We start from the raw sequence: 144,179 nt of genomic DNA on the forward strand, positions 1-144,179 counted from the left end.
TTGTTTTTCAACCAACCGGCATCATTTTCGAACTCGTCCAAGATATTATTGGGATGAATCTTCTGACCAAGTTTCATATTAGATTGGACAATAATAAATGTGGCCTCTAGAGTGTTAACAAGATTTTACTATAGCCATATATAGCCATATAAGGAAAAATGCACCGCCCCTTGGCAGCCATGTTTTTCAAGCAAAGGTTACCATTTTTGAACTCATCAAAGATATCAGTGAGACAAATCTTCTGAGCAAGTTTCATGAAGATCGGAAAATAAATGTTGCCTCTAGAGTATTAACAAGGTTTTACTATAGCCATGTACCGGTAAGGAAAAATGCCTCGCACCCTGGCGGCCATGTTTTTCAACCAACCGGCATCATTTTCGAACTCGTCCAAGATATTATTGGGATGAATCTTCTGACCAAGTTTCATGAAGATCAGACAATAAATGTGGCCTCTAGAGTGTAAACAAGATTTTACTTTAGCCATATATAGCCATATAAGGAAAAATGCCCCGCCCCTTGGCAGCCATGTTTTTCAAGCAAACGTAACCATTTTCGAACTCATCCAAGATATCATTGAAACCAATCTTCTGACCAAATTTCATGAAGATTGGACAATAAATGTGGCCTCTAGAGAGTGAACAAGGCAAATGTTGACGTCGCACAACAGGAAAAAGGCGATCACAAAAGCTCGCCTGAGCACAACTCTAAAAAACAAACAAACAAGAAAACCTTAATGAATGCAGACAATAAATATAAAACAATAGCTTTTTTTTTTCATCAAGTAGTCTTCCTATCAAGTGGGCCCTAGGTTGCTATTCCGAGACGTCCGGGCACTGAACTGCTGCAAGCAGCTTTTGTAATGTTTCCCACACCATTTTTGAATTATGCCTGTTCTGAGCCAGGTTCCTGAACATTGACTTTTTAAGTGTTCATGTTTCACTGCAGCCATATCAATGAGACACACTAAATATTGAAGCCCTGACAGTTTGGGTTCTAGCGATATGTGAAGTTAAAAAAGTTATCTAATGACCTGCATATGCAAAGGACTAGAATGATTTTACCAACTTTCCTGTGTACTTTAAATCTGCCAATTTTCAGGAGGAGAAGTTAGAAGAAAAAGTTAACACACGCATGCATGGTCAGACTGACAGATAACAGACACTTCAGTATCCTTGAAGATCCCTTAAAGAAAGCTACAAATCAAGACAACTTATTAATTTTCCTTGTACTTTTGTATAAACTTTATTAAAATAAATAAATCTTAATACTTATTCAGTTTTGCAAAATGTATTTGTACATATGTATCTTCTTTTCAAATAGAACATTTTAACAATCATATTCACACATAAAATTCTACATCATATGTCATGTATTACAACACTATTTCACAATACTTTGGAAAACAAACTGTCATTTAGCACTTAAGAAATACTGGGTTTCCTTAACCTATTTTTTTTCACAACAATCTTTGTAAACACAGTCAAGAGGAATATATGCCACTGATTATAAAATTGAATTGAGTAAAATAAATCCATCAGTACAAAAAAGTTGGTGGTTCTTTTAATTAACGTATTTATAATTGAATGTTTCCAATACTCGATTTTCAAGTGAATAATCATATAAATAGTATTAATAAATAGTATATAAATAGAATAAAAATTATTCATGTCAACACTAACAAAATAATGTATATATAATTGTGGACTTAGCAAATAAAATTTATTGTCAACTATGAAATAAACTGCTAGTATAACAATATTATCAATATTTGTTTTTATATCAATTTTATATATTTAAGTATTTACCAAATCAAAGGATTTTGTTGTTCATGAATCAGTGAAGTTTTCTTTCATTTTTGTTGAACACAAAATAGTTTAATTTCATTTTCTTTAAAAATGATCCTACTTTAATTGACATGTATTATGTGTTTTATTAGTAAAACTCTGGACAGTTCTTTTGATCTTCATGGAACAAAGTAGAATTTTCTTCTAAAATTTATTTTTAGTCAGGGGGTGGGAAGCTGCATATCCGTGTTCTGTGAAGACTTTCTCTGCAATCTGCCTACGTAGGTCATCTCCGTTAGACTGGTCACCTGCAAACAATGAAAGGGGACACAACTGGGAACCATCCAAGATACGCATGTGCTGCTAGATACATTGACTATTGTACTGTTGTGTTGTTATTTACACATTAATAAAGCTTTTATCTTTCTGTATACATTTATAATATATGTGAAAGCAGCACATTGTAAATACATTCTGGACAAACATGGCAGCTGTAACTAAATGTTTTAAGCATTAGCAATGCACATCCTTTATTTGTCCTATTTATTGTTAAAAAGTTTAATTTAAACTTTGTATCTGTTCTATGCCTATTAATGATGTGCCCAGCACACACACAAAAAGGCAATGCAATTTTATATTTACCCTTTAAAGTTCGCTTACAGCATGCTTGTGTTTACACCAAACATGGATAAACGTGTATTGCTCAAAATGATTAAGTTACAGTGGCTGATTTCTGCCATATTGTGCAGGCTTATTTGCCCAGATAAAGGTTTCCAACATCACAGCACGAAAGAAATACTAATACACCCGCCAGGTAGACAATGAGGGCCCAAGCAACGACATTCTGACATAAGAGGCTGTTTTCATTGTTCTGCCTGGCAAATTTGGCATTTTGGTGGGTTGTATTAATGGCAACTTAACCCCCTCCCCAACACGCAACATCGATACCGCAGAACTCAGCCAACCATATAATCCTGTTGCTGACAGTTATGAATCAATATTTTCAAACACCAGTAAAAATCATACCAATTTCAATGGCTTTAGGTCAAAGTATTTTTTTAATAAATAATTTGCGAATATGAATTTCATGGTATAAGCCTCTGTAAAATTGACCAATGACTTCAAAATGGTATCTTCCATTCCTTCTATTAATATCCAGCATACCAATGTTAATGACAGTAAGTCAAAGCAATATATATTGTACAGACACAGGGACACTTAAAGGGAGGAAAATGCCCTACCCACCTTGAAGGGTTCTTTTATTTAAACATAGATCAATCAAAGTTTAATAATAACTATTTGTAAAATGAGTTTGAATTTGAAAGGAAGGAATCAGCTGATATGAGGAAAAATAACATGACACAAGCACAAGCCAACCATATGTCAGAAGCAAAGCAATATACCCCTAATATTTTGAATGGGGGTCTCTCATGCACTTGACAACAACAAAGTCTTTTTAACAAATCTCCCCCTTATCTTTTAGACACAAAAATTAATCATAATTAGCCTTGTCACACAAACTCAGCACAATAAGTCTTCTTACCAGACATGATGGCTTCAAAGTTGTTCTCCAGTCTGTGTACAGCTTCCTTGCAGAACAATTGAGTCATTGTTTTCTGAAAAAATAATAGCAGTACTTCGCAATAAGTGACAAACAACTAAGTTTCATGCAGGTATTGAGTAACCTTGAACACACTTCAAAGTATTCATTACTGCACATGAATAAAAAAATTAATTTCTTGGGGTTGTCAAATATAATGTGCAATAAAGGCATGAATTTGGAAACATAATAATTTGGCTCATAATATACTCAACACTTATGTAATGTAGCAGCAGCAATAGTAGACCAGCGCATTAAACAAATCAGTTCAATTCTATTCAACATGTGCTGGTGTATGTAAACAGATGCCCCAACATTCCACTTTTATTTTCAAAGAAGACCTTTGACCTCTCAGTCTAACCTTCACTTTTGTGGTTGGAAGATGGTTGTTAGCCATGACATGCCATCTATATTCTCTTACAATTTTGGCAAGTTATTATACAATCAATCAGAATATGGCAAAGTTATTGCTGAGACAAGAATGTTAAAGCTCTTTTGTGGCATTATTTGTCCTCAACCTCGAATTGTGAAGTTGACCTTTGAAGTAAGGAGACAGGTAGTACAAGCAACACGTCTGCTTATAATAGTCATCATTTGTGGGAAATTATTTTAAAATCCTTCAATATAAGCCAAAGTAATTGCCGAGACAGAAATTGTTGGACAAACGCTTGTGCAAACACACATACAAATAACAAAAAAAGAAAAACTCAACACTGAGCTGCAAATATAAAGACATGGAGTAAGTTATACTTTTAGTAAATTTGTCACAGCTGGAACTGAACTTCCCACATTTAATTAATATGACTCATCAATTACTGCCCAAAAGAGGAAATCAAACCAGAAACCTCACAATCTCAGCCATTCATGTCCTGTGACTGAACTATTGCTCCAACTAATAATGATTTAAACAACCAATCACAAAATGAATGGAAGGGAGGTAGCCTCCCATTGACACTCACCTCGTGGTCATTGTTCTTCAGTCCCATACAGAGAGAGCGGGAGGTGCGACCTATACAGGCAGTCATTGCGTAAAGGTCAATGGCCATATCTGCCAGACGCTTCAAGTGGAATTGCTCATCTATGATGGACTGCAGAAAAAAACAAGGATTGTACAGTACAGCAAGCAACACAGCAGTAAAATCGGAGTAAACTCATAACATATGGAGAGCATTACCATAATATTCCTAACCATATTTGTTTTATTTTTAAGATTAGTGATCTGTTATTTGTTAAACAAAAAGCTAGACATATTTTCACAAAAGCCCTTTAAAAGATCATGTTTCATACATGCATTTTCAGAAATTTTGCAAAATTGCATGATCCAGAGGGTAAACCCATATTCTCCTCTGGTGAAACCAGTATGTGACTATAAAACAATTTCCTGTTAAAGAAGAACCAAGAAGGGTTTCAAGTGTGAGTAAAAACAACTGAAAAATATGCATTGTCAGTATTATTGGCATGTTTTAAAATAAGAATCTTTATCAAGGATTGTTTGTACAATGAAATCTAATTGTTATATTTCCATGAGAACTTCTTGACTGCATGATGGCAAATACAGGGTCATTTGTTAAGAAGGATTTGGGTAATAGGTTACAGCTATTTTTTCTTCATTTTTATTTTACAAAAGTTTAAATTGCAGTAAAAAAAAACTTAACAATAAAAGTTGTGTCAACTTGTTTTCAAAATAATACCTAATCAACAGGTCGAGAAATAAAAGGGATCAGTTGTGTGTAAAGAGCACAATGCTCCATGAGTGCTATTAATGGAGTGTCTCAAGTTGTGGCCCAACAACAACAGGCTTAACTATTGGTTCTGGAATGTGTACGGACATATGTGATTTTATGTTGATATGCGCACATGTCAATATGTCATATTCCAAAATGACACACGATGGAGAAAAGAAGGATTCTCTACCAAAATGAGAAATACAACTTGAATTAATGGGGGACAACATGTAATTTCTAGGGAACAATGGAATGTGTTAGTCCAGCAACAGTTACTATGGAGAATACATTTTAGATGCAAACATCATTATTTATTAGTTATTACACATGATTTACATCGTCAGTGTATGTCCAGGAAATGAAAACATGACAAATCTAACCGCAGTATATCTTAATTCTGACCAAACATCTACATTTTGTCTACAGGTTAATTTGCATAAAACTCCCTTATAACTTTGATTGGTCATTAGTGTCCGTTTCTTCATGTGCTTATTGTTGATTGGTTGAATTGCTAAATGTACTGAATCAATGACACCCCGGGAATGGAGAAACCAAACTATTCAAGTATTTACACGCTTATCGAATAATCCCTCTAGACATCTAATTTGATTATTTGTGGTGATATTAAGTATTAATGTACTCTTATAGTTGAATAAGTATCTTTGATTATTCAATTTGTTTACTTAGTCTAATCTACAATGAATGCAAGGATATGTCATGTTTCTACTTGCTAGTAATAAACCTTCAAAAATTTGAACCAGTTTCTACTTGCTAGAAATAAACCTTTAAATATTTTGAACACTTATTATTATGATAAAAGATGTATCATTAATTATAACATTATTTAATTTATAAATATTGATGTAAATAAACTTTACATTTTCTTACATTATTCAAACATATTATTAAGATATCTCCTGATAATTTCTGACATACAGTTATGATAATTAAATTAATTTATAAATTCTTATCATATTATTATCATATTAATTTTGTTTAACATTATATGCTGTCATGTTACAAGTGGACTGGCTATGAATTCTTTTTTATAAGTTTATAGTTCAAACTGGTCAAAGACAAACATGGTTTGATTTTTATGTTTATGGATCTGTGTTAAATTAGATTCATAAGTGAATTAGGACAGTACCAGTACTTTTGTGGTAAAAGAAAAGGCCGAGTTAATTTCAGTTCTCAAAAGTTTCATAAAAGCAGACAATTGAAAAGTTTGACTTAAACATTAAAAAAAACAAAAACTTGTCTTCATGATAAAAAATACCGCATGCAGAATGAAGCAAGTTGCAGCAACTGAATTAGAACCCAGGGGCATGGTGAATTTTGACTATAATGAGATTTTTCTAGGAGTTAGTAGAGAAGCACAAAACAATGTTCAAAAACAAAATTTAAAATCTTTTTGCCTTGGGTTTGTAGAGGAATATTTAAGTTATAAGTCTTTTTAAATAATTGACTCCCCTGAGTGTGGCCATTAATGACCCTCGTGTCATGATATGGTGAAACTAATCAAATTGTGTCTCCGGACAGGCAGATAGAAGAACAGACAGACCTCCATGGTGATACCAATCTATTCCCCTTTACTTCATTACAGAAATATATAAGTTGAATGTGTATCTGATTAACCTGTAACATTTTTTTTCCTATTTTAGTTTTCCCTGACAATCAATTTCACCTACATTTCCACTAAACAATTTTGCACTAGTTTCACCTAAATTTCCAAAGACAATTGACTCTATTTTCACCTACATTTCCATATACAATAGAGCCTTTTTTCACCTACATTTAAATTGACACAAGTTTCATCTACTTTTCCATAAACAATTAACACTAGTTTTCCTTCATTTCTATATACAATATACACTTGTTTCACCTACATTTCCATTGACCATTGACACTAGTTTCACCTACATTTCCATAGACAATTAACACTACATTTACCAACATTTCAATATACAATAGACACTTGTTTCACCTACATTTCCATAGACAATTCACACCAGCTCACCTACATGTCCACTAGACAATCCACACTAATTTTAATTGCGGTTCAATAGACTATCAACACTTGCTTCACCTACATCCCATAGACAATTAACACAAAATTTACCTTTATTTTCATATACAATACACACTAGTTTCATCACAGTTCCATAGACAATTTACACCAGCTCACATACATGTCCACTCGACAATCCACACTATTTTACCTTCAATTCCATAGACAATCAACACTAGTTTCACCTACATTTCCATAGACAACACTAGTTTCACATATGTCCAATAGACAATTTAACACTTGTTTCACCTACATTTCCATAGACAATTAACACTACTTTTACCTACATGGCCATAGACAATTAACACTAGTTTCACCTGAATTTCCATAGACAAACAATACTAGTTCCACCTACATTTCAATAGACAAATACAACTAGTTTAACCTACATTTACACTAGAAAATTCACACCAGTTAAAGTACATTTCCATAGACAGTTGACACTTGTTTCACATACATTTCCATAGACAGTTTACACTTGTTTCACCTACATTTCCATACCCAATTAACACTACTTTCACCTACATTTCCATATTCAATTAATGCTAGTTTTACCTACATGTCCATATACAATTAACACTAGTTTTACCTACATTTCCACATACAATTAAGTTAGTTTCACCTATATTTCCACTAGACTATTAACAATAGTTTCACTTACATTTCCATAGACAATTAACAGTTGCTTCACATACATTCTCATAGACAATTGACACCAGTTTCACCTAAATTCCATATACAATAACACTAGTTTCACATACATTTCCACTAGACTATTAAGACTATTTCACCTACATTTCCTTTTGACTATTAAGACTAGGTTTCCTACATTTCCACTAGACTATTAAGACTAGTTTCACCTACATTTCCATACTGTCGCAGTAGTTTTTGTACCGCCTTCTCCAGGTACTGTGTCCACTGCTCCAGCATCCAGGCTTCATGCTGCCATCACAACACCATGAGATACATTTAATGTTGTGTCACAAGACATACCAATATATAAAAATACGATTGTACATACATACATTTCTGTATTTACATAAATACATGTGTGTATTTTAAGAAAAATATTGTATTCCTCATATGTATATATACAAAAAAATTAAAATTTAATCATTTAAAAAAAAAGAAAGAAGATCATAGCCAAATTGATTCCTTTACAAAAAAGTACACATTTAAGTTATCAAGATGAAAAATGTTAACATTAATCTTGCAATCTGGTAAAAGTGGAGATGTTTACACATTTATCTGACATACCAATATCAGACAAGTGTAATTTTTACTGTCATTCACTTTAAGAGGTATATAAGTAAAACATGTCATAATTTTTGCTGTCATTCACTTTAAAAGGAATGTCCACCACGAATGACAAAAAGAAAAGTTCTAAAATACCGTATTGTTTTACAATTATTAGTTTATATTGATTAAAATATCACGACTCGTATCTTACATTACTTGAAAAAAGTTCATATTTTCAGTATATTTGATAATAAAATTTCGCGATGTGAAATCGAAAGCACAACTCGAAAATATGTGACATAACCATATACACACTATAAATAACGCAAGTAGATTGATCATTTTATATAATAGATATATACAATTCACTATGCATTCACAATTTGCATTCCTGGGTTTACCACGTGACGATGATGATCAATCTACTGGCGTTATTTATAGTTAACTGGTAGTTACCTGGTAGACATACCCAGTAAAATTTATTACCAAATATACTGAAAATATGAAAACTTAAAAACTTTTTTCAAGTAATGTAATATACCAGTCGTTATGTTTTAATCAATATAAACTAATAATTGTAAAAAATACGGTATTTTATAACTTTTCTTTTCTTCGTCGTCGTGGTTGACAGTCCCTTTAATAGGTATATAAGTACAAAATGTCATAATTTTTACTGTCATTCACTTTAAGAGGTATATTAAGTACATGTACAACATGTCATTCTGTTTCTTGACTTGTTTACAATTTATTGGCCTACTGTTACTTTCAGTAATTTGTTCAAGTAATTTTGACAGAAATTCATCATCAAGAGGATGATCAAATGTTTCCCATTCTAGAGATATTTTTGTCACACCATTTGCTATTTTCTATGAATTTTACATACTGCACATCACTGAAACAGTTTCTTAGTTAAACCAAAAAAAAACTTACACAATTTAAATCATAGCACTGAAGTCAGGCTCCAAATTCTGTCTTTTCATGGAAATGCTTTGCAGATCTAAGCAGTTTATCAGAGGTTAGTGTACATTCTTATGCCAGAAAATTACAGCTGTCAGAATAAAATCTAAGACAGTGATAGAATGGCCATGGAAATAATTGCATTACCTAACAATATACAAAGAATTGAAGTAGGGCCAGGATTTAAACATGCGTAACCCTGACTGACAATCCAGTACTCTTCGCCTAAAATACTCTCACCAAACTATCCTCCAAACAGTTAAGCTTATTGCTTGTTATTACTTATCACATGGTCATAAAACCTAATAAACATCTTGGCAAAAAGAGACATTTTGGAAGATGCCTCATAGAATATGCCGATCAGTAGGGATGATCAAAGCTTCCCTAACTTTTATGATAAAATATTCAAAGTCAAAATATCGTCGCTGTCGTTCTCAAACCTCGTAGTTTCCGTCTTTTCCGAATAAATGAAGTCTGGAGCATGTTTTGTGCTATATCTCGTAGCTCTACGCCAATCAGAACCCATGAAAAAGCCACATGACGAAATGTTGTAGCTTGATTGTTGGCTTTTTTTCGGCGAATTGTTGTAGCGACGTCATTTCACCTATAGGTACGTCATTTCGTTTGGACAAATTTGACAAAAACGTTTTTATATTTGCAGCTAGGAGGTTTCCTATCAGGACAAATTGTCGTACCTCATAAAAATGACAAAACTGTGGTGACAAAAAATCAAAGCTACCATTTCTGAATATCAGTATGACTTACGCATCTACGGCTTATACCGTATTTTGCAGCTTCATTTGTTTGATATTTTGACAGAATTTCAATATCTAAAACATCGTTATAAAAAAAGGAGAAGGTTTTTTCTCTTTCCTGAAAAGTAAGCATTTTGTAGCTACGAGGTTTGAAAATGACAGCAACGATATGGTAGTAGTTTGCTCCAAAAACTTGTGCGGACAGACATAATGACCGACCAGAGTTACTTCAACAAAGCCCTGCAAGAATATAATGACTACAGCAGATACCTGCAGTGTCGGATGCAACTCTTCATTCAAATGCATGACTTTCTTAGGCTTCCTGGATGACATTTTCCTCATAAATAAAAACATAGCGGACGGGTTCTTAAGTGGATTCCTGAGTAGCCTGCAGAAAAATATGAGAAGTGTCTTTGGAAACCCCTAATTGATGCATGTGTGTTAACCCTTTACCACTTAAATACTTATTTTAACTCTTTACCACTTAGATATGTATTTTCACGCATTTGTAGTCCCTTAGAAAGTTATATTTAATTTAAGACCTTTCTTACTAAATTCAAGTTTTTAAGGCTTCATTTCCAAACCTTAGATTCTGATGAGCAGCAAACGGCATAAAACCTGAACAGACTGCGAGTTACTCACAGGCTGTTCTGGTTTTATGCTGTTTGCACAAAGCCATTTTCACTTTGATTCTAAGAGGTTAAGGGTTAATGCATTTGTAGTCTCTCAAAAAGTAACATTTAATTGAACACTTTTCTTACAAGATTCAAATTTAAAAGGCATTATTTACAACCCTGAGTTACTAATGAGCAGCAAACAGTATAAAACCTGAACAGACTGCAAGTTTGCACATAGCCGTTTTCACTTTGCTTATGAGTGGGAAAGGATTAAGTGTCGTCTCTGACAAGAATGTGCAATCATCACAATGATGATCCAAAGTAGCACTGATTTCTGCTGCCGTGGTATTTATGGCTTCAAGAAAATCTCATCACACATTAATTATGCTTACACAACTGTCCTCAATAATTCATCATGTTGACAATATTTCAATAGATTGTAATTAGAACAAAATTCAGAACAGGTAAAACATGTTTGATTTTGCTGCAAAGGTACACAAATAATATCAAAACACAAAAATATTACTGTCTATAATATTCAATATTATACAATAGTTTGAAAGCTACTTAATAATTAGGCAGCAATAACATCAGTAGAATAAAATTTTGTTGTTTATTAAGTGATTTTTATAGAAGACAACCAAAACAAATTCAACTTACTTTTGGAACTCTTTGAGTTCTTTTCCAGCATACTTGAGACAATTCATAGCTATAAATAGTCTGAGAATCTCATTGGTTCCCTGAAAAATAGCTATAAATAGTTTGAAAATCTCATTGGGTCCCTAAAAAATAGCTACGGTATACATAATTAGGTGATATTATTGATTCCCCGCAAAATTATGAACCTGCGTTTTCTTCTATATTAATGACAAAAGCATGGTGGTTCACTGAAATTAACATTTTAGTTCCATATGACAACTGTGAAAACAAAGAGACCAATAAAATGTTTAAAATAATTTGAGTTCCCTCCAAAATTTTGTTATGCGTAACGACAAAGTGACAAACCAACCAACAGAGTTGTTTACCAGGGTGAAACACAATTTCTAACAAGAGGGCCTGAAAGGCCCAAAATCGCTCACCTGAGACTCAAAGGAACTGATTTGTTCTGTGCAGCCCAAGAATGTCATTAGAACAAATGTTCTAACCAACTTTCATGACTATTAAACACGCAGCCAAGTTTTTCAACAGACCAGAACCATTTTCATACACATCCAAGATATCATTTAAACAAATATTCTGACAAAGTTTCATGAAGATTCATGAAGACATATAAGGACAAAGGCCCCACCCCCTGGTGGCCATGTTTTTCAAGCAACTGGAACCATTTTTTGAACTTGTCAGACATATCATTGGGACAAATTTTCTGACCATGTTTCATGATGATCGGACAATAAATAAGGCTTCTAGAGTGTTAACAAGGTTTTACTATAGCTATATAAGGAAAAATGCCAAGACTCCTTGGCGGCCATGTTTTTCCACCATCCGGAACCATTTTCGAACTCATCCAAGATATCATTGGGACAAATTGTTTGGCCAAGTTTTATGATGATCGGACAATAAATGTGGCCTCTAGAGTGTTAATAAGGTTTAACTTAAGCAATATATATCCACATTAGGAAAAATGCCCCGCCCCCTGGTGGCCATGTTTTTAAAGCAACCAAACCATTTCGAACTCATCCAAGATATCATTGGGACAAATCTTCTGACAAAGTTTAATGAAGATCGGAAAATAAATGTGGCCTCTTGAGTATTAACAAGGTTTTTCAATAGCCATATAAGGAAAAATGCTCCGCCCCCTGGCGGCCATGTTTTTCAACCAACCAGCATCATTTTTAAACTCATCCAAGATATTATTAGGATGAATCTTCTGACCAAGTTTCATGAAGATCAGACAATAAATGTGGCCTCTAGAGTGTTAACAAGATTTTACTATAGCCATATATAGCAATATAAGGAAAAATGTCCCGCCCCTTGGCAGCCATGTTTTTCAAGCAAACGTAACCATTTTCCAACTCAACCAAGATATCATTGAGACCAATCTTCTGACCAAATTTCATGAAGATTGGACAATAAATGTGGCCTCTAGAGTGTTTACAAGGTTTTACTATAGCCATATAAGGAAAAATGCCCAGCCCCCTGGCGGCCATGTTTTTCCACCAACCAGCATCATTTTTAACTCTTCCAAGTCATCATTGGGATGAATCTTCTGACCAAGTTTCATAATGATCGGACAATAAATGTGGCCTCTAGAGTGTTTACATGATTTTACTATAGCCATATAAGGATAAATGTCCTGCCCCCTGGTGGCCATGTTTTTAAAGCAACCAAAACCATTTTCGAACTCATCCAAGATATCATTGGGACAAATCTTCTGACCAAGTTTCATAAAGATCGGAAAATAAATGTGGCCTCTAGAGTGTTAACAAGGTTTTACTATAAACATATAAGGAAAAATGCCCTGCCCCCTGGGGGCCATGTTTTCAACCAACTAGCATCATTTTTAAAATCGCCCAAGATATTATTGGGATGAATCTTCTGACCATGTTTCATGAAGATCGGGCAATAAATGTGGCCTCTAGAGTGTTAACAAGATTTTACTATAGCCATATAAGGAAAAAAGCCCCGCGTCTTGGCAGCCATGTTTTTCAAACAAATGTAACCATTTTCGAACTCATCCAAGATATCATTGAGACCAATCTTCTGACCAAATTTCATGCAGATTGGACAATTTATGTGGTTTATAGAGTATTAATGAGGCAAATGTTGACACCGCACAACGGACGACGGACAAAAGGCGATCACAAAAGCTCATGTGAGCTAAAAAATGTAAATTACTAAACCAATGAAGCAATTATTAGCTGTAAAGCTCACCTCAAAGATCATGAGTATCCTTGCGTCTCGTAGATATCTCTCGTAGGGGTAGGTCTTCATGTAGCCTAAACCTCCCAGCACCTGAAGGCTCTCACTGGCACAGTTCCAACAACCCTCAGAGCTGAACACCTGCAGACAAAGACATGAACCCCATCTTGGTCAACAACAAATGTTACCTAACTAGGTCAAAGACACTAAAGCCCCAATAGCTCAGATAACTTTGCTATCCAGGTTATTTCTATTAATTGTACCAATGAGACTCAATGAGTGTTAACATATTTTTTTTCCAACATGTGACCCAGTTGGTAGTTTTTGACCTTGCATGAATTTTTTTTTTAAGTAGACAAGATATAATAAGGACGAATGATCTGATCACGTATCATGACAATTGTACAGTAAAAAAAGCCTCTCGAGTATTAAGATAAATGTTGATGACGCACAATGGACAAAGGGCGATTACAAATGCTCACCAAAAACAGGTAGTGCTTAAGCACCCTAAAAAAGAAAACTTCATTTAAAAGTTAAATAAAGGGTCAATAAGTCTGCATCAAAAAGCAAGTTGGTTGTTCTTTGAATTTGGCTAATAAATAATAACCACAAACATTTTCTAAGTTTCCTGAAAATCAGATGACAGCTTTTATCTAACAGGAAAAATATTATTATTACATGAATAATATTAATTAAGTTCAGCATATATTCAATTGAAACTATTTAACAATTCAATGTTAGTATGCTAATGAAAAACAGGCTCAAAGGTTTTCTACAAACAGAGTCCCAGATTCTGACCTTGACAATGGCTGCCTCCACAGAAAGGTCAGGTTCCACGTAGCTATCAAGGTTGAGTGCAGTAAGGTAGGCCATGCTCTCCATCGCATACGTTGTCACTGCCATTGTGGAAAACTTCTCCTAATCAAGCAACACACACCATGGCACTTATGTTGGCAAACCACTATATGTCAGTGATATATGGACAAATACAGAAACAAGAAATTTGATTCAGGGCTATGAGTATGAAAGAAGTGAGAACCTGTATAGAATGAGTGTGAAAGATGTAAGAACCTGTATTGAATGAGTGTGAAAGAAGTGAGAACCTGTATTGAATGAGTATGAAAGAAGTGAGAACATGTATTGAATGAGTATGAAAGAAGTGATAACCTGTATTGAATGAGTGTGAAAGAAGTGAGAACCTGTATTGAATGAGTATGAAAGAAGTGAGAACCTGTATAGAATGAGTGTGAAAGATGTAAGAACCTGTATTGAATGAGTATGAAAGAAGTGAGAACCTGTATTGAATGAGTATGAAAGAAGTGAGAACATGTATTGAATGAGTATGAAAGAAGTGATAACCTGTATTGAATTAGTATGAAAGAAGTGATAACCTGTATTGAATGAGTAAGAAAGAAGTTAGATCATGTATTAAATGAGTATAAAAGTAGTGAGAACCTGTATTGAATAAGTGTGAAAGATATAAGAACATGTATTGAATGAGTATGAAAGTAGTGAGAACCTGTATTGAATGAGTATGAAAGTAGTGAGAACCTGTAATGAATATGTATGAAAGTAGTGAGAACCTGTATTGAATAAGTATGAAAGTAGTGAGAACCTGTATTGAATGAGTATGAAAATAGTGAGACCATGTATTGAGTGAGTATGAAAGTAGTGAGAACATGTATTGAATGAGTATGAAAGTAGTGAGAACCACTATTGGATGAGCATGAAAGTAGTGAGAACCTGTATTGGATGAGTATGAAAGTAGTGAGAACTTGTATTGAATGAGTATGAAAGTAGTGAGGACCTGAATTGAATGAGTATGGAAGTTGTGAGAACCTGTATTGAATGAGTATGAAAATAGTGAGAACCAGTATTGAATGAGTCGAAAGTAGTGAGACCATGTATTGAATGAGTATGAAAGTAATGAGAACATGTATTGAATTAGTATGAAAGTAGTGAGAACCACTATTGGATGAGTATGAAGGTAGTGAGAACCTGTATTGGATGAGTATGAAAGTAGTGAGAACATGTATTGAATGAGTATGAAAGTAGTGAGAACATGTATTGAATGAGTATGAAAGTAGTGAGAACCTGTATTGAATGAGTATGAAAGTAGTGAGAACCTGTATTGAATGAGTATGAATGTAGTGAGAACCACTATTGGATGAGTATGAAAGTAGTGAGAACCTGTATTGAATGAGTATAAAAGTAGTGAGAACCTGTATTGAATGAGTATGAAGGAAGTGAGAACCTGTATTGAATGAGTATGAAAGTAGTGAAAACCTGTATTGAATATGTATGAAAGTAGTTAGAACCTGTATTGAATGAGTATGAAGGTAGTGAGAACCTGTATTGAATGAGTATGAAAGTAGTGAGAACATGTATTGAATGAGTATGAAAGTAGTGAGAACCTGTAATTATTGAGTATGAAGGTAGTGAGAACCTGTATCGAATGCATATGAAAGTAGTGAGAACCTGTATTGAATGAGTATGAAAGTAGTCAGAACCTGTATTGAATATGTATGAAAGTAGTGAGAACCTGTACTGAATTAGTATGAAAATAGAGAGAACCTGTATTGTATGAGTATGAAAGTAGTGAAAACCTGTATTGAATGAGTATGAAAGTAGTGAGAAGCTGTATTGAATGAGTATGAAAGTAGTGAGAACTTGTATTGTATGAGTATGAAAGTAGTGAGAACCTGTATTGAATGAGTATGAAAGTAGTGAGAAACTGTATTGAATGAGTATGAAAGTAGTGAGAACTTGTATTGTATGAGTATGAAAGTAGTGAGAACCTGTATTGAATGAGTATGAAAGTAGTGAGAACCTGTATTAATCCAAAGTTCATCAGCTTTTCCTTGAACTGGGTCCTGGAGATGGCATGTTCAGCTGCAAACCCTGGAAAGGAAACAGTTGATAAATGAGTGTATTGATACCTCACATCACAAGCCCATGTCAACCTTAATATACAGCGTACATAGTGTGTAGCAATTATTGATATCTCCTTGGACATCATGTAATGTCATCCTAGCATGGAACTAAAAATAAGATACATGTGAAAATTTATAAATTAACTTTTAGAGTCTGAAGAAGATGCTACTTATTAACACTGTTGACACAAATGTGTGTCCAGCAAGAAAACTAGCAATTATAATAAACTTACAAGGCACACTGACAATATAATCTAACAACTCCAATTCCGTGCAAAGAAATATGTCAGAACTGCTTAATTTTTTAGAATAAGACACATATCCAGCGTGCTATGTGTTTAAAATATACAATACACACGTTGAATCTGAAATAATATTGTTATCAATACATTCTGTGTCGCATATGTTTTGTGTTTATTATTCATTGTTTTTTATGCATTCATTGTTCTAAATATATAATACACACTTTTTATACACAATATTATCTTCATTCAATATTATGATTCGCACCATATGTTTTGTACTTATTACACCTTTTTTGCAACTGATTTAAACCAACCCTGTGAGGAACTCCTATCAATCAAACATCATTTTGTAAACATGACACATCCAAAAACAGCTTAATATGTCATGCCTGTATTGAAAATAAAGTATGTTTGCTTGTTTTGTATAATAAATTAAATATCAAACATCATAGAGGGTCATAGACCATAAAGTCAATCCTTGTGATGTCAATGTCATTGTCTGCTTCCACCATGGTTGACATAACCTTCTTTGGGTTTACAGTACACTGTATCACCCTCTAGGGGGTCTGATATTTAACAAATCTTACTATTATGGACATACAGAGAAATTTAACGCCAGCAAATGAATGCCATACCATTGGTGTTCATAATCTTAAACTGAATCTGTTCCATATCTGAGAAAGGTATGTATTTATGAGTAAGATCATTTAAGCGAATGCCTGATGACTATTTTAGTCTTTAATGTGAAAGAGTTTTAAACCACAGTGTGTAACACAAAACAAAATTGTTACCCATTTGTGCATGGAAAAGTACCCTTAATAAACTGCTCGTTGATGTAAAAGCTAATTTACATAATTATTTGTTTCACCTGTTATGCAGAGTCATCTATTAAGCATATGTCCACTGACCTGCAATATGTACAAAAAATGCTTTTGTCATTCACTGCATAAATACAAGTTTTATGTTGAGCTCTACATATAGCACCCTGGTGAACTGTTTCCATAAACAATTTTTTTTTAAAGATCACTAGACAAGTAGGGACATGGTGCTCACCTATGAGTTTCTTCAACATGCCTGCCCCTGAACTCCCCATGCTAAATCTGCCACTGTTGAGGATGTTCATGGCAATCTACAACACAAATGGGGTATTGAATCTAGAAAGTTACACAAACAGGTTTGAATCTAGAAAGTTAAACAAACAGTATTGAATCTAGAAAGTTACACAAACAGTATTGAAACTATAAAGTTAAATAAAAAGTATTGAATCTAGAATGTTAAACAAACAGTATTAAAACTAACAAGAGCTGTCTCCATCAGAAGACATATGCCCCCGAAAAATGCTTTTATCGAAACCTAAACTCAGATATCAAAACCTAACCGCGGACCCTAAGTTCAAGGTCAAAGGGGTTAAAATTTGTGAGCGTATGTTAAGGCCTTGTCCATATACACATGCATACCAAATATGAAGGTTACATCTGAAGCGACATAGAAGTTATGAGCATTTTTCGAAACCTAAACGCAAAAGTGTGACGGAAAGACAGACGGACAGTGCGATCACTATATGCCTTCCTTCTGGGGTATAAAAAGTACAACAAACAGTATTGAATCTAGAAAGTTAAACAAACAGTATTGACATCTGAAGGTTAAATCTGAAGCGACATAGAAGTTATGAGCATTTTTCGAAACCTAAAAAGTACAACAAACAGTATTGAAAGTATCTAGAAAGTTAAACAAACAGTATTGAATCTAGAAAGTTAAATAAACAGAATTGAACTAGAAAGTAAAACAAACAGTATTTAATCTAGAAAGTTCAACAAACAGTATTGAATCCAGAAAGTTTAACAAACAGTATTGAATCTAGAAAGTTAAATGAACAATGTTGAACCTCAAAAAAGTCAAACAAACAATTAATCTAGAAAGTAAAACAAACAGCATTTAACCAAGAATTAGAAAATGACTCTTTATAAGCTCTCTGTTTTCATGAATTACATTGATAGAATGAAGCAGATATTTTGCAGTACATCAACCATTAACCTTTAAACTGATTTAAGACTTAGTTCAGATAATATTATTGTATGTAATTGGTTTAAGTTCCAAAAAATATCTATTATGATAAGTGCAAATAACAGAATTTCTTTGTTTAGTTATGTTATAAAAATGATATGTTTAACAATGTTCTGTGCAAACAGAATATTCAAAAATGCCAGTTTCAATATAACCCACAAACATCACCTGATCTTGCACACAGAAACAATATAATAAATCGTTTTTTAATGTCTCTTGATACAATATTTCTTTCCACTAAGCAGTGTTTTAACACCATCAACCATTCTTTACCTTAAATCCCCCACCCACTTCTCCTAGCACGTTCTCAATAGGCACTGGAGTGTTGTCAAAATGTACCTCACATGCTGAAAGCAATAATTATAACAAGATAATTGTCAAGCAATATATGTCCATCATTGCCAGAAATTCCACCATTGTCAGATTTTTATATTTTTTTGTTGCCATTGCAACTAGAATTTTTGACATTGGAACAAAATGAAATGACATGCATAATGTCCATATTGCCATCTATCCATGTTTCAAGTTTCATGAAAAAATATGAAGAACTTTAAAAGTTATCGCAGGATCCAGAAAACCGCCATTTTCAGCAGTATTTCTAGTCTATTTGTTGCCATAGCAACCAGAATTTTCGACGTAGGAACAAAATGAAATGACGTGCATAATCTCCATATTGCCATCTATCCATGTTTCAAGTTTCATGAAAAAATATGAAGAACTTTTAAAGTTATCGCAGGATCCAGAAAAGTGTGACGGACAGACTGACTGACTGACACACAGAGCGCAAACCATAAGTCCCCTCCGGTGAAACCGGTAGGGGACAATAAAAACACATCTAGTTGAATACCTTTTTACTTTCAATATATTTGCAATTGGTAGAAGCATGTTATTGGAGCAGCGATACCATATAAATAACTAGAGCTTTAACACAAGCATGACTAAAACACCTGCAGTGTTTTTTTTTAATGAAATATTCGTCGTATTCGGCCCCATTCCCCCATCTGTTGAGTATAAATTTTTGCCCCAAATATTTGAAAAATTCCCTTCTCGGTAGTGTAATTCAATTTTAATCAATGCCTCATTTAAATAATTCACATAAAATTTTGATCTTTGAACATGAACATAACATGTTGATGAAAAAAAAGAGTTGGAATAATGTTTTTCTCTCTATGTATGGTGAATTAAATTATTAAAACTTGATTTTGTTCTGTTACTTGCAAAGCATTTAAATTTCCCCTTTTTCCCCTTTAAGCGCGAATTTTCTCCCCCTCAGGGGACTCGACCCCTTTCCCCCAAAACTGACAAAAAACACTGCCTGCAGGTCCCCACAGTGGGAGTGTTTTAAAGATCTCCCCCATAGATACCAAGTGCTGGTTCTGGTACCAGGAACCAGACTCCAGATCATTTCAAATAAACCTTAGGCTTTGGATGCAATCAAACTAAAATGTATAGGTTTAAATAAAAAATGCCCCCACTGCTTGGTGACAGCCATGCCTGCCATTACCCATAGCTAAGTTCAAGAACTCATAACTCAGGATCCAGGGATCCATGCTCAGGGAATCCTAAGTAAGAATTTAGTGGATCATAGCATACCTAAATTATGTCTTGTATATGTTCACTTCATGGTGATGACATATCTAAGTTATATTTGAGTAGCTTACAAAATGTGAAATAAGTTCCTTTCACAAACTCAATACTTTTTATTTCTTGTGAAATGAAGAAGTAGTTTGCTCCACAGACGTTATGCAGACAGACCAATCCACCAACTGACATGAGTGATATTATACTTTGTTTGTGAGTGTATACAAATTGAATTTTTAAATTGTCATATTAAAAGCTGTCCCAATTCAAAGACAGGTTTATGAGGGTAAAAGTCAACTATGGAGAAGAATTACAAATGGAAATTCATAGGTTTGATACTACATGCCAATTTTTAAGGCATTTTCTTACATCAATTTAGAAATATTGTGCATTATCAAACAGGCTGTATCACATACCTTTCTACATTTGAAATACAATGTATGCACTGGAGGGTAACAAAATATATTGTGCACATACAGGGGGATGATAAAGTTTATTGTGCACATAAATCATGACCTTGACACACCATAAAACCGAGGCAACATTTGAACAAAATTATTCACAAATGCTTGTTTGACAATAAAAGGCTCTATTCTGACCATGACAATAAAAGGCTCTATTCTGACCTTCACATTTAAAGAAATCATCAGATGTATCATGTACTAACATGCTGAAAAACCAATTGAACAAACAATAAGAGTTGTCTCTATAGGATGACATATGGCCCCGATAAACACTTTGATAGAAGTTATGAGCATTTTTCGAAACCTAAACGCATTTTAACTCCGCCAAGGACAGTCCCAAGCCCGCGCTAAAAAAGGAGGAGGGTTGGGCGTAGGGCTAGCTACCCTACCATGTTGAAACCTTATTGCTACAGAAACACCAAACAGAATAACGGACCTGGGAGAAGGTGGACCTCCAGCTGGAGGACGTATGACGCTGGACGGTGAAAGCCAGTGTCAACTGGAAGCCATCAGGCCGAAGACCATCATCTCCACCCCGACCACTACCACCATCGGTACATGGAATGTCCAAACCATGTATGAGACCGGGAAGACAGCACAAGTGGCCGCAGAGTTGAGGAAGTTCAACCTCACCATCTTAGCGATCAGTGAAGCAAGATGGACTGACTCTGGGCAGAAGCGACTCACTTCCGGTGAGTTGCTGTTGTTCTCGGGGCATGAGCAGGAAGATGCAGCACACACCCAGGGAGTAGCCCTGATGCTTTCCAAGCAGGCACAGAGAGCGCTCATCGGGTGGGTGGCACGCGGACCTCGGATCATGACGGCCTCTTTCCTTACAAAGAAAAAGAGGATCAATGTGGACATAATCCAGTGTATGCCCCGACAAACGATAGTAACGAGGATGAGAAGGACAACTTCTACAAAAGACTGTAAACCATCACACAAGACAGACCAAAGAGAAACATCACCATTCTAATGGGCAACTTCAACGCCAAGATCGGCAGTGACAACCCAGGATATGAGGAGATCATGGGAAAGCAAGGGTTAGGCGAGATGAGCGACAATGGGGAGAGATTCGCCGACCTGTGTGCCACAAGTAACCTGGTCATCGGAGGTAGTGTTTTCCATCACAGAAGGATACACAAGGCAACTTGGGTGTCACCAGACCTGTCAACGGAGAACCAGATTGACCACTTGTGCATCGCAAGGAAGTTCCGTCGCTCTCTTCAGGATGTACGTGTCAAGCGAGGAGCAGACGTGGCTTCGGACCATCATCTCCTCGTCACCCGACTGAAACTAAAGCTGAAGAAGAGTTGGACAGGGGGGCCCAACCAACGCCAACGGTACAACATTGCTACTCTGAAAGACACCTGGAAGCAAGAAGAGTTCAAGGTCACTCTCTCCAACAAGTTCCAGGTCCTAGAGGAGCTGCTTGAAGAAGGGACAATAGAGCAGAAGTGACAAAACATGAAAGAAGCAGTTACTTCAACATGCCAAGAAGTACTGGGCTCCAAGTCTTACACCCACAAGGAGTGGATATCAGCAGAGACGCTTCAGAAAGTTGCGGAAAGACGAGAAAAGAAGGCAAGTGTAAACAACAGCAGAACACGAGCCGCAAAAGTGACAGCACAAGAAGAGTACACCGAAGCAAATAGGAGCGTCAAGCGAAGTTTTAGAGAAGACAAGAGGAACTACCTAGAGATGCTTGCAACAAAAGCAGAAGAGCCAGCCTATCAGAACAGAACTAAAGATCTGTACTCCATCACAAAGAGATTGGCAGGAAAGTTTGCCAAGCCAGAAAGGCCAGTAAGGGACAAAAATGGAGGAGTAATACCAGATGATGAAGGGCAGAACTGTACTCCATCACAAAAAGATTGGCAGGAAAGTTTGCCAAGCCAGAGAGGCCAGTAAAGGACAAAAATGGAGGTGTAATACCAGATGATGAAGGGCAGAAGAAGAGGTGGATTGAGCACTTCTAGGAGCTACTCAACAGGCCAGCCCCTGTGAACACACCGGAGTTTCTGCCAGCTACAAGCGATCTGCCAATCAAATGCTGCATTCCCACAAAGACATAAATCAGCAGCGCCATCAAGCAATTGAAAAATGGCAAATCTGCAGGACCTGACAGCATACCGGCAGAAGCCCTTAAGGCTGACGTGGAGACCAGTGTGGAGCTACTACACCCGCTCTTCAGCAAGATATGGGAAGAAGAAGAAATCCCACCACAGAGGAAAGAGGGTTACCTCATCAAGCTTCCCAAGAAAGGCAACCTCAGTTCCTGCTCCAACTACCGAGGAATCACACTGTTGTCCATCCAAGGAAAGGTGTTTAATCGCATCCTGCTGACCCGAATGAAAGACGCACTAGACCCGCATCTCCGAGACCAACAAGCAGGCTTCTGAAAGGAGAGATCGTGCACCGATCAGATCGCAACCCTGCTCATCATTCTGGAACAATCCCTGGAGTGGTATTCGCCGTTGTATGTCAACTTTATTGACTATGAAAAGGCGTTTGACAGTGTTGACCGGGACTCCCTCTGAAGACATCTGAGGCACTACGGAGTGCCAGATAAAATCACCAACATCATCAGGAAGTCCTATGAGGAAATGACCTGCCAGTGCCCCAGATAATTATTTCGGTAATAGGGTTTTCACCCACTGATTTTGAAAAATAGGGTGATTTCATTCTTGGAATAGGGTGAAATGAGTTATAAGATGCATACAGTAAAACCATTGCTGCTTTACTTCTGTTGAAGCTGCACACAATTGTATTGATTCAATAAAACTGTAAACTAATATAATTAACTTTAATAAACTGATGTTTCATAACATCTTTAATCCTTGAAACTGTCAATAATATAAACTTTAAACTTAAAAAAAATCGATAACACGAATGATTCGGCACTTATTGACTCTTGCTTTCTTGGTTCGATAAAGTTAGCGATCGACACATATTTTGGCGCAACAATTGCGGACGTCTTTCTCTTAGACATTTTTATTACGCATCGTATTAGAAACTGAAAGTACAGACACTTTACAAATATTTGCACAATGAACGACGGATTAAGTCAGATTGAAAACGCATGTATGTCGTCGTAAATAATTTTGTCAGCCGCTTTATTTAACTATGAAATCTAGTCCGCAGAGCGTTTGAATAGCTTTGACTGTTTTATTGCCCCGTCATCCAGGCGCTTGCTGAATAAAAGCGTCGCCGCGTAACGAAAATAATCGCAAAAAATACCGAAAATGAGCAAAGTTTTTTCGATCAAAGCTATTGTATCGTACGCATCAAATAAGACGAATGTGCGTAAAAGGCAAATCGGGTGCGTTTTCAATACGCATGATATTGTATTTCTTTGCGTTTTTAAACATTTTAATAGGGTGAAAGACGCAGATACGCAGCTTATCTGGGGCACTGGACCTGCAGAATTGTTCATGGCTGACAGCTCACAGATGCCTTTGAAGTAAGAACTTGTGTGAGGCAAGGCTGTTTACTCTCACCTTTCCTGTTCCTGCTGGCCATAGACTGGGTAATGAAAACATCAACGGAGCAGAAGCGGAATGGAATTCAGTGGACACTCTGGGAACAGCTGGAAGACCTCGACTTTGCAGGTGATTTGGCTCTTCTCTCCCACACCCAACAAACGATGCAGGAAAAGAAAATGAGCACAGGCTAAATTCTGACCACTTCTGGCCTTAAAAAAGGGGACTTTCTTTAAACCAAAATACCATGTAGGCACCTACTGTTTGATCCCCTGATGCCCAGCTTATCCTCAGGCTTTCCTGATGTGATGCCACCAAATGCTCTTTCTACGATGAAAGCTGTCATTTTGTCTTCTCTGTTCCCCTTAATACAGAAATATTTTCATTGTGATAATATTCAGACATGTGTAAAGCAAGGATATAGTTAACTGTTTACTCAAAATACCACATAAATCATCTGATAACTATTTCATGAAATGAAGGGCAACAGAAACGAGAACAGTAGTTGTTCATTAAATTCCATTAACTTCCTAGTTGTTATGAAGTTGAGACAACATTAAAGTAAGACCCACCATAAATGCCAAATGGAGGATTAATAAAAGATGACAACATTTTCTCTTTAGAAATGGACAACATAATAAATGTATTTCACGTCTATAGATATAACAGTTAAATTATTTCTGTCAGTTAACAATAAATTTGCATGCAGAGTTCAATAAATTTCAATTGCAATTTAAAATAGCTGTATTAAAAACAAATATTAAATGGGAATAACTGATAACTACACTGATATATTATGCATTTTCGGTTTCATTCAATACAGATAAATCCTTGGCCCAAACCAGGCCTCCCACATGTTGAACTTTGTAAGGGATCACATAGAAATTAGACAGTAATTTACCAAGTCTAACTCTTAATAGCCTTGCAATTTCAGAGAGAATGATAGCTACAAATATTTACTGCCTAGATTATTCTGTATAAATCTTGTGATACCTAGGGTGTTTACACTTGACGCGAATACATCACAATTTCTGACATAAACATTCTCAGCAACAATAAAAGACCAACACCACATTATCATTTTGCAACACAAAACCATACCTGTTCATCAGTGACCTCTGTTTTTGCAAACACTGTGAACACATCAGCTATTCCACCATTGGTGATCCAAATCTTGCCACCGTTCAAGTGGAATGTCTTGCCATCTTCGGACAAGGTGGCTCTAGTTTGGATGGAGGCAGCATCGCTACCACTAGGAAAGGAGAACACACGTTTTGTAAAGGCCTCTCTTTCTTATACAAGAGTGGTCATTTTTACACAATTTGGAAATGTTTGTGGCTCAACATTTCACACTTTAAAAAGTTTGCGACTTTTTTCCCAACTTTTAAAAGTTTGCCACTCATTTTTTCCCCAATTTTAATTAGTTCAGGACTCTATGACAATTAAATCCCAGAGTGAGTTTGGAGACAACAAACGGATCGTATCTCGAAATAGATTCGGAACCCCCTGATTGCAATCAAAAAGAGGCCGACAATTCAGAAAATCCCCGGCAGTTTTCCTGGTAAAACACGTCAGTACCTATTTTTAAACGGAATGCCGCTAGACACGGTTTTTGATTGGTTTCCTCGAAGTGACGTGTTTTCTCAATGAAAATACATTTGAAACTAAAAGCCGGGATCGCCCAGGATCGTCCGGAATGATGAAGGCATAAAACTCAACATTAACACAAAGTAACTATAAAATTAATAGTTATTTATCAATTTAAAATAATTTTTATTTGTTGTCATTATGGAAAAGTTATTCCATCCTTTAGACGATAAATAAATCCATTTAGAGGAAGATAGAGACTTTATTTAGATTAGAAGTGTTTTGACAATATTTTTTACGCAATTCAATTAGCAAAACTAATATTAATGGTCGATCCCGGCTTTTAGTAGAGAGTTAACCCTGTACAATTGTAACAACTACCGTAACACGTTATTTTGCTAAGATTCACTTACCATTTCTTGTAAGACGGTAACCCGGCAATCTATGTAAAAAAGGTTTTAACGTTGTTTAAGTTTGGCTTTACGGGTGGGGATGGGGGTTCCTCGGATACGAAAAGAAAAGGGAAGGAGGAAAGTAGGAGAAAGTATGAGGAAATAAAAAAACAAGAAAATTTCTCCAGAAATGGTGTGAAGATTACAAATAGATGTCTTAAATAGATGAATATTGAATTCAATAGCATTAGTAAGGCAAGCTAATAAGAATGATTTAATCATAATTGCGCATCTCCAAGCACAAGAAAATACAAGTTGAATGATAAATATTAAGGTTTTTATAATACTTGGGTCAGGGCACATGAAAGATTGGTCAGGGCTAGTAGGTTCTGCATTTACTAGCCCTAACGGGCTAGTTGAAAAAAAGTTAGTGTTAAGCCCTGCAAACATATGTTGATGTCATTGCTTCATAGAACAGGGTTCAACCAAAGACCAGTACTCAGAGCAAATACTGTGATCTGTCCCAAAACCATACTTAACACATCAACTGTAAGAAATGCTTTTTTATAACTCAGTGTTGTAACAAAGGGTCTGGACCACATATTAAGTCTGTGAACTTGTCTAAGTTCACTGTGATATTATTGTCTAGGCCACATATTAAGTCTGTGAACTTTTCTTAACTCCCTGTGATAGTGGTCTTGGCCACATATTAAGTCTGTGAGCTTGTCTTAACTCCCTGTGATAGTGGCCTGGGCTACATATTAAGTCTGTGAACTTTTCTTAACTCACTATGATAATAATGAACTGGACCACATATTAAGCGAGTGAACTTTTCTTAACTCACTATGATAATAATGAAATGGGCCACATATTAAGCAAGTGAACTTTTCTTAACTCACTATCATAATAATGAAATGGGCCACATATTAAGCCAATTAACTTCTTAACTTACTATGATAATAATGAAATGGGCCACATATTAAGCGAGTGAACTTTGCTTAACTCACTATGATAATAATGAAATGGGCCACATATTAAGCAAGTGAACTTTTCTTAACTCACTATCATAATAATGAAATGGGCCACATATTAAGCCAATTAACTTCTTAACTCACTATGATAATAATGAAATGGGCCACATATTAAGCGAGTGAACTTTGCTTAACTCACTATGATAATAATGAAATGGGCCACATATTAAGCAAGTGAACTTTGCTTAACTCACTATGATAATAATGAAATGGGCCACATATTAAGCAAGTGAACTTTTCTTAACTCACTATCGTAATAATGAAATGGGCCACATATTAAGCCAATGAACTTCTTAACTCACTATGATAATAATGAAATGGGCCACATATTAAGCAAGTGAACTTTTCTTAACTCACTATGATAATAATGAAATGGGCCACATATTAAGCGAGTGAACTTTTCTTAACTCACTATGATAATAATAAAATGGGCCACATATTAAGCAAGTGCACTTTTCTAAACTCACCATGATAATAATGAAATGGGCCACATATTAAGCAAGTGAACTTTTCTTAACTCACTATGATAATAATGAAATGGGCCACATATTAAGCAAGTGAACTTTTCTTAACTCACTATGATAATAATGAAATGGGCCACATATTAAGCCAATGAACTTCTTAACTCACTATGATAATAATGAATTGGGCCACATATTAAGCAAGTGAACTTTTCTTAACTCACTATGATAATAATGAAATGGGCCACATATTAAGCCAATGAACTTCTTAACTCACTATGATAATAATGAATTGGGCCACATATTAAGCAAGTGAACTTTTCTTAACTCACTATCATAATAATGAAATGGGCCACATATTAAGCCAATGAACTTCTTAACTCACTATGATAATAATGAAATGGGCCACATATTAAGCGAGTGAACTTTGCTTAACTCACTATGATAATAATGAAATGGGCCACATATTAAGCCAATGAACTTCTTAACTCACTATGATAATAATGAAATGGGCCACATATTAAGCAAGTGAACTTTTCTTAACTCACTATCATAATAATGAAATGGGCCACATATTAAGCCAATGAACTTCTTAACTCACTATGATAATAATGAAATGGGCCACATATTAAGCGAGTGAACTTTGCTTAACTCACTATGATAATAATGAAATGGGCCACATATTAAGCAAGTGAACTTTGCTTAACTCACTATGATAATAATGAAATGGGCCACATATTAAGCAAGTGAACTTTTCTTAACTCACTATCATAATAATGAAATGGGCCACATATTAAGCCAATGAACTTCTTAACTCACTATGATAATAATGAAATGGGCCACATATTAAGCAAGTGAACTTTTCTTAACTCACTATGATAATAATGAAATGGGCCACATATTAAGCGAGTGAACTTTTCTTAACTCACTATGATAATAATAAAATGGGCCACATATTAAGCAAGTGCACTTTTCTAAACTCACCATGATAATAATGAAATGGGCCACATATTAAGCAAGTGAACTTTTCTTATCTCACTATGATAATAATGAAATGGGCCACATATTAAGCGAGTGAACTTTTCTTAACTCACTATGATAATAATGAAATGGGCCACATATTAAGCCAATGAACTTCTTAACTCACTATGATAATAATGAATTGGGCCACATATTAAGCCAATGAACTTCTTAACTCACTATGATAATAATGAAATGGGCCACATATTAAGCAAGTGAACTTCTTAACTCACTATGATAATAATGAATTGGGCCACATATTAAGCAAGTGAACTTTTCTTAACTCACTATGATAATAATGAAATGGGCCACATATTAAGCGAGTGAACTTTTCTTAACTCACTATGATAATAATGAATTGGGCCACATATTAAGCAAGTGAACTTTTCTTAACTCACTATGATAATAATGAAATGGGCCACATATTAAGCGAGTGAACTTTTCTTAACTCACTATGATAATAATGAATTGGGCCACATATTAAGCCAATGAACTTCTTAACTCACTATGATAATAATGAAATGGGCCATATATTAAGCAAGTGCACTTTTCTAAACTCACCATGATAATAATGAAATGGGCCACATATTAAGCAAGTGAACTTTTCTTAACTCACTATGATAATAATGAAATGGGCCACATATTAAGCGAGTGAACTTTTCTTAACTCACTATGATAATAATAAAATGGGCCACATATTAAGCAAGTGCACTTTTCTAAACTCACCATGATAATAATGAAATGGGCCACATATTAAGCAAGTGAACTTTTCTTAACTCACTATGATAATAATGAAATGGGCCACATATTAAGCGAGTGAACTTTTCTTAACTCACTATGAAAATAATGAAATGGGCCACATATTAAGCAAGTGAACTTTTCTTAACTCACTATGATAATAATGAAATGGGCCACATATTAAGCCAATGAACTTCTTAACTCACTATGATAATAATGAAATGGGCCACATATTAAGCAAGTGAACTTTTCTTAACTCACTATGATAATAATGAATTGGGCCACATATTAAGCAAGTGAACTTTTCTTAACTCACTATGATAATAATGAAATGGGCCACATATTAAGCGAGTGAACTTTTCTTAACTCACTATGATAATAATGAATTGGGCCACATATTAAGCAAGTGAACTTTTCTTAACTCACTATGATAATAATGAAATGGGCCACATATTAAGCGAGTGAACTTTTCTTAACTCACTATGATAATAATGAATTGGGCCACATATTAAGCCAATGAACTTCTTAACTCACTATGATAATAATGAAATGGGCCACATATTAAGCAAGTGAACTTTTCTTAACTCACTATGATAATAATGAAATGGGCCACATATTAAGCCAATGAACTTCTTAACTCACTATGATAATAATGAAATGGGCCACATATTAAGCAAGTGAACTTTTCTTAACTCACTTTGATAATAATGAAATGGGCCACATATTAAGCAAGTGAACTTTTCTTAACTCACTATCATAATAATGAAATGGGCCACATATTAAGCCAATGAACTTCTTAACTCACTATGATAATAATGAAATGGGCCACATATTAAGCAAGTGAACTTTTCTTAACTCACTATGATAATAATGAAATGGGCCACATATTAAGCGAGTGAACTTTTCTTAACTCACTATGATAATAATGAATTGGGCCACATATTAAGCAAGTGAACTTTTCTTAACTCACTATGATAATAATGAATTGGGCCACATATTAAGCAAGTGAACTTTTCTTAACTCACTATGATAATAATGAATTGGGCCACATATTAAGCCAATGAACTTCTTAACTCACTATGATAATAATGAATTGGGCCACATATTAAGCAAGTGAACTTTTCTTAACTCACTATGATAATAATGAAATGGGCCACATATTAAGCCAATGAACTTCTTAACTCACTATGATAATAATGAAATGGGCCACATATTAAGCAAGTGAACTTTTCTTAACTCACTATCATAATAATGAAATGGGCCACATATTAAGCCAATGAACTTTTCTTAACTCACTATGATAATAATGAAATGGGCCACATATTAAGCCAATGAACTTCTTAACTCACTATGATAATAATGAAATGGGCCACATATTAAGCAAGTGAACTTTTCTTAACTCACTATGATAATAATGAAATGGGCCACATATTAAGCAAGTGAACTTTTCTTAACTCACTATCATAATAATGAAATGGGCCACATATTAAGCAAGTGAACTTTTCTTAACTCACTATCATAATAATGAAATGGGCCACATATTAAGCCAATGAACTTCTTAACTCACTATGATAATAATGAAATGGGCCACATATTAAGCAAGTGAACTTTTCTTAACTCACTATCATAATAATGAAATGGGCCACATATTAAGCAAGTGAACTTTTCTTAACTCACTATCATAATAATGAAATGGGCCACATATTAAGCAAGTGAACTTCTTAACTCACTATGATAATAATGAAATGGGCCACATATTAAGCAAGTGAACTTTTCTTAACTCACTATGATAATAATGAAATGGGCCACATATTAAGCGAGTGAACTTTTCTTAACTCACTATGATAATAATGAATTGGGCCACATATTAAGCAAGTGAACTTTTCTTAACTCACTATGATAATAATGAAATGGGCCACATATTAAGCGAGTGAACTTTTCTTAACTCACTATGATAATAATGAAATGGGCCACATATTAAGCAAGTGAACTTTTCTTAACTCACTATGATAATAATGAAATGGGCCACATATTAAGCAAGTGAACTTTTCTTAACTCACTATCATAATAATGAAATGGGCCACATATTAAGCCAATGAACTTCTTAACTGACTATGATAATAATGAATTGGGCCACATATTAAGCAAGTGAACTTTTCTTAACTCACTATGATAATAATGAAATGGGCCACATATTAAGCGAGTGAACTTTTCTTAACTCACTATGATAATAATGAATTGGGCCACATATTAAGCAAGTGAACTTTTCTTAACTCACTATGATAATAATGAAATGGGCCACATATTAAGCGAGTGAACTTTTCTTAACTCACTATGATAATAATGAAATGGGCCACATATTAAGCAAGTGAACTTTGCTTAACTCACTATGATAATAATGAAATGGGCCACATATTAAGCAAGTGAACTTTGCTTAACTCACTATGATAATAATGAAATGGGCCACATATTTAGCGAGTGAACTTTTCTTAACTCACTATCATAATAATGAAATGGGCCACATATTAAGCAAGTGAACTTTTCTTAACTCACTATCATAATAATGAAATGGGCCACATATTAAGCCAATGAACTTCTTAACTCACTATGATAATAATGAAATGGGCCACATATTAAGCAAGTGAACTTTGCTTAACTCACTATGATAATAATAAAATGGGCCACATATTAAGCCAATGAACTTCTTAACTCACTCACAGCATGGCAAAGTGGGGTGTGAGAACTTACACCACTTACAACAAACAACCGATACGGCATATGGTTTACAAGTTGACATGATAGGTATTAAAAATAGACCTATACCATATTACTATGTTTACAATTAAGTTAGCTAGTTTGTAATTTCAAAGTTACCAACCACACTCTTATTATCAAGGGTATACATGTCATATAACCTTGCTAACAAGATTATATGTATGCTTTCAAACAAATTCCAGTGTCAAGCGAGTATACATTATACTTGTAGTTACTTTTAAAACAATAAATAAGTCTTTATATTATATGTATTTAATTAAGTTTTAAAACTGTTCATAGGTTTTGATTGTTTTTGTCATAAGAAACATTTTTCTCTCTTAGCTTTGTGCAATACATTAGTATTTGAACTTAGGAGTTTCTATCTTGTTAACATTTATTGCGTTCCTGACAATCCACTATTCATATAATTGTTGAATTCTTTGATGACTGAATATTACTAATCCAACTTTGATATTTGTTGCCATCTTTGGAAAAACAATGAAGTACAATAAAAATAAAGAACAATTTATGCAAGTTTTATTGTTGATCTTATAAACAGTATGAGACTTACCCGGACATGCCTGCATCTACGGACAGACAGACATACATGGTGATTCAAGTATACCCTATACTTAATAATAAAGGCTACAAAACACCTTGTAATGTTACCTGGAGGGTTCTGTGAGACAAAATGCTGCCAGTTGCTCCCCTGTGGCAAGCTTGGGCAGATACTTCTCTTTCTGCTCACGAGTCCCAGCAATTAGAATGCCCTGTTCAATTTAATTATACTTAATAAATGCTTTGAATATTTACTGGAGATCCTATACACCTTTAATAACAAGTGCACCATAACCATGCTTGCATACATACACTTTCCTGTTAATTATACAGATATTAAATAAAAGGTGTTACTTAAAACAAAAAAATACAGCTTATGAATAATTATGACAGAATATATTGTTGCTCAAAATTAATTTGAGAAATACTTCTTTAAAACAGGTGCTCAAGCAAGATTGGTGAAGTAAACAAGGAATTTTTAACCTGCCAAAAATCTTTAAATGGCCCCATTCTTTACACATTTCAGAGACATCAAAATTCTCAAATAAACTGTGATACTAATTTATTCAAAACCCCAGGATCCCAGGACTAAAAATATTCTAGGTCTCCATATTTAGGTCTCTACTTATAATGATAACCACTGAGAATGCCTATACTGTGATTTCTGTGTGGATGGCAAAACAGTCTGACTAGCTTTCATCAAGACTGATTCATTATAGTGCCTCAGCCTCAAGATCGGTAACAGGTTTTTTCTTAAAGATTTTACCTAGGGACATAGACTTTGGACACACATGACCTAGATTCAAAGAAAGACTAGAAAGTGTCAAGATAAAAATGCTAAATAATTTTCATCAAGATCGAGTCACAAATGTGGTAAAAAGTTTTTATGGATTTGACCTAGTGACCGAAGTTTTGAACGAAAGTGATAAAGATTCAACCATGGTCTAGATATTGTCAAAATAAACATCTGACCATCTTTCATATGTTTTGTCATTAACGTGGCTTCTAGAGTGATCCCAAGATTTTTTGTTAAATATGGCAGCCAAGTCTTTGGACGCACATGACTCGGATTCAAAACCTGGCCGATATATTGTCTGCCTAAACATTCTTAACCAACTTCTATCAAGATTTGGCGAAAAATATGGACTCTAGAAGTAATGAAGAGGTAAAACTTGACAACTCACAAAACACACCACAGGACTATCGACGCCAGATATGCTCAGGCTAGCTCATAATGAGTGTCTCATACGGCAAAAAGTTTAAAGACAGTAACAAGATTCAATAAAATATTCAAATATCCAATTCAATCAAAAATAAATATCAAACTACAGATTTTGTTATCCAATACAATCCCACACCCATATAGTATATAAACTCAAGTATCAGCAGCAGATGAAGCAAAAACCTGCCCCACCTTCAGTCCTATGGCCTGGTGTCCAGCAAACGTAACAGCTACTGAAGCATCCATGGCAGTCACCTCTGCCATCCTTGCATACCCAGTAGCATCCAGCTCCAGGCCGCCTGAAACATACATGACCATGAAACACTTACATATAGGCTGCCTAGAAACATACATTACCATGTAGCACTTACATATAGGCTGCCTAGAAACATACATTACCATGTAGCACTTACATATAGGCTGCCTAGAAACATACATTACCATGTAGCACTTACAAACAGGCCACCCAGAAACATATAAGACCATGTAGCACATACAAACAGGCAACCCAGAAACATATATGACCATGTAGCACAGACAAACAGGCCACCCAGAAACATATAAGACCATGTAGCACATACAAACAGGCCACCCAGAAACATATATGACCATGTAGCACATACAAACAGGCCACCCAAAAACATATATGACCTTGTAGCACAAACAAACAGGCCACATAGAAACGTTCATGATCATGTAGCACATACATAAAAGCCACGAGAAACATATGTGACCATGTAGCACACAAATACAGGCCACCTTTCAACACAATACTATGTAGCACATACATACAAGCCACCAAGAAACATATGTAACCATGTAGCACATACAAACAGGCTGCCTAGAAACATATGTGACCATGTAGCACATACAAACAGGCTGCCTAGAAACATATGTGACCATGTAGCACATACAAACAGGCTGCCAGAAACCTATAAGACCATGTAGCACATACAAACAGGCCACCCAGAAACATATATGACCATGTAGCACATACAAACAGGCCACCCAAAAACATATATGACCTTGTAGCACAAACAAACAGGCCACATAGAAACGTTCATGATCATGTAGCACATACATAAAAGCCACGAGAAACATATGTGACCATGTAGCACACAAATACAGGCCACCTTTCAACACAATACTATGTAGCACATACATACAAGCCACCAAGAAACATATGTAACCATGTAGCACATACAAACAGGCTGCCTAGAAACATATGTGACCATGTAGCACATACAAACAGGCTGCCTAGAAACATATGTGACCATGTAGCACATACAAACAGGCTGCCTAGAAACATATGTAACCATGAAGCACATACAAACAGGCTGCCTTGAAACATATGTGACCATGTAGCACATACAAACAGGCTGCCTAGAAACATATGTAACCATGTAGCACATACAAACAGGCTGCCTAGAAACATATGTGACCATGTAGCACATACAAACAGGCTGCCTAGAAACATATGTGACCATGTAGCACATACAAACAGGCTGCCTAGAAACATATGTGACCATGTAGCACTTACAAACAGGCTGCCTAGAAACATATGTGACCATGTAGCACATACAAACAGGCCACCTAGAAACATATGTGACCATGTAGCACATACAAATAGGCTGCCAGAAACCTATAAGACCATGTAGCACATACAAACAGGCCACCAAGAAACATATGTGACCATGTAGCACATACAAACAGGCCACCCAAAAACATATATGACCTAGTAGCACAAACAAACAGGCCACATAGAAACGTTCATGATCATGTAGCACATACATAAAAGCCACGAGAAACATATGTGACCATGTAGCACACAAATACAGGCCACCTTTCAACACAATACTATGTAGCACATACATACAAGCCACCAAGAAACATATGTAACCATGTAGCACATACAAACAGGCTGCCTAGAAACATATGTGACCATGTAGCACATACAAACAGGCTGCCGAGAAACATATGTGACCATGTAGCACATACAAACAGGCTGCCTAGAAACATATGTGACCATGTAGCACATACAAACAGGCTGCCTAGAAACATATGTGACCATGTAGCACTTACAAACAGGCTGCCTAGAAACATATGTGACCATGTAGCACATACAAACAGGCCACCTAGAAACATATGTGACCATGTAGCACATACAAATAGGCTGCCAGAAACCTATAAGACCATGTAGCACATTCAAACAGGCCACCAAGAAACATATGTGACCATGTAGCACATACAAACAGGCCACCAATAAACATATGTGACCATGTAGCACATACAAACAGGCCACCAAGAAACATATGTGACTATGTAGCACATGCAAACAGGCCACCAATAAAAATATGTGACCATGTAGCACATACAAACAGGCTGCCTAGAAACATATGTGACCATGAAGCACATACAAACAGGCCACCTAGAAACATATGTGACCATGTACCACAAAAATACCAGCCACCAAGAAACATATGTGACCATGTAGCACATACAAACAGGCCACCTAGAAACATATGTGACCATGTACCACAAAAATACAAACCACCAAGAAACATATGTGACCATGTAGCACATACAAACAGGCCACCAAGAAACATATGTGACTATGCAGCACATTCAAACAGGCCACCAAGAAACATATGTGACTATGTAGCACATTCAAAAAAGGCCACCAAGAAACATATGTTACTATGTAGCACATTCAAACAGGCCACCTAAAAAAAATATGTGACCATGTAGCAGATACAAACAGGTCGCCTGGAAAAACGCCGGACCATGAAGAACATATAAACATTCTGGTGTCAGAAAATATCAGCGCCATATGGTTCATATAAACATCCCATGCCTTTTTCTAATAGCCTCTTGGGTCAGAAAATATCAGGTGCAACAAGTTGGGAGAAAAACAAATTGATATTTCTCAATTTTTTAATTAATGCAGGTTTCTCTAAATCTTTAATATTAGCACTTGTTGATATACAAATATAGGGCTTACATTTGACCTTGAAACAATCCTTGAATTAAAACCTTATTTAAGTTTAGAAAAGTTGAGCATCTTGATTACCATACTCGTGTGGTATCTGTTGTCCAAAGAGGCCCAACTCCCCAAGCTGACGTATCAATTCCTTAGGTATTTCACCTTCTATGTCAATACTCTGTGAGTCAACTGCAATATAAAATCAACAAAAACAACAAATACAATATTATAAAAACTATAAATGTTCCATTTTATTTAATATGTATTTATGTTAATTACTTTGACTTTTTTAATTGAAATCCTGCCAAAAATATTTTCCTAAATGTTTTTTCATTAGTTTTAACAAACACCATAATTTGATCCAAACATTCAAGTCCTCAAAAAGTAACATGATGTAAGGGAATGAAAAAAGCATGCAAGATGCTAAGAAATTAAACCTGAGGCAAACTGTCATGATAAAGTACCATTATTCTATTGTGCTTTTTTATGCAGAAGACATTTTAGTTTGTCAGTCAGGGCTAACTTTACAATATAATTTCACTAAAAAAACCAATGGCTAAAAATTGAAAACAAGAGCACCGCCTTGCGGGTGCAGACTGCTCATCTATTTTTCTTTTTAAAGTTGAAGGGACCGATCTCAATACTTCAATCAACAAGAGGGCCAAGATGGCCCTAGTTCGCTCACCTGAGATGAGTCCGTTCATTCAATCTTTACCAAATGTCAAACTTGACCTAGAAATTGTCCAGACAAACATCCTGGTCAAGTTTCATCATTATTGAACCAAAACTCTGGCGTATGGAGTGTTTTTGTTTTTGTAAGATTTGACCTGGTTAACTATATATTGAGTTGACCCCCCTTACCAAACATCAAACTTTGTTTACAAAAATAAATATTATGACCAAGATTCATAAAATCTGAAACAAAATTGTGACCTCTAGAGTGTTTACAAGGATTTTGTATAATATAATGCAAATTTGGACAATCTAAGGGCAATAATTATGGCATTAATTATGTGATATTGCTCATTATCAAACTTGACTGAGATCTTTCAGCAACTTTGGTAAAGAAAGCTTGAGAAATGTGACTTCTAGAGCGTTTACAAACCAAATGTGGACGGACGTGGAAAAAGACCAATCCTAAAACCTCACCTGAGCAATCAGGTGAGCTAGAAAGTGTGTTACACCGATCTGAGCCATTTTCCAACTTGTCCGAGAAATCAATAAAACCAATGTATTGACTATGGTTCACGATGGTTAGGCAAAAAATGTGACTTCTATAGTGTCCAATCACAAGGTTTCTCTCTAGTCACATAAGGAAAACTGTCCCAACCCCCTGGCTGCCATGTTTATTTACCGATCGGGACCATTTACAAACCAGTGATTTTCCTCCTTCTTTATAAAGTACCGGTAAACGGTACTTTCCCAATCGAGCGAAAATTCCCAAATTCCCAATCGGCATCTGAAAAAATCCCAATCTGCGTTCGAATTTTTTCTCAAAACGATCGAAAGTTTCGTAACAAAACCCAACTTTCGGCGAGAGAACAAAGAAAATCGTTTAGTTGTGTGTAACGATGCGCTCAATTAATTTCGGGTTTATTATTCAGCGCGTTCAATCAATAGAGTCGTTACTGTTTCCCGTTCTTTTGTCAGGCAGTCAGCCTACTGTTTTACGTTGGTTTGTAACCTTACCGTAGTTTGAAATGAGTAATAATAGCAAATATCATGCAAAAAAACTAAAAAAGAGTCATCAGGCAAGTGGATCCCCGCCCCGCGGTTTACTGACGCAGTTTAGTTTCAAGATTTCAAACCAAGCCCCCGAGGCCTGTGGATATGAGTGATGATCAAACATCAAAGATTGTTGAAATATTCAAAAAATGAAAGAGAGAGACATTGCTTTATAAGAGATTAAAACAAATAGTAATTGATTTTGTGTGTTCTTTATAATATTTTGTTATTTATATAAACTTTATCACTTAATGGTCATTAAGGCATGCCTGCAAATGATTATTTTAATGGGTTTGTTCAATTAAGTATGAACTGTATGATGTATTCAATAAGACCCAAACTTCACGACGCGATTTTCCTAATTTAAGGATTTCACGACTCAATTTTTCCCAATTTTGAGGTTTTCACGACTCAATTTTTCCCAATTGGACCGGTACGGGTACTTTTCCCAATTGGACAAGGAAAATCGCTGCAAACTCATCTGAGATATACATAAAACCAATATTTTCACCAAGTTTCATGATGATTGGGCAATAAATGTGACTTGAAAAGTGTTCACAACCTTTATTTACTATATAAATATAAGAAAACTGCCCCCCCCCCCCCCCGGCAGCCATGTTATTCAACTGACTGGAACCATTTTCAAACTCAACTCTCATATCAAGGAAACTAATGTTCTGACCAAATTTAATGAAAATTGAGCTAAAAATGTGACTTCTAGAGTGTTCACATGTTTTCACTATATACATATAGAAAAAAATGCCCCGCCCACTGGTGGCCATGTTTTCTCACTGATCTGGACCATTTTCATACTCGTCATCATGAAAATTGGGCCAAAAAATGTGACTTCTAGTGTTCACATGTTTTCACTATATACATAGAGAGAAAAATGCCCCGCCCACTGGCGGCCATGTTTTTTCACCGATCTTGACCATTTTCGAACTCGTCTGAGATATCAATAAATCCAATGTTTTGACCAACTTTCAAGATGATTGGGCAAAAATTGTGACTTCTAGAGTGTTTACAAGGTTTCTCTTTAGCCAAATAAGGAAAACTGCCCCACCCACTGGCGGCCATGTTTTTCAACGGACCGGAACCACTTTTGAACTCAACCAACATATCATTGAGGCAAACATTTTGACAAAGTTAAATGAAGATTGGGCATAAAATGTGACTTCCAGTGTTTACAAGGTTTTTCTTTTTTTTAACCTAGTGACCTAGTTTTTTACCCAGCATGACCCAGTTTCGAACTCAATCAAGATATCATTGGGACAAATGTTCTGACCGAATTTCATGAAGATCAGACAACAAATGTGGCCTCTAGAGTGTTTACGAGCAAATGTTAACGGACAGACGGACAGACGGACAAAGACCGGTCACAAAAGCTCACCTGAGCAATCGGGTGAGCTAAAAAAAAGAAAACAAGAGATGTTTTGACCTTTGACCTTGAAGGATGACCTTGACCTTTCACCACTCGAAATGTGAAGCTCCATGAGATACACATGCATGCCAAATATCAAGTTGCTATTTGAAGCGACATAGAAGTTATGAGCATTTTTCAAAACCTAAACGCAAACCTAAACGCAAAGTGTGACGGAAGGACAGACGGACGGTCCGATCACTATATGCCCTCCTTCGGGGGCATAAAAAAATATTTATTTTTTTCTTGGGGGGGGGGGGATTATTGGGTGGGATGGTTGGACAGTCTTTCAAAAATAAAATAATAAATATAAATATTTGTGGTTTTTAAACCATGTTTAAAAAAAAAACATTTTTGGAGGGGGAGGGGGAGGGGAGGAGGTGGGGTATAGTGTGGGGGTGTGGCCACCAAACAGCATAAAACCTTAACAGACTGCGAGTTATTCACATAGTATATAGTCACACGAAAATAAAAACTAGCATTTTGTATCTCGTTAAATCTATGTAACCAGACAGTGTTGAAATTTTGGCTATTGTTAAAAGAAACACTGATTTATTATGTGATAATTTATTTTTTGAAACATTTTATGAAATATTCGTTGATTATGGGTGTTTATGAGGCTGTTAGTTTGTGAAAGAAAAAATTATATTATAATACTGTTTGACATCAATTTCCCAATTTTAGTCAAAATCACACTTATCTAATCTAAAGGGTCCAAGGCATATTCTCAAAATGTCCAAAAAAGTGAAACTTCTAATTATAAATTTAAAACATTTTTGTCATTTTATTGAACATTATAATCATACATGCCAGAAATCTTCGGGTCAAAATCGGGACATTCCATTTAAAATGTCGGGACATTTGACCAAAAAGCAAGACACCTAAAAAGATCATTTATGGCACCTTTAATGCAGTCAGTAATCAGTATATTACTTACAATTTCTTTACCACAGACGTTCTCCATTCCCAGAAGTAAACACACATGTGCTCTATGCGGATGAATCCATAACGTGAAAAGGCCTCTATTTGACTTCGATTTGGGACAGAGGCATGCGTAATTGTCAACGCGCGCGTCAAGCACTGTTTTTATTAAACCAATCATCAATTTACTCTAAATTTAGATTGATGCACTATGTACAAATTATTTTCTGAAAATCAGTCAAAAACGAAAGTAAATTAATGTGAACATCAATGTGTATCGATAAGCGCTCAATTTTTTTTGTTTTACAAAAGTTTTACAAAACTGGTGTTTTGACAGGTTTTTAAGCTTCATGTGGTATAATACACAATACCACGTAATAGTTTCTTTGGACTTGATTGTGGTCATAAAATACAAAAGCAGTCTGCATTTAATTAACTACGATGTATCTCTCGCTAGCAATTAGCGACCCCTATCATAAAAACACCATTGTGTGAATACCCAATAAAATCAATAGTTTGCCAATACATGTAGATCGCTGATAAGGTGTCAAAATCAACATTGATCACTGGACTAGTAGATTTGGTTTGTTAATAGGGGGCAATAAAGGGATAAGCGATGGTAATTTAAGTCAGACAAAGCTTGAAAGCGAATTTTATTGTGACCTTATTGAACCTATGTTGTTTTTTACGACTATCGGTACAAATACCCCAAAAGCAGGACTGTCCCGCCAAGACTGTCCCATCAAAGACTGACAGTATGAGTACACAACATGGAAACAAATTATTTAAACTCTACAAAGAAGCATGTTTACCGTTTTCTGTGAAGAACCTTTCAACTGGGGCAATCAATTCATTCAGATGTTCAACATCCTCGTACTTATCCAGTTCAGGGAACAAAAGCATCTCCTTTGAAACAAAAAAATACTAGTTCAACAATCTTTATAATCAATGCAGTACAACCACATAGCAACCATATACAATATAGCAACATACACTTAGGATAAAATTGTTAAACATTCACAGATATGTGACAGACAATTTTAAATTTCTTTTAATTACAGTTATATAACAAAGTTTTCTGATACTTAAATGAAACAAGAGATGTGTTTGTAAGAAATACAATGCCCCCAACTGCGCCGCTTTGATATATTTAAAAAAAAAAAAATCATTTGGCAGGTACAGATAATTCTCTCCCATTATAGCTTATTACTTTCCTTGGATTTTTTTATTTGTTTTATCTTTGACCTTGAAGGATGATCTTGACCTTTCACCACTCAAAATGTGCAGCTCCATGAAATACACATGCATGCCAAATATCAAGCTGCTATCTTCGATATTGCAAAAGTTATGACCAAGGTTTAAGTATTGGGACACACACAATGATGACTGGCTGACTGACACAGTGACAGACAGGCAAAAAACAATATACACCTGATCTTTCGATCTGGGGGCATTACAATAGCATATAGTCAATAAAGTTCTACAGTTAATGTTGCTCTGACTTACAGGTAAGACATTTATTTATTTCTACTTTACTTGTTTACGTGATATAAGTTCAGTATTTTGTATGTATTACAATTGTTCATTCTACACGCAAGTCTAAATATTTGGTGATTATTTTATATATTAAAATTCTTCAGTTACCTCTTGCTAAAAGCGAGTTATTCCCTAAAGTTTTAGATATTGAATACTTTCAGTTGTAAAATTTGTATTGTTTACAATTAATAACATTTGTTCAAGACCTCTGCTCTATTGCCATCTTGCTGTGTGTTTGTGTCAATAAAGTTCTACAGTTAATGTTGCTCTGACTTACAGTCTTCATTATCCTGAGCACTTGGGGAAACAACCTACCGTAACAAATCGTTCACTCATAAGAAAAGAGCACACGCTAACCGAACGTGTGACAGTGGTGAGAATCAGACGATCCCATGAAGAGGACCCCATCAGTGCCAGGACCATATCTACTCAGATCCTTGACGAGGGCAACAGAGGACCAGACCACAGCTAGGACCACCGACAGCCGACTCAGATCCTTGACAAGGGCAACAGAGGACCAGACCACAGCTGGGACAGCGACAGCCGACCACAGCTCGGATCAAAGACAGCCGTCTACAGCGGGACCAGTCACTGCCTTCCACAGAGGCGAGCACAGCAGTCAACCCAGACCACAGCTCAGACAACCACAATCGACCACAGACAGCCTCCACAGCCCGGACCAAACATCTCTCTCCACATTCTAGGGAATGGCAAGATACCAAGGTAGGCCCAGTTTTTACATCGAATTGACTAAGAAATCTAACCGACTGAAGGGTTTACTTTGGGAAATTTTTCAAAAGAATCAATCGCATAAATAACCAATAAAATGGGTTAAATTTAATTTATTAAAAATATGTAAAATTCCACAAAAATAGAAAAATTTATGATAGAAAAAGTAAATTATGAATTGAAACTGTATATAGCCTAAATTCAAACAACAATAAAAAAACACAGGAAAAATGTTATATAAAAAAGGACAAAGAAACAGTTTTTGTGTACATATTATGTTTACCTGTATTTTAGTAATTGTTTTTTTCAAATATATTGTCAGTTTAATGGTAGGTGTTCCTACCATTTGTTAACCATAGTTTAAAAGATCATTTAATTTACTTCATTCTGATAATGGCAGTCTGGTATTGGGATTTGCAGTCTACATGTACTATGATAATGATCATAGTAATGACCATTTAACAGTAGAATTACGGAATATTATGTTACAAACAAGGGACAAAATTGTCACAAAACCAGGTTTTCATTGTGAAAAAAAATCTGATAAAGGGAGACAACTCAAACTGAACTTTTGAAATGAACAAAGAAAATTAACCCCCTTTGTAAGTTTGTTTTAAAATAAATCTATTTTTAGTCGTGGCGACCTTGACATTGGAGATATGCACATGAATTTTTTTTATTGACCTTTGACCATGAAGGATGACCTTGACCTTTCACCACTAAAAATGTGCAGCTTCATAAGATACACATGCATGGCAAATATCAAGTTGCTATCTTCAATATTGCAAAAGTTATGAGCAACGTTAAAGTTTTCGGACGGACACACGGACGGACGGACGGACGGTCAAATTTTGTTTGCGTATGGAAAGGCGTTGTCCATATACACATGCATACCAAATATGAAGGTTATATCTCAAGGGACATAGAAGTTAAGAGCATTTTTCGAAACCTAAACGCAGATTTTGAAACCTAAATGCAGACCCCTACTTCAAGGTCAATGTCACAGGGGTCAAAATTGTTGTGCGTATGGAAAGGCCTTGTCCATATACACATGCATACCAAATATGAAGGTTATATCTCAAGGGACATTTATGGCCATTTTTGACCTTTGAACTCAGAGTGTGACCTTGACCTTGGAGATATTGACGTAATTATTTCGCGCGACACACCGTCCAATGATGGTGAACAAATGTGCCAAATGATTTTAAAATCTGACAATGAACGACATAGTTATGGCTCGGACAAGCTAATTTATGGCCATTTTTGACCTTTGAACTCAAAGTGTGACCTTGACCTTGGAGATATTGACGTAATTATTTCGCGCGACACACCGTCCAATGATGGTGAACAAATGTGCCAAATGATTTTAAAATCTGACAATGAACGACATAGTTATGGCCCGGACAAGCTTGTTCCGCCAGCCCGCCAGCCCGCCAGCCAGCCCGCCAGCCAGCCAGCCAGCCCGCCCGCATTCGCCAATCTTATAACCAGTTTTTTCCTTCGGAAAACCTGGTTAAAAAATGATCTATGATCTTGTAACTTCCAAGAATTCTACAGCATATAAAACGGTCAGGTCCCTATCTTTTGTCAGTGACTCTACCTAAGCTTCACGGTAGATGTACTCCAACATGCATAGGTGACAAACCATGTTTGTGTGGAACAACTGATAGGACTTTCACACTGGATCTGCCAGTTATTTTCTGAGATTGTATTTTTCTCTTTTAGTCAGACATTAGACATTATATGAATGTCTACACTTCCAAATACCAGACATACAAAAATAAACATAACATAGGGAACCTTTTTTTTTCAAGATTGGGCGTGTGTTTACGAAATAGATGTCAATAATTAGTAGTTTTATCATCATAAAGGGGTTGTTTTTAAATTATCAGAGGTTAGATTTCTCGCATTTCCATGTAGGGCCCTACCAAGACAGAAAAGAAGAAACTGAATCGTTGATATATGTAGTGTTTTGTCATTTCACACCTTTTGTCTGTGTTTAGTTTTTCTCATTATGTCATTTGTTTGTAAGTAAGTTTGGGTTATAACCTAGGTTTATGTTGATCCTTTAAGATTCTTAATATAGAGTTATCTTGTAACATGACAGTTATCTAACAGATTTCACAGTGTTTTGCATTTATATATGCAGTCATTTGCATATTTGAAGATTTTATATTGTTTTGCATTTATATATGCAGTCATTTGCATATTTGAAGATTTTATAGTAATAGTTTTATAGTTATTTGACCATTTGAATATTTGTTTAATAGTATATGTCATTTGTATATTTTTTTATTGTTGTAGGGTTTCATGATCTTGTACAGCTACACTTGATGTCTGTTTTCTTGTCAATCTCTGGCAATATGATATTTAGGGGTAACACAATCTTAGTTGTAAATGCAATATTATACAACATATTTACATCACTTATTGTTAAGAGAATCATCAAATACCTTTCCAATATTTCCAATATAAGCAACAATGCTTGTTAAAGATTATTGCATCAACATTACATCCTTCTACAGTTTTGCTGTAACACCTTTGCAATATTCCAATATTGTCAACAATGCATGTAAAAGATTATAACATACATGTAACATAAATTAAGTCACAAACAAATTATTCATGTTGAGATCTTAAATGACAGCCTGTTATTGGCATCTTAATCAAAGCTCCCTTTTGATGTTACAACATACTTTGTTGTCATTACCTAATTGTGGGTCAGAGCAAATCTAAACCAAATGTGACCATAACAACAGCAGATGGCAACCAACTCCTATATAAGCCAAACGCAGAATGGATTCAATACCTTTAGTTTAAACTTTAAACATACACATAAAAATGGTACTTGACTATGCATGTAAACATATTGTGGCAATGTTCAACCACTTTGTGATCTGGAAAACCCTCAAATATTATTATATTGTTACACAAACATATTACACATCTGTGTATTTTTTTTTTTTTTTTTTTTTTTCTATAATTAATATATTAAAATAGTCCTATTTGGATTCAAATTTTTAAACCACAGATCACAAAGTCTAAAGACTCCAACAAACCCATTGCAGTATATACTGAACAGTGGGTCTGGTAATGATGCTGCCACATACAACAGTATGTGTGTTTTCACCATCTTTACTTATAAAAATTGGGCTATTCTTCCTCTCTCTCCTCCTTAAAAAACAATACAAAGAATAACATACAATAACAACATCATATGAATGATATAAATTAATAATAAGTACAGTAACGTAACAAAACATAGTAATCTAATACTAAAAAACAACTCCAAGTTCTTTTGGATTAACTCATTCTTGTTCTTTCATTTATATTTTTGCATATAAACCATCATTGTTTACTTTTTCTTAAAAGTACAAAGTCAGCCGTGGGAAAATCTATTTTAAAAACGGATTGACCTACTGGCAATCCTTAATAAGAAATTTCGGCCAATCAGCGCCATCGTTATATAAGCGCATCAACCAATTAAAACGCCGCTTTTTAACCGCGTTAGGCCTATTCACTGTATAGCACTGCGTCTTTTTAACGCTTCATATAAAGGTTATATATTTTTAAACCAATAGATTTTTATTAAGGCACCGCACCAACACTGCAAAGTTTTATATTTATACCAATGGTACAGCCCAGTAAAATCGGGCTGTCCATTTTATGGCCGTTTTCGGCTTTTTATGCAGAGTTCTATGTTAAGCAGTGTGCTCGGGCAATGGTTTTTAACCGAAGTCCCGAGGGTAAATAACCCCAATAGTCAGTCAGATTCAATACCTCTGCTCTATTGCCATCTTGCTGTGTGTTTGTGTCAATAAAGTTCTACAGTTAATGTTGCTCTGACTTACAGGTAATACATTTGATTAAGATGCCAATAACAGGCTGTCATTTAAGATCTCAACATGAATAATTTGTTTGTGACTTAATTTATGTTATGTTATAATCTTTTACATGCATTGTTGACAATATTGGAATATTGAAAAGGTGTTACAGCAAAACTGTAGAAGGATGTAATGTTGATGCAATAATCTTTAACAAGCATTGTTGCTTATATTGGAAATATTGGAAAGGTATTTGATGATTCTCTTAACAATAAGTGATGTAAATATGTTGTATAATATTGCATTTACAACTAAGATTGTGTTACCCCTAAATATCATATTGCCAGAGATTGACAAGAAAACAGACATCAAGTGTAGCTGTACAAGATCATGAAACCCTACAACAATAAAAAAATATACAAATGACATATACTATTAAACAAATATTCAAATGGTCAAATAACTATAAAACTATTACTATAAAATCTTCAAATATGCAAATGACTGCATATATAAATGCAAAACAATATAAAATCTTCAAATATGCAAATGACTGCATATATAAATGCAAAACACTGTGAAACAATAGAGCAGAGGTATTGAATCCATTCTGCGTTTGGCTTATATAGGAGTTGGTTGCCATCTGCTGTTGTTATGGTCACATTTGGTTTAGATTTGCTCTGACCCACAATTAGGTAATGACAACAAAGTATGTTGTAAAATCAAAAGGGAGCTTTGATTAAGATGCCAATAACAGGCTGTCATTTAAGATCTCAACATGAATAATTTGTTTGTGACTTAATTTATGTTATGTTATAATCTTTTACATGCATTGTTGACAATATTGGAATATTGAAAAGGTGTTACAGCAAAACTGTAGAAGGATGTAATGTTGATGCAATAATCTTTAACAAGCATTGTTGCTTATATTGGAAATATTGGAAAGGTATTTGATGATTCTCTTAACAATAAGTGATGTAAATATGTTGTATAATATTGCATTTACAACTAAGATTGTGTTACCCCTAAATATCATATTGCCAGAGATTGATAAGAAAACAGACATCAAGTGTAGCTGTACAAGATCATGAAACCCTACAACAATAAAAAAAATATACAAATGACATATACTATTAAACAAATATTCAAATGGTCAAATAACTATAAAACTATTACTATAAAATCTTTAATCTTCAAATATGCAAATGACTGCATATATAAATGCAAAACACTGTGAAACTATAAACTGGCATTTTTTCAATGATTTCCTAGAATATGCAATTGGAAACATAGTTTTTTGCATTATATATCATGAGAACAGTAAATCCAAACAAAACCATTTGAGAATTTACTGAGATCAGACACAATATCAAACAGTTTGTTTTGATGGTCATATTTACAGACACTACAATGCCTACACATTTAACTTATTATTGTTCATGCTATCAAAGAGCAAATGAAATCATTTTTAAAGCTAAAGTGATGAGTTTTAACCATGTCTGAAGTAACTTCTGTTTTTTACTTTGATCCAAATGGCTGCATTTAATCATTTCCTTTGCTTATGAATGGATCAATGAAGATATGCGCACTGTATGCTTTACACTACATATATATAAATTTACATTCTTATACTTTAATTAGTAGCAGAAACTTTGAAGAAAGGAAAATGAATTTTGTTTCCGTTCTTGTTTCAGGAAGCAAAGATAAATCAAGTAAAAAAGAAAAGATAAAATAAGACTAGGTTTGGCTGCATGAAGGTTAAGCATAGGGAGAACAAAGGAAATTTTAGTGTTTGCTTTTGGAAAAGAAATCAGATTGAAATACATTTATTTTGAAAGTTAAGCAAATTTGGCCTGGAAGAGATGACTGTTTACAGGAATCAATAGATGTCATCTTGTCATCTTGTTTATAGTGCACAAGATCCAGAGATATTATTGAAAGTGGACGTCTCAAATTCAAATTCAGGGCAAATATTACTTAAAGCTTAAACTTCTCTGTGATTATCTTGATAGCTACATGTAGAATAACAAGGGGTTATAAATACATGAAAGACGGTGTCGGGTATCGTCGCACCTTTTTACCATAAACAATTACTGTTCCTTATGAGAAATTAAATGCAAATGGTTAGCAATTAATAACTTATGGCGAGTAAGTTGTGAAAACAATACCCGTTACAAATTGCATGCGGTAACAATTTAATTTAAGTAGAAGTATATTTCATCATGTACATTTTTAGAACTGAATAACACATTTTGTCTACAGCCACGTGATAATATTATTTAAGTCCATTTGTATTCATCTGCACCATTCACTACACATGATGCCATGTAAAACCTGTGTTTTAATAAGAGCGAGAAATTTTTGCTGACAGAGTTGAGTTCCACGCATGGAAAGTGTCAAAACAGACCATGTGCCGTAACTATATATAGACGTGCAACTCGGTACATGTAGTATTTTAAAATGAAAAAATACATCGGCATTAATGCACACAATGAGATATTATTGACACATTGAAACTATAGACAAAATACATAAATTTACGAATAATAAATTATATTAAAATCCCTCAGTGATTGGTAGTTATAACCAAATATGACCAGTGTATATGAATATGCTCGCACATTGCGTCACTTGATTTACGCATTTTAAATGGGAATGAATCCATTCAAAAATTCACTTTTCATAAGCGCTTGCATAAAATGGCGGACGTTTGTGTTTATAAAATTCTTAAACACATTAGCATCAATACTGGTCATATTTTGGTTTTGAACATTGAAATCGGTATTTGTTCATATTTTAATTTCGTTTTAATTTTTTACCAAAACACAAAATTTATTTATGGTCGGACACAAGGTCCAACAATGTCGGGAATAATACAGGACCTCAGCAAATTTTATCGGAAATGTCCGAGGTCAATGTCTTGCGGATGGGTTGAGATTACTTTCCTCATAATTTAATCCATGTCCGTTTAATTGTGCATTGTAAAAACACTTACCCTTCTGTAGAAGCTTCGGCTTTTTTATGGTTATCCAGAATTTTAATAAATCTGGATTATTTGGTGTGTTTTTAAAAAATCTTTTTTGCAAAGTACTGGGGTTGCGCGACACTATTTTGTTTGGATAATGGTGAGGTTGATCGGCCGCGCGTAAACTGATATGCACTGGTTTCAAAATTTTTATCGATTCATGTTTGTAATCGATTGAAACGACGTTATTTAAACGATTAGTAAACAAAAGTTGCGAAATCGAAATGAAAAACGGTGAAACGAAACTTAATTTTCAAATGTGAACTGTCCGTTTTTGACAGTTTTGAGCACAAAATGTCTGTGGTTTTTTTTAATCGCGGACGTATTATATTAAATAGTCCGTGTCCATGAATTGTGAATTGTCCGTGTAAAAATGTCCGTCCACGGCCAGTCTCAAAGAAGGAAAAAAGCCCTGTTTTAATATTCGGAACATCTTAAATATTCTACATCTTTTGGACATCGTTATTGACTTAGGTTACATAAAATATCACGATGTGCAAAAGATTGGTGTACTGTGACCTAAAAGATAGCAACACTTTATAAGTTGGCAACATTATGAGAGTTTTCAATTATTTGGTTAGAGAGTACAAAAGCATAAGAAAGTAAATAAAAAGCACTTATTTCTTGCTTTAACAGTACAATTTGCACCAGTGTATGCTTTATACAGGTAAACATTGATAAGTTTTTGCATTATCAGTGTTCCTTAGCCTTTGCTGTGGTGATCAAGTTTTGCACCTAAGAACAATAGACAGGATATTTTACCTCTAAAAACCCATTGGATTATAAAGCTGAGAGTGAATTATAGGAGGTTTTGGGGATTCCGATAATGACGTCACATTTGCGAATGTTCAAATTCTTGCCGTCAAAACTGCGGCCATTCTGCTATTGTTTGCATGTGATGCACCGCATCGTGATCAGGTTACAATCATATTCGCGACCCTTTTGAAGAACAAAAAATACTCAGAACTTGAAATTCTTTCAGATTAAATTGAATCCTATAAACAAACACAAATAAGGACGAAAACAAACAACAAATTGATTGAATTTATGTAATCAACATATAGAAACTGATTTGAACCTACATTTGTCTGTAAAAACTTACCTTGTTACAGATTAACTAAATCCTCTTGATGAATGTAAATGCTTTTATTTAATTGTTCACACCAGTTTTGACACTCTTTGTTTCAACATTTTTAACCCAGTGTTTAATTGCTCCTTTGATTACCACAAACCGATTATCTCGATATGATCAGATACTGTCCAGACAATTACTAAGAAAACAGTGTGTAATAAACCCAGGGACCTATACTGGTATGACTCTGTATGGGGTCTCTGCATAAACCACATGTGTCTGGTCATTAAACACAATTTATGATACCTCCATGTCATCTCTTAGCATATTAAGTCAAAAACTTAACAGTTGCTTTAACAAAATATTTGAACATATTTAAAAAAAATAGACATTTGTCCGAAATGGATTAACAGCTAGGAACTATTAAGTATAGATATTAGTCAGTTTAAACATAACAATAAAGTGTTTAATAACTATACATTTAAAATATTTTACAAAGTTACTGCTTCACAATTAACGTATTTAACAGGTACCTGCAAATGTAAACTCTGCTATAATGTGTAAAGATCGTGCGTTACTGCAGCAGTGTTCGAAACATCATCACGAAAACAAGCAATCGCGTATGGTCATTATATACGGATATAAAATACTTGAGTAAAATAAATTAAATGTGTAGATTTATGGTATCATAAAATGCTAGATTTGTATCGCTCATTATCACTAGAGAAGAGTTTTCAATATACATGTACATGCAAAGATAGTTCAATTTGCAGAATATGCAGGTGTTTTTTCAATTGGAATGCTTAAATTATTAATATTTTCATTCAATGTAAACGAAACGAAAATTCATTCAATGTAAAAGAAAATTAAAACTACATTTCAAGATTGAAATGTATTGAGCTATTTAAGGGCTTTGTTTTATGACTGATTCAATACACCCTTACACTCAATTACAACCTCTTATGAAAAATAACAATATCCCATCCACACCACTTATAATAATATTCAAATTATTATATGTTTTATAATTTTTGAAATATCATTTATTAAAGTCTTACTTAAAAAAGAATACGGGTATTTACAGTTTTGTTTTGTGAAATTGTAAGTATTAAGTCTTCCGACGACCTTTACTCTGATACAATATAATAGGCCGCGATCGAGAAGTTGACGGCCAATCTATTTTAAGTAACGGAAAACCCTCTTGTGCGTCACACAAAAACCTCCTATTGGAACTACCACAGCCCCCTAAAATCGGATGTCACCCTTTATGTACCAGTCCCCTTATGTACCACCCCTTTATGTACCACTATCTGACCCTTTATGTACCATATATATTATATATAGAGATAAATAATATATGGTTTAATATGAAGGTGTGTTAATAATGAAATGTATTTTGTGACATATTATTTATGAATTAGACTAATATATTGCCATAGATTATATTTTATGCCAGCTTGTGTGTCAGTGACTGTCTTAGTATAATTTATTAGCCCCATTAGTAATAAATGATTCATATTCTTACCTGAAATTAAAGTATATTATAAAAAACCATTTGTCACTATCTTATCCTGACAAAGTCTAACTAAAATGTTTGTATTTCCTATGTATAGTTGAAATGTGATACTTTGAAGAGAAGAGAGAATGACCTTCATTTTCAAACTGTAAACAATAAAATTATTTCCTTTTTTAATCATGTTTAGTAAATGACCTTAATTTTCAAACTGTGAAAAAAAATCCTTCTTTAAACGTGTTTACAAAAAAAAAAATAACTGGTGGTGTCATCAAAGGATGTCTATTTGTGGTATAAATAAAGTTATTAGGTACCTATGTAATTATAAAATTATTACGTTCATTTTCAAATAAAAAATCAAAGGGAGGATAAAGAGAAAATTAGAAAATGTATTATGAGATTATGTGCTGGACTATGTTATTGTTATGTAAAATTAAATAATAGTGTAAAAGTATAAATGTTGTTGTTAATTGGTCTAATTATTTGAGGAATGTGTCACTTGTGAAGAAGGACCCATTTGGTTTGGGATGTTTACTAAAAAAACATGACATTTCACACCTGGCATAGGAGAGGAATTTAGAGCTGTTGAGCACCAGACAGTGTCATTTGTCTTCATTAGAGATACTGTAACCATTGCATAAGGTTCATTTTATTTTAGCATTATCATTTTATTTTTGCTATTGGAAATAAAATAATTTATGAATTTGAACATAATTTTAATTATAATTCTAATTGAGATTTTTTTTAAATTTTGTACATGTAATTTTGATTGCTACATTTTTATATTTAACACATATTTTAGCAATATTTTACTTTGTAAGAACTGAGTTACTAAGTTACTGAGTTTTATTTAACTTTTTTTTTTGGTTCTTAACATTACATTATGAATTGCAATAACAAAATAGATATAACATATAATTCAGCAATATTTTACTTAGTAAGAACTGAGTTACTAAGTTAATCTGTTTTATTGAACTTTTTTTTTCCAAATTGTCAAAACTTTTATGATAGCAAGAAATAAATGATTCAGTACAATGAATTGCAATGTTATAGTAGACAATATTTGATTAACTCAAATTTGACTAGATCAACACTTATTAAAGCCCATTCACACTGCCATGAATGAATGGACAACACCTTCATAATATATAGGTGGTACATAAAGTCTCAAAGTGGTACATAAAGGGACTGGTACATAAAGGGAATGGTACATAAGGGGTCACACCCCCTAAAATCTAATTGAATTTACATTGATCTCAGAACGACACTGCATGGCTCAAATCCGGATTTCTGGAATAAGCCGGACAATTCACAAAACTAAATATACCTTATCAAACCGACCCAGAAACAGCTCCTTCACAAACGGAATGTTTTTCTGACGTTTTCCCTTCTGTTTGAGGGCAAGTTTTGCATCCTGGCCTTTACTGTATGGGAGAGAAGTTTTGCTTTGTTGCACAGCCTTACTGCAATGACGGCATAGGAAAGCATAATTGTTGCTTTCAGACAAGTTACTCAATACTTCCCTTTTAAATTTTCTTTCTATGTGTTTTAAACCGTTTAAAGATATAATTTTCAACATTTTGATCTGCTGGTTTCATAACGATTCGCTTGATCGAATTGTTGTTACCGGTAATCGATCAAAGGTTACATTAAACCCAATTGCACTTACTTAGCTATACATAAATGTTGCTTTTTTTATATAAAATTGATCAACTACGTCCAGTTAAATATAAGAAATATGATCAAAAATACTATAAAAAATATTGTTAACGAAAGGTAAAGCTCCTAAATTAAGATTGTTTTACTAACCACAATCGGACGGCACTCGATACGCAGAATGCTTATGAAAACCTAAAAACGTGAAACTGCAACCTCACCAGCAAACAGGAAACATTATTATAGCATGTGATCCTAAATGTATGGCAAATAAACAATTGCCAAACGGTATTTGACAATACATGTATAATATATATATGGCTCACGATACAAAGCAAACACATAATAATGAATACAACTAGGGTCACCGCATTCGAACGGTTGATGCAAAGCTTTGGGTGATTAACCCGGTTTTAATGATCAAGCTCCAAACCTCACAATTGGCCCAGAAATATCAGCATACCGTTTTAGTAAAAATAATAATGGGCATCACAACATCAACATTAAAAATTAATTTCAATGAATGAGTATATTAATATTTATGTACCATTTATAACTACGGTTACGTGCATATAAGAGCTATGTAATATCTTTCTTTTTGAGAGCAGATGCAAATGCATGTAAAAACTTTAAAATCAAAGGGCAACTTTTCGGATGAGTAATGTCATCCGTCGACAGTTGCATACATTGTGTGGTGGCCGTGGGTCTACACGTTGTTTTAGTGTGGGAACTAATAGCTTCCATTGAGTCGGGTGAGGGCAGATAGTATTGTGGCATAGACCATTCGCCAATGCAGCCACAAAATACGCGGGTTTGTTCCAAAACAAACAAAAACAACCTTTCTATGAATTTTGGTCAAATATACCAACTTCTTAACTTTAAATTTCCAATAATCCGGAAGGAGTGTGACTCTGGACATTTTTTCAAGACATGTTTACAAGATTACGCTCCCCTTCGTTTTGAGTCACCTAAGTTGGAACGAATTTTGTCTCGAAAGGCATATATATTGAGCCAATGTGTTTCATCAAGTTTCATCAGGTCTCCTCATGCATACGCTTAATCTAATTAGTTATTCAACGAATTTTGTTTATTTACATTTTTACATACTTTCATTATAAGTTGTTATATTATATCTCTCCTTACAAATGAGCAGTGTATGCCTAACATGTGTCTTCTGAGTTATATTACCTTACGCATGTTTATGTTTGCATTATCTGTCCTTTAATATCAACTTGTTTGTGTTAGGAACGTATGCGTTCCCTGTTCCATATCACAATGATTACACAATATATATTTTTGAACGCAATGAATATTAACAACATGACGAGATCTTGAGTACCCGGGCTCCACTTCCATCGGTCAAGTACAGTGGCCTAATAAAATGAATCCGTTTTCCGGTCCTTCGACCCTTACTTTTACTTTGCTGCCGGAACATTTTGGGAACATTTTTCCAGCGGTACTGTTTGCATTATGGATGGGCACTGCATTTAAATAAACATTCAATCGTTACAGTTTTCGAACTTGTTGAGACTGTACCAATGAATGCTGCCATCGACATCGTAACCGACTACATCACTCTTTTAATGAGAATGATCGCATTTAGTACATCATGTTTGGGACAAAGGTTTTGCACTATGTCAACGCTAGCTCGCCTGTATTGCTTGTTAATAGACACCTTTATATTGAACGAACAGCTTCCCATAATAAACCATAAAATACCATTCAGATCTACTTATTTCTTTTCCATCTATCTTTCGTTTTGGAGGGGGGGGGGCAGGGGGAGTAGGAGGAAACGGAAACGGAACCCAAGGAATTTTCTTTGTGAGGGGATGCTTGACAACCTGTCCAACGCCTGAAGGGCACTCTTTATCGTCACTTTAGGGCACGGATAAACAACTTAAATATAGATGGGTGCATGCATATTAATACATTATACAATTTTATTTTAAGTATTATAAATGATTTAAGGCCAAACAAACACACTTGTAATCATTTCACGAAAACAGACTTGAATGGATAAGTTTAAAAAATAGAGGCTCAATAACCTTATTGTGGTCTGCTAAGAATTTTTACAATAAACAAGATAATATATCTCTGAATAAAAAAGTTAATATATACCGGCCTTTTATTGGAAACGAATATATCGAAAGGGTGAGAATTGATGTTAAATAAAGTTTTCTCTTTTTATGACAAATATTCAATGAATGATAATTATTTATGTTCACTTGAATTAGTAATAACATTTGAACAATTTTAAACGTCTGTTTGATATTGCAGCACAGTGGGCTGGATTATTGAAAATATTCGTGACTTTAATTACAGACAGAGGTGTCTAGTCGTGAAGGGGCAATTGTATGAAATAAAAGCATACTTCAGAATTTGTTTTGTGAACGATTATCGTTTTATAGATAAGCAATCAAACGAATGTAAAGTTATCTAGAGGCGAGTGTTTTTTCGTGTCCTTTTTAAACCGATTCAAACTGACAGACAGACATCAATATTAGATAACATTTGCAACGTCTTTTTACATACCAGAAATTAATTGAATCTATCGCCGATTACTGATTGCATTAAAACCAATAAATACAAGTAATTAAAAGGATAAAAAGAGATTAGATTCCACCGATATCGCGACACAAGATTATGCGATATAAATTCCTGGAGACATTGCTGTATTGAAAACGACAAATTAAATTTGTTGAAATAAGCAAGGATTTAGAACTTCACGGGAATTCCTTGTAATCATCGGTTCTTTAATGAAACGATTAAAGTTGGAATTACAGAAGCGCCGTATTAATAACATTGAGTGTTTTCATTATGAATGTAATTGATTTATTTAACTTTGTAAATAGTGGTAATAATTGTGTGTGCGGAGAAGTGGCGATTTAAATTCCGCGTTGGATGAAAGGCATTTAATTTAGAAAATAGTTATTATGTTGAAGAACAAACATTGCATTGCACTAGTGAAATTGTTGCGGCGGTTTTGTGTTATTATGACATCGACTAATCTGACATTAAAATACAATTACCTACCATTAAAATACAATTACCTACATATGTTTAGTAACCAGCTCATTTGTGTAACGATGCTTCGAAGCATGTCGTCAAATAAGGCAAGTTGACGTAAGGAGTTTGTATGTGTTGATTTCGCACAACAAATCGCAACAATAACTAATATGATCAGTCATCTATTTTAACCGGGATATAGAATAGTTATGCGTAGTTTTGAAGAAAATGCGTACAATTAGATTTATTCATTGAAATAGAAATGTTTATTAGCAGTCAATTTTAACATGGTAAGCAATTAAAACGTAAAGATATAAACAGCATTTACATTCAGAAAAACACCATGTATTACAATAAAGCGTTTCATATCATATTGACATTCTATACATAGATGGTGACGTCACTTCGTTATTGTCACCTCTATGCTAGGACGCATCACATTCCCCTGATTTGGGGATTTGTACTTCCGCCAAAATAGTTCCGCGTAGGAATGAATATTTTTCTATAATAAGAAAAAACGGTGTTAAATATGTGTTTAAAATGGAATGTTGTTTAAAGAAATGTTATTTAGTATGTTTAAATGCGATTTTGAATCTCAATAAAGACTGATAGTGATTTTCAGAAGCACGATTACTTGACTTACTTTCGCTTTTACTTTTCACTTGTAAAAGAAGTGCTACCCACAATTCCTTGCGCATTAGTACACAGGTCAGTAAGACCGGTGTGTACACAATGATCATATTGATAGAAACCGAGTGTCTATTCAATTAATTATTATAAGTACATTCTTACATCGACACAACTTAAACGTACGTTTACAACTGTATCTACGTCCCTATATAAGATTGGGAAAATAAACTGTTTTAAATTGAAGAAGAAGAAAGAAGAGAGAGATGTTCAAATCCAGAGTGAGTCTATGGAAGAGATGTTAAATACCGGATATGATGTAAGCAATTGGTATTCAATAACCGAGAGATTGTGTACATACCCGATATTGCGTGCATGTGTGTATATTTCGAAATTTATGAGGTCCTTCCACGCCTGAGGCTGCATTATTTATTGGCCATGAGTGGGACCCAAAAATCCCAACTAATAATCGTGTGAGACTCATGAATACTGGGACGTATTATTATTATAGCAGCTATTTCTAGTTGTCATTAAAAGATGATCAATTTTAGCGAGGTCTGGTGTTGTTGGGGAACACGAAGTACCCGGAGGAGACCTCACCTGTCCGGTATGGTGACCGCCAACAAAACTCATATGCTTCCAAGGTGAAGAAGCGTATACCGACCACTGAGCTAACCGTCACGATATTTAATACCAAAAATATTGTATGCAGGCGATATTAAATACCAGAAATATTGCAAGCACACGATATTCACTACCATACTGAATATATGCATGCGATATTCAATAACAGGGAGAGCGTATCCAGTTCGGTATATACATGTTTATGTATACCTTATTGGGCGTTTTTCACCGTCCGTTATGCTGTGGCGGGTGTTTTGCCGCTCATTATGTTAAGTCTATACATATTTCTGTATGTTGATCTTTGTTAAAGCAATTTATAATTCTTACCCTTTTTTAGTCAACAATATTGTTTTGTTCAATCCTCGTTTTCATACGAAACCCTTTGGTGTATGACCTTTTTATTACCACTTTTTCATTACAAAACATAAAAATAGATATACACGCGTAATTTTCGTTTTGAAAATGTGGTGTGACGGAATTCTTTCTAAACAATCATTTTTTTTAAATGATGCCGATGGAAAGGGGTGCCGGTCAACTCGTACCTAAGTCAACTCGCACGGTAGTCAACTCGCACGTTTTTTGGTCAACTCGCACGGCATTTCTGGTCAACTCGCACTTTTCGAAGTCAACTCGCACGCCTCGAAAAAATATATAGAAATATATGAAGGATGTAATATAATCAGTAGTTTATAAGAAGTTTATAAGTAAAAATAATAGAAATTATGTCCTTTTTTAATAATCTGAATATACGGTTGTCACATTTAATGGCTCTTTTACACTTGTCGTCGGTGTTTTTCATGGGTTATTTGAATGTTTGTAATAGGTGTGAAAGTTCTTATATACAACTAACAATTATTTAAATGGCAAAGTATTAATCAATTAAACTAAATTGGTATGATAATTAATCATTGATACTTTAATGTTTGTCACAAAACGGAGAATGCTGTAAAGGGTGTTGTTTACCGCGCACGATTCAATTAAAGTTAATTTAGCTTGTAATTAAAAAGTTTTACTTTTATAATCAGGTGAAAGTTAAATTAAAGAAAATTAAAACGAAAATTAGGTGATGTTTGTTGCATGCGGTTATGTCATAATAGATCTTAGTTATCTTAGTAGTTATCTCAATATACCAGCTTTGCTGGAAGTTAATTAATAAACGTTCTTTATTTGTATTGTAGATGAAAGTTTGTTTTTGTGATACTGTTATCACTCGATCAAGTATTTTTTACCAATATCGGAATATATGTAATTTGAAATTATTAATTCAAATACGTTTAATTGTTCGCGTGTTGATTTATAATAGTGGAAAGTCTATGTAGAGCTCTATTTCCGCGTTCATGTTTTTTGTTTTTTAATTATTTGTATTCTAATTTCTATTTAATTGTTATAAATTTTGTATAAGCTTATATTTTTTACTTTTAATGAGCTATGAAAGATATTGAACACAGCTGTCACCTAATCAGTAACAATACCCTATTTCTCACCACTAAAATTACAATAAACAGATAATCCGTCAGTCATTCAGAGCTGATGAGGGTTCTGATTATCGAGAAGTAGATAAGGCTATTACTGATAGGGGGTCTTTGATTATGTGTGAAAATATTGAAAAAAATATTAAAAAAATATATAGATGTATGTCTCCTTGTGTACATATTGTAAAGCTTTGTTAATGTATGTAAATATTGAAATAAATATTAAAAGAAAAGTATGTAGATGTATGTCTACTTGTGTACATATTGTAAAGCTCTGATACTGTGTGTAAATATATTGAAATACATATTAAAATAAAAGTATATAGATGTATGTCTATACTTGTGTACACATATAAAGCTTTGATAATGTGTGTTAATAATGAAATAAAAATTAAAATAATAGTTAAAAAAATATATAAAAGTACCTAAAATGTCTGTTATAATGTGCCGATAACGTAACGATGGTGTAAACAATATTTTGTAAAAAAAAATGTGTTGTTATTTTGTGAATATTTTTCGTTAAAAAGTATTGAACTAAAATCTGAAAGTATTTCTCATTTGTTTTATGCATAAATAACTCATTTAGAACCCATTAATACATCAATATTTTGACTACCGTGCGAGTTGACTTAGGTACGAGTTGACTTCCGTGCGAGTTAACCAAAAAACGTGCGAGTTGACTACCGTGCGAGTTGACTTAGGTACGAGTTGACTGTAAACCATGGAAAGCATATCCAAATTTTTAAGATTCATGTCACTATCAAAAGGGTGGGATTATTTAATATCATCACAAAACACATTCGTCTTTTTTGAAATAACTTTCTACGTTTTGTGCACAACGACATTGCACATTTTCAGAAACATTATTGTATTGTATTGATATATTCTTAAATGCTTTCTGTTAATAAATATTTGTTCCTTGAGATCATTTCAATATTGAAAGAGAAATTAATAATATAAGAGAAGTCATGTAATAGACTTGCTTTTTATATCACTTCTATTACACTGTTACAGTACTCTTATGTCCGTCAAAGTCTACATGTTTGCATTTTAATGCAGAAAATGCATTGTGCATACCATAGTTGTTTGAAGGCCTCATTAAAAAAATAAGTTTGCCATTGTTAAACTGTTTGCATAACATGGTATCAATGTGTTGTCTTAATGAGTTACCTTCAGGAAATAAAGAGATTATCATTATTATTATTATTATTATTATTATTATTATTATTATTATTATTATTATTATTATTATAATTATTATTATTATTATTATCATTATTATACTATTAACCGTATATCGATCGGTTTGTTGTATGGTGTTTCAGATAGATATGCACTTATGGTAAATGCTAATTGGATCCACGCTCTACTTGTTGAAAGAGATTGAAATATAATGAAAATATAATGTTAAATAATCGATCGTGAATATAGGGCAACAAGAAATTATATCATCAGCAGTTTTTTCCCCGATTCTTTTTGGCATTTCTTAGCACGATTTTGCTCTTTCATTTGATTTATCATACTATGTTATTTTGATCACTGCAAATTACAACGGTTTTACATAGGTGGTTTTATAAAATCGTATAAAAAAGTATTATTTTGTGCACGACCTTATCAGATTTCTTTTCGTAAGGTCTTCAATAATAAATAAGGAATATCATAAAACACAAGGAAAAGTTAATGGCATTTATAAAGTGCTTTGTTATTTTTTGAAAAGGATGTCGTTCTAGAACAGTCAAGGTCACTGTCACAATAAGTGTGAAAACGACTAATAACTCATCAACATATATACGTATGGTCAAGGTCATGTCAAGGCCGGTCGACGTGTTTTTTCGAGCGGATAGTTTTCTTGGATTTAAAACATAATTTGAAGTATTTTCTTACAGAAAAAATGTATCCAGCTAAAAGATATTATGATATATAACGCCAAAATCCGAAAATAAAAAAGTAAACTCAAAAAAGGAAGTAGTACAGATGAAGAATTAGTAAACAATAATAAGTGTAAATGGGCGAAAGGAGGCCCGTCTGGAGTTCTGCTTGGTGATGACAGTGTGATTTCCGTCAGTGATATTCTCGGTGAAGTGAACTCTGTGCTCTACGAAAACTCTCAAGTGTTTGACGACCTAGCATTGCCAACAAAACCAGGCGTTCCTGACAAGTCTACCAGTATGGCTAGCAACTCAACCCGCGATATGTCATCCATTGCCACGCCTAAAGACGATTCAGGTATCTTTCTACAGGCTATATATGATAGGCTAACTAAGATTGAATTAAAATTAGGGACATTAACTACGATTGCAAACAAAGTTGAAAACTTTGAAAAGGACCTTAAACAATTGTGGTGCAAACTTGATGATTTCAATAAACGTTTTGCAGACCGTGTCAGCACTTGTGAGTCAAAAATTGACGATCTAGAATTTAGTGATGTCACACAGAAATCTGAGATCGAGCATTTGTCAAGGCAGACTTAAGAGGTACGTGACGAACTCACATATTTGAAGTCCCAGAGCATGCGGAATAATCTTTTATTCGGGGGCATAAACGAACCTGAACATGAACGACCACAGGATGTCGAAGCATAGGTTCGATCGTTAATCATTGACAAGTTGCAGCTTGCTCAAGACCTGGTCAACTCGATGGTTATTGAAAGGGCGCATTGAATCGGAGCTATGGATTCCAACCAGAATCAAAATCGCAGCCGAATGATTGTCTGCAAGTTCGCTAACTTCAATGACAGGGAAACCATTCGAAAACAGGGCCACCTCTTGAAGGACACGAACTTTTCCATTAGAGAGCAGTTCCCACCTGAGATCGTCGAGCGTAGACGCAAACTGTTTCCCCTGTTAAAAGCCGCGCGTGATGACGGAAAGAGAGAATGGCTTGCTTACGATACGCTGTATGTCGACGGCAAACCAGTGCAGAAGAAGTAACGGTTGTCGGAGAGTGGACTAAAGATCCTCGTTTGGAATTGTAACGGTCTAACTAATGATAAAATTACTGACCAAGAATTTGTTGATTTGATAAAAGCAGTGATATTACTTTTCTTTCTGAATCATGGACTAATAATTTCTCTGAAATAAATATTGATGGTTATTTATGTCATAATTTATATCGCAAGTTTAAACACCGAAATGCTAAAAGAAATAGTGGAGGAATTGATGTTTACATAAATGAATAATTGTCAGAAGGTATTTCGATCGAAAAAAAATGATTTTGATACCATTGTTTAGCTTAAAATTGACAAAACAGTATTCTCTTTAAATACCGATATTTATCTATGTGGGCTTTATTTATGGTCTGACGATTCACCTATTGCTAATATTGTCGATAGCGACCTATTTGATGTTTTGTATAACGATGTGTTTAATTTTGAACAGTATGGTAAAGTACTAATCGCAGGTGATTGGAATGCTAGAACTGGTAATCATTATGATTATATTCCATTCGATGTTTTCAATAGTGCTATTGATTTTGATTTTTATTCACCCGATATTTCCAGTGGCCGGGCCTCAGTAGACGAGATCTGTAATTCACGGGGAAATCGAATGCTCGATTTTTGCAAAGCGACCTCGTTACGCATCGCTTACGGTCGAATCGGAGATACCGCTTCGTTTACATATTTTAGTAAACAATCATGTAACGCAATAGATTACTTGGTATTGAGTGACAAGGATTTCTCGCTTATAAACAACTTCACGAGTTATAATTAATCAAATATGCATTTTATTTTTGTAATACATAGAATCAAAATATTTATCTCACATCAAATTTGTTAAGAACATTCTCCGAAATTAAAATAACAATTATGCCAATCACATTTCCTTGACATGCTATTTTATTGAAATATTTGCTATGTTCATATGGCTATGTACTGATTGTATTCGCCAATAAAATTGTCTGTCTGTCTGTCATATTGACCAATTGGTTTGGTACTTCACGTGTGCAATGGCCTTGGACAGTAGATGACCACTATTGAAATTGAGGTCACTAGTCACAATAAGTGTGAAAATCGTTTCCAATCAATAATTGGTCAACGATTTTACCTACTGGCTTGATACTTCACATGTGCATAGGCCTTGGATTTTAGATGACTGCCAATTGGAATTGGGGTCAATTGTTCAAAGCCCTGTTTAAGGGGCAAATATCTCCGACCGCGGAACTCTGGTAAAATATGTATTATTCAAACGTGTACAAACCCACCGTTTTCAAATTCAAAATAATAGTTTCAGTGATGAATAATGTCAGATGGAAACGTACATCATAAAGCTTGTATCACAGCGTTGACAAAAATAAAACTTATATTGCTTTCTGAAGTACATCATTTTTAAATTGACGCCTTAGTTTGAATATAAGCTTGACTTAACCGATGAAATTCCATATTCTTAATACACTGCTGTTATATCTGGACGAGACTAATTTTGAAATGTGAATGAATACAATTTTGATCTTTCACAAGTTAATGTAAATTAAAATATGTTATTTAAATTGTTAACCAACACTTTACTAGTAACGTTCTTAAAGAATAAAATGTGCAGTTACAATTTTATTGTAAATTGTTTTCAATGTATGACACTCTTGAATGTTATGAACCTCTGTATGAAAGAATAGAACTAAATTCAATATTTAATGATTTTATGAAAGGGCATCCATATCATTGAGCAGACAAAACGACTGTGAAACTAACGACAAATTAAAAACTACACTTATTTCACTGTATACCACCCCCCCCAAAAAAAAGAGAGAAATTTGTGGCATGCCTTAAGTTTTTTAATTAAACAATTGGACTTCAAACGCACCTTCTGGCGACCAAACCTTCGATATTAGATAGCGCTTTAAATTGTAAATGTCATGGATTGTTATTTTATACTTATCTGTGATCCTAGCATTCAAATGATATCGGTCAACAGATGGTTCTACAGCTTCGAGTTTGTTGTTAAAACTTTGCATGCTGGAAAATGTGTCTTCTTCTAAAATGTCGTCTGCTGAATTTCTAAAATTAGCATTTTCTTCGATTTTTTTTCAAAGAATACTCTCAGAATAGCAAAAAGTTTGGATCCTGATGAGACGCCACGTTCTGTGGCGTCTTATCTGGATCCAAACTGTTTGCAAAGGCCTTAAAAATTCGGTTCCAGCGCTGAAAGGGTTAATATGTGGACGCATTTCAACGAGCGCTCTCTCATAACAGACAATAACATGTAAGTTCTGCAAAACGCATGCCACTGTTATTTTAACAGATGCTCGTTTTAAAGTCACCACAAAGCATCTAGTTTTAAGAGACATAAAATTTGTTTCCGATGCTGTAGGTGCGATTCCTAGTTACTGGACCCTTGTGTTTAGAAACAAACATTAATTGAAACGGGGAAAAACTTAACATGCATTTAATAGCATAAAGAGATTTTTTTAATTCATAAATATATAGAAACAAAAATAATAGAATGCATTTTCATACAAAAAGTTGAAATTACAGTAAAAGTTACATAAGTAACCCAAAATTAATTCCGCATATTTAATCGTGTATGTACGTTCAAGTTATATGATTGATGAATTGCTGTTAATTTCTAAGCAAATGCAAATACACTCTTACTAACATAAACAATTAAACTGTCGCGGTTATATTATGAAGAAGTTCACCGTTTTAAATAAAAGCATTGAAACCATTTTAAAATGGAAAGCGGGGAAATTAAATGAAAAAGTTAATTATGACTTATTTGACTTGCCGGAGTTAAAACAAGAGCCCCATAATGACAATTGAATTAAAACCAATGTTAAATTCATAAAATGACGAAAATGTTCAGAGATGTTTGCAGAAACAAAACTATTGTTTAGTTGTTCACTGTACATTTATAGTGTTTTGAATGGAAGAAAAGCATTTGTCAAAGTTTCCAATGATGAACAATGGACTTTTAAAAACAAACAAACAAATCCAACTAACACAGTATAACATTATTATAATGAGCCATACATATTAGGAAATGTAAGCCCGCGCCGGCCATATTGTTGATCGTTCACCGCCCATGTTGATGAGTGTACGACGAATAAAGATGAAAAATCCATATCCATAATAAAAGCAGCCAAAAGTAGCCTATATTTCTTATTATTAATTTCTTCGTTGTGATCAATGTAAAATCCGATATCAAAATCCTACTATGTTTGCGTATGCTGAGGTATAAAAATAAGATATTATTTGAATATACTAAAAAATGTCTTTTATTTCGATTTATATTTCTCACATTTAGTTTCAAGGAGTTTGACATTGTACATTTTGTAAATTTTAAAAGTTATTTTTTTTCGAGGGCAAGTCAAGTAATACCCAGATGTTTGAGAACGTGTGGATGGCTGTTAAGATGTGATGGCAATTATTTTCGATACTAATAAGGGCGCAATTGTTGTTTTCTTTCCTGCGCATGAGTAATGAATAGATGTATTAACAATGGCTTGTATAATAACCATGTTGTTTGGGATCGTCAACGGAGTCACGATTTACCAGTGCTGCTTTTTGTCAGGTTATATATAAAGTTTATTATTTCTTGGAATAAGGGAAAGATGTTGTGAAAATGAAAATGCATTATTTCTGACCTGTTATTCAAACACTAATATACATAGTATTTACATAATATAAAGCCCAACGCAAGCCTCCAATTGGCTAAAATAAAAATTCAGACGATAACCTTCTGTCCGTTGTCCTCAGCTCGGAAGTTTACAAGCGTATTTAAGGATTTGAATGGAGTTTTGATTCAAAATGACCATCTGCGCACAAATAAAACATTATTATTGAATTCAGAGAAGCAACGATCGCTTAGTAAAAAAGTAATTGATTTTCAATGAGATTCTAAATAACTCTACAAGTTTGTCTCAGAATTAACAGGAAATAATACTGATAACCCTATGCCCGAAGGTGAAAGCGCCACCGTGATAGCTGAAAAGTTTGCCGATCACTTCCTAAATAAAATTAACAAAATTCGAGATGCCCTTGCAAGTTTCGAAAAATTCACACCCGATCACAAGGAAGTACCGTGTTTCGGTATGTTCGAGGAGCTCACCCAAGATGAAATGAGAAAGATCATCAATCATCTGCAAACAAAATCATGCGAACTAGATTCATTGCCAACAAAAGTACTAACATCATTTTTAAACGCGTTACTACCGTTCGTGACAAAATTGGTTAATCTCTATTAAAAAAACAATACGGTGCATGTGGTTCGGCACTAAATTGGATAGACTCTTATCTTCGTCCAAGAAGCTGTCGTATAAGTGTTAACTGAGCTTTATCGTCGGCACGTTCTTTGAAATGTAGTGTCCCCCAGGGTAGTTGTCTTGGCCCATGGCTCTACCTGACGTTCGCTGGAACACTGTTTGATGTCGTTCCTCCATCCATCACAGTCTACGGTTTTGCAGACGACCACACCTCAAACAAGCGATTCAAACCTACATCTTTTTCTGTTGAAAGATCTGCTATTCATGAACTTGAACGTTGCGCACTCGTTATTAATAACTAGATGAACGAGAATAAACTGAAAATGAACGCATCAAAAACAGAATGCATCATGTTCGGTAGTAGACCCCAATTAAATAAATGTCAATCTATAGAATAGATATTGCTAGTGACACTGTTAAAGCAGAAAAAATGCATACGGTATTTGAGTGCATATTTAGATGAAACACTGAATTTTAAAGAACACATCAAAATTAAGTGCCGTACAGCCATGTACAACTACCGTAAAAACAAAAGGAAAAACTCAACAAAAGAAGCTAAAGAAATACCCGTTTTGTCTTTGGTAATATCCCATCTGGATTATTGTAATTCCATCTTGTATGGAACAGCTCAATGCGAAATAGACAAAATGCAATATCCAAAACATGTGTGCCAAATTGGTACTCGGCCGACAGAAATATGACAGTTCAAAAGATGATTTTCATGAACTACACTGGCTACCAGTAAAGGCCAGGATAACATTCAAATTACTGACCCTCATGTATAATTGTTCTGTTGGTCAATCGCCAAAGTACCTTACAGAACTTTTAACAGAAAAAGTACCAGCACATAACCTACGATGTACAGTCTCGTATGACGGATGTTATGATGTACGCACACAGAGAAAAACTTTCATGGACCGGAGTTTCGGAGTTGTTCGTCCGAAACTGTGGAATGACCTGCCATCAAGAATCCGGACTTCTGTCTCAATAGACATTTCCAAAAGGAATTTGGAAACATTTCTCTTCAGAGACTTTTACAACCTATTTTAATTTGAAAACATGTGATTTTAAAAATAATCGTGAATCAGCGTTATAGATTCATTATACTTTATGATAATTTACGAGTGCGGCGATGGTCCTGACGAGGTTTGATTTCTCCAGTCTTCAACTCACATGGTGGAAGTATACCGGTAAGCAGTGTCTGTTAATCACGCTTAGCCCCTCTAGTTGTGTCTTATAGTCACACTGTAATTTTAACCTTGTTAAAAGTTGTGTCTTGTAGTTACACTTAGTCAGTATATTTACGACTTGTTGTTACAATAGTTCGAATAAGGTTAAAACCCAAAAGAAGTTTCCGTAAGGGTGACAGGTGACCGGTAGCTGCGGAATCCAACAGCCAGAGTGCAGAAATATCCTTTCACGTATCCTTTCATTTAATGAAAAACAGTGTCTAAATGTTCTCAAAAATTTGCTCATAATATCATTAAAATTATTGTCTTAAACATAGTTATATCAATTTATTACATACTATTTTACTTTTAATGTGTTTTAATATTGTAGCCGGCATTGTTGTTTTGCTTAAGTTTCTTACAGTATTTTTATTTATATCACACAACAATATATTATTAATCCTTTAATTAATGCTTCATAATAGTATCAATCACTCTTATTTTATGTCAATTTTATGTACATATATATGTTTTGTACAACGCCATTCAATATAATTATATAAATAGGCGTTTTATCAAATTAGCAAGTTTCAAGTTTATAATTTGCCCAGATGGCAGTAACATAGCAACTGTATGATTGAACTATTGATGACAGCGGTTGCACGACGAAAAATACTACCCCTGGTAAAGAGGTTAAATACTGTTGGGTTTTGCATAATTTCAGACTGCTTTAAGAGCCACTTTCTAATTAAGTATCTAGCAGTTTTTACCAAGAACTAAAAAAAACAACCATCAAAATCCACACACATCACTCACCGAGTTCAGCAATCTGCAAACATGATAGCTTTAAAATTGCAATTGAATTTTTTTTAATAATCACCTAGCATTGAATGTAAATGTTTCCTGTTTTATTCTTTGGTTAATGAGAAATAATAATAATAACAATAATAATAATATTAATAATATTAACACTATTTCGCAGTAATAATCTAAATAATGCATTAGTTATCGTCTTATCGTCATTATAACAGTATTATTTTAAAGGACGTTTTGCTTAACGATACATTAACTATTTTTGTTTCTGACGCTTCCGCACGCAATGCTTTAATGTCAATTTAATTATTTCTGTGAATGGGCTTCGGTATAACTCCTGAGAAGGATCGTCAGCTTTAAAGAATGGATCTAAAATGGCAGACGTAAATCTAATCACGCTTAATCGCGTGCAAATTCTCGAGAATAGGCTGCGGATTGTGTTTGTCGTACATAAGCGAAATTAAGTCCAAACATCGTGACCTTTTCCACGAGAATAACCAAGGTATTTAACGATAAATAAGTTGACATTGTTGGCGTTTTTAAAGTGATTTGTGAAATCAATGTGTAATCCTTTCTTTGGCGAAGACAAGCAATCCCGTCAACACCCCACATACACACCTACTTAATACTTAAGACTAACTTAGAAAGATTCGGCATGACAGATATTTGGAAAAACAGATGAAGCAAAAAGCTTTTCTCTGCAGTGCAGTTTCACATTTTTGTTTCAGATGATATAGAACGCAAGATAGTTCTTTTTGAAGAGAAAGTACAAACCTTCTATGACTTTGCTAACAAATCTTCAGTGTGTTCAAAACACATACAATTTAAGGTTCACGCTTCCCAATAGGCAATCTCGTGACGTAATGATTAAGCGTTTGTCAATGCGGTTGACTTTTTTTAAACTATTCAATAATGATTTAGCTCAAGTGCAATTATCAAATATTGTTCAAATATTTTTGGAAGTAGAAGCATTCATTATCATACTACTAGTTATGACCAATTTTACATTGCAAGGAAGATCATGATCAACATAACCCGTGTATATTGCTTAATTAAATACCATGTGTTTCGAATATACTTGTAATCCATTATTTAAAAAAATTGCAACTGTTATCATTTGCGAGTTCTTCACTGCGAGATTAAGTTTGGGATGGGTTTTTTTCATAACAAAATTAATTCTTCAACGACTTAGGGTTCAATCTTAAGTTTTGTAACTTTTAAACATGAGAACAAAAAACATGTCCTTCATCAAATAAATAAAAAGCAATTCAACATTTTGATTTAACAACTGACAAGATAGACAAACAGAATTAATTAATATAGTTGCACTAGACGCACATAAATATGTATTACAATAATTGCATGCAATTATAAACCATTTGTTTACTAGTCCCGAATAGAATAATGAACATGAGTATTTATCAACGAAATATCCAGAGACAATTTACATTGAATAACACTGTTTATTAATGAAAACCTTGAATGCCGTGTAATGAAAGGGCATCAACAATAAATGCAATTGCTGGAGTATATATGTTGAAGAAACATTTTAACAAAAGCACATTTGAAGCACCTGATGCATTAAATGCAATTAAAAACATATAATTATTTCATTGTATTTCCAACCGAAGAAAGTCGTGACATGCGGTTTATTTTGTACAATTGAAATGTTACAGGGTAATACGTTCTGGTATGATCACTTGGAATTAATTAGCATGCAACTACTTGTATATTGGGTAGTGTTTCTGGTGAGGTAAAGCGAAAAAGGTAGGAGCGTGTGTTCCTGATTAGCGTAAGACAATCCCTGCCCAATATATTTGTGCCAAAGAAGTAACGAGATTAAAGGGAAACGCTATCGATGCATCAAAATGTGGACGGTCAATCCCTTTAGCATGCAGAAAAGGTTAATAAAATATAACATCAAGTCATGATTTCTGTGCCAAGACCGGTGATCAGTGGCTTTGTGAATGGTTTATTAAAGTGATGCTTATTTCGTCTCCACTTTGCCCGACTTTCCTCTGGCTTATTGAACATTAATCAGCAATTAACAACACTCGCCCAATTCAGATATCCTAGATCGTGACGCAGACATTTATTTTGACAGCCGTATACCTGTTATGGATGCTACAAGCCCGTATATTATATATGAGCAACACTACGCGAGAGTTTCTAAATTTGTTTTAAAAGATCAAATAGAAGACGTAATAGCTTATTCAAGCACGATGAAGAAAGGACTTCATTTGATTCATGTTTTTCTTATTTGTGGCATAAAAACAACAAATTGGTAACCTTTTTTTAACCTGGATTCGCTGCAGAATAAAGATAAACCCTATTTGTTGTTGCAATATGAAGATTTAAATTTATGCACAGACAGACATACTTTTTGATTGACGTTATCTTTATAGTTTTTGGTCATTAACAAATAATTTAACATATATCTACATATTATCGTATCAAAGTTAATACAGCTTAGTATAATATAGATCGCGAAACGATTATCATCCATAACATACTGTGATTTTTCACAAATAACAAAGTATGCATATACAATAAAGAGTATTGTTCGTAAAACACATAGCACATTAATAAAGATGGTGCATATATTGAATTTAAATATTATATTATATTATTAAATAAATCGTAAAAAAATAAAGATTTCACAAATTACAAAATATGCAACTATAATATTATAATTTTTCTAGACGAACAAATCCAGGTAATTAATAAAATGAAATAAATCATTAAATTGTAAAGAAATATTTGAGGATGACAAGTTGAGTTTATATATAAAAAAGTATATAAGATGAATATAAATTATTTGGTTATTTTTTTAACACTAAATGTATATCCAGAATTTGTTAAATTGGAAAATGTGTAAACTTAAAAGACTCTACATATGACCTTGCTCCGGTTTTTTATCCTGTTTTTTGTTTGAAGTAATCCCTTTTTTAACAAATTTAAACATACTTGGTCTTTCATAATAGTATGCTTTGATAAATTCTTTCGCAGTGAATTGAAGGCTGGGCATATTATTATAAAATGGTACTCGTCTTCGATATCTCTGGCATTGCATTAAGTACATAAGCGCTTAGATCTTTCTACATTGCTAGGTCTACCTGTTTAAGTGGCTTATTTAAGAGACGATAGCTGTAATTTTGACAGAAGAATTCGGAATTTATTTGGAAGATAATCAAGGCAAGTTTAGATTTCAAACATGTATTTACATTATTTGTCTGTCATTTATGAGTTGCTTTTAATAACTGAACTGTACCAAAATGGTAACATCTATTACCGTGGACTTAAAAGCAATACTTAATGTATCGAGATTGGAAGAAGAGGGATTGTGCCATACATATGAAATTCCGTAAGTATCCAATAGTTCCTTCATATTTAAAGCCCAATTAGTTTTACAATATTTCATACATCCGAAGCGTTCATACAATTTTGATATGATTATTATTTCATTGGATGATTTTACACTCTATTATACGAAAGTATCTGTTTATATAAAGAGGATACATGTCTATTCCAAATATACCCCCATGGTGCTGCTGGATAATGTTATGCCTATAAGCATTTCACAAAATTGTATATGAATACGTTCCAAATGCAAAAAGAAGACATGTAGAATCCCAAGCAACACTGGGTTTAATGGAGCCTTTTGACAGATTTTTGCATGCATTGAAGTTTGTCGTTAAATGATTTATATTGATACATGTACATTGGATAAAAAAGCTCCAGAAAAAAAGAAGAATTAAATTAACAAGAAAAGAAAAAAAGGAACCTTCAACTGGGCTTGAACCACTGACCTCTTTAGTCCTGGAGTAAAAGACTACCGCTTAGACCACTCGGCCATCAGTATTAATACAATGAAGGATGTATTTTATACTTTATATTAACAATCCTCGTAGTTTCACAAATATAACGACAACAACAGAACTCTCCAAATTATTTAATCGTTTCGCGTTGCAACGCTTTATAATTTTAAGGTTTTTAAATGGTCAAAAGAAGCATATAATGGATGTTTTAAAGCATGGTTAATGTTCAGTATTACGGTTTCCTCACAAATATCATAACTAAAACGAACATTTGCGAATCTGAAACAACTTTTTTTTCCATTTTGTAAATTAACCTAAACGTGAAAAGGTCCCTTTAATATCTAGATTATTTTAGATTTCATTAAAACATCTAGGTCTTTAAAATATTTTTACTAGCAAGAGAATCAGTGTCGAATGCAAACGATCCCGTGTAATTAAATACTGATCCTAAATAATTGAAGCCATCAACTCTGTATAAATTTTGATATGTTAATGAGTGTCCTTGTCGATACAAAATAGATGTAAGCACGCAAGCGAGCGCGATGACAAAATGTTAAGCCCTCTTGTATTCTTGTCGCTTTTTGCACATAATCTTCGGTTTGCAATTTTCACATTTTCAAAACGAGAAAATTCAATGCAATCACATGAGCATAATCTATGTCCGGACATTAATAGCAGACAAAACTTGTCCATGATATTACATACAACTTCAAAACACTTAAATCAATTGTGTCATTAATTGACTTAACAACCGATATTCGGTCCACAAACTATTAAATATCCCATTTCAAACGCAACCGATTTATTTGACACAAAAAGACAAATAACGAATGGTTTTGTGTTAAAAAAAAACACTATGTGTCGAATTAGTCTTGCAATTATACAAGTGCACTCGACCTTGCGTATAAAAATGAATCTCGGTCTATGACATGAATTTAAGCTAGAAATAATGTGAGCGTTGTGATGTGATTCGAAAATTTCGAGCGGATTGCAATATACCTTTAACATACCACATCGATCATTTTAAAGATACCCACGGGAAGTCGTATGTCTGTTGTGAAGATATTAGAACGCTTTTGATTTAAATACATTATGAAAACAATGCACATGTATAAAAAATATATTTTTGTTAATACATTTACGGTACTCCAACAACTTTCAGTAGAGTTAAGGTGGCGTTTCCCTGATAGCAAACACCAGCTGTGTCATATAGGACAGGAGTAAGTGCGTACACGAATTGTTGTTTTTTAATGCTGTTGTTGTTGTTGTAAAGTCAAAAATTGAGATTAAGATTATTTAATCTTGTGAACGAAATCAATTATACAAAAACTGTTGATATACACATATGAAATGACAATGCTAGCATCAAAAATATGTTAGTAATTCGATTTTTTTCTATGCTATGCTGATATTTGCAGTTTTAGACGTAACAAAATCATTCAATTTAGAAACCAACGTTGTTGTTCTGTTGTTCAAAAATATGTATGCAAGCAAAACAGATGCTGTATATCTACTTACTTTGTGTAAAATCTATTTAATAAAAAAACAACAACAACAATATCAAGCATCCCTTCTACCATATAATGCAACAACCTTGACTACATTTTGCATTACCTTGACAGTGAAAGTGGGCAATACTTGCTCTGTAATGTTTATTTTGCAAAAATATTAAGGGGATCATATTTGGGAGGGGATGAACGCCCCGCGTTCTGTTGACTAAGCCATACACTGGGTAGTTTGTTTCTATATGATGTCAAAGATATGTAATCAGCTTGAATATTTTTAAATGCAGATCATTTTATTTATAAGATCGTTTGTCATTCGCGTTGCAAGACCTGACAGAGGCGATACATAACATGTGTTCCGACAAGCATGTCTCGTCATCGGAAATATATCCTGTTGTGTGTGGTTTGCTCATTCACTGTCTGTGCTGCTCGAGTGACGATAGTGCGCTGATAAGTCGCGTTAAGGAGACACTCCGGGACGAGTTGAAACGCCGATTAAGACCGTATGAGTCTGAGACGGCCGCAAGCATACCAGTGGCTACCTCCCTCCTAGATATCCGGTACAAGCGTCTAAACTTCTTGACACCGGAACTTAAGAATAAGACGCGTGCAGCCCTCGAAGGGATGATGGAAGAGGTACTACTACGTGTTAATACTCGAGATGACAGTCAGCAGCCTAAGACTAAAAGGCCAAGGTTCAGCTTCCTGATCACATCCCCGACAGAGGCTACAACCCATGAAGATGAGTTGGACGCGTACATGCGGGTGAATTGTAAACCCGATGGCGACCCGTTGGTATGGTGGTGTGAACACAGACAACGTTTCCCAACAGTAGCGCCTGTCGCACAGAAGCTGTTGTCCTTGCCATCGACATCCGTGCCATCGGAGCGAGTGTTCTCCAAAACAGGGCGTCTTGTTACAAAGGCTCGAAACCGCATCAGCCACAAGCTAGTTGACAAGGTCATTTTCTTGAGCAAATGAGCACTGTTGTTTTTTGCATGTTGTGCATATACATGTATGTTTGATGTTTTGTTTGAATTGTCCGATAGTTTTTCACTGTTTGTTGTAAAGACATTTCATAGTTTCTTTATGCATTTTCGTGTATCTCTGATCAAATTATGCAAATGATAGAACTAGGAACTGTGAATAAAAAATTAACTAATAATCTGAATTTGAGTGCTTTACTTTACCCAAATTTTTAAATGTATAATGAACATCAAACGATAATAATTCGGCTACAGACGGCTAAAATTCAAACAACAAAATGTGCAATTATCCAATAAAAAGAGATGCGGATTCGTTGAAAATGCATGACCCTCTTTACGTCACATGGTCAAAATGAAAGGGAAAAAACATTTTTATACTAAAGGGGCCTTTTCACGTTTTGGTAAATTGACAAAGTTAAAAAAAGTTGTTTCAGATTTACAAATTTTCGTTTTAGTTATGATATTTGTGAGAAAATAGTTATACTGAACATTAACCATGCTATAAAATATCCATTATATGCATATATTGACGATTTGAAAACCTGAAAATTATAAAGTGTTGCAACGCGAAACAATTATATAATTTGGAAAGTTATGTTGTTGTCGTTATTCTTTGTGAAACTACGAGGATTGCTAATATAAGTAAAAAATACATCCGCCGGTAACATGAGTACGGATGGTCGAGTGGTCAAGGCGGGAGACTTTTTACTCCAGGACTCCAGGGGTCAGTGTTTCCAGCCCTGTTGCGGATTACTTTGTTTTCCTTTTTTAAATTGCATTCTTGTTTTTATTTTTAGGTCCAATGTAAAAAATTATCAATATAAAGCATTTAATGACAAGCTTCAATACATGCCAAAATCTGTGAAAAGGCCCCTTTCAGTCACTTTGAGCTTAAAAAAATAAAACAGTGAACAAACACGATTTCTGTGAGCGGTATGGCGCGAACGTAATACATGTATAAACGGCCAAAAAAAAAAAAATGTGTAGTTCTTTATTTTTTTTCTCCTATGCATTTACACAAGAAAAATTAATACAATATATAGCATACATTAAAAAGTTATTTAAAAAAATTGTATAATACAATTGTAGTCCTAAACTGGCATGTTATCAACGCAAGCGATCTTAAATTTGAAATTACTTTCGTTTCTATAGAGTGGTTCGAGCGGTATGACATTTTTTACGTACTCTTAAACATTTTACTACTTAAGGCGTTTCGGTAAATCGGTTAATAACCGGTAACGCAAAAGGTTAGCAGGTTAATGATTTTTGTAACTTCTTGCATCCCTACTTTTTATCTTAGATATTGTTATTAATCAAAACTACAGTAAGGTATCAGTTACTCGATAACTTTAATGTACCCAATCATGTGCTTTTTTAATAATCATTATTTTCGATTCTTGTGTTGATTTGTAGTTCAATTGTTTTATCACCGTTTGCTACGACTGAATGTGGACGCAATTTAGTTCAGTTGAAGCCGCGCGAGCCAATTACTTTCATATATGAACAATCGTTCTGATGCCTATATTATGTACAAGGCTTTGTGCGGCAACTAGATTTTTCCCTTGAGGCTCTCATTTGAGAGGACCACAGCCTAAACGTTATCGGAAGAGATAGTTGCGCTATTTTCTTGCACCAACATTTTAACAGTGGACACGACTTAACGTAACGTATATAGTAGTTGTTTTCCTCTACATTCAGAAGAGGAGCAGGATTCTCTTAAGTCAGGGAGGGGGAGCACCGTCCGTCCTCGGACCATCCCTCAATTAATGCAAATCATATGCAAAATCCTCGCTTCCAAGAGGATCGAAACTCATAAGCCCTGAAATGTAAGATCAGGGTGAAGTTGAATATAAATTAGTGATTTATGTTGTTTTGCATTTGTAGAGTTGCATAAAGCTATGTTTTCTTCTTCGTTCGGAGTGCGATTCCCAGTTCAGATATTTTAAAAGCAGCCAATCAGTGTTACAGAATGTTGTGGCGCTGGTAACGATTATAGAAGATTCTAAGCCAGATGTTATTATAAAAGAACTATTGTTCCAGATGTGTCCTCCATACTACAAAAGTGATCTTACGAACGGGATACATCTTCTCAAGACATAACCGTAACACTATTTTTGCGGTTTCGGTTTACCGGTATGTCGACCTTTTCCTTGCTCGTGTAAGGCAGAATGAGTTATGAGAGGACCACTTGGCGTCGTTCGATAGAGCCAGTCCTAGATGAGAGGGAAGTCTGGTTTCTGTCATCAGAATCTGATCTATTACAAATGATTGATGGACATGTTTGGTTTGCTTTCTGGAAAATGTTATACTTTAACGTGGAGAGCACCTTCTGGTGACCAAACCCTAGGTACAAAAAAGCTTGATATTATTAATATATGGTATCGTAATTTTTAATATGTATTTGTGTACCTAACATTCAAATTAATTCGGTCAACACATGGTACTTATGCTGCGAGTTAGGTGTTTGTATGTGGTCGACGCTTCTACGCGCAGTTTCTACAATTACCAATAGTAAGTTTGTTTGTTTTTTCATTAACATGATCATTTTATAATTCCACCACAAAGACGACTTTTCCTTTAGAGAAAAACGATTCATTTCCAAACTGCGGATGTTTATTTTCTTTTTCAGAAAATGAAAAAACAATTTACAGGTAAAACTCAAACAAACACATAGTAGCTGTTTACAATATATTTAACTTAATAAAAATTTACATTTTATTCAAAATGCATGTTCCCAAATTAGTTGCAATTACAAGAGATCTAAGTCACTCGAAAGCCTATTTGAATATTTCATCCTTTTTATACATACAACATAGATTCAGCTGTCTATTTCAAAGCAAGCTGAAACTTCTGTCTATAACAAGTCAGTTAAGTCAAGTCTGATTAAACAAGGGCTGTTTGTAAAACATGCATGCCCCCCATATGGGACCTGAAAATCAATAGGGGTTATCTGCCAGTCATGATCAATGTACCTATGAAGTTTCATGATCCTAGGCCTAAGCGTTCTTGAGCTATCATCCGGAAACCATCAGGTGGACGGACGGACCGACCGACGGACCGACATGAGCAAAACAATATACCCCCTCTTCTTCGAAGTGGGGCATAACAATTATGTAAGAATTTTGTTCTTGAAATAAAAAACTAATACAGTACTCCAACTAATAAAACTATTTACGAACTGTAAGTTTTCAAATATATATTTTTTTATCTAATGTGTAGATCTAAGTATACAAGTATCATTATTGTTATTTGAACGATTTTCTTGCTATGTCATTCTGTAAAGCTAGATTTGGGTTTTTAAGATAAAATTTATCTTCATTTTCAAATTAAGGAATTACTTTAGGAATCATGTTGTCTGATGTCCTCAATGTAAACATTTGTCATAAGTTTGTCTATATAATGTTCTAACTATAAATGAAAACAAAACAATTAGTTAATTTTCATAATTGCATGCATTTACAGTAAATTTAATAAAAGACTAAGACAAAATAATTGTTAAACCTAAACTGCGTAGATATTTAGCAACAACTCAAAATGAAAGAAAAGATTTTATACTAACATGAGGGCCAAGATGGCCCTAGTTCGCTCACCTGAGAGGAGTCGGTTCTTTCAATCTTTACCAAATGTCAAACCTAGATATTGTCCAGACAAACATCCTGGTCAAGTTTCATCATTATTGAACCAAAACTCTGGCGCATGGAGTGTTTTTATTTTTGTAAGATTTGACCTGGTTACCTCTATTTTGAGTTGCCCCCCCCCCCCTAACCAAACATCAAACTTTGCTTACAAAATAAATATGACCAAAATTAATAAAATCTGAAACAAAATTGTGACCTCTAGAGTGTTTACAAGGATTTTGTATAATATAATGAAAATGTGTACAATCTAAGGGCAATAATTATGGCATTTATTATGTGATTTTGCTCATTATCAAACTTGACTGAGATCTTTCTGCAACTTTGATAAAGAATGCTTGAGAAATGTGAATGCTAGAGTGTTTACAAACCAAAGGTGGACGGACTGACGGCGGACAATGACCAATCCTATAACCTCACCTGAGCAATCAGGTGAGCTAAAAAGTGTGTTTCACCGATCTGAGCCATTTTTCAAATTGTCCGAGAAATCAATAAAACCAATGTATTGACTAAGCTTCACGATGATAATGAAAAAAATGTGACTTCAATAGTGTTCGATCACCAGGTTTCTCTCTAGTCACATAAGGAAAACTGCCCCACCCCCATGGCGGCCATGTTTTTTGACCGATCGGGATCATTTGCGAACTCATCTGAGATATATATAAAACCAATCTTTTCACCAAGTTTTATGATGATTGGGCAAATAATGTGACTTCTAGAGTGTTCACAAGCTTTTTTTACTATATAAATATTAAGAAACTGCCCCCCCCCCCTCCGGCAGCCGTGTTATTCAACTGACCGAAACCATTTTCGAACTCAACTCTTGTATCAAGGAAACAAATGTTCTGACCAAATTTCATGAAAATTGGGCCAAAAATGTGACTTCTAGAGTGTTCACATGTTTTCACTATATACATATAGAGAAAAATGCCCCGCCCACTGGCGGCCATGTTTTTTCACCGATCTGGACCATTTTCGAACTCGTCCGAGATATCAATAAAAACAATGTTTTGACCAACTTTCATGATGATTGGGCAAAAATTGTGACTTCTAGAGTGTTTACAAGGTTTCTCTATAGCCAAATAAGTAAAACTGCCCCGCCCACTGGCGGCAATGTTTTACAACGGACCGTAACCACTTTTGAACTTACCCTTCTCAAAATAAAATGCACTTTTTAACAAAATTCGCTTTAAAAAGTGTATTTTTTCTGCATTTTTACCAAAAAATGTATTTTTCTGCATTTTTTTCATAATTAAGTGCACTAAAGTGCATTTTTTCTGTATTTTCATTATCTTTAAGTGTATTTTACTGTACTTTAAGTGTATCTTCTATGCAATAAGTGCATTTTTTTTATGAAGTGCATTTTTGTGCATATTAGTGTATCTTCTGATTTGCACAAAAAAATGCTTTCTGTACAAGTGTAGTTTTAGGGCATCTTCATAAAAAAGAGCAACACTATAGCAAATAACTGACGTTAAAGGACACTGATATAGTGTTTTATAGGAGGATTGTACTGAATTCTTTTTTATCTTCACATAATGTTTATGGTCTTATTGTTGCAATTTGTCTGCTCATAAAATATGTGAATCAGTAGAGCAGCTTTTAAAGGGAAAAGTACAACTAAATCAGGCTGTGGGTAAATAATTAAAAATATTGAAAGTGTCAAAAATATTATGTGGGCTTGCCAGAATCAATTACAGGTATATCTCCAAAACATAAAAAACAAGTATTTGAACTTCCTTACACTGATATTTAACCCCAATTCAATTAATGTCTATCACGTTGACTATTTACATATATTTTAAAAGACAATTTCAATAATATTTATAATATTAATATTATTTCCTAACACCATTCAGTATGTTATATTGAAATATTCACCATTAAATATAATATGCTAAGTGTGCTGTGTATTATTCAATAAATATCAGATAAGATCAGGATTCGATAAGAGATCAATAAGCATCATAAACACTAATCCCTCCCTATCAGTGCTCCATCTAGCAAAAACAAAGGGGTGTTTATAGAATTTTGGTTGGTTCTGGCACCATCTATTTAAAAGCAAACCACTTTTGATTGGTTGGAGCACAGCAAGTTATTTGGAGCACAGGAAGTTATTTTTTGTAAACAATTTGGTTTCAGCAACTTAACTTGAGCTAAATTTTTAGGTATAATTCAGCAACATTAAGACTTTAATTCTAGTGTCAAATGTCTTGAAATTCTTTCAGCACATGAAATATTGTGTGATGAAAACAATGTGTATTTACTACAATGTGTAAATCAACAATAAGTTTGTTGCAAAGAAGATTCAAAGTGGGTGGTTAAAGTGATCAACAACTGCCGGTTTTTTTGTTGTTGGAATACTGAAGAACAGCTGTAACAGGTTTGTATTTTCATTTCTGCATCTCTTTTTAATTTTATTAATTATGACATTATCATATTTATGTATTGTCACTGGGAAATGTAAATGGATGAGTACATGTAATGCAATTTCAAGGAAAAAAACACCATTTGCATTGTTATGGCTGTATTTTATGGTTATTGTCATCTTAAATTTATTTATACCTATTTCTTGTCATTAATGAACAGATTTCTTTCCCCCACATTTAATAAGAACTTTTATATTTTGTATTTGAAGGTTAAACCCCAAGGTGAAATTTACATTGATCGGAAGATCCATTGGACAGAATGTGCATCATCGCCTGCCAAAAAAGGGAGCAAAAAGGGGACTACCTGATGTATGGACATGTATACCAGGTTTTACCCTGCACAAGCAGGCCAACTTGAGGGGAACAGGAGTTGGAAACCGTGCCCTGTAGCTTGTCCTTGAACAAGAAAAGATGGATTTGTTGAGAGGTAAAACTATATAATAAAGGTTATTGCAATTCAAAGACGTCACACTTCCGACCAGTCCACACAGCCAAAGGAGACCACATATATTAGTACATTTATAAACAGTATTTTTCTACCAAACGTAATTTCTTTAAATTATTTATGAAAAGTGTTAAGTCACATGTGATCACGATATTAAAACTGCAAAAATAAACGAACAAAAACAACAAGCCAACAAACTTGTTTTGATTAAAATTTATGATATTTATAGCAACTGTTGAACAAGATTACCATAACAGCAATATTTAACACTTACATTATAAAATATCTTTCAGGACCTGATCTCAAATGAGATCATGCATGAGAAGGGCCTTGCAGACCATGACAGTAGTATTCAGACCTGATCAGCTGGTGAACTGCTCAATAAAGGGTTGTTTATGAATGCATTCTTTGTAAGGAACAGTGTATATCAACAAATATTGTGACAGGGGCTAAGCTGCTAAATATTATCAGCATGTATGCAGTGATTTTCTTCGGAAATTCAAAACAACCTGTACATACTGGCTCTCAGAAGGGCATATTTTAGCGCAATAATGAACAAAGGAAGATCTTAAAAATAAGGTATAGATTTATATAAATTTCATGAATACGGTTCATTTATCATATATTAGGATCCAGAATATGATTGAATTAAATGTGCTGCTTTTGTCCATATTAAAAAGGGATTTGGAATTAATGTAATATATAAAAATCTAGTAAATGATAGCTTAAGGAGGGGAAAACTTTAATATTTTTGAAGCGGAAACCACCTGTATTTGGCTGTTTATCAGTTACCGGTAATCAGAGGGGAGAAAAATCACTGGTATGAGCTTGATATTTTAAGTTGTTAATTCCAGAAAGGCAATAGCCTGTTTGAATCCTCTCTTTTATGTAGATATGTAACATTTGTTTTTGCTTTTTAAGGTTTAACATTCTAATAAAAGTGTGTACTTATCTATTGAATTGTACTTTTTGTTTTTTATGTATGTGTTTACACAAACCTTTCATTTAAAGAATGAATGCTGACTTCAAAATGCTAGGATTTTTTTTAATTTGGTTAATTTTTAAGCATATTAATTTGAAGTGATGAAAAGTACACTTGAGCGTATAATGCGCTTAAAAAATTCACTTCCAACACTTCATAAAGTGTATCATTTGTATGACTGAAAATGCACTCAAGTGTATTAATGCGCTTAAAAATTCACTTTTAATACTGTAAGGTGCATTATTTGTATGACCGGGAATGCACTCAAGTGTATTAATGCGCTTAAAAAAATTCACTTTCAATTTTGTAAGGTGTATTATTTGTATCAGTGGAAATGCACTCAAGTGTATTAATGCGCTTACAAAAATTCACTTTGAATACTCAATGAAGTGTTTTATTTCTATGTCTGGAAATGCACTCAAGTGTATTAATGCACTTAAAAAATTCACTTGAATACTCCATGAAGTGTATTATTTGTATCAGTTAAAATACACTCAAGTGTATTGATGCACTTGAAAGATTACTTTAGTTACTGATAAGTGTATTATTTGTATGACTGGAAATGCACTCAAGTGTATTAATGCGCTTACAAAATTCGCTTTTAATTCTGTAATGTGTATTATTTGAATGACTGGAAATGCACTCAAGTGTATTAATGCGCTTTAAAAAATTTACTTTGACCATGAAGTATATTATTTGTATGTCTTAAAATACACTCAAGTGTATAAATGCACTAAAAAATAAACTTAAGTGCACTTATTATCATAATAAACGCACTAAAGTGTATTATTTCGTGGAAAAAAATACACTTAAATGTATAAACACACTAGTAAAAAGTGTTTTTTTAACAGAACTAGGAATAAGCATTCTTTAGTTATCATTCGGAAACCATTATACTATTTTGGGTCACCGTGAACTTGACCTTTGACCTAGTGACCTCAAAATCGATAGAAGTCATCTGCGAGTCATGATCAATGTACCTATGAAGTTTCATAATCTTAGGCATAAGCGTTCTTGAGTTATCATCCAGAAACCATTTTACTATTTCGGGTCACCATGACCTTGACCTTTGACCTAGTGACCTGAAAATCAATAGGGGTCATCTGCAAGTCATGATCAATGTACCTATGAAGTTTCATGATCGTAGCCATTAGCTTTCTTGAGTTATCATCCGGAAACCATTTTACTATTTCAGGTCATTGTGACCTTGACCTTTGATATAGTGACCTGAAAATCAATAGGGTTCAACTGCGAGTCATGATCAATCTACCTATCAAGTTTCATGATCCTAGGCATAAGCGTTCTTGAGTTATCATCCGGAAACCATTTTACTATTTCGGGTCACTGTGACCTTGACCTTTGACCTAGTGACCTGAAAATCAATAGGGGTCATCTGCGAGTCATGATCAATGTACCTATGAAGTTTCATGATCCTAGGCATAAGCGTTCTTGAGTTATCATCCGGAAACCATTTTACTATTTCGGGTGACCTTGACCTTTGACCTAGTGACCTGAAAATCAATAGGGGTCATCTGCCAGCCATTATCAATCTACCTACGAAGTTTCATGATCCTAGGTATAAGCGTTCTTGAGTTATCATTCAGAAACCATTTTACTATTTCGGGTCACTGTGACCTTGACCTTTGACCTAGTGACCTGAAAATCAATAGGGGTCATCTGCGAGTCATGATCAATCTACCTATCAAGTTTCATGATCCTAGGCCTGAACGTTCTTGAGTTATCATCCGGAAACCATTTTACTATTTCGGGTCACTGTGACCTTGACCTTTGATATAGTGACCTGAAAATCAATAGGGGTCATCTGCAAGTCATGATCAATCTACCTATCAAGTTTCATGATCCTAGGCCTGAACGTTCTTGAGTTATCATCCGGAAACCATTTTACTATTTCGGGTCACCGTGACCTTGACCTTTGACCTAGTGACCTCAAAATCAATAGGGGTCATCTGCGAGTCATGATCAATGTACCTATGAAGTGTCATGATCCTAGGCCCAAGCGTTCTTGAGTTATCATCCGGAAACCACCTGGTGGACGGACCGACCGACAGACCGACCGACAGACCGACATGTGCAAAGCAATATACCCCCTCGTCTTCGAAGGGGGGGCATAATAAAATGCACTTGTTAAGCAAAAAATACAGTGCCAATAACATGCGCATTAAATGCGCATTTAGTGTACTTTTTCGAGAAGGTATATAACCAACATATCATTAAGGGAAACATTTTGACTAAATTTCATGAAAATTTGGCCAAAAATGTGACTTCTAGAGTGTTCACATGTTTTCACTATATATATAGAGAGAAAAATGCCTCGCCCACTGGCGGCCATGTTTTTTCACCGATCTGGACCATTTTCAAACTCGTCCGAGATTTCAATAAAACCAATGTTTTGATCAACTTTCATGATGATTGGGAAAAAATTGTGACTTGTAGAGTGTTTACAAGGTTTCTCTAAAGCCATATAAGGAAAACTGCCCCGCCCACTGGCGGCCATGTTTTTCAACGGACCGGAACCACTTTGAACTCAACCAACATATCATTATGACAAACATTTTGAAAAAGTTACATGAAGATTGGGCACGAAATGTTACTTCTACAGTGTTTACAAGGTTTTTCTTTTTTCTTTGACCTAGTGACCTAGTTTTTGATCCAGCATGACCCAGTTTCGAACTCGATCGGGATATCATTGGGACAAATCTTCTGACCAAGTTTCATGAAGATCGGACAATAAATGTGGCCTCTAGAGTGTTTACGAACAAATGTGGACGGACGGATGGACAACGGACAAAGACCGGTCACAAAAGCTTACCTGAGCAATCAGGTGAGCTAACAAAAAAGCAGTACCCTGCCGGAGTGAGAATTAATCTCAATCAGTGTCATTTACCTAGCTTAAGTGTTGTCTGAGTATGTTTTCTTAAAAGCGAGTATTAGATAATTTTGAATGGTACTTTGTGGTGGGCTTGTTATTCTTTGCCCGAGCAAGCAAAGTACTAAATATAGTGCAAGTCTGGAAAACCTACTACTAAAAATTAGTTTCTATCTATGTTATTAGGTAAGAAAACCGCTGAACATTTTAAACAAATGTACTCTTAATAGGTAATAGTCTAAAACGATGAAAATACAGTGTTATGAACCACATTAAGCGACTCGTACTGAAATATGGATAAACTGAAGTTTATTATTGTCATATAAACCCATTTTTATGTTAAAGTATTAACAGTCTCCTGCCATAAGATTTTTTTATCATATTTCCAATATGGGCAATGTAGTCTTGTAGACAATAATTCATTAATACCTCACAATTCCCAATGAAGTTTTATTTTTTGCCATGCCAAAGTATTTTATCACTGCAAGCCTGTGTTTGCAAAACTAAAGATTATTTTAACACAAATGCTATACAGATAACAACTGTACTATACACTCAACACAACATCTCAAAAGATTGTCAGGCATACTCATGTGTTGCGAAGAAAGTCTTTTGATTTATGTCATCAGTTCAACTGCATATTTTCTCCACAAGAACCCTTTGAATTCTTACGTTTTTATTTGTACATAGAGCATCATTTTGCATGTGCTGGTCACTGTATTTTACTACTTGGCCACTCTTTCAACCATTGTTGTCATGTAAAAGACGGTCATCCCTTTTGTCATTACTGGCATTGGAGGAGGAATCACTGATGTCTGAATGAGACACAATTTTTGTGGTAGATTCCACTTTTCGCTTCTTGGGCTGAAAGTTTGTGATTATAACGGTCACATTATCCACAGTGACAGCCATTTCGTGCCCATGCGTAGGATCAGTGCATTTAAAATTTGCTGGTCTGAAAATATAGTAAATGATTTAACAAGATGCTTGCTTTTTGTGAGATCAAACGGGCAAACTTTGTGGTACGTGTTCTCAATGGTCAAAACCATAAGCATTCTACTAAATGCGGGTTCGTTGATCTTAATATAAATTGTACAATTGCCCACACTGTGCTATTTCAGTCAGTAACATGAGTCGTTTATCCAAAAACTCCTACATCAATAAATTGTATGACTTAAGATTCATAAAATGTTTTACCAGTAAAGGTCAAAACATGGTCATGAAAATCTAAGCAAACCTAAAACAGTATTTGCCAACCCATTCTTAGAATTAAGAATAGACATAACAAGAGCTGTCAGAGGACAGCGCGCTCGACTATTCCAGTGCTTGACAGTATAACGTAAGCCATCATGGCGAAATAGTTCATATTCAATAAGGTCAAGGTAATAAAGTCATATTCTAAGTGGAAGAGGACCATAATTGAAACATATTGATTGCTTATGTTTTAAAGAAGTTGTACTTTATAGACGATTCTAAGTTCAGGTATATTTTCCACAATCTATTTAACATTTGTAAAGACATAAAACAAACTATTAAGATTTTATTTCAAGTTTGATAGCAATAGCTAGGGTGGGATGGTTGGACGATCATTCAAAAAAAAAAAATTGTGGATTTTTTTTACCATGTTTCAAAGAAGAAAAAAAATTTGGGGGTGGGGGCGGGGATGGAGATTAGGTATAATGTGGGTGTGGTAATTTATTAATGATCTTTCAACAACAAAAAAATAAAAAAATAAATATGGGGTGATTCTGGGGTGGGGCGAAGGGGAAGGTTTGGGTGGAGTCCATTGTGGTATGTCAGGTAAGTGTTGTTTTGTCAAAGTATGAATCAAATCTGATCATAAATAAAGAAGTTATGGCAATTTAATTAAAATCTATTTATTTGACCTTGAGAGTCAATGTCATTCAAAGGTCAAGGTAAAGTTCAACTTGCCGAAACAGTACCCTCATGATAGTAAGAAAGTATTTGAAGTTTGAAAGCAAAAGATTTGATACTTTACAAGTAAAGTGGATCTTAACACAAAATTTAACCAAATATTCAAAGTTACTAAGACAAAAAAGGGCCATAATTCTGTTAAAATGCCAACCAGAGTTATGCAACTTGCCCTGTACAGTCCCCTTACGATAGTTAGTGAGCTTTCCAAGTCTGAAAGCAATAGCTATGATACTTAAGGAGTAAAATGGACCAACACATAAAAACCAAATGTTAAATAATATTAGTATAAAAGGGGCCATAATTCTGTCAAAATGCCAGTCAGAGTTACATAACTTTGCCTGCACAGTCCCCTTATGATAGTAAGTGTTGCAAGTATGAAAGCAATAGCTTTGATACTTTAGGAATAAAGTGAACCTAAACACAAAACTAAACCAAATTTTCAATTTTCTAAGTATAAAAAGGGAACATAATTCTTGAAAATGCTTGATACAGTTGTCTGCTCTTATTTATAGATTGGGGTCATGTTGGTAGAGGTATGCAAAATATAAAAGCAATATGACAAGGTACATAGAAAATATTTGAGGTGGTAGGCAAACTTTAACATAGATTTATCAATAATATGCATGTTCATAATGAAAAAAGGGCCATAATTCTTACAAAATGCTTGATACAGTTGTCTGCTCTTGTTTATAGGTTGGGGTCATGTTGGTAAAGAAGTATGCAAAATATAAAAGCAATATGTCAAGGGACATAGAAAATAGTTAAGATGGTACGCAAACTTTAACATTCCAACGCTCACACAGACGCTCACGCTAACGCCGACGCCGGGGTGAGTAGGATAGCTTCACTATATGTATTTCATTTATAATAGTCGAGCTAAACAAGAGCTGTCTCCATAGGATGACATATGCCCCCAATAAACGCTTTGATAGAAGTTATTGAAATGCATTAAGTGACCCCATGACCTAGTTTTTGACCCGGCATGACCCATATTCGAACTTGACCTAGATATTTGTCTAGATACAACTTCTTACCAAGTTTGGCAAAGATCGGATGAAAACTATTTAAATTAGAGAGCGGACACGAAAAAGGTGACAGACTGACGGACAGTGCGAAAACTATATACCCCCTTTTCTTCGAAAGGGGCATAAAAACTAAGGAAAAAACTTTGAATATATGCAAGCTTCCACTGTTGATTATGTCTTTAACATGATGTTCTACATGAATGATGATCAACATAGAGGTGGTTAATTCCATGTTTTACTCAAAAATGTATGCTTTTCTTGAACATTCCAATTAAAATAATATTTTTTTATCTAAGATTTAAGTCTAAGAAATTAATAGCCGAATACCTCACAGGATCCACATAAATATTCAAAGGACGTTATTTTTATATTTTCCACCGTTAACATTCATATGATAAGGGTATAATGGGTATGTTTAAAAGAAAATCCGATTGAAGCACACTTTTGTTGCTATGGCTTAATAAGCAGACTAGATTCAACAAAGGTCAAACTCAGTATATTGACAAGTTTCAAGGTGATACTGAGTTTCAAAGTGATACTGATGCATATAAGCCTCATAACAAATATCAGACAAATGCCTTGACGGTCTTTTACTTAACCATCACACAAAATAATCACAAGTTTCAAGGTGATAGACTCATCTAACAATATACGAGAAATGTGTCAAAAGGTAATCATACATTTTATAATGATAAAACAAGATGATATGGTGTGGTTCACTCAAATTTCTCACTACTCATTCATCCCAAATGACACCTCACTTACACAGCTGTGAAATTAATCTTCAACACCTATGCATGCAGGCTAAGAACTATCACCAGGTCAATTAAACCTTTCAGACAATACTGGTGTTTCCCATTTTCTCATTACAAAAGGTGAACACCAATGATACTTGACATAGTGTGAAATCTCCAACAATAACAAGTGTTATTGCAAAGTATACCGGTATACATGTACAATCTCGTATTATAATACACAAATAGCAATGACTCATGAAAGAAAGGGATATTTCAACAAAATTAACACCACCCTAGATGCAAGACAACACTTATGTAGGCGATTAATATGTGTAAGGTGTTTACCCTTAACCTCATTGTAGGTTACTGACCAATAAGTAATTTGAACTGAAAAATGTATTTGTTCATTTTTAATCATATGAAAGTCAAGTACAGAATATATATCAAACACCGAGTTTGAGAAATATGGACAATTGGAGTTATTAATTAAAACAGCAAACTTCCTTTATAGACAACATTTGATTTCAGAAATTCTCACTTTTCACAACACTGAGCCAAAAATGTATTTGAACATGTTTTTCAACGAAGCACACTCGCAGAATTATAAAACAATTTCATTAAAATTTGTTTAAAAAAGCGTCTTTTATAATTGACATTAAAGGGGATTTCAACCAGATTTCACGAGAAAAAAAATGAAATTGTTAAATACCGTGTTTTTTTTAACAATTATTAGTTTATATTGATTAAAATATCATGACTGGTATATTACATTACCTGAAAAAGTTTTTGAGTTTTCATATTTTCAGTTTATTTGGTAATACAAATTTTCTGGGTATGTGTACCAGGTAACTACCAGTTAACTATAAATAACGCAAGTAGATTGATCATCATAGTCACGTGGTAAACCCAGGAATGCAAATTATGGATGCTTAGTGAATTGTATATATTTAATATATAAAATGATAAATTTACTTGAGTAATTAATAGTGTGTATATTGTTATGTCACCTATTTTTACTGTGTAATTTCGATTTCACATCGCGAAATTTAATTACCGAATAAACTGAAAATATGAACTTCATTCAAGTAATGTAATATACCAGTCGTTATATTTTAATCAATATAAACTAATAATTGTAAAAAATACCGTATTTTAGAACTTTTCTTTTTTTGTAAATCTGGTTGACGGCCCCTTTAAAATAGCATCATATTTTTTTTTTTTAAAGAGCAAATGTGACATCATCAACTTTTATTGTATAATATAATCTTGATACAAGAAGAAAACAGGTTCAGGGACTTATGACTAAATTAGCCGTTTAATTTAATTTCATTATTTTTGGCACAAAAAACAACAACAACTCTGTTAAAATAAAACAGAACTATGCTTCACCATATCAAAGATATTACTGATCTATCAGCTTCAAAATTACAAACAAAAAATGATTACCATGAAAGTGTTCCAAAAATACAATATTCATTTGTTTAAGCTATGTGAGAGAAATATATTTGGGCTGTACTTGCATTAACCAACTAATACTGTTACATGCATAACAAGTTCCTGGTAGTAGGAATGAGTGACAACTTTGGGACTGTTTCTCACACAAATACATTACAAGTGTGCAGGATATAATTAGACTTTCAAAGCTCTATCTTTACCAGTATACATATACATAAATTCTTTTAAAGTGCCGTATTTTTATGGTTACTCTAAATAAATCGCATAACATTCTTTGAAAATTTGAATTATCAAGTTTATTGTATGTAGATTGCCATGATTTTCTAAAGTACACGCACTGACAGTTCTTGGAAGCAGAAAAGATTTCTTGAATAACTTAAAAAGAAACTGTGATACATTCAAATGATTTTTTGTTATGAAACATTTGAAGATCTAAGAATACATGTATTATAAGTCAAGGCCAAGAACATTGATTTTTTTTGTAATATAAAAGAATTTCTTGCTACATGTATGTCATTCTGTAAAGCCAGATTTGGGTTTTTAAGATAATATTTATCTTCATTTTCAAAGTAAGGAATTACTTTAGGAATCATGTTGTCTGATGTCCTCAATGTAAACATTTGTCATAAGTTTTTCTATATAATGTTCTAATGTTCTAACTATAAACGAAAACAAAAAAAATAGTTTATTTTCATAATTACATGCATTTACAGTATATTTAATAAAAGAGTAGGAAAAAATAATTGTTAAACCTAAACTGCATAGATATTTAGTAACAAATCAGAATGAAAAAAAAAATTATACAAACAAAAAAGCAGTACCCTGCCAGAGCGAGTACAAATCTCAATCAGTGTCATTTACCTAGCTTAAGTGTTGTCCAATCTCAATCAGTGTCATTTACCTAGCTTAAGTGTTGTCCAATCTCAATCAGTGTCATTTACCTAGCTTAAGTGTTGTCCGATTATGTTTTCTTAAAGCGAGTACTATTTTGAATTGAACTTTGTGGTGGGCTCGTTTTTCTTTGCCCGAGCAAGTTAAAATTAGTTTCTATCCCTGTAATTAGATAAGAAACCGCTGAACCTTTTTTTAAACAAAGTCTTAAAAGGTTATAGTCTAAAACGATGAAAATACAGTGTTTAAAACCACATTGAGTGACTCATACTGAAATATGGATAAACTGAAGTTTATTATTGTCATATAAACCCATTTTTATGTTAAAGTATTAACTGTGTCCTGCCATCAGATTTCTGTCATATTTCCAATACGGGCAATATAGTCTTGTAGACAATAATTCATTAATAACTCACAAACCCTTGTGAAGGTATCTTGCCATGCCAAAGTAATTTATCACTGCAAGCCTGTGTTTGCAAAACTAAAGATTATTTTAACACAAATGCTATACATATAACAACTGTACTATACACTCAACACAACATCTCAAAAGATTGTCAGGCATACTCATGTGTTGTGAAGAAAGTCTTTTGATTTATGTCATCAGTTCAACTGCATATTTTCTCCACAGGAACCCTTTGAATTCTTACGTTTTTTATTTGTACATAGAGCATCATTTTGCATGTGCTGGTCACTGTATTTTACTACTTGGTCACTCTTTCAACCATTGTTGTCATGTAAAAGACGGTCATCACTTGTGTCATTACTGGCATTGGAGGAGGAATCACTGATGTCTGAATGAGACACAATTTTTGTGGCAGACTCCACTTTTCGCTTCTTGGGCTGAAAGTCTGTGATTATAACTGTCACATTATCCACAGTGACAGCCATTTGGTGCCCATGCGTAGGATCAGTGCCTTTAAAATTTGCTGGTCTGAAAATATAATAAATGATTAATTTATTTGAGATCAAAGGGGGAAACTTTGTGGTACGTATTCTGAAAAGTCAAAAGCCATTAGCATTCTTCTAAATGCGTGTTCCTTGATCTTAATATAAATTGTACAATTCCCCATACTGTGCTATTTCAGTCAGTAACATGAGTCGTTTATCCAAATACTCCTGCATCAATAAATTTTATGACTTAAGATTCATAAAATGTTTTACCAGTAAAGCTGAATACATGGTCATGAAAATCAAAGCAAACCTACACCAGTAATAATCAGTATTTGCCAACCCATTCTAAGAATAAAGAATAGACATAGAAAACCAAGGAAATTTGTTTGAATATATGCAAGCTTCCACTGGTGATTATGTCATTAACACAATGTTCTACATGAATAATGATCAAGATAGAGGTGGTTAATTCCATGTTTGATTAAAAATTTAAGATATATATTCTTGAATATTCCAATTTAAGTCTAAGAGATTAATAGCCAAATACCTCACAGGATTCACATAAACATTCAATTCAAGAACCACCTCAGGGGAGGCAAATACCCAACCCCCTTACAGGTTTCAACTAAACGCTTCATATGAATATTATGTATATAGATCTAGCAAATTAAATAACTCTTTGTAACATTAATTTTACATTGAAAGGGAGGAAATCAGCCGAAGGTAGATCACACCCCTGAATAAATAGACTAGATGCAATTAAGGTCAAACTCAGTATATTGACCAGTTTCAATGTGAAACTGCTGGACTGTGCAGTCTCATAACAAATATCAGACAAATCCTTTTAAGGTCATACACTAAACAATCACACAAAATAATCACAAGTTTCAAGGTAATAGACTCATCTAACAATATAAGAGAAATGTGTCAAAAGGTAATCATACATTTCATAATGATACAAGAGATGTGTTCGTCAGAAACACAATGCCCCCTATTGCGCCGCTTGATTAACAAGATTATATTGATGTAGTTCACACAAATTTCTCACAACTCTTCATCACAGCTGTGAAGTTAATCTTCAACACCCATGCATATAGGCTGAGAACTATTCCAGGTCAATTACAATTTAACAACTTTTCAGACAATACTGGTGTTTCCCATTTTCACATTACAAAAGGTGTTTCCCATTTTCACAAAAGGTGGACACTATACATAGTGTGAGATCTCCAACAATAACAAGGGCTGTTTGCAAAACATGCATGCCCCCAATATGGGCTGTCAGTTGTAGTGGCAGCCATTGTGTGAATACGGTTTTTGTCACTGTGACCTTGACCTTTGACCTAGTGACCTAAATATCAAAAGGGGTCATCTGTCAGTGATGATCAATGTACCTATGAAGTTTCATGATCCTAGGCCTTATTATTCTTGAGTTATCATCAGGAAACCATTTTACTGTTTTAAGTCACTGTGACTTTGACCTTTGACCTAGTGACCTGAAAATTAATAGAGGTCATCTGCCAGTCATGATCAATGTACCTATGAAGTTTCATGATCCTAGGCATAAGCATTCTTGAGTAATCATCCAGAAACCATTTTACTATTTCGAGTCACTGTGACCTTGACCTTTGACCTAGTGACCTGAAAATCAAAAGGGGTCATCTGCCAGTCATTATCAATGTACCTATGAAGTTTCATGATCCTAGGCATAAGCATTCTTGATTTGTAACCTGAAAATCAATAGGGGTCATCTGCCAGTCTAATCAATGTACCTATAAAGTTTCATGATCCTAGGCGTAAGCTTTCTTGAGTTATCATCCGGAAACCATTTTACTATTTCGGGTCATCATGACCTTGACCTTTGACCTAGTGACCTGAAAATCAATAGGGGTCATCTATGAGTTATGATCAATGTACCTCAGGGCTTAACACTAAGGCACGTCCGAACGGCATTCACTGCCTGTACCTAGGTCCGGGCTAGCCAATGTCCCAGTAACATGCCCGACCGGTCGTGTGTATTTTGGACGGGATTATGTGTTCTATATCAATAAACTGCGTTTTAAATAAGCTTTTGAAAGATGCAAAAATCTTAATACAGAATGATCAGATGACAATAAAATCCCAGAGTGAAGTCGGAGACTACAAACAGATAGTAACTCGAAATAGATTTGGAACCCCCTGATTGAAATAAAAAAGAGGCCGACAATGCAGAAAATCCCCGGCGGTTTTCCTGGTAAAACACATCAGTACCTATTTTTAAACGGAATTCCACTAGATACGGTTTTGATTGGTTTCCTCGAAGTGACGTGTTTTCTTGATAAAAATACGTTTTAAACTAAAAGCCGGGATCGCCCAGGATTGTCCGGGATCGATGAAGGTATAAAACTCGACATTAACACAAATTTAATATAAAATTATTTATTTATCAATTTTAAATAATTTTAATTTGTTTGATCGATTTGAAGTGTTTTGACAATCTTTTTTACGCAATTCAATTAGTAAAACTAATATTAATGGTCGATCCCGGCTTTTAGTAGAGAGTTAACCTTGTACAATTGTTACGACTACCGTAACACGTTATTTGTTATTTTGCGACACCTAAGATTCTTTTACCGTTTGTTGTCAGACAGCAACCGCGGCAATCTAGGTAAAAAGGTTTTAACGTTCATGTCGTTGTTTTAGTAATGCTTTACGGGTGGGGATGGGGGGTTCCTCAGATAAGAAAAGAAAAGGGAAGGAGGAAAGTAAAAGAAAGTATGAGGAAAAAAAACACAAGGAAATTTCACCCGAAATGGCGTGAAGATTACAAATAGATGTCTTAATTAGATGAATATTGAATTCATTAGCATTAGTAAGGCAAGCTAATAAGAATGATTGAATCATAATTGCGCACCTCAACCCACAAGAAAATATAAGTTAAATGATAAATATAAACGTTTTGATAATACTTTGGTCGGGGCACATGAAAGATTGGTCAGGGCTAGTAGGTTCTGCATTTACTAGCCTGAATGGGCTAGTTGAAAAAAAAGTTAGTGTTAAGCCCTGTACCTTTGAAGTTTCATGATCCTAGGCATAAGTGTTCTTGAGTTATCATCCGGAAACCATTTTACTATTTGGGGTCATTGTGACCTTGACCTTTGACCTAGTGACCTGAAAATCAATAGGGGTCATCTGCCAGTCATTATCAATGTACCGGTACCTATGAAGTTTCATACTCCTAGGCATAAGCATTCTTGAGTTACATCATCCGGAAACTATTTTACTGCTTTGGGTCACCGTGACCTTGACCTTTGACCTAGTGACCTGAAAATCAATAGGGGTCATCTCCGAGTCATGATCAATGTATCTATGAAGTTTCATGATCCTAGGCATAAGTGTTCTTGAGTTATCATCCAGAGACCATTTTACTATTTCGGGTCATCGTGACCTTGACCTTCGACCAAGTGACCTTAAAATCAATAGGGGTCATCTGCGAGTCATGATCAATGTACCTATGAAGTTTCATGATCCTTGGCATAAGCGCTCTTGAGTTATCATCCGGAAACCATCTGGTGGACGGACGGACCAACATGAGAAAAACAACATACCCTCTCTTCTTCGAAAGGGGGGGGGGGCATAATGAGAAAACTTCCCCCCTCCCAGCAGCCATGTTATTCAACTGACCGGAACCATTTTTAAGCTCAACTCTCGTATCAAGGAAACAAATGTTCTGAGCAAATTTCATGAAAATTGGGCCAAAAATGTGACTTCTACTGTGTTCACATGTTTTCACTAAATACATATAGAGAAAAATGCCCCGCCCACTGGCCGCCATATTTTCACCGATCCCGACCATTTTCAAACTCGTCCGAGACATCAATTCAACCAATGTTTTGAACAACTTTCATGATGATTGGGCAAAAATTGTGACTTCTAGAGTGTTTACAAGGTTTCTCTATAGCCAAATAAGGAAAACTGCCCTGCCCACTGGCGGCCATGTTTTTCGACGGATCGGAACCACTTTTGAACTCAACCAAGATATCATTAAGACAAACATTTTGACAAAGTTACATAAAGATTGGGCATGAAATGTGACTTCTACAGTGTTTACAAGGTTTTTCTTTTTTTTGGCCTAGTGACCTTGTTTTTGACCCGGCACAACCCAGTTTCGAACTCGGCCGCGATTTCATTGGGACAAAGCTTCTGACAAAGTTTCATGAAGATGGGACAAGAAATGTGGCCTCTAGAGTGTTTACGAGCAAATGTTAACAGACGGACGGACGAACATACGACGGACAAAGACCGGTCACAAAAGCTCACCTGAGCAATTAGGTGAGCTAAAAAGCTCCGAAATAAAAAAATTCAATATGAAGTAGAAGTTTTTTAAGATGCTTTATTATTTGTATTATATTAAGGAGGTTTTATTAAAAGATGGTATGAAAGGATAATTGTTGTTCGTCATTCAGCTATCTGTGTTTATACCAGCCACCAAAATTTAATTTCCTCTACCAAAATAAAGTTTATAAAAAGATATTTTTAGGGATTAACTGCGATTACTATGCTATTAAAAGATGGCGAGCTTCAACATTTTTTCGACCCCAATCAGAGCCATGGAGACATGAATCGTGCATGTGCCTCAATGCCTAACACGATTAAAAAATAAAATCGGGGCATTTGAAAATCCCTCAATGTATGGAAGAACCCTTACAAAATAAGGAATATATTTAATCAAAATGTGTAACATTTGACTCAGTACCTTGACCCAAAAGACCTGAGGTTTACCTGTGACACACAGCCAGATAAAGGAAAAAAACTATTGTAAAATGGTTATGGTATCATACCTTGATGCATTAAGAAGCTATACATTTCCTGTAGAAGAAACAGTGAAAATTGAGTGGTTGTCACGTTACCTTAAACAATTTTGAAAGAACAAACAGGGGTATAATTTTGCTAGGTGCAAGTAAGAGTTAGGGAACTCTGTCAGTGACCCCACAAATTTGTTTGCTGTTTCAATTGAATACATGTAGTAGAAACTGTGATACCCAGATGTTTAATATTTTCTAATTTCTTGAATACAAGTCAGAGGCACAATTCTGATAAATTGCAAGTCAGAGTTATGGAATTTGGTCAGTGACTTAACACAATGATTCCATACACATTAAGTTTCAACTGAATGAATTCCTTCAATAGAAGTCACAAAAAGGGGCATTATATGGCTAAATTGCAGGTCAGGTTAAAGCACTTTCTCAAAGACCGCAAGCAATGACCCCAAACAGTTTCAAATGAAAATCAGTAGTAGAAACAGTGAACTGGAGATGTTGTACATTAATCTTAACCAGAGCATTAATGCCAATTTATTTTAAAACATCACGCTTGACAATACAATTATGGTGTGAACAGAAACGTTATATTCCAAGAGTTCTTTGCCACCTTAACCTTCAAGCAAGCAACATTGGGTAAGTGCATTCAACAGGTTATGCTGTCTCGATATGATTATATTTGATGCCAATTTCCTTCAAATGCCATCATGCAAAAAACACTTACAGATTGGAAAAAAAATTTGGCCCCTTTAGAGGTAACAAACTTAAAGTTAATGAAACACACAGCAAACCCAAGACATGAGGTGGTCAATTTCAAAGGTTACTTAAAACCTGCTAAACACTTTCAATTGGAGAAGTTGCTTATGCAAGATATCAGGGAATTCACAGGAATTTTTTAGAGGTCCATCCTTGAAGCGTTCCTTCAGAGGTTTCCAGTATTTTAAATGTGCCAGACACTTTCAATGGAAAAGTTGTTGACGTAAGATGCCAAGCCATAATTTTTTTCTCAGAGGCCCTAGTCTAGGAAGTTGTGTGACTCTTGGAATGTGTACCCCCCTCAACTAACACCACCAAGATAAAAAAAATTACAATGTTCGTGCCAATTGATGTGATCTGGTTACTTTTTTTATATATAAACATGAAATGAAGTTAATTTGTCTGCATACTGATGATCATTTTTTAGTTCATGATTTTAAGTAAGAACAAGGGACAAAATTGTCACAAAACCAGGTTTTCATTGTGAAAAAAAAATCTGATAAAGGGAGAAAACTCAAACTGAACTTTTGAAATGACCAAAAAAAATTAACCCCCTTTGTAAGTTTTTTTTTTTTTTTTAAATCTATTTTTAGTCATGGCGACCTTGACATTGGAGATATTGACGTGATTCTTTCGTGGGACACACCGTCCCATGATGGTGAACAAATGTGCCAAATGATTTTAAAATCTCACAATGAATGACATAGTTATGGCCAGGACAAGCTCATTTATGGCCATTTTTGACCTTTGAACTCAAAGTGTGACCTTGACCTTGGAGATATCGACGTAATTATTTCGCGCGACACACCGTCCAATGATGGTGAACAAATGTGCCAAATGATTTTAAAATCTGACGATGAACGACATAGTTATGGCTCGGACAAGCTCATTTATGGCCATTTTTGACCTTTGAACTCAAAGTGTGACCTTGACCTTGGAGATATCGACGTAATTATTTCGCGCGACACACCGTCCAATGATGGTGAACAAATGTGCCAAATGATTTTAAAATCTGACAATGAACGACATAGTTATGGCCCGGACAAGCTTATTCTGCCAGCCCGCCAGCCAGCCAGCCCGCCAGCCAGCCAGCCCGCCCGCATTCGCCAATCTAATAACCAGTTTTTTCCTTCGGAAAACCTGGTTAAAAAAATGTAATCACTTTTTGCAGTTTTCAAATAACAACATATTGCCTAATCCAATTATTTCCAGTCTACAAAGTATTCTGATTATTAACCCTTTGCATGCTGGGAAATTTGTCATCTGCTAAAATGTCGTCTGCTGAATTTCTAAAATAAGCATTTTCTTCATTTTGTTTCAAAGAATACTATCAAAATAGCAAACAGTTTGGATCCAGATGAGATGCCACGTTCTGTGGTGTCTCATCTGGATCCAAACTGTTTGCAAAGGCCTTCAAAATTCGGTTCCCGCACTGAAAGAGTTAAATGATGCAAATATCAATGTGTGTGTTTGGAATTGCAACAGTAACTCATTATAATTATCTTCATCATTTGCGCCGTCATGATCTCGGTTGTAAATCTCCAGGCATTAAAAAGGCTGGTCGTCATTAATTTAGGCCATCCTAATTTAAGGCCATCTTGATCAGACTATATACATATAGCTGACATACGCACTCCAACTCTACAACAATCGGCTACTTTCATTTTTGGAACGCTGACTTGTTCTTGAGTTTTACGAAGGTGTGAAACCGGTTAAACTAATTTAAGGCCATCTTGATCAGACTATATACATATAGCTGACATACGCACTCCAACTCTACAACTATCGGCTACTTTCATTTTTGGATCGCTGACTTGTTCTTGAGTTTTACGCAGGTGTGAAACCGGTTAAAATTAATAATTAATTTTCTATAGCCTTAAAGGGATCTTTTCACGGTTTGGTAAATTGACAAAATTGAAAAAGTTGTTTCAGAATCGCAAATTTTCGTTAAGTTATGATATTTGTGAGGAAACAGTATTACTGAACATTTGCAATGGTCTAATATAGCCATTATATGCATCATTTGACGATTTAAAAACCTAAAAATTATAAAGCGTTGCAACGCGAAACGATTGAATAATTTGGAGAGTTCTGTTGTTGTCGTTTGAATTTGTGAAACTACGAATATTGCTTATATAATGTATAAAATACGCCAGTATGTACGTGTATGCTTGGCAGGATAGCTCAGTTGGCTAATGCGTTTTTACTTCAGGATTCAGTGGGTCACTGGTTCGAGCCCTGCTGCGGGCTACTTTTTTTCCCTTTTTTAAATTTTATTTTTGATATTTTATTGGAGCTTTTAAAATTTAATGTTTACATTTATCAATATAAAGCATTTAATGACAAACTTCAAAACATGCCAAAATCTGTGAAAAAGCCCCTTTAAGGTCCTGTAAAAATGAGGAGGTTCTGTACTTGTTCCGATTTTAAGGGACCTGCTGTCCAGTAAACATTTGTTTTGTTTGGATTTGACTGAATGCAGATTACTTTTGACAAAATGCTATCTGAGAACACACCTGTAAATCACTGTTACATTACGTGGTTGTCATCGTAAAATCTTAATCATTTGTGAAAGGATATCTTGCCCTGTGGCTTTTAACCTAATTTAGGTAATGCTCTTCCTGTTTGGGAAGAAAACAGATATCTATGGAGTATATACTCTGTTTTAAACATATACAAGTTCTTCTAGAATAAAGGATTAAATATCAATAAGTATCAATATTGAAACAGTGTGTTGGCTGGTTGGACTGCATTATTGAACAAAAATTGCAAAACAGACATAAAAAGTTGTGATGACAATTCTGATCATGCGGCGCAATGGTTTTTTGCCAGTGAAACCCTGATAAAGACGCAAGATTTTCTTTTAAAGAAAAATGCATGTTTCAGAAACATACGCATAATTTGTTTATTTAAAATAAATTGTAAAGCTGTTGGAAACAATATATCTCAGGAAATTAAAATCATGACATAAGTTTCAAATAATCCGCTTGAGAAATGCGGAAGTGCAGTTAATTCAACAGACAGATTTTATCGGAACTCACAGACTGACAAACTGACCGAACCACAAACCAATATAATGACTGCAGTATAACCCCTCCGAGCAGGGGTATAAAAAAGCTGTAAAAGTTTTACCACAAAACAAATCTCCATTTACCTGTCTATATCTCTTTTTTTTATTTTTTTGTTGAGTTTTGTCTGTGAATTCGACTTGTTCAGTTGAGCAGATGACTTCTCCCCCTTGCTTCCATGGAAACTAGCAGCTGGGGCAGACTTCTCTTTTTTGATGACATGTTTCGGGGGTGGTGGGGGTTCAAACCGGTCATGATTGTGAACAGGTCGGGGATCTGGGTCAGGGTATACAGGGTCATTATCGTCCTCCGCAAGGGGAGACCCGGGCCCTGGGGATAGGGGGACCGCATACTGCTGGGCAACCTGTTGGGCCACCAGCTGCTGATTTAGGCGTGGCTTCCTGGAGAAGAAAAAGAAATCAAGATCTATTATTTTATGTTAAATGTCATAAGGGGTAACTGAAGTTTAGGATGGTATAATCATATGGTAAAACACTGATGTGTCATTGAAGGGGAGAAGATTTAAATAGGTTAAAATTTTCTTCAAGACATTTTTTTACAAGTAACAGCTAGAGATCGGAAAAAGAGCTGAAATGATATTCGAAGATTTGTTTTTCATTGTTCAAATATATTTGAATATAAGATTTTTAAACCTCTATCTCAAATGTCCCAATTTAGGAATGTCTGTGATTAAGAACTGTTTTTAACTGCCACATATAGCACAAACAATCTCATCCTACATGTATAGGCATCCTTGACAAAGAGGGCTATGGGCCCTAAGGCCCTCACCAGAGATGGAAGGACCTTATCTATACTCTTTTCCGACACTCAAAATTTTCCGACACCCTGTTTTTAGCCAAAATGTGTTTTCTTCATGACTCTAAATTTTTTTTAAAGTTTTTTTTAGATTGCTATTTTGCCAGAATTCTATCTTGCTGGGTAACATTGTTTCTGATTACATATAATACATTTTTACAACAGGAGGGCAATGGACAATTAAATGTGCATTATTGGATAAATAGCTATCTATACCGGTAAAAGACATTTGTTTCACCAAACAGCTTAAAGGGAAACATATGTTACAGTAATTTATACTATATTGCGAGGTATTTTACTGTTGGTATCTAAATTTTCAGACACTGAAAAATATCATTAATTTCAAGTGTCCTAAAACTTATTATTACAGTACTTTATGAAACATAAACATTCATTTTGTCGCATATTTTCATATTAATATATTTTCATATATCATTAGATCAGATATCTGTACCAGGTTTCAAGAAGACTTGAAATGTGACTTCTGTAGTTCTAACAAGCTTTTTCTTTTACTTGACCATATGACCTAGTTTTTACCTCACATCACCAACTTTCAAACTTCACCCAGATATCAGCAGAAAATTTTTTAATCCCTCTTTTAAACTTGGCAGAGATATAAGAAAATATTTTCAGACCATTAGTTTCATTAAGATTGGACTAAAAATTTGACTTCTAGAGTGTTAACATGGCTTCACTATAGCTATACTAGGACTACATTTTGTATAGCTTTACCAGGAAAATTTTGCCTCCCCTAGTCCCCTTGGCAGCCATATTTTTCAATGGGCCCCAAGCCCCAAACCATTGTCAAACTTGTCTGAGACATTATTATATCAGAACAAATGTTCTGACCATGCTTCAGGAAGATTGGGTAAACAAGAGGGCCAAGATGGCCCTAGTTCACTCACCTGAGAGGAGTCGGTTCATTCAATCTTTACAAAATGTCAAACTTGACCTAGATATTGTCCAGACAAACATCCTGGTCAAGTTTCATAATTATTGAACCAAAATTCTGGTGTATGGAGTGTTATTTTTTTTGTAAGATTTGACCTGGTTACCCCCCTTACCAAACATCAAACTTAATTGCTTACAAAAATAAATATTATGACCAAGATTCATAAAATCTGAAACAAAATTGTACCTCTAGAGTGTTTACAAGGATTTTGTATAATATAATGAAAATTTGGACAAATTAAGGGCAATAATTATGACATAAATTATGTGATTTTGCCCATTATCCAACTTGACCGAGATCTTTCAGCAACTTTGATAAAGAATGCTTAAGAAATGTGAATGCTAGAGTGTTTACAAACCAAATGTGGACGGACGGCGGACAAAGACCAATCCTAAAACCTCACCTGAGCAATCAGGTTAGCTAAAAAGTGTGTTTCACTGATCTGAGCAATTTTCCAACTTGTCAGAGAAATCAATAAAACCAACCTATTGACTAAGTTTCACGACAATTAGGCAAAAATGTGACTTCTTTAGTGTTCGAACACAAGGTTTCTCTCAAGTAACATAAGGAAAACTGTCCCACCCCTTTGCGGCCATGTTTTTTTACCGATCGGGACCATTTGCAAACTCATCTGAGAGATATATAAAACCAATCTTTTCACCAAGTTTCATGATGATTGGGCAAATAATGTGACTTCTAGAGTGTTCAGTGTTCACAAGCTTTTTTTACCATATAAATATAAGAAAACTGCCCCCCCCCCCCCCACAGCCATTTTATTCAACTGACCGGAACCATTTTTTAACACAACTCTTGTATCAAGGAAACAAATGTTCTGACCAAATTTCATGAAAATTGGGCCAAAAATGTGACTTCTAGCAGGGCTTTTTTTCCTTCTTTGGGACCCGCCAAAAATCGGCCCTTTCCCCTCAGATTTTTTTTTCCCCTCAGCAGGTAAATTTTCCCCCAGACTTCATTTTTTTCGCAGAATTTTTTTTTTTTTTTTTTTTTTTTTTTTAACTTTAAATACATAAGTTAACCTGATCCAGTGTAGAAAATATAACATATTGCATAATTAAATTTTCTGTTGCCTTAATTTTGTTTTAAAAACAGCAAAATATGTTGAATTGATTATTTAAGACTTTCCTTAATTTCCCCAAAATCCGGCGTTTCGCGTGATTTTTTCCCCCAAAAAAGGCCAGGCCCTTTTCCCAAAATCAGATAAAAACCCCTGCTTCTAGTGTTCACATGTTTTCACTATATACATATAGAGAAAAATGCCCTGCCCACTGGCAGCCATGTTTTTTCACCGATCTGGACTATTTTCAAACTCGTCTGAGATATCAATAAAACCAATGTTTTGACCAACTTTCATGATGATTGGGCATAAAATGTGACTTCAAGAGTGTTTTCAAGGGTTTTCTATAGCCAAATAAGGAAAACTGCCCTGCCCACTGGCGGCCATGTTTGTCAACGGACCGGAACCACTTTTGAACTCAACCAACATATCATTAAGGCAAACATTTTGACCAAATTTCATGAAAATTGGGCCGAAAATGTGACTTCTAGAGTGTTCACATGTTTTCACTATAGACATATAGAGAAAAATGCCGATCCACTGGCGGCCATGTTTTTTCGGCGATCTGGACCATTTTTGAACTCGTCCGAGATATCAATAAAACCAATGTTTTGACCAACTTTCACGATGATTGGGCAAAAATTGTGACTTCTAAAGTGTTTGCAAGGTTTCTCTATAGCCAAATAGGGAAAACTGCCACTTAATATACATATAGAGAAAAATGCCCCGCCCACTGGCGGCCATGTTTTTTCACTGATCTGGACCATTTTCAAACTCATCCAAAATATCAATAAAACCAATGTTTTGACCAACTTTCATGATGATTGGACAAAAATTGTGAGTTCTGGAGTGTTTACAAGGTTTTTCTATAGCCAAATAGAGAAAACTGCCTTTTTTTGACCTAGTGACCTAGTTTTTGACCCGACACTACCCAGTTTCAAACTCGACCGAGATTTCATTGGGACAAAGCTTCTGACCAAGTTTCATGAAGATCGGACAAGAAATGTGGTTTCTAGGGTGTTTACGAACAAATGCTAACGGATGGACGGACGACAGACAAAGACCGGTCACAAAAACTCACCTGAGCAATCAGGTGAGCTAAAAATGCACATTCTATAGCATTTTTTTATTGACCACACTTGACCCAGTTTCAATTTCAGCCTAGATTTTATTGGGACAAATGTTCTGACACAGTTTCATTAAGATTGGGCAATAAATGCTACCAATATAGCATTAATAAGGTTTCACACAGCCATATAAGGAAAACCACATTGCCCCCTATAGCCTACAGCTTTTCAACCCACCACACCATTTTTCAAACTCTGCTGAGATATCATTAGAACAAATGTTCTGACCTAGTTTCATAAGGATTGGACTATAAAGTTATTTTTTCTTGCCCCGCCCACTGGCGATCATGTTTTTCCTCATTTCAAGACGCTGAACTAAAAATAACACGTCAATGTTCTTTGACAATAGCTTAAACACCATGTGTGAACAGCATTGCTCACATTACCTTCCCAGATATGCTACCCTATGCCAATTATCATCTCATTAAGGTAGCGCACACGTAATGATTTCCCACGATTTATTTTACGATCATTGCCGATCTTCAATGATAGGTTATTTCCGAGAGAATATGCATTTTATTTTTTTCAAACTTCGAATTCTGATATATTTTTACGTTTAGAATACATTATTTTCACAATAAATATTGACTTTGATCAAAATATCATCTGAAAAAATACGATTTCGCCATTTCTTCAAAGATCGACATGCCTTTTTACCTGTTTACTTATGGATATGTAATTTAAGCTAGCACAAAAATGTGAAGTTGTCGTAACTGAGTGGTTAAGGTGATGGACTGCAAATCTTTTGGGATCTCCCGCACAGATTCGAATCCTGCTGACATCGAATACTTTTTGCGACGCGTTTTATTTCTTTTCTAACGTAATTTGATGTAATATAGCATTATATGCTATGTTTATTGTAAAATATGTTGAAATTTTTATGCACATCCTTCAATTTTTTAAATTAAAACAACGTTATGGCTAAATTGGATGATTTACTGCTGAAAATACGAATGGTGCATGTTGCCTTTTTATTTTTATTTTAAAAAGTAAATGGTAAATCTGTCTATTTCTTGGTATTTTGCTGTATATAGTGTTTCTATCAAAACTACGTTTAAAATATAACTAAAATTATACTATTTTGAATTTTATGACACTTTGTTTTAAACCGACCCAATTTTTACTTGACTGAAATAACTTACATTTCATGGCGCTCTTCCATAGATAAAAATTTGTAAAAAATAAATGTCTGTAAAAAAATACATATTTCATCTTGTTTAAACTTTAAACACCTTTACTGCATCTGTAAACACCAACTGCATGCCCATATTTGGAACTTTGAATGAATTATGGAACCATTTATATACCCCATGGGTGAAAATAAACTGGACAAAAGCCGAGCTTAGGGGTGGTTTTGAAAAAATCAGTATATTTTTTTAAAAAGCATGGAAAGCCTACCTACAAATTTGCATGTAGTTCAGGGAAATGATGCTGATTAAGAAAATAATTAATTAGATTATATTTGGGCCACAATTAAAATATTGTTGGTTTGCCCTTTACCGACCCTAAATTGTACAGGTGAGTAGGTAGGTAGGAAAATTATTTTATTTTATTTGAGAAATTATATTTTTAATACACTAATAGTCTATGAATATTTAAAACACTGTTATTAAAGCACTGTTGCAGTGTACGAAGCCCTATGTAGCTTAACATTATCTTGTTTGCTGTTTCTTGCATATATTAATATCAAATGCATGCTTGTGTGTTATTACATCAAATATGTGTTCATTATGTTTTGTTAATTGCTCAAATGCATTTGTCATTATTTGACTGCCAGACAGCGTTTATTTTTATGCCCCCCTTCGAAGAAGAGGGGGTATATGGCTTTGCACATGTCGGTCTGTCGGTCGGTCCGTCCACCAGGTGGTTTCCAGATGATAACTCATGAACGCTTGGGCCTAGGATCATGAAACTTCATAGGTACATTGATCATGACTCGCAGATGACCCCTATTGATTTTGAGGTCACTAGGTCAAAGGTCAAGGTCATGGTGACCCGAAATAATAAAATGGTTTCCAGATGATAACTCAAGAACGCTTAGGCTTAGGATCATGAAACTTGATAGGTAGATTGATCATGACTCGCAGATGACCCCTATTGATTTTCAGGTCACCAGGTCAAAGGTCAAGGTCACAGTGATCCGAAATAGTAAAATGGTTTCCGGATGATAACTCAAGAACGCTTATGGCTAGGATCATGAAACTTCAAAGGTACATTGATCATGACTGGCAGTTGACCCCTATTGATTTTCAGGTCACTAGGTCAAAGGTCAAGGTCACAGTGACAAAAAACATATTCACACAATGGTTGTCACTACAACGGAGAGCCCGTATGGGGGGCATGCATGTTTTACAAACAGCCCTTGTTAACTTAAACCTTTCCCTTAAATTGGGCTTAATTAGCATGCAACAAGCATTGAATTTGAAGGAGTGTAGAAAGACAGCCCAAAGCCTTTAATGGAAAATTTCAGACATGGCGAAAGATTGTCACATTTTACAGGCCAGACTTGCCTACCAGGAGAAACACAGGCCAGTTGAAATTTTTACAGGCCTCAATTTTAAGTGTTTGACCGGTTAGTGCATAGTCTCAGCATGGCAAAGTAAATTCATAAAAGGGCAAACTGAACATAAGCATTAGTTCTTCTTGAATGCTCTGAGCTTTTATGAGTACATACATACAGCTCAGAGGGTCAATAGCTGGGAGTTGTATTATTGCAACTAACATAAGCATGAAAACTTGATTTGGGGAATATTAAGGGTGTTAAGTTTCAGTTTGTGGATATATTAACGCTTTAAACATATATACTTGAGTGTTGTCGATGTATTTAGGCTAAGAGACATTAATATATTAAATAAATTTACCTTTACATATCCATTTCACTAACATGCTATTACAGTAAACTGTTTAGAGTGGCAAACATAATAAAGCAGAATATGCACATGAATCTGATTAAACACAGATCCACTTGCATATAAATCAAATCATGTTTGTCTTTTATTTTGCATTTTCGAACGATAATCCTGTAACTGTTAGATGTATTTTTCTTTGCTGGTAGACTGCATTCCAATTTTCAAACACTTGTTCTGTGACATTCAGTTCATACATTTCCAAAAGAAAGGGAGTTTTATTTGTATCTAAAACGTATGCTCCATCGTAGAATGACACGCTCTTTTCATTAATCCATACTAATTATATGATGTCCGTCGTAAATTCGATAGTCATTTGTCCTCGCTGAGCATCGTTATTTCTTTTAATTGTCCGCTATCTTGGATCACGTTAACAACATGTGTGCAACGAACGTAAACTCGCATTTATCCGACCACTTTCGCGAACCAATAGTTAAGTATGATGTCGTTCGGCCATTTTCACGGAACACAGCCGATCGCGATGCTGGTTATAGACGCTTGCATTACTGTCTATTCTGGGGCATATGAAATTCCAACCATCGGAGCGACCTAGATCGGTCAGGGGCGATAATAATGGACAGGGATATAAATACGCACACGATTAAATATTGCAGTCGGCTCTTTTATGATCGGCGAAACAAACAAAAATTAAAAAATACGTTTTCAGAAATCACAATAATTTTTTTTGGGTCGGGGGGTAAATAGTGGGTCGGTCGGTAAAGGGCAAATTTTAATTTGGGGCCTTGGATATGTGCCCATTAGAGGTGCACTATCTTAACTGATGGCAGCTTTTATCAAAATACAGCAAAGTCTCTGGCAAGAAACCTCAGTTGAAAATTTACAATTTAACAAGTTTTGGCAGTTTCTTTGCATTAAATTCAAATAATCTGGTCAGAATTTATTATATTCCTTTCAATCCCTAAAAACAACATTTGACCACAAAAATTTAATGTTTTCATTAATACATTTAAGCAGGAGACCTACTAGTATTTCTTTTTTTTTTCCATTTTTACTGTTCAGTAACAGTAAAAAATCCATCCAAAAACATTTCATCCCTAATTGTCCAGATTTTTTGTTTTAAATGAAGCTGCATAACAATAGCTCAAATTAGTTTACAGTTTTATACCTTTTTGACGATGCTGCGAAGCAGCTCGTCTAAGTTATCATACCATGAAAAAATTCTTCACAATGGCGACCTATGTAAAAGACGGAGCCAGTCCGATTGAGATAGCTCGATTTTTCTAATTGGCATACCTCGCTAATTATCATTGATAAAGGTATAGGAAGCTCAGCTATAAATAGGACAGCATATTCTGGGAAAAAGATTTAATAATAGTTTGATGACGTTAATTTTAAATCAGCTTTATTCAATCCATTATATGTTTATAGATCAATGAAACAACTATGCATTTTCTGTAATGTATTTGACATTTGTCGTGATTCAGTAAATAAATTGCGAATGAAAACGTGTATATTTAACTTTCAACCCAATCATGAGTGTAAAGAAAACGAATTATTGTATAGCGACTATGGTATATAAACAGCATAATATCTGTATGACAGCTGTGAAACTCTCTCTTATGGGTGCTTTCTCATTTTGTATATTTAATAAACTTTTCAAACAGAAATTACAGGGCCACATCAGTACACAGGGATTAGCGTGTGGCTATGATATTAATTAGTTAAAACATCATTTTGAATGATAAGTAATCATATTATAACGAAAAATCTATATATTTGATAGTGATTTTTTTTCCAGAAAAGTTGATTTTTCGTTATAATAAGATTATTTATCATTCAAAATGATGTTTTCACTTATTTATATCATAGCCACACGCTAATCACCTGTGCATCAGTGTTCATACTATGTTTGATAATTCATTTGTTTGTTGGATATTGTTTGCTGTTTTAAACACATATTAGGTCATATCGCAGAGATTTAGTTAACCCTACCATGTGTTCATGGGCGAACTTACGTATTTAGTGCTCTTACGACTATGTGCTCATAACTACTTTCGGGAATCATCATGAAATTATTGCCGTACTTAACGAACAAACATGCCTAAGCTTATTGAATTAGAGAAAAAAACAATAATCAAAAGAGAAAAATTATATGTTCATGCACATGGGCATGTGAAATCACGTCTGTACACATATCATCATTAACTTAGGAAAGGAATTCACGAAATATAAAGTTTGGTATGATATACATGGGTGAAATTAAAGAGCATGGTGTAATTGAAGAGCATGTCAAGTTTTGAATTTATATGCTGAAACGTAATGTTATAACCCAGAAACGTTTTACTGTAACAGAACGTTTTTTTTTAAGATAAGTGGTACAGAAAATACACGTCGAATATCTTTTATAAAGAAATTAAAGTTATATTTGATCGAGAATGAAACCCGCCTTACGGTTTCGCTGAATGGATCAAGTTCCCCATGGGAACTACTTCCCCGTACCCGCAATTTTTTTTTCGTACCCTACATTTGTCGAACCCAATTTTTTCGTACCCAGTTTTTTTTTGTACCCAAATTTTTGCTCGTACCCAAATTTTGTGCGTACCCATTTTTTTTTCCTACCCCAATTTTTTTTTGTAACCAAACCTTTTTTCGTACACAGTTTTTTTTCGCATAATTTTTTTACCCAAAATTTTCGTACCCATTTTTTTTCTACCCAAAATTTTCGTACCCACATACACAATTGCGGTGATGTAAATAAACTTAAATAGATTCTTTTATATCAAAAGCATCGTCACACCAGTACTGTCAGTACTTTGATTTCTTTCTCTAGTATTAGTGCCAGTACAGATGGGGTCAGTAACCCCAGATACAAATACATGTGCATGTTCAATTCATAGGGCACTCCCTTCTATTAAGGTAAGATAAATTAATTGTCTATGTTCACAGTAATATTTACTTTAAATGCCATGCTTTTTCATTAATATCTGATACATCATGACAGTAAAAACCTCAATTCTAATGGAACAAAAACCATGGCTATTAAAACCCACAATATGTTCTAAATCTATATTCATCACATCTGATGCCCAAGCAATAAATATTAATACATGACATGTGAATGACTGACCTTTTGTCTTTTGTGATTGATATATGCACTTATGACACAGGCATTATATTAATGACAAAACTACACCTAATTTTATCGTGTTGTTTTAAGCAATCCCTTCACAGTGTTCTGCTTAAAATAGTATCCAAATATTCATATAAAAAAATGCATAAAATATTAAACACAACTATCCTTAATTATGCCTTTTAATGCCATTTTTCATGTGATTATTGATAAAATTCACAAGGGCAAAAGTCTACTGCAGGCGGTCTCCCCTCATATCCAGACATGTCCTCAACATGCTGGATTGAGATGCAATGAACGGATTAACATCATATGGAACTTCCACACCCATGTTGCGTTGAAAGGGTTGTAAAACTTACTACATGTAGTACTACATGTCACAATCTATTATACTAACAGTTTTTTTCTTCTTGATTATAGGAAAGGGCCTGGCCTCCCATTTTGGGAAAAAAAATATCAACAGAACTGAAAAAGAGGAATAAATTTCCTAAAGTAAACTTGAAATTTGGGGAAATTTGCATCATATTAAAGAAATTCTCTTTGGGGAAGGGGCCTTTCTCTTTGGGGAAGGGGCCTATATAAGGCCCTTGGTAAAGAAGGAAAAAAGCAATGGCTTATTAGGTGCCTACTTCTAGATAATAGCTGGTTATCTATCAATTACTAGTTTTTATTTTTAAAAACAAATAAAATATGTTCATCATTTCCACTGTTAACTGATTAGTTCTAGCTTAAAATAAATAAATATTGTCTTTTCCAATCATTTCACATCAAAATATCACTAAACGTCTTATTTCAATTACTCTTCTTCCCTTCTTTTTTTTGTTTATCTTAATTTAAACAATAATGAAATGTACCGGTCATCATTTAGTACACCAGACACATACAACTTTCTGTACACATACTTTACATTAATTGGGTTCTTTTACAGGACTGGTTCTTGTATGCAAACATGATTATGAAGTGCTATGGACATTAAGACGTCCATTTGATGAAATTCTCTTTTATTTTAACCATAGTAAATTATCTTACACCACGTTCAAACAGACTTGGTAAGAACTCTGTGTTGAATAAGTGCATATACATGTATATGCTAACAAAAACCATCACTAGATGTTTCATATATGTAGTATTATTGCACAGTCACTATTACTTAAGCAGTCATTTTCTTGTGGGTAATAGCATTTATTCAGTCATAATTAATAAGTAGCAATATATTTGCAAATATAACAAGCAAATTCGTTGAACTGATATCCCCAGCAAATATGCTTGTGGACTAAAAAGTGTTGTATTTGACACTCAAAAAAGCATTTTTTCAAGATATAAAGGGCCATTACTCCATTATTAACAGACCCTTGTCAAACGCACTTTTTACCAAAACACACATTTAGCGCACTTAAAAGTGCGTTAATTGTGTGTTTTTTGTTAATATGTGCGTTTTCAGTGATCACAAGTGCATTTAAGTGCGCTTTTTGTGCGTTTTTGCTTTTCAAGTGCGTTATTTTAGTGAAAAAGTGCGTTTTTTGTGTGTTTTCTTCATCTGTAAGTGCGCTTTTGAGTGTAGATGTGAGCAAAATGTGTGTTTTTTATCTAAGAAGTGCGTCTTTTATTTAGGAAGTGCGTTTTTTGTGTGTTTTCTTCATCTGTAAGTGCGCTTTTGAGTGTAGATGTGAGCAAAATGTGTGTTTTTTATCTAAGAAGTGCGTCTTTTATTTAGGAAATGCGTCTTTTATCTAAGAAGTGTGTTTTAAGGTTTACAGATGTGGGTTTTTTCTCACAAAAGTGCGTTTTTCTATTTTGATGTGCGTCTTTTTTAAGCATAAGTTAGTCTTTTATTTCATAAGTGCGTTTTTATCATATGATCTGTTTTAAAAGGATGTATCTAAAAAGACACATGTTAAACACACTTCTTAAAAAGTGCGTCTTTAACAACCGTTTAGCAAATGTTGTACAGAAATTGAACAAGAAACAAAATTGTTGCAGGCTCTAACAATTTATTTACATCAAATGATTAAACATAGACATATATCTCAGTAACCTGTAATAATATAAGGGGCAGTTTGAATAATTACTGGTTGTCCATATTAACCTGTTTAATGTTTACATACTTTATCATACAATTTCAATGCATACCCTATTGCTTACGTTTTAATCTCAAACATTTCTAAAAATTTCCACCTATATCAGACTGTGTGTAACTAATTAAAAATATTGAAAGTGTCAAAAGTATTATGTGGGCTTGATAGTATCAATTATATTTCCTCAACATAAATAAGTATTTGAACTTTCTTATACTGATATTTATACCCTAATACAATTAATGTCTACCACATTGACCATAAACATACATTTTAAAAGGCAATTAAAATAATATTTATACTATTAATATTATTTGCTAAAACCATTCAGCATGTTATATTTAAATATTTACAATTAAATATAATGTGTTAAGGGTGCTGTGTATTATTCAATAAATATTTTGGTGTTGAAATGACTGCCTTATCAGTATTTCTCAAATTATGCAATTTTTGGCTTAGACACAGCATGGTATCAGATAAGAGAATAGCCAGTCCCTATCAGTCCTCCATCTAAGCCTAACTAAGGGGTGTTGATATACTTTTGATTTGTTCAGGCACCATCTACATGTATTTGAGAACCACAGATAGGAAGTTATTTTTTGAAAACAAGCAGCATCAGCAACTGACTAAGCTAGAATTAAGACTTATTATTTTAGTGTAAAATGTCTTGAAATACTTTCAGCATGAAGTATTGTGTGATGAAAAAAATGTGTATTTACTACAATGTGTAAATCAACAATAAAGGAGATTAAAAGTGGGTGGTTAAAGACATATAAAGTGATATGGTCTAGTTCAACAACTGCCTGTATTTTTGGGATACTGAAGAACAGTCTGTTGTAACAGGTTCGTATTTTCAATTCTGCATCCCTTTTTTATTTAGTTTATTAAATTAATAATGATCATTATCATATTTATGTATTGTCACTGGGAAATGTAAATGGATGAGTAAATGTAATGCAATTTTAAAGAAAAACAACACCATTTGAATTATTATGGCCGTATTTTATGGTTATTGTCATCTTAAAGTTATTTATACCTATTTTTGGTCATTAATGAACAGATTTTTCCCCCATATTAAATGAGAACTTTAAAATTTATAGGTTAAACCCCATGGAAAGAATGTGCATCATCGCATCGCCTGCCAAAAATGGGAGCAAAAAAGAGACTACCTGATGTATGGACTTGAATACCAGGTTTTACCCTGCACAAGCTGGCCGACATGAGGAGAACAGGAGTGGGAAAACTGCGCCCTCTCCTTGACCAAGAAAAGCTGGATTTGTTTAGAGGTAAAACTATACAGGGTACTGGTTATTGCATTTTAAAGGTGTCACACTTCCGACCAGTCCACACAGCAAAATGAGACCACGTTTCTTGGTACATTTTCGAACAGTATTTTCTATCAAACGTATTTATTTATGAAAAGCGTTAAGTCACATGTGATCAGGGGATTAAAATTGCAAAATAAACAACCAAAAACAACAAGCAAACAAACTAGTTTTGATTTAAATTTATAATTTTTATAGCAACAAGATTACCATAACAGCAATATTCAACACTTACATTATAAAATATCTTTCAGGACCTGAACAAATGAGATCATGCACGAGACGCATCGCGCAAAGGCCATGACAGTATAATTGTTGCAAAGAAGTTTGACCAGCTAGTGGCAGACTTGGAGAGAAAGATGAGAGCTGCACTCCGCTGCCTCAAAGAAATGCTGAAAGGCCTTGATTGATATGCATCTTCTTATGTATATAGCTGTTCGTGTGTATATACTGTACATGTTATTATAGTATGCTATTATTTTTTGTTTATTTATAATCAAATTATGTTTATATTTATTTCATCAAATTGCCATTGTATTTAATTACTCATGTATGTTAAAAAATGTTGGTGTTCATTAAAGTATAAAATTGAATTATCTTGTAATTATTAAAATACACAAATATATATGTTTATATAATTATTGGTTTTTATTGCATATCTGAATTAAAAAAAACTTTTAACAGCATATAATTGAATCAACTGTTAAGACAAAAGATGCACCTTTAACGCACATGTGTGCCTTTTGTGAGTGCGTTTTTTGCTGCCATTCATTTGCGTAAATTGTGCGTTTTGTGTGGGTTATAACTGCGCTTAACGTGCGTTAAATGTGCGCTTTTTGTGAGTTAAATGTGCGCTTTATTTTTATTTAAAAAGCGCACATTTAACGCACATAAAAGCGCACATTTAACACACGTGTGCGCTTTTATGTGGGTCATAACTGCGCTTTTCGTGAGTTAAATGTGCGCTTTTTAAATAAAAAAGCGCACATTTAACTCACAAAAAGCGCACATTTAACGCACTTAAAAGTGCACATTTTACAAACATAAATGGCAGTCAAAAACGCACTTATAAAAAGCGCACGTTTAACGCACATTTAACGCACATAAAAACGCACTTTAACACAAATGTGCGCTTTTATGTGGGTTATAACTGCGCTTTTTGTGAGTTAAATGTGCGCTTTTTAAATAAAAAAAGCGCACATTTAACTCACAAAAAGCACACATTTAACGCACTTAAAAGGGCACATTTTACACACATAAATGGTAGTCAAAAACGCACTTATATAAAAAGCGCACGTTTAACGCACATTTAACGCACATAAAAGCGCACGTTGAACACACTTATAAAAAGCACACGTTTAACGCACATTAAGCGCACATTTATCCACAAAAAGCGCACATTTTCTTGTTTGTTTATTTTTGTTAAAAACTCACTCGGTAAGAAAAAGCGCACAAAAAACGCAGTGCCAATACCGCCACGTTTAACGCACGCAAAACGTACGTAAAACGTACATTTCACACACTTTTTTGAGAAGGGGATGGTGTACAATGCCATTTAGCATGCATCATCCTCGGTATTTAAATCGGATGATTTATCCATATATATACTCATACCAAGTTTCAATGAAATCCGCCAAAGCACTTCCAAGATATGGCTACGGACACACACAAAAAAAGCATTTTTTCAAGATACAAAGGGCCTTAACTTAGTTATTAACAGATGTTGTACAATGCCATTTGGCGTGCATAATCCACTTATCCATATATATACTCATATCAAGTTTCAGATATGGCTCTGGACGGAAAGACGGACGGACAACACCAATACAATATCCCTCTGCCTATGGCGGGGGATAATGATATAAATTAGTACATTTTACCAGATGTTTCATAATAAACACGAATAACCTTATAAAAGCACATCTCAAGCTAAATATGAATCTTTCACAAAAATCTTTTTATAATGAGCAACACGGTCTAAGTTTCTACGATTTTCTTATAAAATAACGTCATTCATTTGACCTCATATAAATGCTCACCCACCCACCCCCTCCAAAACCTGAGCATAATGTCAAGTCCCTTGGGTGTTTATAAGTGAATATCTGGTTACCGTAATGTAAATACTGACTGTAAATATAGTTTTTAACTCTCATAAAATGTTTTTTATACATTAAATTTCATATAAAACTATCAAGTTATATAATAATGATGTTTATATATAGTGGATCATTATATTGGTAACATTGCATTGACGGGTCCTCAATTAATTTAAAAGACTGTTGCTTTTATCAGTGGTATATCACCCATTTGTTCCAGACCATGACATAATGCTTCTAGTACGAAAGATAAAATTAATCATCACACAGATTTTACAATTATTTTTGCATATTAAAGGGCACAAAAATGTAAGAGATCTGTTGTGGAATGCAGCATTGGCATTTTAAAAAGTAGATCGGCTGTTCTTTTTTATGAAATTCTTTTGGATGTATTAAATGCGTGCAAGGGAGTTCAATATTACAATATTAATTTTCGACCCTGTAAGACAACAAAGTGGGCAGTCGGTAAGAAAAGAATATAATTGTTTAACACAATATGTTAGTCACAGAGAGAAAATAATTGTTTTATACATTTCGTTTACATTAACTCACTTCAGTTTTTCCGCACTGCTGATATTCAGCAGGACCTTGTAGCTTTTGTGTTCCTAGTTCTTTCCAAGTTTCTATGACAACAAACCCCTATCTTCCTGTCAAACCCAGCAACAGCAGCTTACCTGGTTGATGTGCCTTTACGGACATCGCACATTTCACACTTGTATGCCTCAGCTGAATTTTTGTATGTGCAGACACTGCAATCCCAGCTGCCATCCTCTGGAGGCTTGGCTGGTCGTTTAGCTCTGAAAAACAAGCATCTCCCATGACACTCTATAAGCAATAATTACACCGCAAAATTAAATTGGCAGTCACACCTTTGTGTTCCCCTTAAAAGAGCTGCAAGAAATTACCCTTTGATGATTTTTAAGCAACATTCAATAGAACATAAAACTAAATGCATATAAATTTAGCACCTTTTTTTAAGAAATGTTTAACTGGCAGATGTTTTATTAAACAACTCTTAAAAGAATAATTTCCTTTTATAACATTTAACATTTTTTTTGTGCATTTAATTATACCAATTCTATCGCTGATGCCATGATTTTTTTCTAAAAGTCTTCATGAATTACTTTATTTTATAATGTACACATAATTATGCCCCCCTTCGAAGAAGGGGGGCATAATTATTGCTTTATTGCTTTGCTCATGTCGGTCGGTCTGTCGGTCGGTCTGTCGGTCCGTCCACCAGGTGGTTGTCAGATGATAACTCAAGAACACTTACGCCTAGGATCATGAAACTTCATTGGTACATTGATCATGACTAGCAGATGACCCCTATTGATTTTGAGGTCACTAGGTCAAATGTCAAGGTCACGGTGACCCGAAATAGTAAAATGGTTTCCGGATGATAACTCAAGAACGCATACGCCTAGGATCATGAAACTTCATGGGTAGATTGATCATGACTCGCAGATGACCCCTATTGATTTTGAGGTCACTAGGTCAAAGGTCAAGGTCACTGTGACCAGAAATAGTATAATGGTTTCCGGATGATAACTCAAGAACGCATACGCCTAGGATCATGAAACTTCGTGGGTAGATTGATCATGACTCGCAGATGACCCCTATTGATTTTGAGGTCACTAGGTCAAAGGTCAAGGTCACCATGACCCGAAATAGTAAAATGATTTTCGGATGATAACTCAAGAACGCTTTTGCCTAGGATCATGACACTTCATAGGTACATTGATCGTTTTGCAGATGACCCCTATTGATTTGCAGGTCACTAGGTCAAAGGTCAAGGTCACAGTGACAAAAAACGTATTCACACAATGGCTGCCACTACAACGGACAGCCCATATGGGGGGCATGCATGTTTTACAAACAGCCCTTGTTAATTGGTAAGGATTTTGACTTTTGTGTACTATTTTCAATAGGGATAATAAATTGTTTAGGAAATTGCATTTGACGGATATTGTTTTTTTTCATTTTGGGTGGAAAATATACATTTTGGCCGAAACTGATGATTGAATGAACATATCCCCTATACCTACCCAAAATCCTTCAGCATTATCCGAACTCAACGAATTGAACTAAATATGTGACTTCTAGTATGTTAACGTTTTATACTATAGCCATATAAGGAACAAGAAATGTCTTTTAAAGATGTACGGCTTTGATTGTGGTTGATGTTGATGAAAGATAAAAAGTTATATTAATGAAATCAAAGATAGTGAATGCCTTTTTCTGGGCAGTTCTTAGCTGCAACGCATGCAAGTCAATTGCGCCAGATTTCGTCCCTTATTTCGCTTTATTAGATATTATTGATCATATATTTATAGATACACAATACAAAAACACAAGAAGAATGAAAATAAATGAAAACATGCTAGTCAACCGGCCAAACACTAATCATCTGTGCATATTTAAAATATTAATACACTCATTCTTTGAACATACCTGTTTTATTGGTTTGTCAGATATTTAATAATGTTAGAGGTTAAAAAATTAAACATAGAAAGTAAAATGTATAACAAGGGCTGTTTGTAAAACATGCATGCCCCCATATGGGCTGTCAGACTGTGACCTTGACCTTTGACCTAGTGACCTGAAAATCAATAGGGGTGATTTGCCAGTCATTATCAATGTACCTATGAAGTTTCATGATCCTAGGCGTAAGCATTCTTGATTTATCATCCTGAAACCATTTTACTGTTTCGAGTCACTGTGACCTTGACCTTTAACCTAGTGACCTGAAAATCAATAGGGGTCATCTGCCAGTCTAATCAATGTACCTATGAAGTTTCACGATCCTAGGCGTAAGCGTTCTTGAGTTATTATCCGCAAACCATTTTACTGGTTCGAGTCACTGTGACCTTGACCTTTGACCTAGTGACCTGAAAATCAATAGGGGTCATCTGCAAGTCATGATCAATGTACCAATGAAGTTTCATGATCCTAGGCGTAAGTGTTCTTGAGTTATCATCCGAAAACCATTTTTATGTGTCGAGTCACCTTGACCTTTGACCTAGGGACCTGAAAATCAATAGGGGTCATCTGCGAGTCATGATCAATGTACCTATGAAGTTTCATGATCCTAGGCGTGAGCGTTCTTTAGTTATCATCTGGAAACCATTTTACTGTTTAGTCACCTTGACCTAGTGACCTGAAAATCAATAGGGGTCATCTGCCAGTCTAATCAATGTACCTATGAAGTTTCACGATCCTAGGCGTAAGCGTTCTTGAGTTATTATCCGGAAACCATTTTACTGGTTCGAGTCACCGTGACCTTGACCTTTGACCTAGTGACCTGAAAATCAATAGGGGTCATCTGCAAGTCATGATCAATGTACCTATGAAGTTTCATGATCCTAGGCGTAAGTATTCTTGAGTTATCATCCGAAAACCATTTTTCTGTGTCGAGTCACCTTGACCTTTGACCTAGGGACCTGTAAATCAATAGGGGTCATCTGCGAGTCATGATCAATGTACCTATGAAGTTTCATGATCCTAGGCGTGAGTGTTCTTTAGTTATCATCTGGAAACCATTTTACTGGTTAGTCACCTTGACCTAGTGACCTAAAAATCAATAGGGGTCATCTGCGAGTCATTATCAATGTACCTATGAAGTTTCATGATCCTAGGCATAAGCGTTCTTGAGTTATCATCCGGCAACCATTCGATGGACGGACCGACGGACATGTGCAAAACAATATACCCCCTCTTCTTCGAAGGGGGGCATAAAAATATGAAGAACTTTTAAAGCTATCGCAGGATACAGAAAAGTGTGACAGACTCACAGACTGACGGACACACAGAGCGCAAACCATAAGTCCACTCTGGTGAAACCGGTAGGGGACAATAACGTGTAAACCAACACACAGGAGGGAATCCCTTATTATTTTTTTTTATATATGCTATATATTTCTATTATGGCATATATACAAAAAAATATATAAACAAGATGTGTTTGTGAAACACAATGTCCCCCTATATGATGCTTGACATTGTAGGATGACCTTGACCTTGTGAAGGATGACCTTGACCTTTCACCACTCAAAATGTGCAGCTCCATGAGATACACATGCATGCCAAATATCAAGTTGCTATCTTCAATATTGCAAAAGTATTCATAAAATAAGCGATTTGGGCCACATATATTTGACCTCTGACCTTGAAGGATGACCTTGACCTTGACCTTTCACCACTAAAAATGAGCAGCTCCATGAGATGCACATGCATGCTAAATATCAAGTTGCTATCTTCAATATTGCAAAAGTATTCATAAAATGAGCGATTTTGGCCACATATAATTGACCTCTGACCTTGAAGGATGACCTTGACCTTTCACCACTCAAAATTTGCAGCTCCATGAGATACACATGCATGCCAAATATCAAGTTGCTATCTTCAATATTGCAAAAGTATTCATAAAATGAGCGATTTTGGCCACATATATTTGACCTCTGACCTTGAAGGATGACCTTGACCTTGACCTTTCACCACTCAAAATGTGCAGCTTCATGCGATACACATGCATGCCAAATATGAAGTTGCTATCTTCAATATAGCAAAAGTTATTGCAAAATGTTAAAGTTGGCGCAAACAGACAGACAGACCAACAGACCAACAGACAGACAGGGCAAAAACAATATGTCCCCCACTACTATAGTGGGGGACATAATAATACGGCAGGGTTGGCACCAATCGACCGCCCCCGGTTTAAACCAGCGGTTTTTACCGGTTAAAACCGCCCCGGTCAATACTCCCGAAGTGGTCATTACTGGTCAATACTGGTCGATTGAACTTTACCCCCAATTTTAATTTATATTCCATGCCTAATTAAACAATATTGATAATATAAATTAAACAGACATGTTGCCAATAATGTCTTAAGCTATTAATACCCACTATTTTATACCTGTTCATGCAATTTGTAGGCCAATCTCTCAAAATTTTGCAAATAAGTCAAAGTTGGTCAATTTTTGGATTTTTCTGGTTGATTGGACTTTTTTTCAATTCTAATGAATTATGATGCTCAGATAATTCTGTGCTTGATTCAACAAGAACCTGTCAATTACTGTGTATGAGTTGTTCCTCATACCCCACTGTCCCCACAGTCTTCTAACAGTCTTCTCACCTATACAGGTTGGGGCACCCAAAACTGATGATAGGGCCTTAAATGGCACGTTTTTGACACAATCCTTACTTGTCATGTTTTTTTACATTGATTTCTTTAAATACTTTTAAAACAAAATAGTGAAAAAAACTTCAATTTTTATTGAATAAAAAACATAATAAGAAAAAATTATTAAAAGAAAAAAATAATTGAAAAGAAGAGTAGACCCACAATTGGAAAACATTATTTGTTGGCAAAATCAAGAACTTTGATTGTTTATTCATTTGAATACCAATTGAACTTTTTAATATGAAAGGGAAAAAAAAACTCTTAATACAGAAAGGAAACAAGTTAGAAGTAACTATTAAATTAATAGCAAGTACAATGTAATCTTCTTGTGTGAGTGATATGAAATAGCCTAAGGGCAGATTTGCTTAACCCTTTGCATGCTGGGAAATTTGTCGTCTGCTAAAATGTCGTCTGCTGAATTTCTAAAATTCGCATTTTCTTCGATTTTTTTTCAAAGAATACTATCAGAATAGCAAACAGTCTGGATCCAAACTATTTGCAAAGGCCTTCAAAATTCGGTTCCCGCATTGTAAGGGTTAATTGTCAATATCAGAGACATAACACTGCACGCATTTTATTAATAACTAAGAGGCCAGATTTATAACCCTAGAATACACAAGAGTTCTGTTTGTCCATCTGCTTATCAAATAGATATATCAATAGATATGTGAAATGTTATGGTACCTACAATAGTAATAATACAGATGTGATATACTGAGATAAAGATATTGCCTTAGTCCTTATGTAACTTTGTACAGCTTTAAAGAATTTTTTACAATAAATAACTCAGAAAAAAGTTTATCAATTACAGAATAATTATTGATTTAATATAAAATGGCTCCTTTGTAATGTTTAAATGCTACAATTTTCAATCGACCAGTATTGACCAGAAAAGACCAGTATTGACCGGTTTTAACCGGGTATTGACCGCTGGCCCAGTCAATACTCAATTGACCGGTCAATATGCCAACCCTGTAATACGGGATTCCCTCCTGTGAACCAACACAGTAATTTAGCGATAAATCAATACATTTCAGGCTTCAAACAGGGGTTACGTTTTTATAATTGGCACTTTTGTTTTGTTTTACTCTTGAAAATTTAATTTGCCAACTTCAGGTAGTGTGGGCTATTATAAGAGACGTAATTGACAAATTGATCTAACTCATGATAAAAATCAGTTGAGACGTTCCTTGTACAGCTAAATATGATGTATTGTTAACAGAATTCTAAAACTAATTGCTAGCGAAAATAAGGTGTTTATAAGCAACAATTTTATCCAGATTAGCATACATTGTTAAAATCTTGAACACTAAACGCAGTTTTTAATTTATAAAAATTTAATTTAGATAGCTACTTTAAAGTCTACCTTAACATTTTTACTTTTTAAGATTGTTCAGTTAACCAGTTAATAACTGGTTACAATAAAAGGTTAGCCGGTTAGTGTTTTTTGTAACCTGTTGCATCCCTACTTAATACTCATTCTAAGTCTTGTAATATGAATCCTTGTGAAAGCCCTGAAGATCAAAACAAACATTTGCAAATCGCTTTAAGTAAATAAATTATAAAAAATACTTCATGCCAGTATATTTTAATGTTGGCCTATAGAATTTTGTCATCCGCAATCCCTTTTGGCTGTACTTAAAACAAAACACTCAAAACAGAATGTGATATAATGCTTATCTAAGGTTAAACAGGGTTCACGAGGCCAATCTCATTGTGTCAGCAATTGGGACAAATTAAAAATTCTGGTGACAAATTTCGCAAATAGAGATTTTAGAAAATCCACATATTGTCTGCTAAACATTTCCTTAAAATGACATAAGACGCTCCGTTTACCAGCCGCTTTACAGCAGTCGCTTTACAGCATGATTTATTTAAGCGACACTGCTGAAATCAATGGAGCATGGTGACTGCTGCAAAGTGGCATGTTATGGTCAAAACAATTATTGGGGGTGTTGTGAGAAGTTAATTGGTCATCATTTTTATGGCTTCAGAGATAAGACAACCTTGAAATATACTAACTATGCGAGGAAGTGTGAAGTGTTCAGGGCCCTCGTTTTGCACTTTTTATCGGCGGCTTCCCCCATAAAAAAATATACTTTTTCCCCCTTTTTAGCTAATAATACCCCCCCCCCAACAAATTTTTTTATATTTTATTTTTCATACTTTTATACCTATGTTGCCAGCTAGTATAATGCTACTAACCTTTGATTAAATGTATATTTATGTAAATCACATTAAAGTATAGCAATTTCAGGTGTTGAATGGTTGGTGAAAAGATCTTTTAAAATTCCCCTTTTCAACCAAAACGATGCGAAATTCCCCCTCATGAGGGATGTGGGTGGCTTCACCTGGCGGCAAGAGAGGGCCCTGGTGTTTGTCACAGTATACGCAGCAGATTAAGGACTTTTAGTTTGACAAAAATTAACAATAAAAAAGGTAAGTATCAATTGTTTTACTATTTAACTTTTTTAAAGATCAGTGTGATACAGGGCAATAAAAACACTTTACATTGATTGGTGCTTTAAAAATGTGACATGATTTTTCTGTTTCAGTCGTGAACATTTCAAGTTTAAGTATAACACCTCGTAAAAAGTGTTCTGGGACCTATGTAGTAGCTCAGATGCTAGAACACATTTATATTATTTATATACTACCCTTGAATTGATTACTATTATCTTAATATTATGTATGATTTTTTGTACTTAGGGCACCAAACAGCTGCTGTAGCGAACAGGACATATGCAGACTGCTTATTAAATTTTCTAAATGTGACATTATTGGATCTTAATAAGTGTCATTATTAAATGAACTCATAACCAATGTTTTTGTTTGCATTATTTTAACTTGATTTTTTTGCCCCAATGTGGACCAAGTTTGGCGAGAACTTTTTGGATTTGGCAAAAGTAAGTGGCGACAATTTTCTGAAGCCTAGAGGGAACCCTGGTCAAATACAGTAAAATCACTTGTCCGGTACAGAAATTGTCATCATTTTTTTTCAGATTTTCATTGAAAAACATTTCTGCTAATACTTTTTCATATGTCTAAGCTTTTATGTAATAATTTTGTGTAAAGAGTTGTATTTCACCAGGTTGTCATGGTTTTTCATTGATTCGAGATAACAGACAATCAGACATGTCTGTGCATTTTAATTTTTAATACTTTTTAAGCATTTTGTAGCTATATTAATATCATGTTAATAGTTTGCTAGGTATGTGTTACATATTTATATTTGGTTGAGTCAGTTTAACCAAAGTTGTTTGAATAACATTTGTCAAATGTATGGTCACTCGATACTTCAAAATCAAATGTATGACGATATTTTTAAGACTGCATATTTGACGTGTCATAAAATACAATTAATATCACTGTAAATTAATGAAACAAACACTCATTACAATTATGGTTCTGAATCCTCGAACGCGGAAATGTAATTGCACTTTATTTTCACGAGTGTCAAATGTGATTATTAAAAAGTACGAACATAGTGAGGTACGAATGGAAATCTGATAGTTTGAGTTTTAAATTATAACACAATAATAAGCAAATGTTATAAATAAAGGAGAATATTAAACATAGAGGAGTGTGTGTGCGTTAATTAGTCCTTGATTGATTTATACCTCCCTGTCAGTCGTTTTTCTTCCATAAATATGTCGCCTTTGTTGTTTTCTTTTAAACCGGAAGTCACATAGAGTAAGGTCACGTGGGAAAATAAAACCAGTATATGAATAGACAATTAGTGTGTGTGGCGGGAAAATCAAAGCATGACGACTGCTGAAATGCACCACGAGAAAATACGAAAGGTAATTTGATATTGTAATTAATTTGTTTTGTTTCAATTGCTTACTTGTAAAATTTCTATTTGTTATCTTAAATGGGAAAAGCATGCAGTTAAATCATATGTTGACAGCAGTTGGTGCATCGCTTGAATCTATCATGCGAAATCGAGCTTCGCTTTTCAATTGTTTAACCAAGGGTTTGCAGTAAAGCGGCTACACATTTGAAAATATAAATCCAGTACATATATCAAAACATTCGTTATTGCGTTGCTTTTCGAAATCCCTTTTTATGTCGACAGTTTCGACACGGCATAGATCAATGTACAGTCCAAACTGTTCAGCGGCAGGTATGGGAAGTTTTCAAAGTGGCTAGCCTGCGGTAGGAAGCACAGGTGGTTAGGAGGGTGGCTGCTGTACTCAAGTGAGCACTTTTAAAATGGTAGATCATATTATTCAATCATTCTCATTTAAAGGAACAGACACCAAAAGCTAAAAAATATGTGTACACATCACACAAACATACATTTCATTAAAACAACCACACAAGTTTAGCACGAGTTATCTTTAATAAGTGTTTTAATTCAAGGATGTTTCAAACCACATACAGTCATTCTCAATCAAAGCAATCTCAATATATCAAATCATCTCAAATAAAAGAATATCAAACCACAATCAATCATTCCAGGGACCTATACAACTATATTGTTTGTATAGGTCCCTGATCATTCTCACTCAAAACAAACTGAACATATTACGTCGTGATGAAAAGCTCTGACTGATAGATGCTTCAATAAAGCTCCCTGGTCACCGATAATGGAACCGAGCATTTTCTCATCATTCATCGCAAGCGCAACGTTCTTCAAACTTACAAAGCATTCGCAAATTTTTCTGACGGAGATGGATGGGGGGGGGGTGCTGCGCCATCCTCCTCATCCTGCCGTGCGGTCTCCATCTCTTCAACGATCTTGGTGGCAGGTTTATCCCAGCCGGATATGTCGTTGTCGCACGTTGCGTGATAGTCACCAACCTTACATCCGTGAGAATCGGTCTATTTCCCCTAAAAACCCATAGAAAAACTAGAGGTACGTCATTCTCCGGGTGGTCCTCATTTTCAAATGTAGAAACACTACATTATCTCTCAGAGATGAAGCACTGATTATTTCCACTAATTGGCATTTCCGGAAACAGTTTACGATAGAAATCTCTACGAGTTCGCACCAGGCTGTGGATGTCCAGTAGTTTGCGTCCGTAATGTTTATGCCACGCAAACTTTCCTGGTCAACCTTTGATGGCTTCTTGTTCATTTCAACGAGGACTTTTGCATCTGAGGTCTCCTTTAATTTAGTTTGAGCATATGCATGATTCCGACATCATTCAACTGCAGCTTTGATTCGTATTGGCAGGGAAGAATTACAGCTTTTCTTTGGTTAGCATGATGTAGGGAATGCCAGATGGATTGTCAAGCAGAAACTAGTAAGTGATGATTCGGGAAAGCTTTAAAGATAATTTAAACGATATGTAGCTTGTTGCTCACAAATCCTCTATTTGTGGAAAAATGTCGAAAAAATGACGAAAAACCGTGTATATATTATATATATGAGAAAGAAATTTTTCAAACTGTGTATATATACATATCGTTTGTAAACGAAGTTTTAATGTATAAATTCAAAGTCCATGTAGCACATTCAAGTGCCAACGTGACGCGTGATGGCATGAGTAGTTGGCGGGGTTCCCTAATGCCTCAGTCACAAATAATCCGGTCGCCGGCCGATGTGTCCGATCTCCAGGCATCGGGAAGACTGGACACGTCGGAGACGTCCGATGAGTGACAAAGTTTAAAACCTCAGTCACAAATAGACACCTATAACCGTCCAATCAGTGGCCGACGTTTTTTTTCCACTCATCGGGCTGGCGCCGGCCGATGATCGCGCGCACATCTGGTCATTTGTAGCATCGGGTGGCGTCCGGATTAATTTTTTATATCACAGTTTGTTTTACCCGACATCGGGCCCGGGAAGGAAAAGAGTTGAGATCGAAAAAAAATCGGTCGATCAACGAACGGTTATCGTCCGGCGTGCGCCCGACATCGGATTCATTGTACGTGTATCATAACGAGCATCGTCCGGCGTCCGTCGGGCATCGTGCGGAGGCCCTCCGACAATCAGACGGTCGCCGGCCGATGTATATGCCTTTGGGAAATACCTTTACTTTTGCCGATACACGTTCAATGAATCCGATGTCGGGCGATCGCCGGGCGATATCCGTGCGTTGATCGTCCGATCTTGTTTCGACCTCAACTCGATTCCTTCCCGGGCCCGACGTCGGGTAACATTTTAAGTAAGACTTAAAATTAATCCAGACGCCGCCCGATGCTAATTTGCCCGGTTTCCGTGCGATCATCGGCCGGTCGCCAGCCGGATGAGCGGAAAAATACGTTGGCCGCTGATCGGACGGTGATCGGTGTCTATTTGTGACTGAGGTATAAGGTACGACAAGGCATTATGCGGTCCAAAATGCTTTGACAATTAGGCCGGAATACACCCGATACGACTCGAGTTAGTCTGTTCAACAGGGCTGAGGTTAACGGAGTTAGCCTGTACGGACAGGCAATGGTATTACCATCATACCATTTGGTATGGGGTTATCCTCTAGATAACCTGGCTCAAAGATCTATACATAAATAGTTTATTTATAGATAACGAAGGAAAAGGGATTAGGCTACGGTATCTCGATCTTCTCGAGTATTTATTGAATAATGAAAGAAAAACGCCTTTTTAGGTCTTAAACCAATAAAGAATGGAAATATTGGTTATATATTTATATTTTATTCAATGAAGTTAGAACATTTTTAGATTGAATATTATAAATGCTAAAGTGAATATTGTTACCGCGTGGTTTATTTGTAATACCTGTGAAATGTAAAACAGATTCACAATATTGAAAAACATTTTTGTTGATACATGTAGTTAAATTATATTTCAAGTATGCTATAGCAAAAAAAAAAGAAGTGTGAACGTAATTTTATTTAATTAATTTTTTAATTATTTACCCATCTATTTATCTAATTATTAATTAATTCATTCATTTATCGTTTCATCCGTCCGTCCGTCCATCCGTTTGTTTGTTCGTTTGTTTATTGTTTGTTGGTTGATTGGTTCGTTCTTTGGTTCGTTCCTCGGTTCGTTCGTTTGTTTGTTCGTTTGTTTGTTCTTTTATTTCGTTCTTTTTTGGTTTGTTCTTTGGTTAATTCTTTTTTTTTCGTTCGTTCGTTTGTTCGATCATTCATTCGTTCGTTCGTTCGTTCGTTCATTCATTTATTCATTCATTTATGTATTGATGTTTTATGCTTTTTATTTAATTATTTATTCGTTCATTCATTCATTAATCTTTCCATCCCTTCGTCCGTCCTTTTGTGTTTCGTTACTTTGTACGTTCGTGCGTTAGTTCATTGGTTTGTTCGTTTGGTCATGAGTTCGTTCTTCCATCCATCCATCGAACCATCCTTGCTTCCTTGCTTGCTTCCTTGCTAGCTTCCTTCCTTCCTTCCTTCCTTCCTTCCTTCCTTCCTTCCTTCCTTCCTTCCTTCCTTCCTTCCTTCCTTCCTTCCTTCCTTCCTTCCTTCCTTCCTTCCTTCCTTCCTTCCTCCCTCCCTCCCTCCCTGCCAGCCATTTATTCAATCATTCATTTTTTTTATGTATTTAATAATATCTTTACTTATTTTGTGTTCAACTTTTTAGCTTTTTAGTTAATTAAATGCATTTATTTTCTTTTTAAATATATTGGTGTAACAAACATACAAAATAAAATAAAATTAAAAAAAAACGTTTTAAATTGAAATAGTGTATATTACTAAAAATATATATTAAATAGAAAGGCGATTATACCATCCCTTGTCATTAATTAAGATGCTTGATAAATATTAAATTGATAAGATTATATGCCATAACGTATGTCTATGTGAATGAGTGTACATTCAAAACTTGTCCGTATGTAAAAGTCTTAAGGGAAATAACATCGGTGAAGTACCATGGATGCTTTTCAAAGTATAATACAAGTTTCAACTCTCACAGACGAGAAAAAAATCAAGGCACGTTATTAAATAATTTAATAATTTATGCGCAAAGTTGGTTTTTATCACAGCACATGCCACATTTGAAATAAACATTCACTTGCAAGACATCTAATCGGACAGAGATGCAATTATATTCCTTTATAAAATACGATTTTTAGCCTGAACTTATCTGTTCACTTTTAAGTAAGATATTATCTGCCTCCATGGGATGCTTATTAGCTGTTTTATTATTGATAAATTGTTTGTGTCGTCCTCAGTTATCTCCACGTGTCTAGAAAATCACTTCTTCGACTTTGATGTCATCTATACTCTTCAATTAAAAAGTCAACGGCGCTATTTTCAGACGATCTTTTATTTCAAAATTTGATTTCATATTATTTTGCCTATGCTTCCTTAACAAACATGTTACAACAATACAACAGCGGAAGTCTACATTGTGTATTAGCAACCTGCTGTGGTGATCCTTTTCTTATCCATTTGAGCGTCAAGTTATCTCATATAGATCAGACATCGGCCGGCTCCCTTATGTATTAGTCTGACTTAAATTTTCTGTCGTAAAGTATTGTGGATAGATTGTCAAATTAAGAAACGCAAGTAGTCATAAATGTGTGATAAGAATGTGTGGAAAGACAACTGCGTCTAAATGAAAAACTTAAATTCCATATAGTTCAATCGTTGAGAACAGACGTATGTTACATACATAATATGCCATATGAGCATACATGCCAGACGTCCCGATCTTGGCAGGACAGTCCTCCTTTTGAGGTGTTTGTCCCGATGTGGTACAATTTGTCCCGACATTCGTAAAAAACGAGCTATTTTCTATAAGTACACAATAAAATTCGCTAATCAAGCTCTGTCTGGCTTAAATTACCATCGCTACTCCCTTTATTGGCCCCAATTAACAAACCATATCCTCTAGTCAAGTGATCCAGTGTTGTTTTTGACACCTTATCAGCGATAGATCGGCAAATTATTGATTTCATCGCGCTTTCACACCATGGTGTTTTTATTATAGGGGTCACTAATTGCTAGCGATAGATGCATCGTAGTGAAATAAAAGCAGACTGCTCGCGTACTGAGGATATTGTAATCTCCAGGAGCATTCCTCAGCCCCTCAACCCTGGTAGAACCTCGGCTGACAGAAACCATACCAATAAGGCCAGTGGGGGCGAAGAACCATCCTTTAATCTGAAAGCAAACATCATCAAATTAGGAGCTTTAAATGTTAGCGGAATTAAAAAAAGGCTAGATTACCAGGAATTTACTGATTTCATTAGTTGTTACGATATATTTTGTATCTCTGAATCACACACTGACACGCATGATATAATAAAAATAAATTCTATGACTATTTTGCAAAACATAGAGAACAAGAATATAAACGCAAGTCTCGTGGCATTGGTATATTTGTTAAAGACAAGCTTGTACCCTCAATTAACATTTTTAAGTCCAATTGTGAATATGTCCTTTGAATCTCTATTGATAAATCGTTAACGAAGCTTGACGAAAATATTGTCATTGGTGCTGTATACGTCCCACCCGATAATTCCAAATTTTTTAACGAGGATGAATTTATGATTTTTGAAAATGAAATCTCTCAGATATGTAATGACCATAAATATGTAATTCTTGCAGGTGATTTTAATAGCAGTGTTGGAAGCTTGAGAGATTACATAAGCACTGACCAACATTTAAATGACTTTTTCGACATTGATGATGACATACAGAGTCAACTTGACAAATATAAAACCCTAGTAAAATTATCCATCCCACTTGCCCGCACCTCTAAAGACCATCGAACAAATCCACACGGCCTCCGTCTTATAAAATTTTGTAAGAACAACAACATTTTCATTTAAACGGAAGACTAACCTCTGGAAATAATCATGATATGCTAACCTTCAGAAATAAATCCACATTAGACTATGTTATTGCCTCTTCTGATTGTTTCTACTTTGTTTCAGAATTTCAAATAAGCGAAACTGATCCAATATTCTCTGATGGTCATAATGCCCTCTCTTGGTCGATAAATATACCCAATAGCAATTACCCAAATATAAACCAAAAAAGTCAAACTTACATCAATCAAAAACTTAAATGGAAACCTGATCTTGCCAACCAATTTGTTGGCAATATTAACCGTAATGCCATTGACCAAATACTTAATCTGATGAATACTTACCCCCGTTCACAGCAGACGATAGAGCATATCACTGATAAGCTGCAATCAGTCTTCCATCAATATAAAGAAGTGAAACTCCAGCTGCTGGAGCAGTATTGAATTTTCATTAAAAACAATTAGTTGGTCCTTTATTTAAGGCAAGCCTCCACAAGCACCTTCCCTGAAAATAAAAAACATTTTCCAAATAATAACTTAGCTAACAATAAACCATGGTTTGGCGCTCAATGTCATAATGCACGCAAAAAGTATCACACTGCCAAAAAATCTTATAACAACAATAAAACCACAGTTAACAGGTGCACTACAAAGAACTAAATACAAACACTATCAAAGACAACCGTTTCAGTGACACAAACTACCAATTACATTACAACACAAGCATCACACTTAATTCCACAATTACCAAAGAAGAAATAGAAAAATGTATTACAAATCTTAAAAACTCAAAAACTCCTAGCCCATTAGACAACATTCTAAATGAATACATCAAGTCCACTAAACATCTGCTCATGCCTGTTTATTGCAAACTATTTAACTATATACTAGAAACCGGGTTCACCCCAATAAACTGGCTCAGTGGAATCATTATACCCATATTCAAAAACAAAGGTGACCCTAAAGATCCTAGTAACTACAGACCCATCATTATCCTCAGCTGCCTGTGAAAACTTTTTACTTCAATACTTAACAACAGACTAACTAAGTTCTTAAACGAAAACAATATCTTGGATGAAAATCAAGCTGGCTTTAGGCAAGGCTATTCCTGCTCTGATCACATATTTACTTTATACTCACTAATTGAAATAATGAAAAAAAGAAACAAAAATTATACTGCGCATTTATAGACTTCTCCCAAGCCTTTGATAAAGTCTGGCGTATTGGCCTCTGGCAGAAACTTATCAAACAAAATATAACTGGTAAATTCCTGACTTTAGTTCAAAACATGTATAGCAACATCAAATCTAGTATATCACTTAATGGCAACATATCAGAACCATTCATATCAGAAATTCTCACTCTTCCTTTATGATCTGCAAACACATATGCACCTTCAAGGCTCAGTTGGTATTGAACTAACTAATCCTATAGACTTTGTGGCTGAAACTACTCATATTACTTTATGCTGATGACACTGTTATTCTCTCTGACTCTGAAACTGACTTCCAAAATTGTTTAAACATATTTTATTATTACTGTGAAAACTGGCATCTAAAAATAAATCTCAGCAAAACTAAAATAATAATTTTTTGGTGCTAGACAACTTCAAAACTTTCACTTTACACTTGGCAACCAGCCTGTAAACATAACCGACCGCTATGACTATTTAGGCATAACAGTCTCCAGCAATGGCTCTTTCCTTAATGCAAAAAAACACCTAGCTGAACAAGCAACAAAAGCAATGCACCTATTATATACCAGAGCAAACAATGCCGAACTTCCTATTGATTTAATTCTTAAACTCTTCGATCACACTGTGCTACAAATTTTAACATATGGTTCAGAAATATTTGGTTTTGAAAATATTGATATCTTGGAGAGAGTCCACAACAACTTCCTCAGGAAAATAACTAAAGCCCGAAAATCTACTCCTATAGCTTTTTTGTATGGTGAACTTGGCAGGCACCCTTTTGCAATTAATATCCAAAACCGTATGATTTCCTTCTGGTGTAGAACCCTACAAGGCAAAGAACAAAAACTATCATATGAGATTTTTAAGTATATGATGAACCTTCCAAATCTAACCTTTAAATGGTCAAACAAAATAAAAGAAATACTAACATCAGTTAACTTAAGTAATCTATGGGATAACCAGTTTCAAATAAACCAAAATAATATTCACCGCTTAGTTAAATCAAAGTTACTTATTCAGTTCCAAACCCAATGGCACCATCAATTACAGCAAACACACAAAGGACAAATATATACCAGCTTCAAACAATCACCATCCCTTGAAAACTACTTCATTAAACTTACCAAAAATGAATACATGTACCTTTTTCCAATTCAGGACTGCTAACCACTGGTTCCCAGTCGAAACAGGTCGCTATGACGGAACCCCATACGAAGATAGAATTTGTAGGCTATGTTACTCAGGTCAAGTTGGCACGGAACACCACTATCTGCTTAATTGTGATTCCTTTAATACTGAAAGAAAACAATTCCTAGGAAATGACCTCCGCAATGCTGCTCTAAGCTCATTCTTATCAACTGAATCCTTACCTGTACTTAAAAGTAAAAGTAAATTTATTCACTCCATATTCAGTAAATTTAAACGCTAACAAAGATCAAATACTACAACATTCTTATTTATAAATGCAAATGCCACCAGACTTCCAAAATCATACCATATTTTCTACCACAGTGCATTAAATGAAATGAAATTCTGTTTCAAACCTGTGTACTGTAGCCACCCATTTATTATAAATTATGTCTCATTTTTGTCTAAATACACTTATTCATTGTCTATTGCTCATGAAGCCCTAGAATATATCTTCTAGCCATAATTAATGTTGTTGTATTATCATTTTTACATGTAAATACATTATACAGAATTATATTCTACATGACGTAATTTACTTTCTGTATTGTAGTGTCTTAGTATTTTATATAAATAAATAGTGGTGCATTTACACACTCTCTACCAGGTTAATTCCCCATAGACCATCTATAATCCTTTTTCGTTTTGGTTAGGTGGTCGTTACAGGGGAACAAAATGATCATATTGACAACCGACAAAAGTTCATTAATATTTACGCTCTTAAATGTATAAGCGCAGTTTCCCTTAAATGTTAATAAATATATAACTGCTATGTCAACGACATCATTTTTCTTTTCACCTTAGTACTCTTTTCCCAAAGATCACCTATATATTTCATTTTTTGTATAGGTGATCTGACACAACATGTGTCAAATTTGGGAAAATAGTCAGATTCTATATTTGATTTAAGAGTAACGATTTATGTTCATCATTACATTGCTCTACCAACATAGATACAAATGTATAACCTATCCTCCCTTTACTTACTTGAAAATACTTAATGCGTTTATCAGTGTGTGAAATGCAAATAAATGTGTTATATTATTATTTCATCCGCTTACATATGATTGTATTGATTTTGTATTGTTTTTGCTTATACTGTTTTTCTTTTATTGAAGTATGTATTTATCATGACTGTACCCCTATATTTTCCCATGCGTTTACATAAGCATATCTTATTTTATTTTTATTTATTTTTTTATTTTATTTTTCTACACGAGTTATTTGATAAAAAAGCCTGCATCTTTTTAATACGTTACAAATCTGTACATAAATTTGTTTGCTATTTATAGCCCTGGCTTTTTATATCACTACTTTTGCGGATCTTTATAAACCAGCTAAAAATTCATAATTTAATTAGCTGTCTAATGTTACCATTATTTAATTATTATTAAGTGGTTAAAAGTCACTTCTTAATAACTCCTAGGCTAAGCTAAGCTGACATCTCGGGTATCTCTAATTGGACATTATCCAGTCGACAATGATTTATCTATCTATCTATTTTCCAGTAAGGTCAAAACCCGTCTGGGGACATAGAACTGTCGCGCGTTTATTTATGCCATTGGCAAATCCCATTGTAAATTACCCTCGTGTGCGGTAGCAGTCGAGCGTATAAACCACGTCAAAATGACTTAAACCTTTCGAACAATAGAAACTAAATCTATCAACAGCAAGTAGCAATATTGCTTTATTCTCGCTAATTTAACTTGCACCTTTAAAATAAGAAATTTTACTTTTAGCAAATTCTCCACTTTGCAATAGACCATAATGCCGTTGTAGACTGATGACTTCCGGTTTCAACGTTATTCGGATATTCCGTTACTGCCGTTGTTAAAGCAAATTGTCAATCCGTCGTTTTAGGTAAGAAAATCAATTATCATTTAAAATAATATTGGAAATAATCGTTGGATGTGTTTGATAACAATTTTAATATGTATAATATTGATGTTGATGTGTTGTTAGCCGTATAAAGGTCACAATATAGTAAAAGATTTCATACACAAATTCAATGTAAAAGCAATAACTTTAACGAAAAATAAAGTCAAACTTTTGCGCATAGAGTCCCTCATAACCATACCTTTTCTCGAAGAGCATTCCAAGCCGAATTGATTTAAGCAATAAAAAAGATAGGTCACGCGGTATGTAAGAAAGAACTCGTCACGAATCAAAAGTCACTGTTTTACGGCCATCTATTTACCGGCTTCTATCCAGTTCATGAGGGTTTCCCGCCATCTGTCAAAGTCTTATGTAGTCTCCAATCTTCAGATAAAAGAGTGAATTTCTAGTAAACAACAATGTTTTCCCTGCCACATGCACACAGAATTATACTAAAATAAAGTCATGGCAAGTGACCCTACAGAGAACCGTGTCTTCAAATAAATGATGTTCATGATTTTAGAGAGTATAGCATTGCACTCCAAAAATATTTAGTATATTGTAACCTGAATAACTTTTTTGAATACACAATAATCAATGTTTATGGTGGGTGGGGTTAAGTATATTAATGTTGATTTATTGAATTATAGAACTGTGTGGAGAATTTAACCACTATAACCACTATAGCAATACGGCTGTAAAACATTTATTACATTTAACATTCTTGGTTATAATATATTGTATGGTAAACAACAGTTGACATATCCTCGAAGGACCAAATTCCGTGGGGGTAAGAAGCGATTTTTAAAAAGAAGTGAAAGTAAACAAACACAACACAAAATTGTGTGCATACCTTGATGGAAAAATCCTCTATTTACATTTACCAAACCGAATTTGGCAAATATGTGCTTAAATAAATAAGATTCGGCTTCGTAAAGTATCCCTGGTCGAAGCTGTCTGCCATTTTTTAGAGAGGACCCAATTTTTTACCTGGAAATATTCTTTTTTTTTTATAACAGTCAAAATATATAAACTTATTTACAATTAGTTTATGCATTTGTATTTTCATTCGTTTTTTTTTCCTTATCACAACACACACAGAGTAAAGTGTCACCCCTCCTAAGAGCTCCAAATTATAAATATTCTTTTAAAATAACTTTTTTAACAGTCAAACACATAAATAGGTTAACTTATTTACAATTCATATGTGCCAGCAGTCTAAGGGATACGACCAGCAACCTAATAGAAAAAATAGGTTGGCCTAATTGAAAAAACGAAAACTTCCGGTCTACTTCTACGAGTCAACTCCAGCCGACAATGCAAACGGACTGTCACACTCTGGACCCAACCGGCTATTTATTGCATAAGGTAGCAAACTACTCTTTACGGAGAATCCGGAGATGGACGAAGTGTTACGATTGCGGACTGTCTCATGTTTAAAAGCGAGTTTGAGACCAAATAAAGGGGTTTAAAGGGGGCCATGAATTAGGAATAGTAGAAATCATACAAATTAAGATGTGAGAAACATTATACACGAGTGTTACCTGTTTTGGTCTCATTTCGAGCGTCTTTTCGTAGGTGACAGTTGCGTTGGCATCTGTCAATATTTACCGAACTGCGCGTGCGTGACGTCATCTTAACTCTCGCGATACGAGACAAAAACAAATGTCACCGGAATTCGGACCCCATCGGAATTCGGGCCTTCCAGGATATAGCTGCTGGAAATAAAATGTATTTTATTGTCACTGTGCAGCTAAACATGTTATTTCTATTTACTTAAGGACACTTGTGTATTAAAATTATAAAACCAAATATTAAAATTCATATGACTAAACTATAATACTTCATTTTTATTTATATAATATATTGTCTATTTTAAGATATCGGATGCCACATAGACCATGGATGTGTGCAAACTACTATTACATCTAAGAAGATTCAACATATCAGACAGACGTTCTCTTGCGCACCACAACATAGAACAGCGAAATAACATTTACTTTGAAGAGATGCGTAGCCTAGAAAACATCTTTTGCTGGACATAATTTTATATGATGTGATATGCAAGCTTAAAATGACTGCGCCTTTCCTTCCAAAGCTTAGTTCGCGAGGCTGCTCAGCATGTTTTGTTTGAGGTACTTGCTCATATTCTCTATTTGTTTGTATACACATGTTCATCTATATCATAAATTCATTATCATATATTTTCTAACAAATTCTATTTTGAAATACATGTGATCATGCAAATTATCTGTGCAACATGCAAAACCATTTAAAACCAGACATAGTATTCAAGTCATTCAAATTCAAAATGAGTTATTTTGCTCAATTGTTCATCAAATAATTTTATGGTTGTAACTATGTACATGAACTTTCAATTAAAAAAATGATTTACTTGGTTGTCAGTGTTAATGTGGTGTGTGTTATGTGTATTTACTTATTAATATTATTTAAATGTTTTGCCTGCATATAATTTACTATCTATATTTTTTTCTTTTCAGAGAGGAGATGAAAGTATCTGAAAGCAGACTTGAAGTGATATCTTGATATAAAATGAACAGTTTACAGAAATAGAGAATGTTAAAGTGTTACGGAGTAATGTTCTTTTAACTCTTTAATGGACCAGCCTTGACAAACTACATAACTGTTCCGTGGAATTACATGATGGTTCAAGTATTACAGTGAAAGAAAAAAAAATCAAAGTAAAGATTGAATAAAAAATAAAAATATCATCAAACATTTTGACAATACAACAAATCGAACAACATTTCATGTTTATTACTTGGTGCAGTAGTAATAAGATCTTGCAGGGCTCCCCCTTTTATGACTGAGGCTGTTGAGTATTTTCATTAAGCATCTTTAAGTATTTTCAGATATTCAGGTTTCATTTGAAATTTATTCATGTATTACCGGTAGTACAATTTGCTTTTTTGGGTATAGTAAACCCCAAATTACAGACATTTGTATGATAACTTGTTAAGTGTTAATTGATGCTTTTATATGTTTGTATAGCAAGATTTGCAAATTTAAAAATTGACAAGTTAAACTTACTTTGCGAATACTGCTGTATTTCTCTATGAAGTTGATACTGAATTACTATTGTATTTAACATGTGAAATTTGTATGCTTACTATTATGTAATGAAATTATTTATGTAGTGTTTATTTTGATATATTAAAGAAACCCATGTGAGCATGTTATTGGAAACTAAAGAAACTTAAATTAAAAGACCACAAACAAGCATCATTGGGTTTATATTTTATCCTCCGCCATAGGAGGAGGGATATAGAATTGGCGTCGTCTGTCCATCCGTATGTCACAAACTTTTCAATGAGGAAAATTGTAGTGCACAAGAACCCTAACCCTACACTTTCTAAAATCAGAGTTATTGCCCGTTGTTGTTTGTTTATGATGTAACTTTTCAGGACTCTATCTCAGATACTATAGAAGATTTCTACATGAAACTCCGTGTTTTGTGAGGATTCTACCATACATCAAGGAATTTGCACCCATCCATATACAAAATTTTAATTGCGGGTGATACAAATTCAAAAACAATTCTTTTTTGTTATGAAACCACTGTTTTCATATATAATTATGTATCTCATCAATAACAGTAATAACAAAGAAGCAAAAAACATAAATACATGTTTACACTTATGTTAATACATACACTTTGTTTTGATTATTCAAAAATAAATATAAAATGGTTTGTTTATATAGTTCTTTGAGATAAAAAGCTTTCCATTAACACCAGAGTCCCTGTCTGTCACTGCGGTTGTAATATTTGACTGGCTCCTTAATGTTTGATGGTATTCATTTACCTCTTACAAAGCTTCGAACCTTATAGCCAGTAAAAAATCGTTCGACTTATCCTTGTCAAGTCTGAAAACAACAAAAGAATAGCACATTTTAACTGGAGTGCTTTTACTTTTTTTGTCGTTTATTTATACAAAAATTGTGTACAAATAACAAAGCAAAAATATGATTTATGATATTTAAAAATGTACAATACCGGGTAAGTGAATATGAAGTAAATATTATATTTTAACATAAAATATGTTTGTTAAAAATGAAAATAGATAAAACTTCAACAGGTTGGTATATTTATACCTATGTTCAGTCAGGGACATATACAACATAATAATAATGTCCCTGGTTCAGTTCAAAATTATTTATTTTGAACAATGCCCACTTAATTTAGTATTCCAACATGTTGTATTTGATTAATTTTATATATTATCAGTATAGAGGTAAAGACAATTACTTGAGTGCATATACACCAAATTCAATATAATTTAGGTAACATATCCTACATTATCTGACAGAAAAGACATTTTGATACATACTGTATTCACCGAAGTTGATTATTTTCGTTATTGCGCAAGAAGAATAAATGTTAACGTTTAACCGGAAGTCATCAGTTGGTTATGCCGAAATGAATTATGGGTTACTGGAATATAGCGAATGGATCCCGAATCAGCGCGTTCTAAACAAAACGACACCGCACAATTATTTAAGATTAAAGATCACTATTTAATTTAATTTAAGACTAAAGATCACTAACAATACTAGAATCATCGACATACCGGGCTACATAATTAATAAACTAACATAACATCATTCGCAGGGAATAACGATTATGTATGATTATTGGTTTTGCTTCATCCTACCAATTCAATATTTTCATACATATCTATTCATTAAACCGTTCATTCCCCCACTCTCACTGTATAGTATGTGTTGCTGTTGTAAAAACTATCGGAAGTCCCAATACTGTACTTAATAGTGTACTTTGTTGTATTACCCATATTGTATATGTCATATACTTGGGTGAAAATAAAGTTCTGTTCTGTTCTGTATTTCATGGCCCATTTGATGTGTTTGATATACGACTTAAAACTTTAAAAAAATCAGCGATTTAAATATAAACGTTTTATTTCAACCTTAATTTTCACGATCGGGATATACACCGAGCATCTTTAAAAAAAGGATATTTCTTGCTACCATTATCGTAGTTTCAAAAAAAAATACATGTTAAAGAGTCAATTGCTTTGGTAAATTAACAACTTTTTTTATGTAATTTCGTTTTAAATCTTTAAACTAAAGACAGTCACACGTAAGATAATCAATATACTTTTAATATAAATTGAAACAAAGAAAGAGCCAAATAAATAACCTGTGGCATTTGTTTTCGCAGGCTTGTTTTGTTAAGCAATAGAAATTACAGTTATCACCATTATTAAAAATCTGCTTTATCGCATAAAGGGTCCAAAAAACAGGACAATGTAGCATGACACACCGACATCAATCACCCTGTCGGCATGAGATGTCATAAAGTACCCAAGGCTACCTTCCTCCTGCTATGTGACGATATCACCGATTGATTTTTGTGACTTCATTCAACATTTATTTTGTTTTAACGTGGCAGCATTAATATAATATGCATTTAATATAATACAGTACAAATAATACAAAATATATAAAGAAATGAAATTAAAAAAATGATGATGATGACTGACTGACTGACTGACTGACTGACTGACTGACTGACTGACTGACTGACTGACTGACTGACTGACTGACTGACTGACTGACTGCCTGACTGACTGCCTGACTGCCTGACTGACTGACTGACTGATAAGGAAAGAAAGAAATACATGAACGAATGAATAAACGCATGAATGAATGAATAAATAAATACATACATACATAAAAAAACATTAATACATAAATAGATACATTAATATATAAATAAATGATTGAATGAAACCCTGTTCTGTTTACAATTATTGATTATTATTTTTGGCATTTTATACTTTAATATAATTAAACTACAAACAAATCCCTAGTGTTTTCAAAATTATTACATCTATTCACTATCAGTGTGCAATATATGTAATCTTAAAATGTTCTAAATTCATTGAATAAAATATAAATTTATAACCAATATTTCCATTCTTGATTGGTTTAAGGCCTAAACCGGCGTTTTTCTTTCATTATTTTTAATACATAATCGATAAGATCGAGATACCGTAGCCTAATTCCTTTTCCTTCGTTATCTATAAATAAACTATTTATTTATTAGATCTTTGAGCCAGGTTATCTAGAGGCAAACCCTATACCAAATGGTATGATGGTAATACCATTGCCTGTCCGTACAGGCTAACTCCGTTAACCTAAGGCCTGTTGAACAGACTAACTCGAGTCGTATCGGGTGAATACGAACATAATCAAACAATTAACCCAACCTGATGAACATTTTTTTGCATTATTATGACATAATATAAACTATTTCACTTGCATCAATTTTAGATTGCCCTTTTTTACACGTGCGTCTGCAAGCAAATATGAAGAGTGACATTTAACACTTCTTCGGTACTGAATATTGCTGCAAAAAGTTCTCAGAAAAATGATAAAAATACTTCTCCGATATAATGTTCAATGGGGACGATTTAACATGTGTATGTTTTATTTAATGCCTTTTTCCACGACTAAGCAACTCGTTTCGACGACTTGTTCCGACGACTTAATAAATTGTTTCCACGACTTCACTACTCGTTCCCTTATTAAATGTTTGTTAAAAAATTACTCATTTTGAGGTCAAGTTAAAATATGGGTAATGCCGGTTCAAAAACTAGGTCACGGGGTCACTTAGTGCATTTCAAGGATTTAGCATGGTGTCACTCAAATGGTAAAGTTGTGTGTTGCTTAATTTTCAAAAATATATCATTTTGCCACACAATCAAATGGTTAAGTTATCAAGTTGTACAAAATCGTCAAACGGGTGTATCTTGTGACAGTTTTGCACTCTTGTTGACAACATGCTGTACCTTTTGTAATGCTACGTATGAAGATATGTTCGACTCTGTCTGGCCTCAAAAGTTGACCCTTTGCATTAAATGGCAAACATTTTGTATTGAATTTTCTTGCATAGTTTGTGTATATATCTGATAAACCAGTTGAAGCTTACAATTGGCAGAAGTTAATTCTTAGCATAGAGTAATGTTAGATTGTATAGGACTTCAGTAATCAATCAATGTACTGAATTAATAAAGCAAGGAAACATAGTGGCTTTGGATGTGTTTTGCATATTTTTCTATACTGATAGGAAGGGTACAATTACATACATGTAATGAGAATGATGAAGAAGATTTCAGACACTTAACAATCTATTAAACAATATGCAAAACTTCAGTTGTATCACGTTCTTTATGTCTCTACTGTTTTAGCTCACCTGAGCACAATGTGCTCATGGTGAGCTTTTGTGATCGCCTTTCGTTCGTTGTGCGTCGTGCGGCGAGAGGTCACGTTTATTGTCCAATTTTCATGAAAGTTGGTCAAAAGATTGGTCTCAATGGTATCTTAGATGAGTTCGAAAATGCTTATGTTTGCTTAATAAACATGGCTGCCAAGTGGTGGGGCATTTTAATGTCCCCGGTAGGTTGGCATATAGCAGTTGAACTGTCCGTCAGTCAGTGAGTCAGTCAGTCAGTTTGACCGTCCGTCCAAAAACTTTAAAATTGGCCATAACTTTTGCAATATTGAAGATAGCAACTTGATATTTGGCATGCATGTGTTACTCATGAAGCTGCACATTTTGAGTGTTGAAAGGTCAAGGTCATCCTTGAAGGTCAAAAGTAAAAAAAAACAATCCAAGGGAAGTAATAAGCTTTAAAAGGGAGATAATTTCTAAACCTGCCTAATGATATAATGAAGTTTTATTTCAAAGCGGCGCAAAAGGGTGCATTGTGTTTCTGACAAACACATCTCTTGTTCCTTATATGGCTATAGTAAAATCTTGTTAACACACTAGAGGCTACATTTACTGTCTGATCTTCATGAAACTTGGTCAGAAGATTTATTCCGATAATATTTTGGACGAGTTAAAAAATGA

General features: G+C 34.5%; 2 protein-coding genes across 2 annotated transcripts; both read right to left on the minus strand.

Annotated features, from left to right (window-relative positions):
- Positions 1 to 1,217: 1,217 nt before the first annotated feature.
- LOC127832270 (complex I assembly factor ACAD9, mitochondrial-like) lies at positions 1,218 to 54,509 on the minus strand. Its single transcript, XM_052357655.1, has 18 exons — positions 54,211 to 54,509; positions 41,997 to 42,090; positions 37,206 to 37,307; positions 34,328 to 34,434; positions 33,025 to 33,125; positions 25,474 to 25,624; positions 24,634 to 24,736; positions 19,119 to 19,192; positions 17,835 to 17,910; positions 16,434 to 16,504; positions 14,402 to 14,521; positions 13,616 to 13,744; positions 11,405 to 11,484; positions 10,398 to 10,515; positions 8,041 to 8,118; positions 4,344 to 4,472; positions 3,328 to 3,400; positions 1,218 to 2,092 (listed from the first exon to the last, which is right to left on the minus strand). Exons 1-18 carry the CDS (start codon positions 54,460 to 54,462, stop codon positions 1,989 to 1,991), a joined length of 1,962 nt encoding a protein of 653 aa, XP_052213615.1. The 5' UTR covers positions 54,463 to 54,509; the 3' UTR covers positions 1,218 to 1,988.
- A 34,803-nt stretch (positions 54,510 to 89,312) lies between these two features.
- LOC127832297 (RING1 and YY1-binding protein B-like) lies at positions 89,313 to 126,054 on the minus strand. Its single transcript, XM_052357712.1, has 5 exons — positions 125,954 to 126,054; positions 117,826 to 117,948; positions 101,775 to 102,089; positions 92,225 to 93,108; positions 89,313 to 92,144 (listed from the first exon to the last, which is right to left on the minus strand). The coding sequence occupies exons 1-4, from the start codon at positions 125,977 to 125,979 to the stop codon at positions 92,895 to 92,897; spliced, it is 678 nt and encodes a 225-aa protein (XP_052213672.1). The 5' UTR covers positions 125,980 to 126,054; the 3' UTR covers positions 89,313 to 92,144; positions 92,225 to 92,894.
- Between the last annotated feature and the right edge of the window lie 18,125 nt (positions 126,055 to 144,179).

Source organism: Dreissena polymorpha, chromosome 5, assembly GCF_020536995.1.
Source record: "Dreissena polymorpha isolate Duluth1 chromosome 5, UMN_Dpol_1.0, whole genome shotgun sequence".
Taxonomy (NCBI): Eukaryota; Metazoa; Mollusca; class Bivalvia; order Myida; family Dreissenidae; genus Dreissena; species Dreissena polymorpha.

Excerpts from the sequence above, each read along its gene's own strand:
- LOC127832297 (XM_052357712.1), bottom strand. The coding sequence starts at position 125,979 with ATGGAAGAAAAACGACTGACAGGGAG. Across the intron at positions 102,090-117,825 it reads CGTAAAGGCACATCAACCAG|GAAGCCACGCCTAAATCAGC; the intron begins GTAAGCTGCTGT and ends TTTCTTCTCCAG. Across the intron at positions 93,109-101,774 it reads AAAAAAAGAGATATAGACAG|ACCAGCAAATTTTAAAGGCA; the intron begins GTAAATGGAGAT and ends TTATATTTTCAG.
- LOC127832270 (XM_052357655.1), bottom strand. The coding sequence starts at position 54,462 with ATGTTGAAAATTATATCTTTAAACGGTTTAAAACACATAGAAAGAAAA. Across the intron at positions 33,126-34,327 it reads ACCAGGCCATAGGACTGAAG|GGCATTCTAATTGCTGGGAC; the intron begins GTGGGGCAGGTT and ends TAAATTGAACAG. Across the intron at positions 13,745-14,401 it reads TGGAGGCAGCCATTGTCAAG|GTGTTCAGCTCTGAGGGTTG; the intron begins GTCAGAATCTGG and ends CTTTGTCTGCAG.